Raw genomic sequence first — 144,179 nt, forward strand, 5'->3', positions numbered from 1 at the left:
CAAATAGTCAATATGTTGTTTTTTTTTTTTTTTTTAAATATATACCTTAAAATTGCAATTGTGCTTGCATTTATATATATATATATATATATATATATATATATATATATATATATATATATATATATATATATATATATACTATATATAATTCTCTCAAGAACACAGGGGTATTTAGAACGCAGGAAACTGCAACTTGATCTAGTGTTCACAGGTATAAATATTTATTTTCGGATGGATACTTCACTCAGATTGCAAATTATCTATTAATATTCATGATATTATGCTTTACTCATGCTTATACTATATGTTGTGGTAATATAATTTTTTACACTGAACAAAAACAAATCTTGAGCAATTCAGATAGTTTTGTTTAAAGATTTGCCTGGTAATGTAAGAAAGATCGAAAGATCTCCCTGATGGCAAGTGAACAATTTGCAAACAGTTATGCCTGACATGAACACGATAACCGACAGATACATAATACAATCACATTACAATTTGGCCCATGGCCTTCTCCATTGGAGCTCGATGGCCACCCCTATGCTGGTTGAGCTGACATGAATGCAATACAGTGATTAAGAATGGCCCGGCCAACGGGCAGGACAAGTGGCACTTGGGGCCACCTTCCCCCTGGACAAGGCACGCTGCAGGGAGGAGGAGGACCAAACAAAGAAACAACAGGGGTTTGAGGGCAGAGAGACTTATTTATTTGGTTAAACTGGTAACATTTGAGATTGATGGGTGGAACCTCCTTTTGGAAAGACAAGAAGTTTCCAAGGAATGACTACTACCAAGAAAATGTTAAACCATTGTAGTGTATATTGATGAAATCTTGAATGCCATTTTTAATCCTTTACTTTAAATAGTTTAGCAAAATATATGTAAATATAATGCAAGTTTACTTATTGTGTAGGAATTTCCTGTGCATTGTATTACTGGATGATCAGCTGCTGATGCACATCTTTGGTTTGATTCATGCGCCCTTCACAAAGACAAATCTGCTTGATTCCAGCCTTGCTGAAGCACCCCCAGATGAGCCCAATTTTCAGCTTTGCCCAACACCTGGTCATCTAATGGTTAGACGGAGACCTGGAGAGGCCTACAAGCCACAGTGTCTCGCACCCACTGTGAAATGTGGTGGAGGATCGGTGATGATCTGGGGGTGCTTCAGCAAGGCTAAGTACTTCAAGCCAAGTACAAGGTTGTCCTGGAAGAAAACTTGCTTCCTTCTGCTCTGACAATGTTCCCCAACTCTGAGGATTGGTTTTTCCAGCAGGACAATGCTCCATGCCACACAGCCAGGTCAATCAAGGTGTGGATGGAGGACCACCAGATCAAGACCCTGTCATGGCCAGCCCAATCTCCAGACCTGAACCCCATTGAATACCTCTGGAATGTGATCAAGAGGAAGATGGATGGTCACAAGCAATCAAACAAAGCCGAGCTGCTTGAATTTGTGCGCCAGGAGTGGCATAAAGTCACCCAAGTCAATGAGAAAGACTGGTGGAGAGCATGCCAAGACGCATGAAAGCTGTGCTTGGAAATCAGGGTTATTCCACCAAATATTGATTTCTGAACTCTTCCTAAGTTAAAACATTAGTATTATGTTGTTTAAAAATGAATATGAACTTATTTTCTTTGCATTATTCGAGGTCTGACAACACTGCATCTTTTTTGTTATTTTGACCAGTTGTCATTTTCTGCAAATAAATGCTCTAAATGACAATATTTTTATTTGGAATTTGGGAGAAATGTTGTCAGTAGTTTATAGAATAAAACAAAAATGTTCATTTTACCCAAACACATACCTATATATGGTAAAACCAGAGAAACTGATAATTTTGCAGTGGTCTCTTAATTTTTTCCAGAGCTGTATATATATATATATATATATGTATATATATATATATATAGATATATATATATAATTGTAGTACATATTTAATGCATCTTTGCTACATATATTTACAATTAAAAGCTAGTTAAACGTTTCACGTTAGGTTTAGGTTAGCTCCATTCCATATCAATTTTGAAATATATTGTAATACACACAATGTATTTGCTTTGGTTTGAGTTTACACTGTTTCATGATGCACTGAGCAGTTTTGACCTATTGAGTTTTGTAAACAGCAAATGTAAAGTCAACATGATATTAATAGCATGATGTGTCTGGATTGAATCAAACGAGGAGGATTACATTTCATTGTACAGCTATGGCGAAAAAGTTTTGCATCACCCTATAGAATTAATTAATTTTGCTTCATAAAGTTGAACGAAACCTGCTGAATAATTTTATGTTAGCACATTGAATTACATACCACTTTGTAGTTTTCCATATACTTCATGAAAAACTGACAAAAATTGAAAAATGTGACATTTTGAAATATAACATGAAATAGTGTACTACTGATACGGCTTCTGGTAGACTTTTGCAATATCATTTTGTAGTTTTATTTGATTACATGATAAATAAGATTGCAGATGATGCAACACTTTAGGCTGTAGCTGTACAGCAGCATTAACCAATGTATGACAAGTGATAGTTGTACCCAATTCAATATAACACTGTTTCCTTTCCAGCTGTATGCCAGTCTCCTTGTTTAAATGGTAGTAAATGCATACAGCCAAATCACTGCCACTGTCTCCCAGGGTGGAGTGGTCATGACTGTTCCAGGTACAGTAGATGCTTGCACAAACATAGCAACTTTTAAAGCCCATGAAACACAAGGCAACTTTTGAGCAAGTTCTAGTACAGCAAGTGACATTTTTAATAGTCCAAGCCACACAATCAAAACTTGATTAAATCTACACAGCGAACAATTATGTAAATTGTTACCTACTACAAGTTGCTGAAAGCTGTTCGATGACGTTTCCTAAAAACTTGCTTGGTGTTACTGTGAGATCTTGTGTTGCATGCAGCATACTTCTAAGATTTAATGATAGAAAAATCTTACTGGCTCAAGCATGTTAGTGGTTGAAATTGGTTTAAGTAAGGGTTGTAGGGAAATGGGACTATCAAGTACCCAATGTCAATTGTCAAAAATGAATATTTGAAACAGCCAATACCTGATCATTTATAAATTGAAAAATGAATATCTGAAATTCTTTATTCTTACTCAATAAAGAATTAAAAGCTTATTTTGGCGGGGACAGGGGTCATTATGTTGTAGAATACATTATTTATGGTTTCTGGTTCTTCCTTCTTATATTAACTAATATTGTCATACTGTTGCTTTTCCTATGGTTAGACTATACATTTACCATAGTATAGCACTGGTTTGCTGTGTTTATTAAAATGCTTGACCATACCTTGCATATACAATGCTTACCTATGCTTCACCATGCTTTCACTGCTTTATTACACTTTGCTGTACTTTTACTATGAGAAACTTTTATAAGGGCTCTAACAACAATATGTTAAAGCTGGTAATATCTGGTAATGGAATTCAAACAAATCATTGCATGTTTTTTGGTCATGTTTCATTTATTTCTTCATTTCATGATACTAACATTACATTTACTATTTTTGACTGCAGGAAAAAAAGCAGGATTATATCATTTTTAACACCATAACCAACCGTTTTTTTCAGAACTATTTTCTACTGTTGCTGCCATACACTCCGAATGTGATTATAGCACATGATCATTTTAAGCCACAAAATGTCAGTCTTAATATTTTGTATATTTTCTATTGTTTAATATACAGTATGGAGTATTTTATATACAGTATAAAACCACAACAGCAAAATTTGACATCACAAGGCTATTTTGAGGTGGTTGTTTTTGTTTGTAAAAGTTTTGAGTCACTGTACTGTTTTAAATAAACCTAAATAAGTGCCTGCTTTGAAGAGTGTGTGGAGGCCTACTCTCTAAATGTAATTGTGATAATATGTCTTGAAACCATAATTACTCCCTATTATCACTGATTTACTTACTTCTGGGGGTTTTGAATTCCAATTAAACCCAGCATGAGGCAGCCTGAGGGGTGTTTTTTCAAGACTGGCACATGGTTAATACCAAAAGCTATTTAGTTGTGCACATCTTTTCCTGGTTACTTGTTTCAAAACAGGTGCACTGTCCAGCAATACGGGCTCTATTCATAAAGCTTATATTTGTTTTGAATAAAGTTTGATATTCATGAAACTATTCTAGAATGTAATTTATATGGTGTTTTGTCCTTGCAGAAACTAATTGTCTAATGATGATTTGGAGTAAATATCATTAAGAATTTGGCCATATACAGTATCTCTGATTGAGTATAGCAAACCAGTAGGACAGAATCGTCGTTTTTGCTGAAGTAATGCAATGTTCTAAGTAGTTATATAAATACTGCATGCTAAATGTATCTATAGATGTGACTGAAAATGACTGCCATGTTGGTTTGCATTATAGAGAGATCGCACACAGAGATATTGTCTGCATGCATGTATTTATTTGGTACTGTCAATAATTCACTCTGTAAGCCTTGATCGTCAATAATATGCTTGCCGGTTTGGCTCCATCTGCTCTGTAGTTTAGTAAAGTGATGCTGAGAGGGTTTCAGAACCCTATTCCGAATTTTACCTAAAGATTACTTACACGGAAATACATGTTGAGAAAAGCGTAATTTTCCATACTGCAGTCCCAACCCCCAGTCCCACGACTGTCTGACCAGCCCACGCCCATATCTGTCTCGTAATACATGCTGGAGCGCCTCCTACGCAAACATATAAAACCCTGGTCTCCCTGAACCGAATAAGGAAGTGGAGAAAAAAAGTCAGGCGAGCTCTGGTCGTCAGCATAGATTGTTTTAATTTTTTGTAATTTAAGGGTAATCGCATTGAACAAAATGGTTCGTTTCATCGAGAACAAGGTAAGATAACAGTACTTGCTTTTGGTTTGAAATATTTGCAGTTGAGTGCCGTCTATTTTAATTACTGATTATTTAGAATTAATAAATGACATCAGCAGTTTTAATGGTTAGTTTATCCCTTTTGTTGGCTAACAATGTGGGATATTTATAAATGTCTAGGGTAAAGCTAAAGGCCTTAGCGCTAGTAATAATCATTGGAGTAATGTGCAGTGCCTGCTGTGTTGTGACCAATTCTATATCCCTTGATAATGCTGTATCCCCTTGCGCATGCGTAAGGCACTGCTGAATTACGGTTGATGTGCACGGCATTTTTGCAACATCACGAATATGCGATATGATTGCTTTGTGATATATAATCAGCTGAGGTTTGTTTTTATTAAAAGCGTCTTGACGTGATCTTTATACGGAAGTTGTCAGAAGAATCATACCTTAGTACTGTGTGTTCCAGCTGGTGTACTTTATTTTAAGGACATTTATCTACTAGCAGCGTAACTTGTGCTTGTGTTGTAATAAACTTTCTTTCTAGTTGTCTGCACTATACTACAATACATTTTAAAAATGGTGATCTCCTGGAATAAAATAATCTTTGAACAAACTGGAGTTTTGTATTGATTAAGCGAGTAGGCAGAGGTGTTTGTTCTAACTGCGGGGAAAAATAAATAAATAAATAAATATATAAAACTACTTTTAGTCTAACAAATATAGTGCTATGCGACCTAGCTGTTAAACGATTGTGCTGATTTGAAAGTAGACTTTTTCTGTATTAAAAAAAATTGAAAGAAATGAACGAAAGTAATCTACGCGTGTTATGTCTAGTATAAAGAGTCATATAATTTAAAGAAATACATATTGGGTAATAATCTATTAAATTAAAAAAAGGTGCTCCGAATGCCATATTTGACTTGAGAGAGCATCACTGACTCACTTCTTTGGCTATACGAAATACAGGCGTAGAATGTGCTATCCAATTTCATATCCCCTGTGTGTTTTTACAGTTGTCATAACTTCAAAGTATATTTTCAATCCTCGCTGAAGGAAGAAGTAGTTCTAAAGATTTGGAATATCTATATAGATATCTTATAATATATATATATATATATATATATATATATATATATATATATATATATATAATGTGTGTGTGTCTACTTGCAATTACCTTTTTTGATAAGTTATATTTAGCTGGGAGTAATATAAACTACGTGACTCGTTTTTAATCAAGACAAAACTCAACAGGTTGCACAAGAAAGATCATTATTTTATTCCAAAGATCCAATCTTTTAAATATATTGTAGCGTTTGTGCAATGCAAATTAGAAAGTTTATTAACAGTTGCATGCTACGCTGCTATCCTTAAAATATAATGCACACAGTAATAGTTTATTCTTGTGATAACTTGCGTGTCAAAGAACACTTCAAAGACGTTTAATAAAAACAAAAATACAGCTGATTACAAAACGGAATTGTGCTCCTGTCAAACGCGTATTCAGGGTGTTTGTAAATGATTGCAAAATGAAGCCGACAACTGCTGCGCGTGCACATCAACCGTAATTCACCTCAGACACTAGCAGGAGAAATTCAGCGGTGCCTGAACCTGTGTTATGTCAAATAGTGTGAGCATTCATGACGCTGCAGAATTGTCATTCTGCACAGATTATGCTCAGAAACCGTTGAAGTTAAAGGTTTGCTTGACCACAGGCAGACAGGGGCTGTAATTTTATTTATTTATTTTTTCCTTAACAGGGTGACTTTGAAGAAGCTCTGAGGGATGCAGGTTCTAAGCTTGTCATTGTGGATTTCACAGCCACTTGGTGTGGGCCCTGCAAAATGATTTCTCCCATTTTTGAAGTACGTTTTAATGAGTTGGTCTTAATAGCTTGAGGCTGGGGTTGGGATCCAGTCTTTTCTTTTAGAATAATTATTTGTAGCAAATACTGGAGCAGAATTCGAATGCTTAAATATTTAAGTTTGCCTCGGTTGCACCAAGGAATCTTTCCCTTGTGTACCTGAACAGGCAAAAAATGCATGACTTAAAATACATGTGTGTGTATATGTATATGTAATGTAAGGTATGTAATGTTGCATACTAAAGTTAATTAAGAACATTTATGTAACACAAAAAAATAATACTTGTAAGCTTAACACAGGAACACTCTACTCTGGACTAATGTATTTCAATTAGTTTTGGGCCGTGTGACCACATAACCCTTTTCTTTTAATGCAGTATTGCTCCTTTATAGCTTTGTAATTGTCTCTATTTTCTTGTCATTCAGTCTCTTGCGGAACAGCACAAAGATGTAGTGTTTCTAAAGGTCGATGTGGATGACGCTCAGGTAAGCTACACTGTTTAACCACTGCTTCATATCTACATAAACTTTAACAGCCCTTTACTTGTTGAAATGTTAAAGCAAAGAATTTGTACTTTGTAAACACAAACTCCAGCAATGTAATTTGTTCTAGGCTTCTTGTTGCAGCAGAAAGGCTAACAGATCATTGTGGTTGATTGTCACCTTGTATTTACTGTTGTCTCCATTTCGTTGTCTAGGATGTTGCTGAAATGTGTAACGTCAGCAGCATGCCAACATTCCAGTTCTTCAAAAATGGCCAGATGGTGCGTCATGTTACTTCTCCACTTAGGGTTGCTTATGTGTCATATACCCCTTCACTCTTAAACAGGTGTTCAGCATCAGTTTCAGCACATGAGAACATTCTGGTTGAAATGGGGACCATTGTGCATGTTTGGGCCAGACTTTTATTTCCCACTTTATTTGAAATGGGCAATTCACAGCTACGGTAGAAATTAATCTTTTACAATGGTATGTCATGTAATAAATATTGAACCTGAACCTTGGCTTGTACATTCCTGCCAAATACCAGGGTTGTTGCAGCTTGTTTGTTCACAGCACCAAATACTCTCAATTTTACTAAGTTTAATTCCCTTGTTAGTCATTTGTAATGTAGACCTATTTTTGTTTTTACAGGTTGAAGAATTTTCAGGAGCCAACAAGGACAAGCTTCAAGAAACACTACTGAAACACAAGTAGATTTTAGTTGGCTGTTGAATAAAAAGATTATGAATTTTATTTTATTTTTTGGGAGGGGGGGAGAGGTTTGTGTCGGCTTAGTTTTCAATTCAGTTGTCAGGTATGTAAAAGAACACCCAGATTTCTGAAATTGCATTCAATAAATGGTGTTAAATAAATTAATTTGTGGACTAATATTTTACCCAATTATATAACTTTGAACTCCTATTTCGGTGTGTGAGTCACACAATACACATTATATATCTATATATATATATATATATATATATATATATATATATATATATATATATATATATATATATATATATATATATAAATATATATTATATATATATATTTTTAAACAGCTAAGAAGGGCTTTATGAAAATATAATATATATATATAAACTTTGAAATCGGGCTTTTTGTATTTTTTAAATCTCTCTCTCCTCTCTCTCTCTCTCTCTCTCTCTCTCTATATATATATATATATATATATATATATAAGGCATATGAAAGAAAAGGTTTTTAAAAAATGTACACAAAAAGATTAAAAATTATCTTTTATTTTCAGGACGTTTTGGGCAAAAGCCCTTCTTCAGCTGTTTTATTTTATTTATTTTTTAAACAGCTGAAGAAGGGCTTTTGCCCGAAACATCCTGAAAATAAAAGATTTTTTAAACTTTTTCTCTCTCTCTCTCTCTCTCTCTCTCTCTCTCTCTCTCTCTCTCTCTCTATATCTATATATATATATATATATATATATATATATATATATATATATATATATATATATATATATATATATATATATATATATATATATGAGTATCAGATGGAAGTCATTTTTATGTCTGGACGAAGTCGGAAAGAAGTTTAGCCATTTTTAGTTTTACTATAAATTGAACTTAAACTGCTGTGTTCCAAAAGAAGCAAAAAGAAAAAGGTTATGTAGGTACACAAATATGATTAAAAGAAAAATCAATTTTATCTGGACGTTTTGGACCACACGTCCTTTAGCTGCTGGAAGAAGCAGTGCTGTAAACACTAAGCTTTGCTACATTGATCAAAGTATCTGTTACTGTATCACAGCAACTGAAGAAAAGAGCAACATGCATGCCTGCAATAACTAAATACAAAATTACAGCCACCTGTATCAGGAAAAAAGGGAATTGTCATGTATAGGCAGAGCAGATGCTCCTCTATATAATCTCAGGCCAGGTTCTGATACTCTTGAATATCCATAACCAAGTTTCATTACAATAAACAATTTTGATGGAAAGGTACTTCTTTTCCAGATGAAGGGATACAATCTACATGCACAGTATTGGAACATAGTTTTCTAACAGAAGCAACGAAACATCTTAATACAAATAAAAAATATATATATATTTTTATACACTATTATAATAATTTAAAAATCAAACATTAAATATTACAAAACATTATTACCATAACCCTGGTTCCCTGAAAAGAATGACAACCATTACTGAATGGGAAGAGCCCTCTCTGACAGTCAATCACTGAGCATATATAAAAAAGCTGCCCTATCAGGGCCCTGCTGGGAGGAGGAAGTCCCTCCTACCTCCTGCTGAAGAGGGTCGTCCCAGTCACAGTAGCATTTTTGCAATTTTCTTTCGAAATCGGACTTCCAACGATCCTGTCTTCCGACAGTGGGGCAAGCATACTCACAGAGTTCAGAATGATCCACAGGAACACTGTGAACTGAGACGGTACGAAGTTGCTCTTCTGTTGATGTATGGAGAGCCTTAACTTCGTCACATGATCTATGACCTGTCTGGTGTGCGCCTTGGCTCGTGCTTTGGAACGCACGCAAACTAACCAATCGTCCAGATAGTTCAAGATCCGAATACCCCACAGCCTGAGTGGATCCAGTGCTGCATCCATGCACTTTGAAAATGTGCAGGGTGCCAGCTAGAGGCCAAACGGCAGCACACAGAATTCGTACGCGTTGCCTTGAAAGGCGAAGTGCAGATAATATCTGTGTGCGGGACAGATTGGGACATTGAAGTAGGCGTCTTGCAGGTCGATTGATGTGAACCAATTGCCTGGCTGGACGGACTGGAGGATACACTGTGTGGTCATGTTGAACTTCCTTTGTTTGAGGAACATGTTGAGGACCCTGAGGTCCAGAATAGGTCTGAAACCGCCGTCCCTCTTGGGCACCAGGAAGTACCTGGAATAGAAGCTGCTGAGGGCATTGCTTGAGTTTACTAAGCGCACAGTGTTCTTCTGTTGAAGATTGGCGATCTCCTGTTAAAGGAGAATTGCGGACACTGGTTCAACGGTGATAAGGAGCACACCCTTGAAGGGTGGTGAGCTTAAGCAGAATTGCAGAGCGTAACCGTGTCTCATTGCCGATAGCACCCAGGAGTCCTGGGTGCAGCTTTGCCATGGGTCGTGTCCAGTGGTCAGTCTGGTTATGGGGGAAGGTGGCAGCCGGAGCCCCTCATGGGTGGTCTCCCTTGGGCTTGGGAGGGAGCATGTCTTTTTTAGGCCCTGGCCTCGGTCTCCAGTCGGAGAACCTGTTACCTCTGGCCTGCGGTGGTCCCTTATCGCCGGCTCTTCCTTTGCCTGCTTGCTTGGTCTGAGGTAGAGGGCGGCGTTCAGGGTCTTGTGGAACCTCTCAAGGCTCATATCAATGGTCACTCCAAACGTCTGCCCCGGTGTTATAGGGGCATCTAACAGCACCACCTTCTCGCTCTCCATGACCTTGGCCTGAGTTAGCCAGAGTTGTCGTCAAGCGGCTACCAGCGCTGCTAGAGACCTGCCTGATGCCTGACCTAACTCCCTTATTAGTCAGTCATTGCCCCCGTCACTATCTGGAGCTCTCCTGCATCCGCCTCTGTTGCCTGTTCCTGCAGCCTCGCCGCTAGCTGGTATGACTGATAACGTCACTGACACATATGCTTTTTTGTGCATGGTGTCAGTAGTCCTGCAAGGCTTGGATGGGCAAGTGGGGTCTTTGTCCCCTATGGTGGATCCTTGCACCAGCACCGTGAGCATGTCCTTGATAGTAGGGAACGTGCCTAGGCCAGCTTCTTGGACTCCTGAGGTGTATAGCAGGGACTCTGCCATTCTGGAGCCTGAGGGAGCGGACGCGTGGCTGCTCCAAGATGTGCAAACCAGCTCCAGGAAGTCCTGGCACAAGGGTAGGGCTTGTTGTGGGTGCACTTTTTGTTTTAAAAAAACGGTTCCCCTTTCCCCCCTGTTCTCCGGCCAGGGAATGTCCGTGGCAGCAGCTGTGCGCTGCATCAAGGTCCAGAACTCCTCCCTTTGCGATACATGTGGAAGGGGTGGTATGGAGCCTCCCACTGTGGCCTGCCCAACTGAAGTGGTGGGGTCAGACACGTCCGACCTCACGCTGTAAATGACAGCTTGCCTGGGCTTGGGGGTCTCGTATGGGGCCAGGGATGGAGAGCGGGAATGGGGAAGCTGGGGCAGCCCGGTGGTAGGGGGCAGTCTACCCTAAGACTTCAGGTCTTCATGGTCTGCTGGGCCCTCACCATCTCCGCGAGCTCTTGGAAGCGCTGCTCAGCCGAGCTTTGGTGTCTCTGTGGCAACTCCGTTGGCGAGCACTTGCGCCTACGTGAGGAAGGAGAGCGGTACCTCCTCGGTGACCACCTGTTTCCTGGAGAACGCCCCCTCGAGCGGTGTCACCTAGGCGGTGACCATCTCGCCTCCACGGAGGGGTCCCTACGCCTCTGCATAGCTGGTGGGGAAGGTGAGGGTGACCCAGGTATATGGGGGAGTGGCGGTCAAAGTTCTAGAAGACCTTTTGGAAGGGCCTTGGACCACCAATTTAATTCTCCCCTGCCCTGAGGAGAGAGACTCTGCTCGGGAGAGGGCTGCCATGCGCTTTCTTCATTTAGAGAACTTTTGGCAGGTAGAGCAGTCCAACTCACCCACCAGCGCCCTGGCCGTGCGGTCTGGCCCTAGGCATCTGGTGCTGAAGGTATGTTCGACCTGCAAGGGGAGCTTTGCCATGCACTGGTCGCTCTGATGGAACCCACTGGAGGACCCTGTGGTCGGAGTCGGGGTCAGCGGCGAGCAGAGTGTGGTCGATGCCGTGCTGATGTAGCCGAGTCAATCAGCGTAGGCGTCGAAGGGAAGCGCAGCCGCGCTAGGAGAGCCTGAGGCTTGAGAGGGGCATGTAGACCCGAGCTGAAAGGTAGCTGAGGCAGAGAAATTCGACGTAGAGGACGGCGCCGTGAGCCCGCGGGGTCACCCTACAGCACCACAATAGCTCTATCAATGGTAAATTTAACTACACGAGGTAGTAAAAGAGAATAATGGCTGCATGTCAATCTCAATAGAGGGGTCGAAACCAATTCTAATCAGTAGCGACTACTAACGCGAGACTCAGGCAATGAGCAATCTCAAAACACTCGAATGTGTAGCTTACCGTGTGTGTGAATTTTGTAGATCGAAACCATACAAAATCAGCCAATTTCCAGAACAAAGAAAGCACAAGGCAATCTATGACCAGTCTCAGTGGAGTGAAAGAGAAAAAGGCGATATGCTACTATGAAGATGACCCTCTTCAGCAGGAGGTGGGAGGGACTTCCTGCTCACAGCAGGGCCCTGATAGGGCAGCTTTATTATATATGCTCAGTAACTGATGGTCAGAAAGGGCTCTTCCAATTCGTTAATGGTTGCCATTCCACTTGAAAGGGAACCATTAACATACAGTGAAAGTTTTTAAGGAAGTCAATTGCATTTTATGTGTTCCCCTGTTGAGAGTCATTCAGATTTCAGATCTTATCATGTCAAGTGGCTACTGAGGTGATAACATTGTTTGTTGATTTTGGTTTGGGATTTGTGGCATCTGATAGTGGTGGTAAACCACTTTTTAACCTCAATTGATATTGACAGAACTGTTCAAATGTTGGAATCTGGGGATAAGAAGATGTGTAGCTGGTCAATTCGATGGGAACCTTTCTGTTGTTTCCAGATTGTGGACACATTATCAAGCCACATGTTTGTACACTAGACATCCTGGACAAGGTTGTGTTTGTCAATGATGCTATGCACATAATCACATTATCTGTTGATTTAAGTGTGAAAAGAGTGCACCTTTGAAATACTCCAATTATATTCTTCTTGATAATTGTGTTTTGGGAAAAGCTCAAGTTTGGAATGTTGTTCCTTTATTTACTGTATATCATTTTTTAATTTTTTTTTAAAAAATTTTTTGTAAGTATCCTCAATTTTTCATATGTAATTATTAAGGCCATGTAACACAATGTAGGCTACTGCATTTCAGCCTAGATTATGTAGTGTTATTGTGCAGTAAACCTAAACTATCTTACAAACACTGTACTGTTACTGTATTATTAGAAAGTTATTACTCCAGTTAACTATCTAGATCTTTTTTCATGCAGCATATTAGCACTTGTATTTCATCATTTAATATTTCAGACATACAATCTACCCCCTTTCATCATCTTTCATAAACAGGGAACAATGAGCATGGATATTTAATCTGATAATGTGTCTAGTCTATATATATATATATATATATATATATATATATATATATATATATAAAGCTGATAGTTTCCGTAGATAAAAAGCGACTATAGACTCACTCCGCAATTAAACTTCATTATGTCATATATACGAAATTCTTTAACGAGTGTGTTGTGCTCACACAACACTAGCACAACGGATCGGTGGTCGTTACGAAAGTAAATTTGGCCATTTAAAAGGACCAAGGTTGGGCAAAGAAATTGGTGACCTGGTGTATCGGGGACATCACACACACATGTAGTGTGTGTAGATGTAGATATCTATATATATATTATATATCGCATATATATATATAGATATATATATATATATATATATATATATATATATCAAAGCGTTCCCAACGGGTTGTTTCGATATGTTGTACATATCTTTCTCAAGGGAGTATGTGTTTGAATCAAAACATTGGAGGTATTTATAGGTTTTTGACGGCATGACAGCGACTTGTTATTGTTTATATTCAAATCCATGATTTCTTTTTACATGATGTAATGGTGCTCTATATATTGTGACATCATTTTTACTTCCATTTTTAAATCTGTGTTAATTCTAATTAATAGTAGTTTATATAAACTTATATGTATATTATCAAGCCATGCTGGCTTTGAGCATATTCTTTGCATTCTTAATCCTAGACCCTTTGTGATTGCCCTTTTAGTGTGTATTGGATATGCAGAGGACATGTGAACTGGTGCATGTCAGTAGGTTTACAGAAGAGGTCAGTCTTCAAGTTTTACCATGGTATCTAAAAATTCTATTTCTTTTCTTGTCCAGCTTAATATTACTGTATATTTCATTTACCATTTTATGAAACTGGAAAAGAGATTCTTCTCCATGTGTCCAAACCCCCAAAACTTCTGCTGTTGGTATTGATTTATTTAGTCTTCTAGTGCTTTCTGACAAGCTTCTAAAGTTTCTTTACAAGCGGCACTTGGGTACAAGTATTTTACGTCCATGCAAAATAAAATTGTATTATGTGGAAGGTTGTACTTTAGTGATTCAAGTCTTTTTAAAAATTGTATTGATAATTCCTCAACATTGTTTTTCCGTTATTTCAGCTAATATGTGTGTTGGATTATCAACCGTGCTGACTGTCATTCGCATAGGGTGATTTTCTTTGTGCATTTCTGGAATTTCCTCTTGTTATACCTGTTCTTGCATTATGTGGCAGCATGTATTTTTTAAAAATTATTTTGATATAATGCCTTTATTGTATAGTCTCTCCGCAATTTTCTTAACCTGTTTTAACAATTTATTGATCTTATTGCTTTTAACTTCTTCATATGTATATGTATTATTTAATTCACATTCTACAGATTTGATGTAGTCTTCTGTGTTCATTATCACTATTCCCAAACATTTATCTGCTGGTTTTATACTTATATTATCATCATTTAACAACTCAGTCATAGCTTGTTATTCAATATTGGTTAAGTTCAGATTTAAGTTTATATTTTTTTCTTTATTCCTACTATTATTTCTTGTTTAACTACTTCAATATACATATCTAACCAAGTGCTTCTATTATTAACCATAATCCCATGTTCATAATTACCCACTGGATCGGAGATGTTTTCTTTGAAAATATTTTGCTAATACATATATACAGTGCCGTGAAAAAGTATTTGCCCCCTGTCTGATTTTCTGCATTTTTGCACATTTTTCACATTGAATTTGGTCAGATCTTTTTGTGGGTTGTAGTAGTATATAGAGAGAGTCTGAGAGAAAAAAATGACACCAAAATTTGGTGCTTCTTTCATTTGTTTGGTGTGCAAGGTAGTCAAACATGCAATCTTCAGGTGTGAAAAGGTTATTGCCCCCCTATTTAACTTAGCCCAATTAAACCCAATTGCCTCTCTCACCTCGGCTAAGGTCAGTGTTCATGACTCCTCCATCAGAAAGACACTGGGCAAAAATGGGATTCATGGCAGAGTAGCAAGGCGAAAACCACTGCTCACTAAGAAGAACATGAATGCTCGACTCACATTTGCCAAAAAGCACCTGGATGATCCTTGAGAGTTCTGGAACAATGTTCTATGGACAGATGAGTCAAAAGTGGAACTTTTTGGCCAACATGGGCCCCGTTATGTCTGACGAAAACCAAACACTGCATTCCATAATATGAACCTCATACCAAAGGTTAAGCATGGTGGTGGTAGTGTCATGATTTGGGGATGCTTTGCTGCATGGACGACTTGCCATCACTGAAGGAACCATGAATTCTGCTCTGTATCAGAGAATTCTACAGGAGAATGTCACGCCATCAGTCTGTGAGCTGAAGTTGAAGCGCAGCTGGGTCATGCAGCAAGACAATAATCAGAAAAAAACAAGCAAGTATACATCAGAATGGTTGAAGAACAAGAAATTTTAAGTTTTAGAATGGCCTAGTCAAAGTCCAGACCTAAACCCCACTGAGATGTTGCTTGAAAACCCACAAATGTCACTGAGTTGAAGAAGATCTGCATGAAGGAGTGGACCAAAATTCCTCCACGAGACTGATCAATAACTACAGGAAGCGTTTGGTTGCAGTTATTGCTGCAGTTATTGAGTCAAAGCGGGGGGGGGGGATTACTTTTTCACACTGGGGCATTGGGTGTTGCATAACTTTCTTTAATAAATAAATGAAATAAGTATAAAAATGTTGTGTTATTTATTCAGTCAGGGTCCATTTTATCTAATATTAGATTTTGGTTGAAGATCTGATAATATACATGTCAGAAATATGCAAAAAAGCTGAAAATCAGGCAGGGGCAAATACTTTTTCATGGCACTATATATATATATATATATATATATATATATATATATATATATATATATATATATATATATATATATAATGATCATGAGTAAAAAAAAAAAAAAAAAATTACAATCTGAAATGGAAAAGAGGTGGAAAATGTTGGCCTCCTAGTTTGTAAACAGGACCCTTAACGTTCCACTTTATTTACTAAAATGTACCTCTTTGCCTGCCTTAGCCCCCAAGACTGTAGTACGTACAGGCCTTTGAAGCCCAGACATCCACTGCATCCTGTAAAGCTTAGTAATTAAACCCCCACATGCTCAGTGCCTCAAGGGATACATTTTGCACTGGAGATGGGTGTGGATATTCAGATCACTGCTGATGCTGTAGAGCGCTTTAAAAATCTAAAGCAATCACCAGGGGCATCACATAAACACAAATTTAAATGGATTTGTGAATAAGTATGTCATCTTTATCATTGATATGGCCAGAGGGTAAAATATGGCAGTTAAGTTTTAATGGACAGCACCTGTAACAAATTGACTGAGAATAAAGCCCTGTACCAAATATGAAGACAATATGTCTTTAGGTCACAATATCTTTTTACACTCATAACTTTAAAGTGTGTTTCAAAACTCTTTTCAGAATGTCCACTGTAGTGCTCTGACAGCATAAGGATTATTGCCCACATTGTCAAGCAGGTAACACAGCAATAACAATCCATGATGACTTGTGTTTTTTGAATCGCTCTTCCTGCAATGATTTAGAGGACAGATCTCAAATCCCAGTGCTGTGACAAGAGCTGACTAGAGCTGACATTTTGAAAAGAGCTTTGAAACAGACTAAAGTTATGTGTAAAAAGTTGTCAGGGTGTTAATAATGAAAAGAAAAATTACAGGTACGTTATTTAAACAGTTGTAGCAGCACAAGAGGGTTTACGCTATATGTTTCGGAACCCTGCTACTTTTTAAAATCATAAAAAGTTGCATAACTTTCAGAACAAAGTCATGCAAGCACCTCTTTGAGAATGAAAAGTCTGCTTGTGCTGTTAACCATTGGATAAAATTTCAAATGTACCCACAAAATGTACTAATTACAACAGATTTTATAATTTTTCCCCCTATTCACAATCAATCCAAATGCATTACTTCAACGCTTTATGTCTAATGCACCTACTGCATGTCTACGAAATATCCCACTGCAGTGGAGTGCTCAACTAATACAATTTACATACAGCAGACATGCAGATGTTTAACAGATTATGATTTTTTAGTGTCTCAAGTAATAATGATTATTATGTCTAAAGATGGCACCTAGTAGTTTTATGTATGCTACAGTAAGTTTCATATAAAACCTCTATAAGAAAGATCAACCTTTAAACAAAAAAAAAGCTCCAGGCCTTTAAAACTTTTTTATTCAGGTCTGTTTGACTGACTAGTAAATATATTCCATTATTATTTGCCACAACATCTTTCCATGATCAGAAAATATAATTTAGAAATACATAAAAGCTTTACAATTAAATATTTATATTTTCCTGCTCACTTTCACCAATATGACTGTAAAATCTGTCAGATAGCCGAGCATTTCTTTACTAATTGAATCTAAATCTGACAACATTTTAAAGAATGTATGGGGGATTATTTTTAAGGTAAATTTTCATGAAAACAATAAAGTGACATTCATGGCACTTTCCATGTTCAATAAGCCACAGTCTAAAGCCCCTTTCACACTGTCAAAGCCCCGGAAGCAGCTTGTTACTGACAATTCCACCCAAGCTTCTCTGCTGCAATCTGGCTCGTGCTGTGTCTCAATCAACAAACATCTGACTAAACAGACTAAACAGCAGTGTTCCTTGAGGAAGTGACCCTTCACACAGGCACGGCTGTTTATTATTTAGTTGGCTTAGAAACAGCCATCATGCATTTTGTCTCGCTCAACATGGGTCAAAGGGCGTTGACCCACATCCTGAGGTGGGTCGCTGGGACCTGGGTCAACCCGGGTATGACCCACCTACGTGGTTTTACACTACACAGGATTGTCTCTAAAAAGCACTTTTTTATATAGCTTGTACAAATGTAATAGGAAGTTTGGTTAAGAATGTCAATGTCTGTTTTGAAATTGGCTGTATATTTTAGTTTTACTGATGTTGATATGGTATTTGAAGGTGTGGTTTTGTAAGGTGTTGGGATAAAGCACCTGCTGACAGAAATATGTGCCCTGATGAATGAAATGCAGTGGTCTAACTGGCTGACATAACTGGCTGACATGTTTATGAAAAGGGCACCTGACATTTAGGGTTGTTTTTGGCCAACAAACTAACAGCAAAACATCACAACATTTACAAAAGGCACTACTTCATGTGGCTTAATACTAGTATTCATTGTACATTCAATTTTTTGCTAAATGGAAGTCCTTTGGATGAGTTATGAGCTGCAGCCCAAACAGAGAAAACAATGACAATATGGATGCAATCCAAAACTCAGCACTAACTCTCTGAACCCACTGACTGACATTACTTATGGATTGCTTTACACTCTTTCAGTAGGTTTTGCATATTTGGTAAAGAAGGTGTAAGTATTTTAAAATTCTTGCTTCCCTGACCTTGTGGGTCTGTAGCTTGGCACATGCCCCCAAATACACCCATGTTGAATTGACTGGCTTTTCATAACTCAGAGTGCAGCTGTGACCTCAGGGGAATGATAAAACCTTTGTTTCAGCTTAATAACCATAATCAAACCAATTGAAACTGGTTCTAAAACAACTTACTTTTGTTAAAAGTGACATGCTATAACTTTAGGTATGTGTCACAGAATGCATAATAACACACTACTGGAACACGTAGGCTTTTTCTAATAACCACGCATCTTGTGTGGGGCAGTGTACACATTGTTCCAGTTAAATGGCACAAGCTCTTATTGCTTCATCAGTCTGTTCCTTTTCATTTTACAATCCGTTACTTATGGTTCCCATTTAAATGATGAAGGAAGTGAGAAATCATTGAAACTGTCTGTAAACATTGTGTGATTTTCTTGTGTTTAATGTAAGCTCTGACTCAGCGGGTTAACAAACTCTTAAAATCAAGCTGTACATAGCTAGTGCACATCAGCAGTTTGAAATCACCAGCCTTATCGTTCGACCTTGTGATACATAGGTATAGCACTATGCTGCCTGTGAGAACTGAGCAAAACTCATATCTTAAGTGTAACTTCTTGGTATCTGGGTTTCTGCTGACATTGGTAAAGTGAAGAAGAAACACGAATGTTAACTTTTAATGTGCTTTGTCTCACACCATGCATCATGCTATGGAAATAACACCAAATCTGGTCAAGGAAATTACTTAAGTTGGTTGTATATCTGTGCTATTCGAAGTAATTTCCAGGCTCAGAAAACAAACATCTCTGATGCCATGAAAGGTGGGCTCAGCTCCGAAATATCTACACTGATGCCGGCTCAGAAACTAACAGCTCTGTGCCATGCCGGCTTAGAAGAAAGCCAACATCTCTGATGCCATGAAAGCTCAGTTTGGTTCAGAAGTAAATAACATCTTACACTGATGCCAGCTCAGAACATTATCAACTGAGACTTGTGTGTGAGATCACCTTTGATTTGCTTTATTCCTGTTTGCATTTTGATTCCTGAATAAAGCATTTTTGATTAACTTTACCTGAAGAAGATTAATTATCTTTAAGAAGAAATCGAACCTCTTCAAGGTGTAATTTGACACCGTATTTTGTTTTCTTTGCAGATAAACTGAAGATTTTAAGCTCTTCTATAATGTAAGTATAACATGAACAGTGCATGTTAAAACATGGATGTAAGTGCTGATGCACTCTAAAAATAAATTAAAAAAAAAACTGTAGCTTACCTGAGCCTCATCCACATCAACTTGTAGAAACACAACATCTTTATATTTTTCAGCAAGTGCCTAAATTAGAAAAAAATAGACTGAATGAGTTATATATTATTCATCAAAAAGCAAATGCCTTAATGTAGTAAAGATACCAGCTAAACAGCTGTGGTCCAACGAAACTAGCTGAACTGAATTTGAGAAGTAATAAATACTTATAGAATTTTATAATATGGTCATACTGTAGATAAAAAGATAATTATGCATGTCGACCAATACGCTTTTGTAATATTTTCTAATTAGCATACAGTTCAGGCAGCTGAGACTTTTCTTCATGTTCCAAAACAGTTGCTAGGAGACACACACTGAGCTGCTGCCTGGCTACAGCATGCCAATTAAGAAAGAATGTATTCAAAGTACTTGTTGAAATCTTTTGGAGTGCAACCGAAGGTGAAATTGACTAGTGCTTTTAAAGTGGGATGATTTAATTGGTGTACAACCTTTAAGCATGCTACAGCGCTAAATGTTATTTACTTAGCTTCATTTCAGTTCAATGGTGTAAAATGTTGATATTAAAGATAATTAGACTATCCATTAAGGACAATGCATGTAAAAGATGCAGTAGGCATATTCATTATTTTTCAAAAACAACACACCTTGTATCCTATAAAAACAAAGAAAACAATATTGGCCCAATGCCAGACAGTATTGCTTGATTTGAGCTTAAAATGTGTTTTTTATATATTTCTCATGTCGACTTTAGAGCAGATTTTATTTCCACTTGATAATTGACACCAGGCATAAATCAAAAATCAAAACTTTCTCAAAAAAGTGTAGGTTTGTATCACCACTCTATTCCTTGAATTAAGTAAACCATCCTACCTTCCAGTCTCTTCTCTCTTAAGTGAGATAACCTCAGACAAGAGCCATAAGAAAACATGTTTTATCTAAGCAGCAAAACACTGGCCTAAAATCAAAGTTAAAGCTTCAGTTTTTGCTAGTTATAAAAACCCAGTCGAACTTGTCCATAAACAGGAGTGTAAAAGACTGAATTAGAGATTAGCTGGTGTGTTTTTTTTTTTTTTCCTTTTTGTTACTTTACCCATTTAATCAGGAGAGGGATTTAAAATTGACATAAGAGGACTTCTTTCTCCAAGACCTGAGCCATATATTAAAAACACATAAAAAAGAGGGAAATTGATTTGCATGTCCCACACCACATAGCTGTGAAATCCACAACAGCCAGTTTAGAAGCAGCATTCTTCAAAGCTTTGTCAAACTGATCCTGTTAAAGAATGGCGTGAGAGATAGAGTTATGACATTAAAATTCACCTGAAGACATTAAAATAATACCGGCCATCCTATATTTTGGAAACAGGCTGAAAGTATGTGGGCTTCATGGCATCTACGGTGGCCAACTTTGCTGGAGAGACTACGTAGCTTATTAACATGACACATTCTAGGTAATGGCAACAGTGTTAACGACTGTTATACAAAAACATTAAGGAAAAAAATGTCTTCAGTACATCACAGTGGAATCCAATATATAAGAAAAGGAATGTTTTTTGTTCCCATGTCAACTTTGAGTTCAGATGGATTTGAGGCGGCTGTGTGGTCTGGTGGTTAAAGAAAGGGGTCCCTGGTTCAAATCCTGGCTCACTCCCTGACTCATTGTGTAACCTCCCTGTGCTCTGTCATTTGGGTGAGATGTTGTTATAAGTGCAGCTGATGCATACTTTTTTTTCTTGTTATATATTTTTTAATTTTTGGAATCAGCAATTATTTTACCTCCGATTTTCTCCCAATTTGGAATGCCCAATCGTTCAACCCGGCTCATCGCTGCAACCCCCCCACTAACTCGGGAGAGACGAATACGAGCACTCGTGTCCTCCGAAAGGTGTGCCGTCAGCCTTCCGCTTTTTATCTCACAACAAGCCTGGTGTGAAGCCATTAAAGAACTACGGTGTCGGAGGACCACGCAATTCTGAGTTGCACACAGGCAGGCTTGCAGGTGCCCGGCCAGCCACAGGAGTCGCTGGTGCACGGTGAGCCAAGAATTCCCCAGCTAACCTAAACCCTCCCCACCCGGGCAGTGCTTGGCCAATTGTGCGCCGCCCCCTGGGAACTCCCAGTCGGCAGTGGCATAACCTGGAATCAAACTGGCGATCTCCAAGCTATAGGGTTCATCTTGCACTCCACGCAGAGTGCCTTTTCTGGATGCACCACTTGGGATCCCTTGCAGCTGATGCATAGTTCACACACCCTAGTCCCTGTAATTCGCCTTGGATAAAGGCATCTGCTAAATAAGCAAATAATAATTACTTTCCCTAAAATCCTCCCCAGAGTATTTTGTCAAATTGCTGGTCTACCTGTGGTCTTCTGATAAGGGTTAGAACATACAGGTAGTGTCACTGAGCATGGAAAGGTTAACTTGACTACGCTAGTCTATGCAGTTTCATCAACATTGGACAATCTGTACTAAAGATTATGAAACATGTAACAACCTTTCCTAAAGGTCCTTAGCAAGTAACAGTAACATTGAAATTTAGTCTGCGCAGTGCCAAGGCACAAAACTACTTCACATGCTCATGCTAAAAAAATATTAGCTTCATAGGTGACGCTCTGAAAATGTTATCAGTATACAGAAAAAGGTAGAGATGTTTTCAGTTGCTGTTTATAAACCCTCTGCTGCTGCAGATAATGCAGTTACAGGAGGGTGTTTAAATCACAGAAGCTTTAGTTCAAGGAGGGAGAGAGCTTGCGTGCCTGCAGCCTGAACTGCCATAGGCACTGTAAACAAACTGGAAGATAACCATGTCTAGTTTCTGATGAAGCAGAGCACAGAGCAATATACTGTACCAGGGAAGAGTGTAGTAAACAACAGTCACCCAAAAGTCATGTTTTAGTAGGAAATTTAACATGGTTGTGAGAGACCAAAATATTGTGTGTGTGTGTGTGTGTGTGTGTGTGTGTGTGTGTGTGTGTGTGTGTGTGTGTGTGTGTAGAAATGTCTATTGAAACAGAACTGACAAGGAGGCTGTCTTCAAATTTCTATCTGAAGAACCAGTGTTACAACCAGATTGCCTACCATTTTTATACAGAAAAGAGATATAGGAAACACCTAAACAGTATTTCCTAAAGGGCATCTATCACTTGACATAACTGTAAGTCTTTCAGTTTTAAAAGCAACACTGTCAAGAGCTCACAGCCTACTTAGTTTATTTGTTTGCTTTTTTGTTATTGTTTTAACCATATACATTACTCAAGCTACTCCCCTCAGAAATCATTCTCCAAGGCACTGCCATAGATCTGTTCCATTGCATCATAGTGTACCAGCAATAATGTGCAGTTAATTTTCTAGAAAACTATGGCCCTGTGCCACCATGAGTGGCTCTGTTTTCCTATGAACTCTAGTTCATTTGCAATTATGATACCAGATTAACTAGCAGTTGAAAAAAAAAAAATCACAATGGAAAAAAGATGAGAAACTAAAAACAAGAAATGTACTGCCTCAACCTAAAAACAGCCCATAAAACACAAACAATGCATGCATTTTACATTAGATTAACTCATAGGGGACCAAACTACTTCTATTTTACTGTATCTGTGGGGATGAGGCCTTGTTTTGGAAGCACAGCTTCTTGTCCAGACTAATGTTTTGCACTTATATTGGTATAGAGATACAGAAATGTGACAGTATGTGAAGGGTCAAGATTTAGCAATACATGCTTTAATGATCAACAAAATTAAATACAGCAATGTAGTAATAAAATCCCAATATACCGTATTTGAAAGAAGCCAACAACCAGTCATGACGTGTTACCTGTCACAAAGTACATCATTGCTCACTCATCTATCCAAATATATAACTGATGTAACAAAACAGTCAATGCAAGATAAAAAATGATACATGTTTCACCAATCCTACTGTATCACTTGTTGCAATCATCGGTGTTCAAAACTGCCGTCCCTGTTTTTGTTTTGTTCTGTTGTTTGTGGTTGTGTGCTCATTACAATTAATGGATGCAGGCATAAAAACAATGAAATAATATTAAATATCAATAATCCACTGCATCACTTAGGTCTACAGATCCTACTTGTATTCATTTTATGATGAGAATGCTGATGTCATTTTAGTACATGGCTGCAATGCCCTATCCTTCTTTTTATAAAACCAAAGCGAGCTACGGTACACTGATCTTACCTTATCCTCCATTTCGTGGACCATTTTTCACTCGAGTACTGTATAAGGTAATACAAAATGCACCAAAGCTGGAATGAAGAAATCTGTCTTGATTATTCTTCGTTTATTTTTATCCGTTACTGGGTTAAGAGCGACTTGATTTCTTTTAATTAAAACTGAGGCTCTTTATAGTAGGAGGAGGAGCACCTGCTGCCCCTCACTGTTTAGTATCAGTAGTCTCATGACATGGAGGCAGGGATCCACCGGCCAGAACGCGAGGGGTTTAATGTGTGTTTGTGTAGGCAGTAGGTAGTCTAAAATACAAAAAAGAACCCAAGCCTTTTTTTTTCTTACACGCTTTCCATCAACGCAAGAATGCAACACATTCTTTCACACCCAGGGGTGAAATTCTAAACAAAAAAGTGCAGTTACTCGTTTGCGTAGCCAGGTGTAAATATTAAAAAATTGTAAACAATTTGAGTGCCAATGAATAAAACACTTAACATGTACCTTGCAAGTTGGGCCAGTGTTTGACACCCACCTACATCTGCATCTTGATTCTGACTCACTTACCAAACCTGAAGCAGCACTTTGTTGATCCTGTTTTTTTTTTTTTTTTTATTTAATCTCTACTGTATCACACATCACTCGGCATTTTAGAAACGTTTGTGCAAATTCTGGCAAGGTGGTAAATCGGTGCAAGGCAAAACACATTGTGATAATTATTTCTAATATTTATCCACTATGTCACTTAAGGCAAACACTGATGTGTATTTTTGCCTTTAAATTTATGTGCAGCAATGGTCGTTCGAAATTTCAGATAGCTTCTCCACCGCACTAAAGAAAATGAAAATTACTCCATAATAATAACAATTACTCCATATTGCTATTTTCACAACAGGCTCCTTTTTTTTACTTCACCTAAATACAGATCATTATTAACATGTCAATGCACAGTGGTTTGAATCAAAATAGCTTTAGTGCATTATCTTGACATAAGGTCATTTGTTGTAGTTGAATCCTATTATTATTATTATTATTATTACTGTTGGTGTTGTTGTTGTTGTTAGTTTTATGGTATACAGCTATAGCCTAATATTTGGCACCCCCAGTCTTTTAAGGGTTAACATTAAATGAGACACTAATTCAACTTATTTTGTATTTAGTAGCACTGGAGGGGGTCTGCTCTGCTGTTTTACCCTTTTCAGGCGTCTCCATTTTTTTTTTTTTTTTTTTCTGAGGGGATGCCAGATATTATAGTTGGCTATAACATTTAGTATCCCCTGTCTTTTAAGGGTTAACGTTAAATGAGGAAGAAATTCAACTGGCTACATTTGGGAGAAACCACATAACATCCCATAATAGTTGATATCTCTTACCGAGAATGGTAGGGGTAAAATGTTAAAACAACACAACTGCCTGTTAGTAATCTCTAGTTATGAATACACAAAGTAAATATTCTCTTTTTCATTGTACAGCACGCTACCTCATATAATGGTTTATAACCCCTCCATGCAAACCATAAACGGACAGCGTTGCACCCCATGAAAGTAGGAGTAAATTCAGCAATGTCTACATTATTTGCGAGTTATTTGTATTAATATGTAGGAGTTATAAACCATTGGTTATAGCTGCTGGTTATCTTAAGGTCTGTCTCACAGCTGCGTCTACACATGAAGTGAAAGAAAGCAAGACGACGTTCTGAAGAGACCCAGAAGGAAAGAGGTGTAAAGATTCCACTGGATGCAGGATATTTCACAACACTGGCATCAAAATAAATCCTAGTGTAGAGTACCGGTGAGTACCGGCAGAATTTCAGCCCTGCATTTATCTATCACCAAGACATAAGATACATACATCTTTGTTTACCTTCATTTCCAGTATTTTGTTTCTAGAGAAAACTTGTTTATATATATAACTATATATATAATATATAGATATATATATCTATATATATATATATATATACACCAACACACAACCACACAACACACACACATATATATGTGGATATATATATATATATATATATATATATATATATATATAATGGAAAGGTATAATTTCTAAAAAACAAAACATTGCAGACATTTCACCACTTGAAAACACAATAGTACATGAAGATAAATCAACCACTACAATCCAAAACACAAAATACATGACCCTCCCTAATTTCTGACCAATGACTTTCTGGCAGTATGAGTGAATTTGGTGGTCGTTACACAAATGAACCAAAAGCTAGGATTTTGAAAAAATAAGTGATTATCAAAAAGGCTTATTAATGGGAGAACTTAGTACAAAACTGATTTATGTATTTATTTTAAAATGACTGTAGTTTGCTATGTAGTAGTCACATTGTATTACTGTATTCCATTGAAACCTGTGAAAACAAAAATAAAAAGTGAATTACTTAAAACTGTTGTTAATCTCCACCCTCCCTCTGTAACATTCAAACCAATTGTATAGAAGTTTTCTATTCACTCTATTTAACAGCTGCAAATCCTGCTAACCACCGCCAGCAGCGGATTTTATTTTCAACACACTGCGAGTTTTTAGCCAAACGGAAGTTACTTAAAGGTACACTGAATAAACATGCCCTTTTGTATGCAACGTGTATTCAATTTCCCTTAGTCATCATGACTGCAAGAAACGGAGTCAACTCATGAATATTAAAGTATGCAGAGAAGTGGGAGGAGTTAGGGCAGGCATTCACATTCTGAGCCACTGTTAGTGTGAAAGAGTTCTGTTTTTTTTCGTAGTCACTGTGTATCATGTGGTTGGAAAACCTGTAAAGTATTGTCTAAGTACCTTGCACTATTAATTTGTTATAAACTGCTTATGCAAAAACTTTTAACTCAAGGTCTCACAAATCACACATATTAGGGTAAAGTTCTAGAAAAAAAAGCCTTGCAACTGTTTAGTGAGGGTAACCATTTTTATTTTCTTCATTAACAATTAGGCCTACAAATCTCACTGTATCACAAGCGATTAACAACAACAGAGACGCATCTGTTTATTCCACACAGTACATCTTTCATATGTGTGAGTTCTTCTCAGCAGGTGTTACTCAAACAGGATCTTGTCTGATTATGCCTTTTATCTCTGCCATTAGAGGGAAAATAAGAAAAATGCCATTTTGTGATGGGGGGGGGGGGATAATAAATGGCATAATAAATGTATTTCCATAGAAACAAGGTACATGTGGAAAGCATAAAGCATATACAAATCAAATGGAGGTCTAAAAATAAAGTTCCCTTTTCAAATCAAACAAAGGCTCTCACAGAGAGGATGAAACCAGTAAATTAATTATTCTGCATGTACATTTTGTAACTGAAGTGACTGGAGCATATTCTATGAAAGCACCGTACACAGAAAGGGAATGTAAAACGAAATGTCAATCAGTCCATTTCCTTTTCTGTTTGTACAGTAACATATACACTGCTGTCTATAGAGTTATACATTTTTTTTTTATTATTATTTTTTAAGGACAATAGTTCTCTGTGCTGTCTTGCCTGACAATAGTCCTGTGCTTCCCACAAGCAGAGAATGAATTGTCCCAAATTATGTTTTTGTAATATGAGTAATATCCACAAGGAGCTGGAGACTACCACAGTGATTTCACATGTGACCTGAGCTGGGTTCAAACCCAGGCCCCCAAAGATGAAACGAATGAAACAAATGAGAAGTGTATCAACAACATTTTGGTAACGGCACAATGATGATCTAAAACAACATGCCAATATAGAGTGCTTAGTAAAGACAAAAAAACCTACCAGAAAGAAGCAGGCATGGGAGGCTGGAGAATGAAGGGAAGACATGTCCAGTCAACCAGTAGAGGAGGAGCAGAGAGGGCGAGAGGACGTGTAGGGCGACACGAGGGATTGGAGGTAGCAGCGGGTAGTGTACTGAAGAGAGCAGAAAGAGCAGAATTTCACCCCAGAGATATGTGCCAGGAAGGATGCATTCTTTCTTGAGAATATTTTTGCTAATTTGTGATATTTCTTAAATTAGAGATATTGTTAAGGGTAGGATGCATAGACATTGCTAATTTGTGATATTTCCAATATATATATATATATATATATATATATATATATATATATTCAATATATATATATATATATATATATATATATATATATATATATATATATATATATATATATATGTGATTGGTTAAAACCTCATCATAGAAGCAAAAATAGATTTAACTATTGCCCTCACATCCTTAAACCACTGGGCAATAGTCTCCGTTTGTCATGTAATTGGTTCACATCACTGTCACATGCCTTGTCATTCGAATAGCATTTTGATAACTGCCTTGAGTTTTTGTTAAACGCTAGGAGTACTAAGTTAAAATTATATTTATTAGAAATTAATACATGTAAATTATATTAAACACACACACACACACACACACACACACAAAAACCATTTGCGGAAATCAAGTTAACTTATATTTAATAGAAATAATACATGTAAATTATAATTAAAAACACACACACACACACACACACACACAAAATTGTGTGGCCAAAATCACGAACGCTTGCTTGTCAAGGTTCAAATCCTCCAAGAAGTTTTGGAAAAGTCTGTCCGGAAACGTTAGGAGGACAGGCAAAATCGGAATGTTTAAACCAGTAATAAGTGCGAGCCGTTTGTCCTGCTTTAGGTTGTCGTGGGCTAGTCACACGACACACAGAGGATGGAAGGACCCAAATCCTAGTGCTTGCTGGGTCAAAAAAGTCTCCACAAGGAAGGAAAGTCTGACAAAACCTACTTTATGAGGACAGGCCAAATCCTTGTAATGTTTAAACAGATATTATCACTGTCGAGCCCTCTTGTGGTGTCATGGGCTAGTCGACGAAACACAGAGGATGGAAGGTGCCCACTTGAAGACCTCAGAGATGGACCCTACTTAGCTCAATCCAGACGGTTGTCATGCTGATGCACTGGGGAGACCGTATTGGGTTGATCCAGGGAGCCAGCATCTCAGCCGTTGTGTGTGCTGATGCGCTGGGAAGGCAAAATAAGCTGATCCCTGGAGCCAGCATTACACTTCAGCCATCAACACCAGGCAGAAGGATTCTACATCATCAGATGGAAAGAAATGCAAATAGATGGAGATGCAGATGAATCACATTTGTTTACTGTAAAGCTACGTCTTAATTGGTGCTTACCTTGGAGAGAGTTTGTGTGTGTGTTTGTATGTTTGGTGGCCTTTCTTCTGGACATTACGTAAGATTAAATCAAAAGAACTGGATCTTGACTGTTGAAATCTCGTGAGACACAAGCATGATTCCTGCTGCTGTTTACATGGAAAGCGATTGCTCCTGCCTTTAAAGTCATCCTGCGAAAAGGTTGTCCTCTTGTTGTTTCAACATGTATTCGTGTGACAACGTCACACAGTCATGACTGCAAAGTCAATTTTCACTTGCATGTAAACCCAGCCAGTGAGTATGGTGAGTATTGCAGCCTGATAAACGTCCAAGCACACTTTTAGAAAAAGGTAATGTTGAGTGATAAAACATACACATTTAAAATGAAGAAAAAATGTGAATTGTATTCTATTGTTTTTTATTTAGTTTTTTGGCATTAGTGCAACCAATGCTGTATATTATTCACTTTATACATCTGACAATGAGGATGGTAGAATGCTTCTATACAGTGTAGTGTGAAAACAGTTTGACTCATCATGATGCTAGATTGAGTCCAGAAGCTTCCTGCCAAGGCAACAATGTTGGATGACTCTCAATATTTACATCATCTATGCAAAAAAACATCATAAATCACTACACTAGAATGAGACCACAGTTGCATCAGCACGCAATGCATTCTAATCTCTTAAAGAGTCATGCTGATTTCCCTTTTTTGTAATTTAGTGGAAGTGTATATGTGAAAATCTACATTTATATTGAATAATCATCACAAATATTGGAGCATGGTAATCTGTTCAGCGTGGAGATAAATGGAGCTGGCAAAATCTACCAGAACTATTTTTTTTTTTTTTTAATTCTTCACTTATTTGTATTTATTACCTTCTGAAATTGTACAAGGGCCGACCTGGGTAACAGAAGGAAGTCCATAATGTGTTTACTCAAAGCCCGGGAAGCAGCTTGGCACGGATGCCCAAATGTTGATTCAACAGTCTCAATCAACAGCAATATGGCTAAACAGAATAAACAGAAATGTTCCTTCTGGAAGTGAAACCTTCACGCAGATGCGGCTGTTTGTTTCTTCGTCCTCTTGCAAAGTACATCATGTATTTTGTCTCGCTCGATCCGGGTCAAAGCATGTCGACCCACATCCTGAGCTGGGTCACTGCTAATCCAGTTCACCTAGGTATGACGTGGTACGTGGTTTCACATTAGGCAAGGATTGTGAACCAGGTAGCCAGAACCCACGTCAGCACAGTGCTAGTGTGAAAAGGGCTTGTTAGCATTTTTCTGTTTAATAGGAAGATTTATCCAAATTTATCCGAATCTGCTCTTTGGTAGAAAGAAAAATATACCTATTATTATATTTAGCTTGTTGACAACATAGATGTATTTAGTTTTCAGACATAAAGGAATAACTGCTTGTAGGTTTGCTAAACATTACAGCCATATTGTTAGAAATAGGATGCTGTAAAAAACACACAATAAAAAAGGCAGGATGTATGTTATATCTACACCATTTTTTATAAAAGTAATAGCAGTGGCAACTCAAAGGGAATGTCTATGAAAGAAACAGCTAGCAAGTACACCTTCAACTGTAGAAAGGTCCCCAAATAATATTAATTTTATATTCAGTTCACCTTCTTCAACCAGGCCATTAGTTGCTTTAGAGAGTTCTAATTTTGTGTTTATACCAGAATGTAACCAATCCTTCCACCCTGAGTTTCCTTAAGATCACACTGGTCTGGGATTAAGAAACTAGACAGAAAAGGGAAATCAAAGAGTAATTAATGTCCAATAAAAACATAAAGCATGAAAGCGCTTCTTTCTATCAATGTGTAAGGAACAACCCCCTTGTTGTCCTTAATTAAAGGCAAGTAAGTTTAAGGATATGCCAAGGAAGTAAAATGAATGAACTACTTTTTTAATCCAAACATATTCAGGTTTACAAGGGACAATGTTCTGTGTTAAAATCAATTTCTTTACTGTGCAGTCTGTCCCTGTTGTCTTGTCAATCACTACAGATTGTAGGTCTACAACTGAAGTATTTGTTGCTGCCACCTGTTGATGCATTACGGTATTACAAATAGTTTGGTTTATCATTCTACTGCTATGGCCAAAAGTTTTGTATCAAAATAAAAAAAAAAACTATATGAACATAATTTAGATATTTTATTTAATATAATGTAATCAACGAAACTACGAAATAATATCGCAGATGTACCGGAAACATGTTAGATTTCAAAATGTCACATTTTTACAATTTTTGTCTTCTGTTAAATATATGGAAAACTGCAAAGCGGTATGTAATTCAATATGTTACTATAACATTATACAGCAGGTTTCATTTGACTTTATGAAACCACACGTGTTAATTCTATTGGGTGATGCAAACGTTTTGGCCACAGCTGTGTTTTGCATCTCTAAACATACAATGCCAGTTTTATTAATCATTACTGCCAAAGCTGCAGAGTTAGTGTGCTGTAGCCAGTGATGACCACAGGTGGTAGAAATCTCCACACACCTTCACTGCGAAACCCCAGCACTGTCCACTGCCTCACCGCTAGCAAGGTGGTGAAGGCAGGGATAATCAAATACAACGGCTGATCTAACTTAATGTGGGCTCGGTAAAGTGCCAGACACCTATGTAACTGAATTTACAAAGATGTATGCACAGCACAAAGTTACGCAACTCTTTTACAACTAACATGTCAACATGCTTTTTAGAGACCCTACTAAATAGTAATATTCTTCTAAATGAGTGTAAATGATTGACGGGACTCATTTGGTATAGACTAATAGAGACATGGCTCTGTAGTATGATAGGGTACCAGCTTCAGTCACTTTTAACGAAGTTCTTCACTAAAGTTCGAGAGGAGGGTCAGACACCAATCTCTGCGTCACCAAATTGAATCATTCAATTTACACATAATCTAATTAAGATTGCTATCACTATAAATACCCTCTCCACTTACCTCTCAGTTGCATTTTGATTTCATCGTAACCCACCACCTCCCCATCTCCACTTTTCTTAAACAATTTCTATGTTTTGTCAATGGGAGTCTCCGCCTCATCCAGTCGTCTAGGCAGCGAGTCCTCAAACCAACTTAGGTTTAATTTCAAATTAATGTATATGTAGAACATACTTCTCTGTAAAATTGCATACTCCGCATTCTCACTAAAACATTTTGTAAGAATAGGTTTTTAACAAACAATAACTGTTTTTGCAAATATTACAAAGCAGACCATTCATACCTGTGTGAAGTAATTTATTTCGGACCATATACTTAAGTGCACCATTCTTTATTGTTTGGATTGAAACACATACGTGGATATTCAGAATACTGACAACAAAATAATAATATTCAAATTCAAAACACTTTCACCACACTTCATCCAAATCTCCCGAGATCTTTTTGTAAAAAAGTAGCTGAAGTGCTGATGCCTGGACCCAGATTTGTAATTAGGTTATACTTAAAAGTATTATATTCTTAAAAGTAAATATGTTCCTTTTTTGAGGAAACAGATTTGAGTGAGAAAATATAAAAAATAAAATAAATAAAAAAACTTAGAGAACAGTACACTGTTGTTTTGATATGTATTTTATTAAGCAGTGGAACCAATTCTGTACCACCACACCACACCATAAGTGTTTTCTGTTGATTAATTGTGAAAATCTACGATGTACAAATAATCATATCACAAATATTGGAGATAGATGGCGTTGGCAGGATCTGTTTTTTTTTTTCCTCCCAGTAATGCGTGTATTACCTTATGATATAACTGTATATGATAAAATTATGTTTTCCATTTTGGGGCTGTTGTGGACATGTGTAAGAACAAAAACTAAAGGTGACATAATATCATGTCATGGCCTACAAAATCTAGGTTGTGTTATCTAAAAATGATTCAGTTCATCGCAGAAAAAAAAAAAATCTGTTATACATAAAAGTATTTTCTTTTGAACAATTATTTTTATTATTTGTATGTTTTACAAATGAACAAACATACAGTATTTGAATGATTTTTTAAATTGCACAAGAGAAAAAAAGGTGATAGTCAGAGCTATAAAAAAGAATGTTTGTGAATGACAGCAGTGTAATATTTTTTTATTATTGCACAAATGTGAAGAACTGCACTTCTTAAACTGCAATAATAGCTTTGCCAGTGTTTTCTCCCTTCAACATTCCCATAAAGGCTGCAGGCATGTTTTCAAAGCCCTTTGTGATATGCTCTTCGTACTTCAGCTTACCCTGTAAATGAAACAAAAAACAAACATCAGTTGTTTGTTCTAGGTGATTGTTCTTGACGCATGACTTTAATTTTGTATTTAAATGCATTTATTACACTGAGGGCTAGTCATGGTGCACATCAAGAAGTTTTTAAAACTGTCTGGTAAACATATTAAGTCCATACAGGATTTTTTTTCTTTTTTTTTCATGTGCGCAGTAGATCATATTACAGTTGTTTTACAAAGAGGCAAAGATAAGAAAAAGAGTCACCGTTTTCATTTGAAACATAAAAGTCATTGCTACAGAGGGGTGTGCAGTAGTAGACAAAGTAAGAATGTCACAGGGCTGTAACAAGAGCATGTGGCCGTCAGATACTCACACACCTGGGTTTTGAACGGATGTAAACTGAAACATTTTCTGAGCATCCTTTGTATTATTTAACTTTTAAAGGAAATAAATAAATTGTGAACATGGCAGTCAAGAAACCGTATTGGAGTTCAAGGTCATTCAACAAATAACCCATGGGTGAATCTACCATTTTTTAAGTGCAAAAAAAATAAACCCAGTTCATTTGGTAGTGGTGGTGACTCAATGGGAATGCTTATGAAAACAAGACAAGGTGCTAGCAAGTACACCTTTCAGTCAAGTACCCAAATCATATCTACTCAAATGTTATATTCAGTTTACCTCCTTCACCCATGCCATTAGCTGCTTTAGAGTTTCCTCATCTTTGTGTTTCCATCTGTTCACAACAAATCCCTCCATTCTGAGTTGCTTGAAGTTCATAACAGTCTGGACATAAGGACCTGGACAGAAACGGGAAATAAGAATCATTAATGTCCCGATTTTTTAAGTAAAATTTGTACTGTAATGCTACTGTAATGACCTGTTTTGTTGTTATAATCATCATTCTCTTTAGGAGTTGGTGACTTTTTGCATTCCAATACAAATGTGATGTAAGAAGACCATGGCAGAATTTTAAAAGTGGGGGGTGGGGGGGGCATGCCCCCATCAGTGACATAGGGATTTAGTAGCTGAAACCCTGACATAGAAAAAGTGGTTTGAACCAGGGAACATGCTTAAACTAATTGTTTTTTATTGCCCTAGTGTCATACATCATAGCCCCCCGAGAAAGTTTGCTAGCCCCCCAGTTGAGAACTGGTGCTCTACAGAAGTCAAACTGTAGCTCAATCTGACACCTGCCATAGCACTTAGATGGCTGCACATGATTGGAGGAATAAGTCGGTTGTCTGTTTATATTCTTATATTCATAAGTCTAAAATCAATGAGTTAAGAAACATGACATTTTGAAACAACCCCGTGTTCAGATTTTTTCTAAATTACTTTTTAGAATTATTGTGTATAGGGCTGTCTTTTGGTGGACTTAACTGGTATTACTAATAATAATAACAACAACAATGGTAGATTATATTCAATTTTTAAATACAAATTGGTACTTCTGCTTGTTCATTTTCCAACGTTTTGCATACCGTATCCTTGTTAACCAGTGTATGTAAAAAGACTGTAATAATACTTTCGTTTTATACTTGAGGGTTTACAGTACAATGTAATTTTGTTATAAAACAAAACTGTTACTTAGTTCCCACTGACACACAACCTTTTAACAAAGTTGCTGGAATGTTTTAATTGAGTTCCGATGTTGCTACAAGATTGTGCGCTAGCGGCTTCTCAATGACTGCACGAAGCATGTGAAGCTAGTGATCTAATATAAATGCCAGTCTCCAATACATTGTAAATAAATGCCAGAGGCACTTAATTTACGTTTTACGGTAAATCAATTATTTATTTCTCAAAGTAAACACTTTAAAAGACATCCTTATATGTTTGGTAATGCCTGTGTAACACATTCACCCAGTCTAGGTAATATAACGCTTTTTATTATTCTCATTTAACATATAAAATGCAAAGATGTACCTGTCTGCTTTGTAGTGTCGTTGTACAAGGAGATGCCTCCACACACAGCAATCCTTCCAAACATGCGCATCTGCTCTAAAGCAACACTAGAGAATTGGCCTCCAACCTAAGAGCAACACATTTGTTATCACATACTTCCATATGACACTTTATACATTATGCGCCGTTTGAAAAAGTTAACTCTTTCAAACATGGCAGGCCAGTATACAGGCAGACTGCTCTAATATTATAAGCAGGGTTCTTCAGTCACATAAAAAAAAGTTCTAAGCACCACATAATAATATGAACGCTATATTTTTTTTAATTATGATCATTAAGGTCTGATGAACTAGTATTTACATTTTTGAAATATGTAATAAGTGTTTGTTTTATTTTCTACTGGCAAAAATCATTACTTATTTCTATCCCACTTTTAGTATAGAAAATAATTTATTTTCCACATCCAGCTGTAGTACCATTAAATGAACCTTATTAAGGACCTGAATAGGAAGAAACATCACTGTTTTAGAACAGCTGACAGCATGTCACTATGGCAACAATCAGGAGCGTTTATAAGAAGCATGTTTACCATGAGGAGAGCCACTTAAATTAGGCACAGTCTTTGTAACATTTCAAATACAGTACCTTTGTTTACCTCTTTTGTCTTTTAAATGTTAGCTTTAAGATTCAGGGGGCAGGAGATGGTGCTTCTTAATTAACGTCTATCACTATTAACCTCCTACTTAAACCCAATCTCATGCTCCTTCTCTTCTCTGTTTTGCTTTCTCTTCCTCCTCTCCTCCTCCTCCTCCTCTTTCCTTTCTCGTGCCTTTGCATCTGTCTCCTCTGGGGTGTACGAGGGAGTGAATCCGGACTACCTCAGGTCAGCCATGCTACCTCCTCCTCGCACAAGGGGGGTTCTCACCGAGTGAGTCAGAGGAGACCCCTGGCCACACTATCCTTGCACAGCTCGCATGCCTATTCTACCTCACCATGTGAGGCACTGTTCTTCTTTTGTTTGGGACGTGGCCCACTTTACGCTCTCAGTGCCCGAGTCCCAGACTAACCCATCTCTCTGTTGCAGGTTCCCTGCAAGACTTCTTTCTGTTCCCGGCTTCAGAGGCTTGTGCCTCACCTCATTCGAGGGCCGCAAAAGACCAGTCAGGCAACCCTTTACTATCTCGCCTTTCAGGTCCTAATGCACCTGGACTATTCCTATCGCCAAGAGAAGCACCTCTGCCGAACAGAGCCCTTTTACATTTCAGATCCTCAGGAAAGTGACCTTTGACCAAGCTCGGTCCTAATGCAAAGGACAGCTCATCGGTCAGGATCTCTTTTGTATCATAATTTCAAGCCTGGGTCTGCAGCTCATCCCTTTATCCTGGTCCAGGCTCTCTCCACTCGCCACTGTCTTACTAACAGCTTGTTTCTACTTCCTCTGCTATCCTTACAGCCACATTAATTAATCTACTTAAAAAAAAAAAAAAAAAAAAACACAACATTTGCCTTGCTTGTATTATTGCATATATGCTCCTGTGGGACATATTCCCTGAACGTGTATTAATGATATAACTGGACTAATTAATTAAACTGCTGTCTCTTAGGAAAATAGCAAACTTCTGTGTCTTAAGAAAAGGGATCCTTGGTTCCTGGCAGGAATACTGAACTGAAGATCACCAGGGCTAGAAGGGGGGCATCTGGACTGGGTGAGGCTGAAAGGACAGTGCAAAGGCCGTAAAACTGCAAACACAAGTCATTTGGTGCAACGAAGACATAAAATATAGATGTCAACAAGTTCCAACTACAACAATCAGCTGTTGGACAAAAGGAAGCAGACAAAAGACAAATCTAAAAGATCTGAGAGTTAAAAAGGCGAGGTACACAAGTGACCTCATGAAAGTAGCTACTCAGCAGAGTGAAAAGACTGAAAGTATCCAAGCAAAACCAAACATTTGGCTCTCCACATCGAATGCTAAGCAAGGTGCTGTCACTCTGCTAAGCAAAGCTGCAACCCCGGGACTCTGCCTAAAAACTGACCCAAGATGGGACTCTGCCTGGAAACGGACCCAAGAAGAGAAAGCAAGCTGCAAGCGAGTCACTACCATAAGCAAAGTGACTGAGGCCCAGTTGGAGTACTGCCGTAAAACTTACAGCCACTGTTACCAGACAAACCAGTCTGGTCCTGCTGTACACCTAAAACCACAGTATCCAAAAGAAACTGTGCCCTGTTACCTGCGTAGCTAACAGAAGCGAAGAGGACAGAGCGGACGGGCACTGCTGTGGATCCTATACCGAGGACTGAAGACTTTGTTGCAGCTGTTTGCTGATTCCAACGAGAATTGAAAGCTTTGTTGCCAAGTTTGATCCAATGTGGGAATGAAGACTTCATTGCTGAGAGGAGAGCTTTTTGTACTGGACATTTCAACAGGCTGAGTTTCCAACCGAACCAAAAGTCTAAGCTTCAAGGAACCGTTGAGTATAATCCCAGTTGCATTTTCTTTTCATGGAACTAAATTAATTCACTGTAACACATTCACACAGAATTGAACTGTTAATTATTTAGTTTGCACACTGCGTGTGAAATAACTTTTAGTCAAACTTGATGAAATAACTATAAGTAATCTACCTCATATTGTATGAAGAATTTCTTTAAAAGTAAACTTACCATATCTTAAAACTATATACCATTAATAAGCTCAATGTGATATATTCTAAGTGGGCATGTATGTGTGTGAGCAAGTTACTAGCTACATTACATCCTGCTTGGTTGTTGAGGTTGCTGCTTGGTGTGTGAGGAGATTGGCAGTGTCATATTTCAATTGCCTCGCTAGCTGCTTGAATACAGTGAAAGCTTTTGACTAGGGTTTGGTGCTTAGACTAAGAGATTTACTTTCTGACTTTTCTGATTTCTGTTTAACATTTGTGTATTTAATAAAATACTACTATTGATATTCATTGTGTCTAGTGTGTGTATGTGTATTCATAGTAAATCCTCGATCTTTGTAACACGTCAACTAAATATTATTAATAAGCAGAAATAATCAACCCAGATAAACTCTGAATTATCAATTATTGAATTGTTCCTACACTCCAAATGAGAATTTGAACTTACATTATCAAAATAGCAGTCATATCCTTCTGCCGAACATTTCTTCAATGCTTCTTCCAAAGAGCTGACGGTTTTATAGTTGAAGACCTCATCAAATCCAAGTTTTTTTAAATAAGCAACCTTTTTGTCAGATCCAGCACAGCCAACTACCTTTAAGCCCTAAAATAAATAAATAAATAGATTATACAACATGAAGCCTTTTGATGACATTCTACTGGCACTGTAGTCCTACAAAAGTAGGAACAAGAACATACTTTAAACTGTGGCATCCATTAAAAAAAAAAAAAAAAAAAAAAACAAACAAACAATAAAAAGTGTAGTTCTGACTCCATCACCATCTCAACTGGAATTCAACACAGTTGTGTTTACTGTAGCGTGTTGTTGGCAAAAAAAAAAAAACTAAAGGTTTACCCTGTACTGCACTTGGTATAGTACATATATGTAGAAGCAATAAATGAGATTTTGTGGCCCACATCCCACACCAAGATCAAACAGGATATTAGGTCAACATCACCCATCAATTTGTAACCTAGTTCAACAAGCCCTACAGTCTTCGAGACCTTGCGGGTGTGAAATGTACCGTCTGGTTTTCCGAGGTGGTTATTGAAAGCTTTTTTCTCATTCATAAAGTGGATTTTTGACATTTAAATTCCAGTATCATGGCAGTGGCAGTAGTCTGCTGACAACCAACAGCTAATTCATATAAATAAATTGTACTGCAAAATAACATATGCTATAATAACATTCATTTATATTTACTTAATTGTTTGATCTCTTTCCATTCATCTGCAAACTGTACCTATAGTCCATATTGAGACTGAACTCTATCTCTATCGCCAGCTGATACCAGAAGTAGGCAGAGTTAATTTAAACATGCCAATAAACTGCTGTCTCCAAAAATCATAGAGTATGACATTTATCACCATATTTATCATGAATCAGACCAAAAAATCTGTTGCAGCTATTAATTACCAGGATGGTCTGGAAACACTGTCTATTTATATTCATAACTCCCATTGTGTAAACTGTTTAAATGACCATGGACAGTGGGTGCCTAATAAAAAGATGAGAAGCACTTACTTTTATTTTAGCAATCTGCCCAACCACCGAACCGACAGCTCCAGCGGCAGCATTAACCAACAAGATGTCTCCATCTTTTACCTGGCACACTTCCATGAGGCCGTAGTAAGCCGTTAACCTGCACAAAGAAAAGAACATCACTGCATTACTGTTAGGATTACTTGTATTACCTGCAAGGTATTGGAAGGATCACTTGAAAATGTCTCAAAGTGTATAAAGTGTTGTACGTTGTATGTAAGCTGCCACTTCAATAGGCAATGGACAAGGTTAATCACATATGGTCTAAAATTTCTGATCATTTGAAAGACATTCAGTACACCTGAATATCATTTTACAGACAGTTCTACCTAAAATCTCTGATCAGGGATGGTTATACTAAAATAAATAGTAAAAGAAACATAAATTCAATGACAAACCACCCTTGGTTTATCTATTAATATCTCAATCCAGTTGTGGACCAATTAGAAAGTTTGACCCACCTCATTTCAGCAGTATATGGCAAATAGTGTAGGACCTCCCAACATAATACATTCTGGCATATAAGTATTTATGAAACAGAGAGAAACCTTATGGAGCTGTCTAGAGGCAAAAACCACAAACTTTATAACTTTAATTAACATATTATTATTATTATTATTAATTCAAGGATGTTATACTTAAGTGAGAGGGAGAGACTGGGGCAGGCATATAATGTTACTGCTCAACTCAGGTATGGCAACTGGCATCAAACACACATTTTGCATGGCAACGTAGTGTACTTTACCCTGGCATGCCAATGGTTCCAAGCCCCAATGACTTGGGGATGCTTTCTGGCCAGTCTTTGAGAAGAAGCTGCAGATCTTTTCCATCAGAGATTGAGTGAGTTCTCCAACCTGTACTGGCAACCACATGGCAACCAACAGGGAAACGGGGGTTTTTACTTTCAACAATCCTGGAATAAAAAAGTAATGTTACAGTACAATGAGCAGTTACTCCTTCCTGTTACACCCATTATAAACATTCACCACAGTATTTTTGCACTTTTACCAGTTTCCCATGCAATGTACCATACTGTGCCCTAGTTTGCCTTGCTTTTACTATGGGAAACTTTTAAAAGGGCCCCTACATTAAATATCAAATGCTACTGTGTACCGATAATGATGTAGATCCTGCACACAGCACGGTCTTGGTACCAGCATTAATACGTATTACAATACCAATTTAAAGAATGGTCTGTTTTCATAATGAACTTTCAGGTTGAAGCAATGTATGCCCTACAGCTTAAAAGGTCAAATATTGCAATTTTAAATAAGGTGTAATACTGTTTGCACAATACATACATGTATATAGCTGGAAAGTGTAGGAAACTAAAATGACTTTTAGAATGCAACACACTGCTTGTAGCTTTTACACTGCTTTCTCTTGTATAGATGAAAGATTTTTCCATTTTCCTTTTGTTTCAATTGTGCCTTTATTCATTTAAATTCTAAAATAAGATTGTCTTCATTAGTTTATAGTGAGTTTTATACTGTTAAAAATCTTTATTTCTTGCTTTGCCCTCAAATCAAAAGGGGAGCGGCCAACTCCAGACAAACACTGTATAGCTCCTGAAATATTCTGTTATCGAAAGAAAAATATGGAAGAGCAAACATTGTGATTAAACTTCTTAATACGTGTCTATTGTGAGCATTTCTCTTCATGTTAGTCTGTGACTGAATAAAGCCACAGTAGAAATAAGGTTGAATTCCCCTTTATAGTAAGCAATTAGTAACAGTATGAAAGTCTAGTTTGTTATTTGAAATCACATCACCCATCATTCTGAATATGTTTGAATCTCCAACTGCAATTAATGAGTAGCTACAAAGCAATTGACAAAAATAAAAATGTAAAAACAAACACTTCACATGTCCACAGCGTTAGCTGTAAATGTACTCAATGATCTATTACTCCAGAGAAAGGGTTCCCTATTTACCTAGCAATTTGAGCTCCAATCATCACGTCGCCTTCCTTCATAAGGACTACGCTGTACGGCCTGAAAAATAAAACACCCAATTTGATTATTTCCCTAGAAAGCAGTTTATTGCCATTAAGCTCAGCATGGGACACTTCTGAACTCCAACATTGAGGAGCTACACGTAGAGGTAGCTGTATGTACTGTATGTCACACTTAAATTTGTATTTCAATCTGACTGCTTTTCCAACTGGGATAAAGTTTTGTTTAGGAACATCATAATCTGTCTGTTAATATTGTCTGAGGATGCACGTCAATAACATACTTTTTATATACTTAACTTCTGTTTCCCCCACCTCTAGATATATCACGTTGGACGCAAATACTAAATTCACAAATCAAAGTGCAACAGTATTTATATATAAAATGTAAGTCTAATGTACAGACGGTTGGACAGGTGTCTCCATATACCCCCAGATCCTCAATGCAAAATGAAAATGTAATCATAATTTCATATAAATTATATAAAACTATAGGTTTTCTTGGAAGGAGTTATTAGTGTCATGTTGGAAAGCACATATCAACAAGGACTGAATTAGGTGGGAAAGCACTTTTAAACCTACATGTTTTTTCAAGATTCTTACCTCATGTATGGATCAACACTGAGAAAAACAGCCTCAAGCAGGACCTCTGCAATAATATAAAAAGAGGCAACATATTACATTTTAAACATATTCACAGACATACTAGCCTTCAACAGGTAACCGGGCAGGTTTTGAAACAGGTATTCCAATTACTGGTTTCTGAGATATACAGTAGTTATTATTACCCAAACAAATTAAGTGATTGGACCAACCTTAGTCTATACTGTATTGTCATTTTAAGCAACCAAATTAATAAATCTAGTGCTACCCAGCCTGAATTCATACTAAGCCATTCAACAAGGCATACACTATCAGAAAACATAAGGATTCAGTACCTCCATCTTTTATTTTTGGAAGTTTTTCTTCTTTCATTTCAAAATCGCTGAATTTCGGGAAACCCACAAAGTGCTTGCGCAATGTCCAGGTCTTTGCATTCACCATATTGGTAGTTTTGTGTTAAACCTGGAAAAAAAGCAAACAAACAAACAAACAAACAAAAAACTGTTAACACGGAATGCCCAATTGCTTTTTGTTTGTTGTCAATTTGAGTAACAGGGAAAGGATTGGAAACTTTAAGTACATATAAAAAAGAAATACATATTCCGAACTGGTTATATTTAAAAAAAAAACAACAAAAACACACACTATATATATATATAGTATCAGTCGAAAGGTTGAGTACACCTGCTTGAAACCAGGTTTTTCATGATTATCTATGCTTTTAACTGTATAAACTTGTCTATAAACACTTAATATTTAATTATATGATACGTGTACTTATATACACAGCTGATAATCATAAGTGAATTGCATTCAAAAATTTAATTTTTAAATGAAAATGTAAATCTTGTCAATTTCAATTTCAATGGTCACCCAAAGCAAGAGGAAGACCAAGTCAGTTAAAAGTCTGAAATGTGTATAACACGGTGTTAGAACACTGGCCTAAGTATAAAAGTGTCTTTGGTAGATGTTCTTTGAGTTAACTAGCATGTTATCTAATTAACCTTTTATCACCAATTATTGTTAACAGGTGAGGGTCCATGATTACTATAAATATAGGTAGCATAGGCACAAGTTTGTCATTCCTGAATGTAAGTGAGCAGAAAATGGCAAAATATGCTCAGTTAAGCAAAGAAAAAAGACAGTCTGTAATTACTTTAAGAAATGAAGGTCAATCTTTAAGACAAATCGCAAGAACTTTGCAAGTGTCTGTAACTTCTGCACTCATGAGGACCGAACAAGGTCAGGCAGTGACCTCAGAATCAGAGAACAAGTTCATTCAAGTCACAAGTCTGCGAAACCGACGATTAACTGCCCCTGAAATACAAGCTCAACTAAATGCTACTAGAAGTACAGCTGTTTCAACATCAACTGTTCAGAGGAAATTGCGTGAAGCTGGCCTAACTGGAAAAATTGCTGCAAAGGAACCAGAGTGCAGAATAAGAGGAAGAGACTTGCCTGGGCCAAAAAATACAGAAACTGGACGTTTGAGGAGTGGAATACGGTCTTATGGACCGATGAGTCAAAATTTGAAATATTTGGGTCCAACCGCCGAGTATTTGTAAAACGCAGAGAGGGTGAGCGCATGAGTGGTTCCCACTGTCAAGCACGGAGGAGGCAGTGTCATGGTCTGGGGTTGCTTTGCTGGTGACAGAGTTGGTGATCTTTACCAAGTCCATGGCAAGCTCAACCAGCATGGCTATCATAGCATACTTCAGAGGCATGCCATTCCATCACGATTATGGCTAGTTGGACAGTCCTTCATTCTTCAGCAAGATAATGACCCGAAACACACCTCAAAGTTGTGCAAGAACTATCTGGTGAAGAAGGAAAGTGAAGGAAAACTCAATCTAATGACCTGGCCTGCCCAGTCTCTAGACATATCACCTATCACCTTCAAAATCACACATCAAGTTAAGTGGCTTCCACCTGTGTTAAATTGTAGTGATTAACATGATTTCAGGATAAATTCAGCAGTTTCTGTAGGTTCCCTCTGCTGGGTAAGTGCATTTCAAAAGCAATGACTCAACCATGAGTACCAAGGCACTTTCAAAAGAACCACCAAGACCCTGCCTGGATCAGGCCGTCCGTCCAAACTGGATGACCGAACAAGAAGGAGACTGATCAGAGAGGCTACCAAGAGGCCAATGGCAACTTTGCAAGAGCTACAGGATTTTATGGCCAAGACTGGTCAAAGTGTGCATGTGAAAACAATATCCCAAGCACTTCACAAATCTGGCCTGTATGGTAGTGTGGCAAGCAGGAAGCCATTACTCAAGAAATCACACCTTGATTCCCGTTTGAAGTATGCAAAAAAACACTCAGGAGATTCTGTAGCCATGTGATAAAAAGTTTTGTGGTTTGACGAAACTAAAATGAAACTTTTTAGCCTAAATGCAAAGTGTTATGTTTGGCACAAACAACACAACGCATCACCCAAAGAACACCATCCCTACTGTGAAGCATGATGGTGGCAGCATCATGTTATGGGGATGTTTCTCAACGGCAGGGACTGGAGCACTTGTCAGGACAGGAGGGAAAATGAATGGAGCAAAGTACAGAGAAGTCCTTGTTGCCAAAGGTTTTCCCGCACCCTACAGAATTTCCCGCACCCTACAGAATTAATCAATGATGCTTCAAAAAGTCCAGTGAAACCTGATGAATAATGTTACGTTCCATATACTTAATGAATAACTGACAAAAAAACTGAAAACATGAAATATTGTACTGCTATTATTAATGTCTCAATCCTAAAATTCTAGGTGATGCAAAACTTTTGGCCATAGCTGTAGATTTTATTGACATATGATATGTGTTATCAAGTTTTAATTACGTGCCCAGTCCCAAAGAGATGAGCTTTGTTGACCACGTAAATACCACCATGTCGTGCGCTAGCTCATAAAATTCACTCGGAAAGTATTTCAATTGCATTTGTGTGCATCATTTACACATGAGTTTTAGCGCATTAAAAATCTTGAATTGAAACATAGCTAATGACCTTGCTATACATGTTCTGTATAATTTGCCTCAGAGACAAATATGTTGATTGGAATTTTCATTGGGTGGATGGAGGTTTGCACACTGCAGCAAGGGCGGTGGCAGGTAAATCAAAGACAAGTGCAAAACTCCAACTAAAGCGTTATTGAAGAAGCCAAAATAATACAAATGCAAGTATACAGCAGGGCAGCTCGAAAGAGGGCTCTTATAGTTCTGGGGTCTCCAATCCTAAACCAATAGTAACGTCCCCTCAGCACAAACCCCCCAAATCAACCATTCAGAGCACAAACAAACTGTAGCATTTTATGACATTCATGCAAAATAAGCATTGAAAAAGAACACTTACAATTTGGTCAGTCCCACCCCCCCTCAGCACAGTCCCAAACCCCTACATGTTTTGCAGCAGTCTCTCAATTCATAGCCCCTCTCTGATACTATACTTTTTAAAAGGTAATTTATGTAGAGTGTGGCTATGTACCTCTTTTAGGAAAATGTAACTACATAATGTCAGAACAATTAAACATATTATCATTATCTTTGCTTTTAAAGGTTTGTTTATTTCAACTGTTTTTTTTTCCTTTATTGCAAACAAAACTCAGTATCACATTACAAAAAAAAAAAAAAAAAAAAGTGTCAATGCTGTATTTTAATCTAAAAAGCAACAGGTATTTGATACCCTAAAACGTGTTCCGTTAAACACATGCCTTGTGTTTATTATGTTTATTAGAACCGTTAATTCGACCTGACCGTTTTGGGATCCTGCTTAATAGCACGTGACCCCACGGCTTGAGTTGTTTTTTTTTTTTTTTTTTTTTTTTTACAAACTGTCACAACCCTGCTGTGCAGTTGCAAAACACAAGCACTCGCAGCTAAAAATAATAATAATAATAATAATAATAATAATAATAATAATAATAATAATAATATTAACAAACATTGTTACTAAAACTTGGTGTAGCGCACAGGTAACTAGTTCAAAACCTACATTTTATTTTATTTTCCTGGAACATTTTGTTTCATTATGCAGCTACCTTAGAAACAACTTGATTTGTGTTGCTTGAACTTGTCGGAATACTGTTCTAATATTACATTAAATATGATAATACTGCGACTTTAAAAAAAAAAAAAACATAACATTAGCTGTATGCGCCTCGCTAGAACATCATCAGAGATGTACAGTATATATAATAGTTTAAGCCATATTTTGACTTTTGTGTTTGCAACTTTGCTGCTTATATTTTTAACATGTATATACTTAAAAGATTGCTTACCTGATGTCTAATGCAACTCTCCTGGTAACGTCTAAGTGGAATGTGTTGACTTCAAACGAGTTTCTCCTTTTTATCTCCTGCAGCAGCCAGCGCTGTGGGGAATTTAGTCAACTCTTATTGGCCAAACTAGTACTAATAAACGTTCACCTAGTGCACTGACACAGTGACTTGTTAATAATTGAAATGCAAACACTGTACAGATTAAATTTAAAAAAAAAAAAAAAAAAAAAACTGTAACTGCACCTCATGATAACAGTATCCAAGCGGTAACACCTGGCAATGGTTTCCTTGACAGCTTATTTCTTAACATTAACATGCCCATGGCACTGCATTTAGGAACAATGGATTTATCAGCTTCAAAAAGTTCGTATTTTCGACGGAGTGAATTTGCAGTATGAAATGTCCATATTAGTTCATGGGATGGTACGCAGCCCGGGAGGGAAGTGGGGACGTGACACACACACACACACATATATATATTTCTGCAAATGGGCAACAATTAGGCTCCTCCTGGCAATATTCTTTATTTCCTTGGACAGGTTTGTTGTTTTTAGTTAGCTACACGATTAGAATACAGAGCTCAATGAAACTTGCTCAAAGTACCCAGTGATAACGATCTCTCCCCCTCGTACCAAGACACCACCAAACTCCCCATAGTTCAGCAACCACGTCACACACACAGTTCCAACTATTCATTTTTCTGTATTGATTCTCCACTGATAACATTAATAAAATAATCTGAACAGTGCACCGTTAAGAATTTTGTATGCTTGAATCAGATCACCGCGTAGTCTTCTTTGTTCAAGACTGAATAGATTCAATTCTTTAAGCCTGTCTGCATATGACATGCCTTTTAAACCCGGAATAATTTTAGTCACTCTTCTTTGCACTCTTTCTAGAGCAGCAATATCCCTTTTGTAGTGAGGTGACCAGAACAACACAATATTCTAGATGAGGTCTTGCTAATGCATTGTATAGTTTTAACATTACTTCCCTTGATTTAAATTCAACACTTTTCACTATATATCCGAGCATCTTGTTGGCCTTTTTTATAGTTTCCCCACATTGTCTAAATGAAGACATTTCTGAGTCATCATAAACTCCTAAGTCTTTTTCATAAATTCCTATTTCAGTATCCCCCACATGATATTTATAATGCACATTGTTATTGCCTGCATGCAGTACCTTACACTTTTCTCTATTAAATGTAATTTGCCATGTGTCTGCCCAGTTCTGAATGCTGTCTAGATCATTCTGAATGACCTTAGCTGCTGCAACAGTGTATGCCACTTTTGTGCTGTCTGCAAATTTAACAAGTTAGCTTACTATACCGGAATCTAAGTCATTTGTGTAGATTAGGAATAGCAGAGGACCTAATATTGATTCTTGTGGTACACCATTGGTTACCACACTCCATTCTGAGGTTTTTCCTCTAATCAGTACTTTCTGTTTTCTACATGTTAACCACTCCCTAATCTATGTGCATTCATTTCCTTGAATCCCTACTTCATTCAGTCTGAGAATTAATCTTTTATGTGGGACTTTGTCAAAAGCTTTCTGGAAAGCTAAATAAACCCTGTCATATGCTTTGCAGTTATGCATTGTCGATGTTGCATCCTCAAAAAAATCAAGCAGGTTAGTTAGACATGATCTCTCTTTCCTAAAACCATGCTGACTGTCTCTGAGGTTACTGTTACCATATAGGTAATTTTCCATTTTGGATCTTATTATAGTTTATGTTATATATTTGTGCACAGCATGCACAAAATAGTTACACTGTAGATTAACACATATAAGGCTGCATGTTAGCTGCACTATAAAAGGGAAGGCACCTGTGCACTTCTGGGTTCTTGGGGTTCTGTGTTCTGAGGTCTGTGATCTGTGTGTAACTGCCTGAATAAATAACATTTGGTTTTGTACAGTTCTCCTTGTCTGGACTCACTTATTTCTGGACCCAAAATACATAACGAATTGGTGACAAGGATGGGATCTCGCTAAAAAGGATTCAGCACAGTTCACGAGGCGTGAGCTGGGGGTAGAGATAGGGCAGAAGAAGCAGAAGGGAGCGATTAGTAGGACAGAGTGCCGGCTAGAAAGGACCTGACCTAGGATAGAAGAGCAGGCGAGGCCCACTCTAGTAGCAGACCAGCGAAGCTGTACATGGAAGCTAGGACAGAAAGTGGTCACTGACTGAAGGCGGTGATGCCGACACGAGCCCAGGGGCGAAGGACCCAGCAACCAAAGACAGGATACAGAAAGTGATCACTGACTGAGGGCGGCGATGCCGACACGAACTCAGGGCCAACGGACCTAGCAACCGAAGACAGGAAACAGAAGTGGTCACTGATTGAGGGCGGCGATGCCGACACGAGCTCAGGGCCGAAGGCCTAGCAACCGAAAACATATATGAGGGTTATGACTCGTGGAGCCGCCCTTCAGAGGAAGATGGTCCCGGAAGACTGGGACACGAAAGGAGATAGAGAGGGAGAGGTACCCAGCATCTGAGACTTCTTTAAAGGGGCGCTCGTTAGACCCCCAATTGGCCGAGACTTCACGCTGCCTGGGACCTGAGATAAGAAAAAGGCACAGAGGTTAGTATGGGACTCGAGCATGAGTAGCCATGTCCCAAACTGAGAGTATAGAACAGCCTTGAGTGAGGCAAGATAAGCTCAGGATCTGTGAAAGAACAGAGTGTGGCCGGGGGTCCGCTCTGACTCACACGGTGAGAACCCCCCTGAAGGTCAAGGGTTAGCTGAAGCCTGCCCTGAGGTCGGGAAAGTGAGATCACTTGCCCCCCAAAAGGATGAACCCCCGGCACTTCACCAAATCACCCACACCGTGAGACAAACAAAAGACAACATGCCAGCACATAACATAAACAAAAGACTAGAAGGACAAACGGGACAAACAGGAGAATGGTTAGTAAATTTAGTAGGATATGACTATGTGTATACCTGCTGCTCAGTGGAGAGGAAAAAACCCCTTGAAGCTAATTAGGGGAAAACCTCTATTGGCTCCGGCAGACAGGTAGCCCCCATTTCAGGCATACTAGCAATTTTGGAATGGGCTGCAACTATGTCAGAGGGAGATGAATGAACATAAGAATCCACTGCAGAACAGGACCAGCGCCCCATGGTCTTGATCAGGATCTGATTGATGCTGGCCCTTGCAGCGGAGGTGGCTGCACTGATACAGAAGGAATGGGGTAAATAGCTGAGGAGGGAGGCCTGTCCTGGAGAGGAAGGTGGAGAGGTGGGTTGAGAACCAGAGACAAGTGACGATGGATCTGGAAGAATTGATGAATAGAGGGTCCAGGAGGGGAGGCAGAGTTTCCTGCATGAGAGATACCTTGACATTGCTGAAAGGGCAGAGAGCAGACTTGGTCCTTGAAAGCTGAATGAATTGACCGCACCGGAGTTGGTCTGTCTTTGAAGTGCGCAGCCGAATAAGAAAATAGGAGTTGGAAATAGAAGAGAGGTCACATAAACGAATATCCACCGAGGGGAAGCAAGAAGCTGAGGGAACTGTGAATTCAGAGCTTCTGAGAAAGCCGCTGTGAGGCAGATGGTCTCCATGAGTAGATCCTCGTAGGGGGAGAAGCAGCCTTTCCAAAGAGTAGAGATGATTCTAGCATTTTTAGAAGGAGCAGCAACTATATCAGGGAAGGATGAATGAATGTAGGAATCCACTGCAGAGGAGGACCAGTTCCCCCACATTCGTGATCAGGCTGGGGGGGAAAGGGGAGAGTCGAGGGGGGGGGAGGCCTGCTCTGGAGGAGAGGGTGGAGAGGAGGGAGGCCTGCGAGGAGGCGAGGGCGAACAAACATGAATCGGCTACTGGGGAAGCACGGCTCCTTTGCGCCCCATGTTCTAGTAATGAGGGCAAAGATGAGATGCCGCCTTTCTATGTGTTAGTTAATACAGGATCGATCAGAGGTTTGCTACTATCATGTCTGCTTGAAATGGAAAAGGTAAACTCACATTCAGAGATTTGGGTTTCGCAACACCAGTTATTCTCTTAATAGTGGAAATCCTTAACTCATAATCAAGACAGATTTCCAGTCTCGTACCACATCTCAAACCAAGTATTAATGCTGTAACATTTGGGAGGAATAGGATTGCTGAAGAAGTGACCCGTATTTTGATTAGATGGAGATTAGCGTTAGCCTTGATTGTGGGAATACTGCCACGATCTGCGTATTGGAGGAAGGCTGGAGCATTGTTGGCTCTGGAGAAGTGCAGCTGCAGACTTCAACAGTAAACTAGAGCGACTTTGCAGCTGCGGTAGTGAACACATCTGAAGAGGGAGTGGAGATATGCTGTAGTGAGGTGCAATTAACAGTAGAGGGCGTGATCTGCTGAACAGAGCAGAGGTCTGAGGAAGAAAACAATGGAGTGCTGTCAGTAGTGTGCAGAGGCCCAGCTGTGAGAATAGAGATTTGCTGAAGCAGAGATCTGGAATAGAGACGGAGGACTACCATCGGTAGAGTGTGGTGGTCTGCTGCAGAGAGTAGGGATCTGCTGAATACAGTAGATATTGGTCTTTTGGTGTTAAGGCCGATTTAAATGGAGCCAGAGATGGGGCTGCTTTTGGGCAGCGATGAAGATTGCAGAGATCTGAGACAGCTGCAGAACCAGAGAGGATGAAGAATATGTTGCTCCGAGGTGTCTGCAAAACCTATTGATTGGTTGGAAGCAGTTTATTGTCTATTGGGAGTAGGAAGACATTGACTGAAACATTGATAAGTTGTAGGACATGGTTCCATGACTGACTAGCGGCTCGCGTTGATGAAGTGGTGACTTTTGATGAAGCTGGTCGGACTGGAGGAGCAGCGCCAGATGAGAAAACACGAATCTGGGAACAGGAATAAGTCACAGGAATGGATGCGTGATGCAGGAAAGCAGGGCGTTACTATGATGGTAGATACTGAGCATCTCAAACAGCTGAGTAAGGTTGCTTCATGACCAGGTCCTTGAAGAGGGGAACTGTTGAAATTGGAAAATGTCAGTTGCTACAAAAGGTTGAGGAGGAGGTCTCCTGTAAATCCCTCAGAATGACAACAAACTGCGGGGATGTGTAGAAAAGCTGTAGCGTGTGAGCTTCACAGTGATAGCAAACCAGCTTAGTGACTGTATAAAATTTGTGGTGTTACACTGCCATCTAGCGGTTATGATTAGAATTAACCATTGGCTTGAGTGAAGCTGGGTAGAATACTTGGTTATTGTGATTAAAATCCTTGTCGGTGTAGAACAACAATTGCTTACTCTTTTAGATTTTAATATCTTTGTTACATGTTTTAGGACAGTCAGTCATGTATATGAATACGTTAACGCAGTATTTAGATGTCACAATTCGGCAAGTTGAACGAGCCCTCGCAGGTTGTAAAAGCCCAGCAGCAAGCAAGCCAGAAAATTGCAGTACTGAGGTACGGAGCTCGCAGTGCAGATTAAGCTGCCTGGTCACCATGGTTACTTACCACTCCCCGCAGTCACGCAATGAGGGCGTTGCCGTGGTAGCCATGAACTGAGAAGCACTGGTGGAAAAGTTGCAAAACAGCAGTGTTGTTGTGACGAGTCGAAAGCACAAACCGCCACACGGAGAAATGGAGCACGAAACTAAATGGACGGTCCCTAAAACGTTGAACGTAGCCAATAGAAGTTCAGGGCAGGATCCTGTGAAGGAACGGTAATTTTGCTGGCTCTGGGAGCGGAGGAGGGGCGCTTGATTGCAAGCGAAGAATAAAGGAATGTTCAGCTGACAGATCTTTATGGTAGATTAAATAGAGGAGCAATGGCAAGGCAAACGCTGACAACGGGAATGTCGATGTCTTGTTGAAGGAGCTTTAGAGATTTTAGTGGAGGGCCAGTTTGTCTAATGAAGACGTGGATGAGATGAGAAATGGAGCTGCGGTTTGAACGGTGCTGTTGCTGGGCTGGAGGCTGGAAAGAGCAGGAAAGACTAACGCTGGAGCTCCTGCAGCCGAATGGAGAAGCTGAATGATGAGAAACAGCACTGGAGCAGGTACGAAAATATTTGATAATATCTTGGGAGCGCTGCATAGAGAATTGACCTCCAGTGAAAGGCAACGAAGTATAGATTAGCGGAGAAACACGAAAAGATGGCATCTGAGCGTGTGCTACAAAAAAGAAACACTAGACAGCAAAAGTGCGAGTGATCAGGGCTTAAATAGTAAATAGGAACTAACTGACAGGAAATTGGAAACCCCCTTGCTGCACGCCTCCTGAACTACACAAGCTAACATTTAAAAAATAAGAAAAGAGCAGAAGGATGGCTGCTATTGGAAGAGCCGAGGATTTCCTTGTTCGACGAAAATGAAGAAAGTTTTGAAGCGTACCTGGATAGGCTTGAGCAGTACTTCCGTGCTAATGAAATTGCAGATGAAGGTAAAAAGAAGGCAGTTTATCTAACTGTGGTGGGCCAAAAGACACATGGCATGCTCACCGACCTTATTTTTCCAGACAAACCTAGCGAAAAGGAGTTTGATGCGCTAAAGACTGTGCTGAAGGGTTTTTATATGCCAAAGAAGAACCTTATCACCAAGCGATACCATTTTCATACACAGAACCAACTGGAAAGAGAAACTGTAGCTGAGTTTCTGGCACAGTTAAAGAAACTATCGGTAAATTGTCGTTTTGGGACATTTCTGGAGGAAGCTCTACGAGACCAGCTGGTTTGTGGACTCTGAAGAGCTAAACTAAGAGACAGGTTGCTGAATGTTGTTTCTATGAAGGACCTAATGCTGGTTGCTGCTATGGAGATTGTCTCGGTGTACGAAAGCACAAAGAAAAGCGCAAAGCAGTTTTCTCAAAGGCCAACTTTGTCTACCAGCGCTGTCAAGGGAAAGACGGCACCAATGGTGAAGAGGAGCCCTTGCTTTTGATGTTCAGGAACGAGCCATGCTCCAGATTCCTGCTATTTTAAGGATTTACAGTGTTGGGGTTGTGGAAAAACGGGACACGCCCAGCAACTGCAGGGTTCAACTGCACCGAAGAAGAAAGCAGAGACTGCTGGAGAACACTGCAAGACATGGGCCACTGGCGGGGCTCCCTACCTCGCAAATTGGCCAATGGACACCTGTGGCAGTGTGCCTCACCCTTGTGCATATTTTTATGTTATATGTTGTATGTATTTTGTTAATATTGGTGTATTGTAGATGGTACATGGGATATAATATGGGTTATGCACACAAGTGTTTAAAATGTATATTTGTATTTAGGCACGAGGATTACATAGCACTTCACGTGCAGGTAAAATGTAATAATATGTGAGCACGGGAAATTGCACTTAATTAATTCACATGCAGTTGTACTGAGACGCCAATTGAATGATTGATTAGCAATCAAGTGTCGGTACAGCTGCATAAAAGCAACATGTTTTCATTCACTCGGGGTTGTGTGTTTGGTGAGAGAAGAATGGGTGTGGAGAGGAGAGAATAAAAAAAACTAAAGTAAATATAACCGTTGTTTTGACTCACCATGTTTGTCTGTTAGTCCACTGTTTGTTTAAGTGTTAGTCCATTTTGTTTGTCTATTTATTTTGGCTACCAGTACTATGTCCTGTGCTTTGCCTTTCAACCCTTTTTTCTGTCTGTTTAATTCAAACTGTGCATCAGCATCTTCATCATTTCAAAACCTGTGTTCTGTGTTGGCTCCTGTTTCTGGTCTAACGTCACCCACTACAGCCGTCTTTGTCACAACACCACAGAGTCCCCAGCATTAAACTTGGATTCTGAGAACAGTAACCATGAGTCTGACTGACAATGTTGAATTTTACACTGTAAATTCTAGCATTGTTTTTAAAAAACCGTACTATGCAAATTAAAATGTTAATGATGTAGTCATGAGAATGGAAGTAGACACAGGATCTTGATGTGTTGGGTAAACTCAATGTAAGTGTAATGTTCTGAGAATAAATCTTTGATTTGGCTCTTGTAGTTACTAAGGGAAATGGCCCTGCATTGTTGGGCAAAGATTGGCTCAGCATGCAGAAACCAGACTGGAGAAAGATACTTGGAATTAATGACGCAGTAGGAGCTCTGTGTAATAAGTCCCAGTCTGTTTTCAGCCCCGAAATTGGTTGTGTGACCGGAGTTAAGGCTAGTCTGAAGGTGGCTAAAGATGCCACACTACAATTCTGTAGAGCAAGACCGGTACCTTATGCTTTGAAATCAGCTGTGGAAAGCCAGTTAAAAGACCTGGAAAAACAGCATATAATTTCAAGGTTGACTTTAGTGAATGGGCTGCTCCTTTAGTATGTGTGCCAAAACAGGACGGTAGTGTACACATTTGTGGGGATTACAAGATTACCATAAATCCGTGATTAGAGGTGGAACAAAAACTCAGAAATACTTAACAATAAACACACCACTGGGATTGTTTAAGTATAAACGACTACCGTATGGAGTAGCTAGCCCACTGTTTTTCAGCGAATTATGGACCAGATCTTGCAGGGTCTGGAAGGGGTCATCTGTTATTTGGACGACATGCTGATAACAGGCAAAAAGGTCAAGGAACACCAGGTAAACCTGGAAATGGTGCTGTCTGCGCTAGAAAGTCATGGCATATGGCTTAAAGAAGCCAAATGTAGTTTCTTCCAGGATTCAGTAAAATATCTTGGGCATTAAATAAATGCGCAGGGAATTAGTCCCATCACTGAGAAAACACAAGCTATTGTTGGAGAACCAGTTCCCAAGAATGTGCCAGAACTTAGATCGTTCCTGGGCCTTCTAAATTACTACGAGTTTGTCCACACTGATTAGCCACATGACTGAGCTACTGTGGAAAAATGTAAAATGGAAATGGTCTGAGGGTTGTGATCGGGAATTCTGTGAAGCTAAAACCAAACTAACTTCTTCTAAAGTGTTATATGACCCAACGCTGCCAGTAGTGCTGGCGTGCGATGTATCTCCTGTAGAAATTGGAGCAGTTATTTCACACATGTGTAGGGATGGCTCAGAGCGCCGATAGCTTTTTCCTCACGTACACTGACTAAAGCAGAGAGCAATTACTCACAAATTGAGAAAGAGGCATTGGGTATAATTTTCGGAATTATGCAATTCAAAGAATATTTATGGGGAAGAAAGTTTACTCTGGGATGGACCATAAGCCTTTAATTATGATTCTGGGTCCTAAAACAGGAGTACCATGTAGAACCTATTTCTATGAAAGACATGCTATACCTTTAAGAACGTAAGTACCAATTGAGAACACACAGGTTGCTTGTTAGGTGTTTTAATTGTATTCTCTTTGTAGGTAAATGTATTTAAACTGAGTCAACCACTATTTGAGAGCAAATTTTTGTGATCGGAGCGTGGATGTAGCGGGAGACGTGCAGACTATTGGGCTGTCTTGTTGAGAGTGCTTGAAAACCGGCTTCTGTGAATTGCATTGAGATGTTCTCTCTGTTCTGCCAGTTGCGCTATTTTTTGTAACATAGGAGATCTACAGTTGAAGTATTCTAGATAAGTACTAAACTTAAATTATTACTAATCACTTAGCCTCCACTCTCCGTGTTAGGGAAATATGTACTGTATGTGTGCTTTTTATGTACGGGTAATGATTTTAAGGTGGTTGCAACAACAGTGAACTTTTTATTTTAAAACTTGTAATTTTACTGTAATTGTATTACTATTATTGTGCAATTAGCCTTCTATAAATAAATGTAGCAGGATAGTCTGGTCAGTATAAAGTACGAAGTTGCTTGTTAGTAGTTAAATATTTTCAGTAGAAGTGCACTTGATATGTTTTGTGATATTTTTCTTTTGTGAGTTATATTTGAGAATTGTTTTGTTGTTTTTATTTATTTGTTTATTTATTTCACTAAACTGCACATTTGATATTTATTTTTCTTTGATGTATTGTGTTGTACACATTGCTACTCAGGGCTGGGTCTTTTGACGGTAACATGACGATCGCAGCTACATGGAAATCACAGCTGTTACGTTGTAATTATTGCTGTTATATTGAAACCATTTTCATTATATTGGCACCATTGCTGCTACATAGAAATTATTGCTGCTATATCTAAATTATTGCTGCTATCTTTAAATTGTTAATTGGAAACAATCACTGTTAAATTGAGTTGCCTATTGTATTAATAAACTTTGTAAACTTTTAATTGTTTTCTGGTCATGTGTTTGGGAATAATGCTAGTATTGGCATAAGTCCTTGCTCAATTAAACAAACCTTAATCTTATATTTGGGAGTGGTGTAGCGACTACATTTAAATACATTTTTAATTAAGTTAACCTGTTACATCATTTGACGTAGCAGGCAGGATATGAATCTGCACAGGGAAACCCCAAAGGATTGTTGTGCCCCTCCCTGTAGTAGGTGCTGCTTGCAATGGAGAAGCCCCTTGAGTACCATGGATTGAAGAGCTTCCTGAGTGGTGGTCAGTGCCTTAAGGGTAAGGGCAAGCCTGAGTATGCGGTCTAGGCCTTAAGGGCAAATAGAGGGGTGGGTGAGGCTGAGAAGAAAGGCCAAGATGACCACTGGATGCTCACACCAGTCTGCAGTGCCTATAGACTGCAGAAAGAGAGGGTGTTGAAGGTACAGGGCTATAATGGTATGGGTGTGGGTTCTGGTGGCCGTAAAGGCCCACACCCCCTATGTCTGGAGGAAGCAGAGGTACCACACCCCAGGTCTATCTGAAATGGACCCACCAAGGAGCTGAAGAAGGCGGAAAGGGTGAGCTGTGAAGCATGTGTGCTACATAGCAGACTACAGGTGAGTGGGGCACATACAATAGCAGAAGTACGTTTTTAAAGGGGAAGACAGACATGCTGTACATAAAAGGGGTAAGCTTTTAGTTTAATAAAATAAACTGAGTCCTTGCTGGACAAGAATATTGTGTTATGTTTTTTCCTCTTGTCTAGAAGTCATTTTTATTGGGGGGGGGGGGCATTGGTCCCCAACAGCTGTTGCTTTGCCCCAAAAGATAAAATGGATATCCTCAAACCTGGACTTGTGGAAGATCTGATTAAAATAATGGGTTTTAGTAATCCAAGTATATGGAGAATTGTGTGTTGATTTGTTCTTTTGTATTTTGGAAAACGTGAGGACACATTTTTTTTAAACCGGGGTGAATGTAGCAGGTCACTACTTTGTGTTTGTTTATTGTTTTCATTACTTTCATTTTTAGAACACCCCCTTATCTTTCATCCCTATCCCTGCGCTAATCAAATGATGATTCCAATTATCTGGATCATTTAAAAGGTTGATTTTATAGACAAGGAGGAGAACGGAATAGGAAGCAGAATGTATGAATGTAACCCTTTCAATAGTACAAACGTACCGTTATGTCATTGAATTAATGGTCCCCAGGGAGTATGAACGTACCGGTACGTTATGCAAATTTTGAACTTTGAACTCAAACTTTGAACTTGAAAAATTGAGTCTACAAAACTCCTGATGTGATATTGTAACACTAGGTGTCTGTAACACTTTGTAGTGGTCTCTTGTGCCATCTGCCAGATATTTACGGAATTACACACGACAAACCCAGTCACAAAATGTCAACAATGTCTGGAAAACGGTGAGAAATGCTCTGTGGGAAAGAAGTACTAGAAATTATATTGAATTCCTATATGGATTGCGAAATTCTTCTACTGAATCAGTTGCCACTGAAGAATATTTATATTCAACATCAAGTTACAATCGTCCAGCGAAGTCTTAGTTTTGTCGATTGTGCTACAAAGTCTCACAAGTGGTACAAAAAGTTATTGTTCCACTTGTTTGACATGGCCGTGTTGACCATCTTCCACAAAATTACTGTAAAAAACTATCCCTTTCAGCAAGATCAGGTACTGCCTCATCTCGCAGCGTCTTGAAAATATCACACAAGGCGGAAGTCATCCAGTCAAGGAGACGCCCAAGTTCAGACAACGTGACAAGGATCACTGACCTACATTTTCCTCACTGTCTTCAACCTCACCATGTGTTTACCTGGATATGATGTATACCTCTCTCTCTCTGAGGTTTTTTTTTTTTTTGGGATGTGTTGTGTTTGATCCAGATGGTTGTTTATTGATTACCTGTTATTTCTGTCAAAACCTTCATTGTGTAATAAATTGTTAATAGGCCTACAAACAAGTGTATCAGAGTGCAAATATGAAAAATTATGAAAAAAAAAACCTCACTCCAGTGGTCCCATCAAAACATTCTAAAACTCACTACTCAAAGAGTTAAAAGGATTTTTTTTGTGGTTTGCGAGTAGCGGCAGTAACATTGAAGTATGAGACGTGAGTAAGCCAGTTTGATTAGGATCTTCTAGTCAGCTATAGCCTTCATTGGTTGTCGTGAAATCCTTCAAAGGACTGACTAGTTTAGAACTTATTGTTTCAAAACAGCAAGTTTGTTTACATTACGTGGCCGGCTACTCTTGGACCACCACACGCTTGATAATGTCCTGACAGCCTGCCATTCCCCCGATTAGTTTGTGTGCCCCTTCTTATTTGTATCCCAGTTCCACACTGTGGCAAAGTGGTTTGTAGTGCTCCGGTGTATAGGTGATTTGAGGTGCTCCAACAAAGGACAAACACAAAGTTTACCGGTCAGGTTTCTTTTAATGCCCTTTAAACCGGGTTTCAAATAATAAAGCTGGCTCTACCCAGCAATGGGTGTTACCAGCTACAAAACAAAGGGGTTGCAGTCCCGACATAACAAACACAAAAACACATCTCCAAACTGGGTGCTCTGGTGCAGGTGCGGTGCTCTGAGTGCTGGTGCTGGTGCTCGTGCGCGTTCAGGTCCGGGCTTCTCGCTGCAGCTCCAGCTTTATATCAGCCGTCTGTCAAAATAAACACAACACTTCTCAATGAACCCACACTTCATTCAAGGTTCCGTCCTTGTCTCCTCCCATTAAACACAACAAAAGGGTCCGATTACGGCGTCACGATCCCCTAAAGTACCTTAAGCCCCGCCCCCTCCGATAGCTAGTTCAATCACGTCTCCTCCAATTCATGACTGAAACTTCGCTCACCGTACTAGGGCGATGACTCCAGGTACCGTAACGCCGCCCTCTTCCTGAATGGCCGGCTCCCGACTGTCCCTGGGATGAACTGCCCAACCATTCAGTAGGAGGCCCGCAGCTCCTGTTGTACAGTGCCCTCACTGGTCGAGAGGGAGATTGTTGATTCGGATTCATCGCTCTCCGTCACACACACCCTATAAAATAACCTATTTAAGAGATGTGTTTTAAATTACAGTTTGTTTTAATTCTGAGGGCGAAATTCCCTCTGAGGCGTAGTCAGGCTATACTGTTTTTGTCCATTTTGTGGCGCTTGCCCCGCTCCATCTCCTTGTCCTTTTAACACTTCTGCCTCTGTTATGCTAAAGTTATTTAAAATTGGATAGGAACAGGTCAGCACGTAGATCATATTGCCCATGTCTTCCATTGTAAAATCTTGTGAAAAGTAATCATTTAATATATTTGCTATTTTTTTATCTCTTCATCTATGATTTTGCCATTGTATCTCTTAGACATTTTATCTCCTCTTTGAATGTTCTCTTGCTGTTATAATATTGGAAAAAAAAAAACTTTTTGGAATTGGTATTAGCCCCCTAAGCAATGCTCAGTTATATCTCTCTCTTGGCCTTTCTAACTTTCTTTTTTACTTTTGTTTGCAGTTTGAAGTACTCTTTCTGTGTACTTTATTCTTGGTCCCTTTTAACTATGGACATTTTTTCATTATAGCACTGTGTTCCTCGTGCCTTGATCTGTGCCAGCACAACAATTAAACACTACATCAGGTTTCTCAGTCAATGCTCTAATATTATAACAGTATGGCCACAGCTGACACAAACTTTTTTTTTTCTTCCAGTTTGACCTAGGGAATCATTAGGTCTTTATCATCACTGACTACAATAAGACAGCCATCATAGGTCACTGCTCAAGGGATACCGTTACCATAACCCTGAAAATATGGAGTTGCAATGTGAAATAGTTTGTCAGATACTGGTGGTTTCTGTTTAGTGTTGGCAGGTTATTACAAATTATTACTATAGAGCATTACTTAATGGATTTCTTCTTCCAGTGTTTATAGTAATGCACCATGTTGTTGCCAGTTATAAATATAACTGGCAACAATTATATAAAATTACAAAAGTTTGGAATATTACACAGAAGCAGTTACTTTACTAAGGAACTTGAAGAAATGTACAATAACTTTTCAGAGAAAAAAGGGAGTGTTACAACGGCTGCATGAACTCTGTTACTTTTCATAATGTAATCAGTTAAGCCTTCCACAGATTGCATTGTTAAAGTGTATTTTGCAATAGGTGCAGTTACCTTTATCTTGAGTCACCTTGAGTCAACAGTATAGAATATATGCTTATTAAAAAAAAAACAGGTGCAGTAACATAAACAAAGTTTGTTTAAAAAGATATACATTATGCTGACTAACAGAATGCATTGCAGTGTCACAATGGAAAAAAAATACCCTGTCACTAATTTTTCATGATATAACATAAAAATAATTCATAGACATTTAGCCACATAGGGGATGTAAAATGTATGTATTTATCAATACAATAATAAAAAAAACTTTTGATGCTAAAGATTCACTCCTTTAAGAAGTTTTTAATAACGCAGAATCTGGGCTCCCGAGTGGCGCATCCCAGCGTGCAGGATGCGCCCAATAGCTTGTTGATCACCGTTTTGAATTCAAGCTATGCCATGACCGACCGTGGATGGGAGTTCCCAAGAGCCAGTGTACAACTGACCAAGCGCTGCCTGGGTGGGGTAGGGGTTACGTCGGCATTGCAGAGTGAAAAAAAAGGACAGCTGATGTCACTCATTTCGGAGGATGAAAGTGCTAGTCTCTCCAAAGGTAGTTCAGGGGTTGCGTCAGTGAGCCAGGTTGAATAATAATTGGACGTCCAATAATTGGAAGAAAACTGGAAAATTAATAAAAATAATTTCACATTTCCAATGGGTTTTTGTTTCATTATCACTTTTTTCACTTAATGGATAATAACACAAAAACATTAAGGGAGTAGCAAAATTGAACAACCTGTATTGAGGCAATGTATTCAATTTGGATAAGGTAAATGTAAATAGTAGCCTATTTGTTGAAAGGGTTGAGATGTGAATCTGTGCAGCGTAGCGGTTATGTAGTTGGAGTGAAAGTATGACTAGTTAGGATTCAAATCCTGCCTTTTTCCCCAACTTTGCACACCTAGATTTGACAATATTTGACCATTCTTCTTTACAAAACTGTTCAAGCTCTGTCAAGTTCCTTGGGGACGACTGATGGACAGCAATGTTCGTCATGCCACAAATGTTGGATTGGATTTAGGTCGGGGATCAAGCTAGGCCACTCAAGGACATTTACATTTTTGTTCCCTAGCCACTCCAGTGTAGCTTTGGCTGTGTACTTTGGGTCATTGTCATGATGAAAGGTGAACTTCCGTCCCAGTTTCAGCTTTCTTGCAGAGGGCAGCAGGTGTTCCTCAAAGACTTCTCTGTAATTTCCTCCATTAATTTTCCCTTCTATCCTGACATGTGCCCCAGTCCCTGCCGATGAGAAACATCCCCATACCACCACCATGCTTCATAGTAGGGATGGTGTTCTTTGGGTGATGCGCTGTGTTGGGTTTGCACCAATCATAACGCTTTGCATTTAGGCCAAAAAGTTCAATTTTAGTTTTGTCAGACCACAAAACTTTTGCATCATGGCTACAGAATCTCCTTAGTGTTTTTTTGCATACTTCAAATCAGATTCAAGGTGGGCTTTGTTGAGTAATGGCTTCCTTTTTGCCACCCTACCATACAGGCCAGATTTGTAGAGTGCTTGGGATATTGTTGTCACATACACACTTTGACCAGTCTTGGCCATAAAAGCCTGTAGCTCTTGCAAAGTTGCCATTGGCCTCTTGGTAGCCTCTTTGATCAGTCTCCTTCCTGCTCAGTCATCCAGTTTGGAGGGATGGCCTGATCTAGGCAGGGTCCTAGTGGTGCCATACACCTTCCACTTCTTAATAATCGTCTTGACCGTGCTCTAAGGGATATTCAAGGCCTTTGATTTTTTTTATACCCATCCCCTGATCTGTGCCTTTCAAAAACTGCGTTCTTTTGAAAGTGCTTTGGTGCTCATGGTTGAGACATCACAATCAAAAAGCATTTTATTGAGCGAATGCACGCAACAATATTCACCTGGTGTTCTGTACACCGATGGGTATAAAACGTGTAAAACTTACAAAAATTTTACTTTGGACCACACACGAAAGCCAACAATAGACCGATATTTATCATCAGAAAAACACAGAAAACGGACGGTTGAGATTGACAGCTGTGAGATGCCGTCCTCCAGTAAAAAACATAAGGGGAACGAAAATTATGAACTCTGACCAGATGTCATTTTTTATTTATTTGTGGTAATGTTCCCCTGGAAAAAATTGATAATCCCAAACTACTTGCCTTTCTGAACAAATATGTAATAAATGCGGGAGCAATTCCTACAGCAGGTCAACTGAGAAGGGAATATCTACCCCAAATTGATGAATTGCACAAGATGAAAATTGTACCACTGGTAAAGATGTTGTGGTCCCTCCCTGGAAGCGCCGGAGGGACCAACCCACCTTCAAGCCCGCCCGTGGAAGAGGGCAAAAATCAAAGAGATGGGACTTGAGGGTGGGTGGTCTTTTAAGGGTGGAGGGAGATGGCGATTAAATGGCCGGTGTCTTAAAAAGACATGGGGGAGATTGTGTGACCATGGTGCAAATGCACATTTGTTTAATTGTTTTATTAGGAATTATCCCCTGCACCTGGCTATCATTGTAAATTAGAGCCAGGTTCAGGGTATTTAAAGAAAGCAGCTAGTCTGTTCAAGGGCTGCTGGTGTGTTAGATGCCCACTTGAAGGTGTCCTCAAGTGTAGAAAAAAAGAAAGGTAGTGTAAAAACCTTTTGATGTGTGAAACTCTGTGTTTTTGTTTATTTATTTTTGTGTTACAGGTAAACAGCTTAGCTGTCCTGTTTTTTAGTTAGGTTCCTGTGCTGTTTTTAGTTAGTGCTCAGTAGAGCTAGGTGTTCATTTTATGTTTATTAAAAATAGCGCGTAAGCGCTTTGAAACCTCAAGTCTGTGTGTCTGGGTCTACGTTGGAAGGGGCAAATGAACGACCGCATATGCTGGCTGGGTTACTATATACAGCTCTGGAAAAAATTAAGAGACCACTGCAAAATTATCAGTTTCTCTGGGTTTACTATTTATAGGTATGTGTTTGGGTAAAATTAACATTTTTGTTTTATTGTATAAACTACTGACAACATTTCTCCCAAATTCCAAGGCCTGACAATTCGAGGTCTGACAACACTGCATCTTTTTTGTTATTTTGACCAGTTGTCATTTTCTGCAAATAAATGCTCTAAATGACAATATTTATATTTGGAATTTGGGAGAAATGTTGTCAGTAGTTTATAGAATAAAACAAAAATGTTCATTTTACCCAAACACATACCTATAAATAGTAAAACCAGAGAAACTGATAATTTTGCAGTGGTCTCTTAATTTTTTCCAGAGTTGTGTGTGTGTGTGTGTGTATATATATATATATATATATATATATATATATATATATATATATATATATATATATATATATATATTTATTCAACCAATATAGTATCCTTACATAAACTGAAATGCTTAAAAAAATAAAAGTAAAGCTATACTGAGTTACCAGCAGATGGCACTGCAGCAGCTTTTTATTTGCAAATAAGTCATGATAATGGAGTTGCAGAATCCAAAACCATTAAAAAAAAAAAAAAAAAAAAAAAAAAAGCTCTTTCACTCTCACCTATTTGCAATATGCCCCACAATGTAATACATAATTAGATAAAAGCTGGCACTTAACAAGTATTGGAATACAGTATGATTATATATTTTTCTAATTCTTAATGCATTCTATTTTTGTGTGTAAATGTAATAATGTATTCAGGGTCTGTGCTAAAACATATTGTACATGATCACCACCATTCGTACACGCTGCACTTATCTGCTTGTAAAGTCCAGTTGATAGGTTGTTCAAAATAAAAATTATATCATGGTAAAAAAAAAAAAAAAAAAGGCCACATTTTTAACCAAGCATTTTTCAATGGAATGCTCCCCCAGATCCAGGTGTTTTTTGCTATAGAAACCATACAAACTTCAACATTGTTACAAGTGAGTGATTGCAATGACATAATACACATTTAATCTCAGGGTCTTTATAAGCAATAATGGACACTACTCTCTATTTATTTGATCAAAATAAATTAATAATTATTAATATGGGAATCTTCCATGGCTCTCAAGTAAGTCTTATATATTTGAATCAATGTATTTCTGTTTTAAAGACAGTATAGTAGATATTCTGAACAATGGATTTACAGTGTAGTTTTCAATAAAAACTAATGTACATTCATTATGACTCAAAATACTTGTTTAACTCCAACTTGTTTAACATGTTTATATTTGACTTGGCAGCTCAGAGAAAGAGAAACATACTTTTTTTTTTTTTTTCCAGAACTCGGGTATATGTGCTGATTGAACGGGAATTACATCAAATAGAACAATTTTCCTTCTGAAAGGTTTACAATCATCACAGCAGTGGCTTGACTACAATCAAATCACAAAGCTGTTAATCACATTAATTACATCTGAAAGAAGAAAATAAATATCTGAGTTTGACCAAGGGCACCCTGGCACAGATCTGTAAAGCTAGTTTGAGTCGGCTATTTACAAAAATATTAACTGTAATTATTTTTTTTACTATGATTAGGCATGGTTAATTTACTGGCTTCATATTCATGTGGCCTGAGGTGGTTTATGTGTATATTTACTTATTTATTTAATGACATAAGTAATTGAGTATAAGTAAGGTTGGCAAACGTCTTTTGTTTTGCTTGGAAGGACCTATACTATCAGTTAAAAACATAACGGAAGTTTTCATCAACATATATGACAAATACATATAACATTAACTATGGTACATTACAACAAGTATGGGGTCAGTATTGTCTTGTTGTACACCTATTGGAAAAAACATTGGTATACAACACAATCCAGACTAGTAGACAAAGCAGTAACAAAGATTGTGTCCTGTAAGTGGATAAGTGTATGCCAAAGTCTATTACATAACCAGGCGTGCTGTGATACCAGTCTTATATACCAAACTTATTTCAATTTCAGGCTACTGTAAACATACAAATAAGAAGTACCTTATTTTGTCATTTCTGATATTGACTATTTTGTCTCAGTTGTGTGTTAAGCACTTGAGAGAAACAGACCAGAATGAAAACAAAATTCAAAGGTGCCAAATAGGGACGATGCTGAAGTTGGCTTCTTCACCAGCTTCTAATTCGCATTCCAACTTCTGGAAATGTAACACATTGAATAAGTAACTGTGGTATTTCGGGGGTTACATCGCTTTGGGCCACTTATTTCAAAGTTGATTGTCACAGAGGGGGAACACCTCTATGTCACCCAAATGTATTTATCCCAGCCCCCGAACTGATTTTCATACAAAAACAGCAAAAATCATACAGAAATCCGAGCTGTCATCATTTGCAAAGACTGTAACCCAGAAAAGAGTTTCTGCTATCTAGTCTGCAATAACGAGGTGTGAACTCAAAACATATGACTATATCTATGTGGCCACAGTACTAATTTTCATGAAATGAGAAGACATTTGTGTTTATTATTATTTAATAATTTAGCTGACACCTTTATCCAAGGTGACTTACAAGTATTACAATAGAAAATACAATATTAAAAATATTCAAAAGTTATTGTTACAATAGTATTACTATTAGTAGTAGTAGTACTAGTAGTACTAATGTTACTGTACCAACCCTCCCTATTATCCCTGGACAGCCCTCTTTTCAGGTAACGTGTCCCAGTGTCCCCACAAGTTTAGTCAAATCTTATTTTTGTCCAGCTTTTGGCTAGTTGTTCCATTTTTCATGAACGCCTGTGTTTGGCCACAGGCTCAACTGTAATTTAACATCTCCCTGATGGACGGCGGTAAATCTAAAGTCAGCTGGCCCCATTATCCACATCAGACACTTTGAGAGGAAAAGTTTGTAAAACTGACTCTAAACTGAACGATATGAATCTGTAAAGTAAGTGTTAAACCTTTGCTAAATTTATATTGTTGCTTAATTACCGTGGAGAAAAGTTTTAATTAACAGAAAACTCAAATCTGTTTAACTTCAGCTTAATCCGAAGAAGAACTTGTGATCAAAAGGTTATTCTTTTTAGAATGCCTTATATATTAAATAAATTAAATCTCAAGTGTCCTTTTTTTCTTTCCTACTATATGACAGGTTTTTTGTTCACACCTCCTTACCAAAGACTGGATGAGCGCGGAAACTTGAGCAACAGTCTTTGCAAATGATGATGTCCTGGATTTCTGTATCATTTTTGCTATTTTTGTATGAAAATCTGTTTTGGGCCAGTTACTTATTCAATTTGTGTTGTTGGTCTACTTGCAATCTGTGCCATGTTTGCATGCTGTTTTTGTATGACAATCCATTTTGGGCAGGGATAAATACATATGGGTGATGTAGAGGGATTCCCCCTCTGTGAGAATCTGCTTTGAAATTAGTAATGATTTAACCCCCAAAATATCCAGTTACTTATTAAATTTGTATTACATTTGTGGGATGCAAATAAGAAGCTGGAATGCGAATATGAAGTTGGACAAATAAGAAGCCAACTGCAGAATCATCCAACAAAGGTAGTCATTGTGTAGCAATACTCATGGTTTACAGTGGCTGCATTCACACAATCGAATAGGCCAGGATGGATTGTTCTATTATAATTGTCCTATGTGTTTTATAGTTTTATCAAGTAAAATTATATGATATATCTATATATAGATATATAATAATATCTATATATATACTATATATATATATAGATCTATATATATATATTATAGGGTCTGTGTATAATAATATTATTATTAATTAGTATTATTATTAATAATAGTATCATAGGGAAATGAGGCTTGACCAACAGCTATTTTGCTTATGGAAAGGGAAGAATAGTACTCACTGTTCTTATTATAACCGTACCATTCAAAATAAATAACAATAAAAAAGGAGGTGAAGATAGATTAACAGCCGGCTTCTCTATCACTGTACTGGTGTGGCGCGCGCTCCAAGATGTGGTGCCGCGTGTTACAATACTCAATCAGAACTGGATGTATTGATGCGACCAGCGAGTGAAGATACTTTCTCTCTGAACAAAAAAAAAAAAACAGCAACAACAAAAAACAAGCAAACGCCAGAGCTTTTCTGTCAACAAACAGCAAGTTAAAATATGCGGCACCTGAAGTGTGATACTAGACTGTTTCTACTGGTAAGTGCTTCCAAAAAATCTATTTGCCACCAATTGCTTGTCAATTTTTCTAGTTATGAATGGTTTTATGTAGACAATAGTGACATCTTTTCTTTTTTTAAATCGTTTTTATTGTTACTTTATAAACCATTTGTCTTTTACTTCACGTATGTTAGATCACGTTGTCTGTAAATTATCTAGGATTATTTAGGTGCATTGAATTGTTGAAAGCGTTTTTAAAACAAAACCAACAAACAAAAAAAAAAATATTTTCTTTTCTTTCTTCAGACACTTTTTCTAAGAGCTGCTTTTGGATGGCATGATTTAGATAATAGCGAGTATGACTGCTGGCCATTAGAAAAACCAGATGAATTTAACATGATAGACTGTGGAGGTAAGCCCCTTTACCCAATATTACCTTTGTTTCCTTCGTCACAATAACCTAAAAACAAGCAATAATAATAATAATAATAATAATAAATAATAATAATAATAATAATAATAATAGTAAATCTAAGATAATGACTAAATGTTAAATAATGAATGATAAAATGATGAATGGTGTGATATTGGTCGTTAAGGAAATCTACTATGCTTTGTGAATATTATATCTTAACAAATAATATTTTAGTAAATCATAAAACATTTATATAAACCATGTATGTGCATAGTTACCGCAAACTATTCGTACAGTACAGTATAGAAATTAAGAACACATGACCACTTTATGTTTTATATATGTGTTCACATACCATATATGGTTTATTTTTCATAGTGCACAAAATATTTGTTATTATTTTAAACATGTTCATATATATTTGAACTCATATACTGTATATATTGCATTTCCAAAAGTTATCCAAGAAGGGGAAGCTAACTAGTGTGTAGAATTATTCAGTGTAATGAATGTATAAGTTTAATGAAATTGCCTTAAAAAGAGCCTCCAGTTTACAGCATTACATGCAGTTTGCATTCTTATAGGGAGCAGAGTATCATGTGAAAACAGGAAAAGGCTGTTCATTTCAGTGCTTGTGGCTAACCAAAGTGGCAGATTTTAGCATAGAGATCACTGCTATGTGTGTTTCTTCCTTTCTTATCGTTTGTTTCAATGTGTTGTACATGTACTGAATAGTATATGTGCTGTACTGATTGATTTTTGAATTGTCTGTATTAATTTTGAACTTTAATGCAATATCTTGTTCTTTCTATGGGTTCCACTACAAAACAAGCATTTGGCACATTGCTTGTGTCAGTGATTTCTCTGTTATTTAATGCTTATTTTGCCAGGTTAACTCCAAATATAATCCACTATGCTTATTTTCAGTTTTTGCTTTTTATCAAAAGCAGTTTGGCTGTACATATACAGTGTACTTTGTCCTACTCACAAACCTTGTAATGGAAATTATACAGCACTATCAACTGCAAGAATATGCCATAATAACCTAATCTAATAGGGCACTTATAAGATGGATGGATGACCAATTAGTCTGTAAGTAATAATTCATTGGCTGTTAAAGCTGTTTAGCAGCTATCTATATGTCATGCTATAATTAACAGTGCATTCTAAGGAACAGTGATGTTTCTGTTTGAGGTCTGGAGATGGCTTGGGTACACAGACCACCAGAGAAAATTATGAGTGGAGAAGAATTCAACGTCACCTATGCAGTAACCGCATCTGATGAGTTCTATCAGTGGGCAGTAGAAAACGGTATCTTCCCCCACAGGTATTGAATGGGCATGAAAGCTGTGGGGGTGGGGGGGAAAGTCAATCAGCCTGGGTAACAAAATATAAAAGTATATATTAGAACATAGCAAGTGATTATTTTAATAATTCTTACATTGATGTTTGGAGTAATATATTTAAAAAAAAAATGAAATCAAGAATTCGCCTCTCCCTCTTACTGAATTAGACTAAATATGTCAATGGTACTGAGCTTGGAAAGTTAGCAGTGTATTTTTGGCACTTTTTCAGATGGTAACTGAAAATTTTGTAGGATTTTGTTGGGGTTTTTCTTCCTGAAAAAAGTTCCCAGAATTATACATACTACAGTAGGTAAATAAATAGCTTTTAAAATAAATTTGCAGGTCTAATGTTTCTGTTCATAACAGTGCTTTGTTGATATTTCAAGATTTGATCATTTACAAATTAGGTTAATTTATGGTTAGTTCATGTTGACAGTAAATTGTACAAGCACTTCACTAATACATTGTTCAGTATTTTGCTGATTTTTGATGTGTAAGTCATATACAGTGCCTTGCAAAAGTATTCAGACCCCTGATCAATTCTCTCATATTACTGAATTACAAATGGTACATTGAATTTCGCTCTGTTTGATATTTTATTTTAAAATACTTAAACTCAAAATCAATTATTGTAAGGTGACATTGGTTTTAAGTTGGGAAATATTGTTAAGAAAAATAAAAAACAGAAATATCTTTCTTGCATAAGTATTCAACCCCCACACATTAATATTTGGTAGAGCCACCTTTGGCTGCAATAACAGCTTTAATTCTTTTGGGGTAAGTATGTAGCAGCTTTGCACACAATGTCGGAGTGATTTTGGCCCATTCTTCTTGGCAGATTTGCTCCAGGTTGTTCAGGTTGGTTGGATGACGCTTGTGGACCGCAGTTTTCAAATAGTGCCACAGATTCTCAATGAGATTGAGATGAGGACTTTGACTGGGCCACTGTAGGACATTCACCTTTTTTGTTCTTGAGCCACTCCAATGTTGCTTTGGCCTTGTGCTTGGGATCATTGTCTTGCTGAAAGATGAATTTCCTCCCAAGCTTCAGTTTAGCGGACTGAAGCAGATTCTCTTGCAGTATTTTTCTGTATTTTGCTCCATCCATTCTTCCTTCAATTGTAACAAGATGCCGAGTCACTGCTGATGAGAAGCATCCCCACAGCATGATTCTGCCACCACCATACTTCACTGTAGGGATGGTGTGTCTGGAGGCATGGGCAGTGTTAGGTTTGCACCACACATAGCGCTTTGAGTTTTGGCCAAAAAGCTCTATCTTGGTCTCATCTGACCACAAAAACTTTTCCCACATCGCAGCTGGGTCACTCTCATGCTTTCTGGCAAACTCCAGATGTGCTTTCAGATGGTACTTTTTGAGTAACGGCTTCTTTCTTGCCACCCTCCCATACAGGCCAGTGTTATGCAGAGCTCTTGATATGGTTGACTGGTGCACCATTACTCCACTCCCAGCCACTGAACTCTAGCTCCTTCAAAGTGATTGTTGGCCCCTCTGTGGCCTCTCTCACAAGTCTCCTTCTAGTCTGAGCGCTGAGTTTTGAGGGACGGCCTTTTCTTGGCAGTGCCTGGGTGGTGTGATGCAGCACAGGGGTTGAATACTTATGCAAGCAAGATATTTCAGTTTTTTATTTTTCTTAAAAATACTTCCCAACATAAAACCAATGTCACCTTACAATAATTTATTCTGAGTTTCAGTGTTTAAAAATAAAATATCAAACAGAACGAAATTTCAATGTACCATTTGTAATTCGGTAATATGAGTGAATTGGTCAGGGGTCTGAATAATTTTGCAAGCCACTGTGTGTATGTGTGTGTGTAAGTTGCTTAGTGGGTTATTGCACAGACTTGAGTCTTTTTGTTGCCAGTAATGCAGCAGCTGCAAAAAAGTTCTGTGAAGAGCAAGACTGTCCTCCAAATTGGAAAGATGCAAATGGACAGAACTGCTGTGTACATCATGCAAACATACATTCCTGTCCACTGGGGTTTATGGTAAGAAATATCTATTATTTTTCTGTGACCTCTTTTCAAGTTAAGCAATGCTTCAGTAAGGGATCAAAGGTAATATGTTGCATTGTGATATACAGTACTTTAACATTCCTTAGCAGAGTAGAAAAATTCTTTAAAATACCCATTTTTTAGGGGGCTGTTCTGCTTAGTGTTTATGGTCGTAAGGAAAATAGTTGTATTGTAGTTTTGTTCTATAGGGTTTCACAACATCACCTATGCAGAGACTACAATCTCCTCTGTTGTCAAATCCTCCTTCTACCACCTCAGAAACATCTCAAAGGTCCATCCCTACCTTTCCCTCCTGGATGCAGAGATACTCTGTCATGCATTAATCTCCTCTCATCTTGACTACTGCAACTCTCTATGGTGGTCTTCCATTATGTGCCATCAACCGATTGCTGCTTGGATCCTTACCAGATGTAAAAAGCATGATTACATTATTCCCTGTCTTGCCTGCTGCACTGGCTACCTGTAAAGTTCAGGATTTCTTTCAAAATGTTCCTGCTTGCCTACAAGGCCCTTCATCACACAGGTCCAGAATATCTCTCAAACCTGCTGACCTGCTATGTCCCAACATGCAAGGTGAGGTCATCTGACTCTGCCTTTCTTGTCATACCCAACAAAAGTGCACCCACTCGGAGAGTGCTCTTTTAGCTTCATGGCCCCGACTCTCTGGAACTCTCTCTCAGCTTTAGTGCGTGCAGCTCCCACAGTCGCTCGCTTCAAATCAACTCTCAAGACCCACTTGTTCTCCCTTGCTTTCAATGCTGTTTAAGCCTGATATCTGTTATTAGCTGCTGTCTAAACTGTTATTTCAGGTTTTTCATTTCATCTTATTTGTATGATTCTGTATGACACACGCATCTATAATGTTTAGAGTCCTGGTTTTGTATTTAATGTATTATGCATGTATTTAATGTATTTGCATTGATTTTTACTGTTTATATTTAATGTACTATGCCCTATATTATACTGTATTTAATGAGATGTTTAAAGCACCCCCCTGTCGCTTCAAAACGGTTATCAAACACATATACTCTCTAAGTTAAGCTGGTACAACAAAGTTTAATTATTACCCATTTTTAAGTGGTATTTATTACCCATATATTTCTTACATAGACTAGGGGCAGAATATTGCAGGGGGACAAGTTAATTGTTACACTCTACCAATTTAAAAATCAGAGAGGACATTTTGAGAGGTTTTCTGAGGCCTCAGAGATGCTTGAAAGATTTTCAGAAAGTCAACTGTATGTAATGACTGATACAGAAAGTGTCATGCAAAGTGACCCAAAGCAACAAGAAGACTATATTAGTAATACCTGTGAAATAGATATTTCAGACCATGTTTCTCTTAAGGTAAGTTAAGCTCTGTATGTTGTGGATTTAGTATTTCTCTAAAGTGCTTCTTTCCAATCCAATGTTATGATTTTAAAGTTATGTTTTTCTTTCACCATGTCACAAATAAATAAAACGGTATATTGGCATTGACTCGGCATTTTAAGAACGGTATAAATGTGCTCATCTGAGGGATAAAATATTAGATATGAATTTCAAAATCATTGACTACATTTCTTTATGGCACTCAGTATGAATGTGTCATTTTATTTGTCACCTTCTCTGTTGTTTCTATGAAGAATAAAGGTGGAATATGTGGGCCCTGGATCCCTGATGATGGCCGGATTTTTACCCACACCCTCTCTACAGCTGGAAAAATGACTCAAAGGAATTGGACTGCAAAGGTATAATAGTTAAGTCCTTAAATCTCAGAAACTGTATTTTGTTGTCCGTGACATTGACCTCTAACCTAATATGTCTGCCATAGTGATTTGGATTCATCAAGATTTCAGTGGAGTTTCTGAACCCCAGCACAAACACACAAACAGTGTCTGTGTTTCACAAACACCCAGCCTTATCCCAATGCAGATTATTTAATTGATCCATCTGTAGGAGTAGCACCCTCCCTGGGATTTTACATACAATATTTTTCACATGTATTCTTAATAAGTGGCAGCAGTACTGGTATTACTGCTAATTTAAAACACGTAATAGTTTATTTATAGTTTTCTAAGAACAGCATGTGGATAACAACACAGTGGTGAAAAAACAGCTGTTATAGAAAAAGTTGCACATTGGAAAGGAGAGACAAAATTATAAATTGGGTAAGGTTACAGAAATATTTAGCTAAATTAAGGGCCAAATTAGATATATATTTTTTACTGTTTGATTAGTTTACAAAAGATTAGTGAACAAACATCTAGACTCTTGGAGTTGCTAATTAAATAGAGACCTTTACAAAATAATAGCTCTTAATGCATCGAAGTACAAAGGTCAATGTATCCCTGGACTAAATTAATAGTTTCAGAGTCCTGAACATTGACCAGTTTGCTGTATCTATCACTTGAGCTATCATGAGCTTACTGTATTGGTAACATTATTGGATACAAGTCTAAATTCTACAAATAGTGAATTCTATTGGCTCACATCTCTATTATTCCTGTAATCAACTGGTTTGTAGAGTTCTGACTTTGTATATCATCTTTTTTTTTCCATTCTGTTGTTATTCACGTATTGATGAAGGGAGGACAGTTCGTCCGGACGTCTATGGTAAATAATGTTTTACCTCAATGATTCTTTAACTTGGTATTTGAATCGTTTTCCCAAGCTGAAATTATGTCATTATTTTAATTATACATTAATGTGATGAAACGTTTATTTTGGCAAGCAAAACCGATTGATTGCCTCAAGCTGTTTTTCTTTAAAACATATGTTTGTGCATGACTGTGTGGGTATTAGCAATATGTGATGTTGCTAGGATACTATCATTCTTTAGATTCTGTTTTTGCTTGTTTCTAAGCTGACAAGTTACCCGCCTGGCTTGGAAACTGTTCCCAAGCTGCTATTTTGTCTAGGAAATACATTTCTTTCAAGGGGAGACTACTATTATGCAATTTCAAAGGTTCTTCGTGTACACTGTTAATGAGGTAGCCTGTTATAATCAGAGGGTTGATTTTTTAGCATTTTACAGCAACAAGGAATCCACCTAGGTTGCATAAACCACTTTTGTTTAGGGCTAATTCTGGGATATCCACAGACAAGTGGTTTGATGCAATACAGGGTGATTCTCCAGTGTTTTAAAATGATCTAACAATACAGCTGTGATTTATCCTGGTGAGGTATAGGTTGATCAAATCAGACCCACATATTGATAACACATATGCAGTGGCCACCAGGCCCACAGATCTCGTAAAGGGAGATTTCTATGATCTATAATAACACCAGTTGTATAACTGGCGTGTGGACTTGAACTTTGGGTTATCATTTTCAATAAATGAAGTTTCCAGACAATTATTCATAGAAAACTGCTTGTAGTAATAAACTCATTTTACAAAAACAAATAAATAAATAAATAAATAAATAAATAAATAAACACATGCTTACATAAATTAAAGGCTGAGTTACATTTGATTATCGGTTTGTACCAAAGAAATGTAAAAAAAAAAAAAACTTTAAGGTTTCAAATATATCTGGGGTACTTTCATAATATAATATGCCGTATTTGGGTGGTGTTTACACCATTGTTTTATAAAATATAACTATTATAAACATTACACAAAATAACTAAAAACTGTTTTATAAGTACATAGAAGCCATCTTTTTGGGTTGCTTTGCCAGCAACTGGCATAAATGAGCAATCAAGTGTATTAGCGGCTGCTATCTCACCAAGTTCTTTTTTCCTGTCTTGCCAGGTGGTCCTGGTTCATGTGGGGGTGACTTCCTTGATTGCTCATGTCAGGGTAGGGATGATGCAGGTTGCTGTGGAGGCGAAGACCACAGTCTTGCCTGCTATAGGTATAGGCTCGTTTTAATCTAAACCCCTCTCTTTATAATTCCTGCTGGCGTTTCCCGTCTGTGTTATTTACTGACCAAACTGCAACTGCATTAATCACAAACTTGAACCAAGAAGTACAAAAAAGACTCTGGGCCAGTCAATTATAATTTAGACACATAGGTAGGAGAGAATGTTTTCAATATTTCATGATGAGTGGGAAACTTTTTTTTTTCAATACAGCAATAAAATTAAACATTTTGTAACAAACATATTTTGTCAAGACAATAATTGAATGTATGTATTTTACCATAACAGTGCTCTCTAATTATAATAAGACCCTTTACAATGTTATTCTAGGGTGGTATTGCCATGGCTCTCATTTTCACTTGAATTCTCATTATAATGCAGCACACCAAGCTCCACCATTTAACTACTGCACCAAACTACCACATTATAATGAGGGAGCCCTGCACCTTGTTTTTGACCCTTTTAACAATCATCTGGATTGGATTATGAAACAATTAGAACTATCATGTTATTATTTATGACATTTGTAAGGCACACCGTAAGGGTCTTATTTTTTGAAAACTGTATTTATATTAAATGCTGTTATGTTATAGGAACAGCAACCTACCTGGATTACACAGTGAGCTCATTTTGAACCCGAAGTCAAATAATGGTGTAAGTGTATTATGTGTATTGTAAATGCCCTTTTTACAGAATTCCTGTAATAACCTTGTTCTTCCTTCACCATCAGTGTGTGGAGACGGAATTTGTGATGCAGAGGAGATGTGTTCCACATGCCCTGCTGATTGTGGTGAATGTCCAATGACTGCAGCAATCAAGGTTGCAATATGCCTCCCAATTAGCTTTGTCTTCACTGGCTTCATCCTTACAGTAGTGGTAGGTTGCTGTTGTCTTTTTTTTTTTAACAGGAAAGACTAAAAAAATGAAAAAAAAAATGCTAGTTCCCCTTTCTCCCCTGTCAAGAAAACATTTGACTGGCAAATGTATCCAAAAACTAATGGGCAGCTCATTTGTCAGTATATTGTAGCGAACACCAAAACAGTTAAAAAAAAAAAATTAAAAAAAAAAAAATTCTCTTTTTATTTCTCGATTCTTATATGATAATTAATTTGGCAATCTTTTGTTTTGTTTCATGGTGAGAACATGTTGACCAATTGACTGCTGATTTATGAAACTAAATGGTTACCATATTGTGACATATTTAAAATATTTTGTGACGATCAGTGCATTATTATAACCCAAAGGTTTAAATGTATGTTGATAATAAAGTCAGAATTTTATATAAAAACTGCGACGAAATCATAGTAACATTGACTAAGCTTACATCCTTACATTTGCTTTGTGTTTTCCAGTGGTTTCAATATCAAAAACAAAAAATGTTTTGGGATGAGAGCTGGATAATTGACTTCAGTCAAATAAAACAAGGTCTGTAAGTATTTTGTTTCTTAATTTTCAATTATATTTCTGGAAGATGTGTTTATTTATACATAGATCTGTAACAATACAAATTGATGCATGACAGTGGTTCATATTGTTATCAGTATTTGATATATTTTTTTTTTAGGAAATGTATAATTATGATTGTTGTGTAAATTAAGTTTGTCAGGATACTGTTTTCAAGATGCCTGATACTGTATTCAAGATGCCTAATGAAAGGTTTGGAAATATTTAATAGAAAATCAAATACAAATCTGTGGAAATGGTTCTGAGACACCCATTTTCAACACAATAGATATACGGTGTGCTGTACAAAACCTATTTTGTACCTGGTTGTATTGCCAGTTATGACATATGTAATCCAGTATATTGTGAATGCTTATTAAAATGTAATTAAAGCATCAACAATTCTCTGGCGACCTGGTTTCTCCAGGACCCTTGATGGTTACACCATCCTAGGAGGACCGTTCTCCCCGAGTGGAGCCTTCATGTTGTGCTGGAGGCTTTCACGAAGGCCCTGTTTGAGCTTGTTCTGACAAAGGCCCTGTTTGAGCCTTGAGCCTTCCTCTTGGCTGTCACCTCCGCTAAGTGGGTCAGTGAGTTGCAGGCACTGTTGGTTTCACAGCACCTGTATGCATATTTGGGACGATGGCGGCAGGGTGTCACTGTGTACAAACCCTACTTTCCTCCCCAAGGTGATTACAGCCTTCCACATTAATCAATATGTGGAACTGAAGTCTTTACATCCACCTCTGTTTGCTTTGGTGGAGGATAGGAAATTGAATTTCCTCTCCCCGGTGTACATTGAGGTGTTACGTGGATAGTACAAGAGCTCTGCGTCATTCTGACCAGCTATTTGTCTGTCACGGTATAAGGACTCTCGAAGCAGCGACAGTCGCATTGGATTGCGGATACATGACAGTGCTGGCTTACCCCCACCTGGGAGAGTAGCTGCGCACTCTACTAGAGGGTTGGCTATATCTTGGGCCCTCTTCAGAGGATCCTAGCTGTCCGATATATGTATGGTGGCTAGCTGGGCTACGCCGCATACATTCTCCAGGTTTTACTGCTTGAATGTGGTAGATCCTTCCTTGCCTTCAATAGGCATGAGGGTCCTTGCGGTTGCATGCTCGCACCACTAACTTTTGGTTATATGGTTCTGATGAGTCCCTCATATGCTGCCATTCATTCTCCCTCGCGAAGGCTCTGATATACAGTATCTCATACCTAAGGTTGTTAGTGGTTGTCTTCAAATTAAAAGGGAACATTAGGTTACTTACTGTAACCCTGGTTCCCTGAAAGAGAAGACGACCACCAACCGTGAGATCGCATCGGTCGTCCTCACGGGTTCGATGCAAAAAGAGAAATGGCTTCCTCAGTATGACGGTTTTAACCCCTCGGTAGGCAGAACTGAGGACGTCATCCCAGAAGGGGCCTATCGGCAGCTCTGGCATAGAAATCTCAGAAAATACCTACCAATAGGCAGGTATATCCCATACCTAATGTTGTTGGTGGTTGTCTTCTCTTTCAGGGAACCAGGGTTACAGTAAGTATCCTAACTTTTTCCTTGGTTTCTGCTGCACTGCAAATTAATTTTGAGACCACAGCCTGCAGTACCACACAGAAGATGAAGATATATTTTTATTAATACTCATTAATTGGGAAAGTGCTGTGGTCTGTCCACCTACCAATCCTAAATTTTGTGCAATAGTGATTTCTTTACATTAGTACAAGAGTTTCAAAATCAATATCAGTCAGTGTAAAAACAAAAACAAGTTTGATACGCTTGTGTTCCCTCTGACAGCTCACATTGCTTGGACCACCATGGGAAGCACCGTGAGTATCCCATTTGGAAACAGCGACTCCAATGCCAGCTGTATTACAGCTCTCAGCTCCTGCACAGGAGCTCTCAACACATCCAGAAAACAGTACTTCACCCAGACCGGGATATAGTATGTGATCATCTTTTTATTTTGTCTACAAAATGGAAAACATTCACTCTTTTAACATGTTCTCATTTTGTTGATCATTTCTGTACTGTGGGTGTTGTCGAGTGCTTGGAAACCAAACATTTTGTGTTTGAATTGAAAGTGATGGTCTCAAGGAGTTGAATGGGTCAAAGTTCAAGTATATTGTCCTCTAGAGGAATTATCACTTTTTGATGTCACTACTGTGGTATAATGCCTCTTTTTTCAATGGTTCAGGATGCAAATGTAGCCTTCATCCACGATATTTATAGGGTGCAAAAGCATATTTCCTGAGAGCAATGAAACAAGTTTAAAACCTGCAGAACTACAGTATATACTGGAACACTATATGCAACACGTGCAACAAGCGGCGTGTGTGCAAAACATACCGAGCACCGTGCACCGAGTAGCGCATGCACCGGAGTGCTATGCACACTGAGAGTACCGGGCAATGTGCACACTAAGTGCACTGAGCACCAAGGAGCTATTGCACCGAACACCACATGTGCCGAGAACCTAGGAACACACGGGCTAAATCTGCAGCGGGCAAATCTGTAGACAGAGTACAACACAATATAAACAATACGAGTGGGGAACACACTGCTGTTGTTGCTGTTTGATTTTTCAAAGGCCCGACGCACCAAGGTGGGTGGGTGGAGGTAGCCGGCGAGGTTTACTCTACAGCGGGTCAAATAAAAATACAGCCCCATGGAGGACATGGCCTTTTTTTCTCGCTGTTGCACAACACAGACAAGCGGGTGTACCACGTTTGCACTGCACTGCAGTTGTGCCAGCAAAGGTATTTAGTCAACAACAATAACAAATATATATTTATATAGCAGCAGCTAGCATACTTACTCAACAGGGGAGTATGGAGGATGTGCTCTCCACAGGAGTGAAGGCTTGAAAAAAACAACAACACTTAATCCTTTAAATCAATACTGTGCATGCAGTTGACTCATATACCACAGATAGGAAAGCCACAGCCTGCAGCATGAGCGCGAACAGGTTGCTGAAGAAAAATAGAAAGAAAAAAGCTGAATCAGGAGCCACTGATTCCATGAAAACGGCAAGCCAGCTTTCAGCCTGAAAGGCAAGGGAACTGCAGTTGGCTCAAAAGCTCTTTTTCACAACACACTCAGCTACCAACACAGAAGATCTTACCTTATCGTACTGAGAGGCAAAAAGAGAACATGGCTTTCGTGGTTTGACTATTTAATCCCTCTGTAGGGGGGACAGAGAGCGTCATCCCAGTAAGGGGCCTATCGGTAGCTCTGGTATAGAGAGCTCAGAAAATACCTACCAATGGGCAGACATATCCCATACGTACTGTTTTGGTGGTCTTCGAATTGAAAGGGAGACGCAGTTCAGCATTAACAACTGAAATTTAACTATTAGCGGCGTTATCATTTTATGCAACCAGTTCCTTTCAAAGAACGATTTGATTTAATAGGAATACATCAGAGCACTATGTCTTGGTCTGTACATCAAGTTACAGCAGCCTTACTTAGTCACCATGAAGAATTCATTCAGTTTCCAAAGACTGCTGAATGTATCAGAGAAGCTAACAATAAATTTTACTTAATTGCAGGATTCCCAAATGTTACAGGGGCTATTGACTGCACACACATTCCGATTAAAGCGCCCGTTGGAGACAGCTTTGCTTTTATAAATAGAAAGAACTTCCACAGTGTAAACTGTCAGGTTACATGTAATGCTCAAGGAATAATAACTAAATACCCTGGATCCTATCACAATGCCTTCACTGAAAGACAGTCTGGCTTATGGAGTATATGGAGAATGTGGTTGTTGCCCCTGGATTAATTTTAGGTGATTTATTAATACTATAATATTGTTCTTACTCTATTATAGGTGACACTGGCTACCCTTTGTGTTCACGATTAATGACTCCAGTTAATAACCCAGACAGTGAACCAGCACAAAAATACAATGATGTTCATAGTACAACTAGAAATGTGATAGAACGCACCTTTGGAATTTATAAAATGAGATTTAGGTGTCTGGATAACACTGTGGGGATTTTTGCAATACTCTCCTCAGAAAGTCTGTCACATTTTTGTAGTCTGCTGCATGCTTCACAGCCTTGCTGTAAGAAAAGGAATACTTCATATTGACAAGGGGCTTCGTGGTGAAGATGAACATGAAAATCATTGGAACCAAGGTGACATTAATACTGCAAGTGAAACACGAAACAAAATAATTGCAGGGTTCTTTAATTTAAAAAAAAAAAAATCCCATCACTAATTAATGTACTCCATAGACAACTGAAATATGCAGAAAAGTATTTACTTGCATAGACTACTGTATGTAAGCTACTTTTTTTTTTCTTTACACAACTAAAATATACAAAAATAAAAGTTCTATATTTATATTCCTAAATATTATTAAACCTCAGTACGGTGGGGTACAAAAATTAGTGGTACAAAGAAACAATCTTTTTATTATTTATGCTTTCAGTTTTTGTGAAACCTTTCTTTCAGATCTACGTTTTTATTTGTTATCGCTGTTCCCATGGTCTTGCACTACATTTAACACATCACATTCAGTGTGACACAGTACATTGTTACATTGTGATGTTTTTGTATTGCATTCTTCATCACATTTTAACACCGGCTCATTTGAAGTAATCTGAACATGAATGATGCTGGTTAGATGTCTAACAGCAGAGGTTAGATCATTTATTGAATCTTGAGTCTTTCAGATAATCAAATTCTGCACTGATTTCACGGAAACACTCAAGCTATTTGTCTTGATCAGCTGCAAAGTTAGCAACTGACTCATTGACATTGGACATAGACTTTAATATCAGGTCGGCATTCATATTTTGTGTCAGGTTTTTGTTTCCATTTACTTTGAGAGTATATGTGCTTGTGTGATTGCATTCATTAATTTGATTGTTGTCCTGCGCTTCTCTCTAAATTCCTGCAGAGGTAACACCACTAAATCCATTGAAGAAATATCTTCCGTGGGAGACAAAGTATCTGAAATTGTCATATAAAATAACATATTAGACAGTACTACAGGTGCAGTTGCAGCTGTTTAAAAATCAGATTTATAAAGTGAGTAGGTTATCAAATGTGCCATATTCAAACTTGTTTTGACGATATGTTCAAATGTTAATGTAGTGCTACTGTTTTCTATTTGGTTTAAACACTCCAAAGTGTCTCGACAATTTTGTCGTGAAAACATTGATAAATCTGCCCCTTAAACAGAAAACATCATCAGAAAACTACACACTGATTTACTATACGCTAGAGTAGTGGTTCTCAATCCTGGTCCTGGGGGAACACTGCCCTGCTGGTTTTTGTTCCAACTGAGTTCTTAGTTACTTAATTGAACCCTCAATTCAACTAATAATTTGCTTAATATGACTTTTTCAATTGTGTGGCTTATATGAAGTTGGAGATTTCAAGTTCCTTATACAATTGTATACTTAATTTGAAATCTCCATCTGTTTAAAATAATTTAAGAGCTCAGATTGGGCAAATTATTAATTCAATTGAGGGATCAATTAAGTAATTGAAAGCTCAGTTGGAACAAAAACCAGCAGGGCAGTGGTCCCTCAGGACCAGGATTGAGAACCACTGCGCTAGAGAAACATAGCCTTTAATTACGGGGTAAATCTGCCTCCATGAAAGAATCAACACCTCCCACGACACCTTCCACAGTACGAATCTCCATTGTCGATAAAAGCTTTTGCAGTCACAGAGGATTATGAATGTAACTGGTTTTGAAAGCCAGCTCATGGTTTTGAAAGCCAACCATGACATTTTTAGAAACAAGATACTCTCAAAAAGACTTCAACATGATATTTTATGACTTAAAAATGATTTACTTTGAAACATGGACACATGGTGGTCTACTTGGGCAGGAGTGATAAATATATGAAATGGTTTTACATTTAAAATGTCACCTGTCATACAACAAATATCACTGAACCATGGACAAAAGAACAGGTGGTCCTTGACCTTGATTATAATAATTGCACTATGTAACACAATTTTTGTTCAAATGTGTGTCTTTTCGTTCATATAAAGTCAGAAAAAAACAACATGTGAATCCAAATTAACATGTATTTATACTAAAGTAATACAAAAATGACTGCAAAAGATTTAGAAGTGAGTAGTTTTTCGAGATTTACGATTATACTGTATTTACAGTATAATCGTAAATCTCAAAAAACTACTCACTTCTACTCACTAAACTAAATACAGTATAATCATAAATCTCGAAAAACTACTCACTTCTAAATCTTTTGCAGTCATTTTTGTATTACTTTAGTATAAATACATGTTAATTTTGATTCATATGTTGTTTTTTTCTGACTTTATGTGAACGAAAAGACACACATTTGCCTATTTTCCCATTGGAAATAATGATATTTTGAAATATCACTGTCCTGGTCACAAAAGCAAAGTTTGTGGGGAATAATAGCCATTTTCTATACTTTTGAGGCATAAGCAATTAGGAAATAACACTTACTACCCAGGAACAAAAAAAAAAAATGTTACACGGTGTTGTTAGCAGCACATATCACTGTGGTATGGTAACAAGGGTTCACTGCACTGTGATCATATAAAGCTCTGCATAACTGACATGATTTATTTGATATCTGTTACTACAGATCTTGTGTGGGACGATCCAGCATTATTGTAGCCCCTATAGGTGTAACTGCTCATTTGTACATGCCAGTATCTTAACCAGAGAATAATTGTTTTTTACAGTGATGCACGCACAGTAGCTATTAAGAAAATAAAGAAGAAAACCTTTTCTCTTACAAAAACTATCCGGAGAGAAGTAAAGCAAGTTAGGTATGTGGAGCTTTTTAAAATCAAAATGATACATTATAATTGTTAAATTATAGTTGCTATATTATAATTGTTAGTTTTGTAATATATAGTCTTTATGTCAAGGCAGTATTATATTTATGATTATAGTTATGTTATAGTTATATTATAATACTGGATGAGATCTGAAAGATTGAGCAGTTACAGTGTCACAAACTGTCTCACTGGTTGCTGATTCACCTGGTGGGAAGTGCTCTTGGAACATCTGTGTCTTCAAGAGTCTGTTTTTAAACTGTTTTTCTACAGAAAAAAACAAAACAAAAAAAAAAAAAAACATGTCATGTTAGCTGCAATAAAGTACAACTATTTCCTTAGGATGCTTCTGGTATATGTTTTCTCTTTAAAATTGTGACGAATATGCAGAAGGCTCCTGGAATAGCCTCAGTTTAAATATTAACCAAGGTTATTTTCTGATAGTACTGTATGTTAATTTACACCACTCTATATTTGAAAGGATTCTTGTAGAATTGAATTACAGTGCTAGCGTTTTCTCTGTGGCAGAGAGCTTGATCATCCAAACCTATGCAAGTTTTTTGGTGGCTGCATAGAGGTGCCAAATGTAGCCATAGTAACTGAGTACTGTCCGAAGGGGAGTCTTAATGATGTTCTACTAAATGAAGAAATTCCTCTCAACTGGGGCTTCAGGTAGGAGATCATAGCATCGCTTGTCTGTTTCTTTCTTTCTTTCTTTCTTTCTTCTTTCTTTCTTTCTTTCTTTCTTTCTTTCTTTCCTTCCATCCATGCATAGGTAAAAAAAATGGGAGCTAAAAATCATTCTATTTAGAAACATTAACAGTACTAGTATGATTCTAGTGCTGTCATCTTTCCCAATTTTGCAACCATTAACAACCATTGGCCTAATCTCATAAATATTTACCTCTCTGATATATTTTTTACTCTTCTTAAAATGATTATGTTCTATTTCAGATTTTCTTTTGCTACTGATATTGCAAGAGGAATGGCTTACCTTCATCAACAGAAGATTTGTCATGGACGATTAAAGTCAATGAACTGTGTTATTGATGACCGTTGGGTCTGCAAACTCTCAGGCATGTATATACTGAAGTCAGTTTTCCTTAAAGTTCTTAAGTCTTCATTTTGGTAGCTAAAAAACTGCCAAATTAAATAGCAAAGTGCTCCCACCATGTAAATGTATTACATGAGTACTTTGAATAATATTTGGGCTGCAGTGTAGAAGGTATAGAAAGGATTTCACTGAGGTGACACAAGTGGCACATTTTGTTTTGTACATGAACACAATTAACAAACCCTTTAATTTCTCACAACCCAGATTATGGTCTGTCAACATACCGAAAAGAAGACTCAGATGAAGTAATCGGCACATACCAACTGAGGCTGCTGCAGGTTTACATGCCACCTGAAGCCCAGTCTCCAGAATTTGAGCCCACGCTTGCAGCTGATGTGTTCAGGTAACTAAACAAGGCTCTAAGGTTTCATTTTCAAGTAATAATAACATTTTTGTTTAATCTTCATGCACGTTATTAAATAAATAATGATGTATGTTTTATTGTAGCTATTCAATAATATTACTGGAAATAGCAACTAGAAGTGATCCAGTTCCGGTAAGTACTATAGTTTGTTATTTTTTTTATCGGTATTATCATAACTAATATTATAAATAATGTGGCCACTTGACTAAAAAGCTAACTTTGGTTTATTTCAGGCAGAGGACAATTCACTGGAATGTGCTTGGTGCCCACCTTTGCCTGAATTAATTACTGGCAAGGCAGAGAATAGCTGCCCCTGCCCCTCAGAGTATGTGGAGGTAAGATCCTGTGTCACTGTTATGATATGCCATATACTGAAACATCAGTCACTTGGAAGGTTTGTATTGAAATAAAAAAGAAAAAAAACATACATCACTATTATTTTTTTAATAAAAATATTAACCTGTCAGTAAGGCATGTACACAGTGCACTTTACAACAATCACAGAAAACATAGGTGGAGCTATCATTACAGTTCAATGTGCTTTTAGACTGTTGCAGATATTACACTAGAAAAGCTATGTCCTTAACCACAATGCATCTGTTCTAGAATCTGATGCAATGAGTAGAGTAATTAAATGTATTTTTCCTGTTTTAGTTAAACTTGAATACGCTTCAACTCAAAAACACAAATTTATTTTCCTTCTTTCGTTCCGTGTAGTTTGTATACCCCACCCCTGTGCGTATTTTGTTTGTTATGTATTTGTGTCATGTTATTATTATTATTTAAATGTACGTTATGGTCGCACTGTTGTTTTAGGTCAGCAGGGAAAGGTTAATTACCTTCCCTGCCTAATCACGTCACGTGCAGAATGTGCCTGAGCTTGATTGAATTAACAAGCAATCGTGCTCAGGCAAAACTGTATAAAAGAGTGGATCAGCCACTCATCATGTGGTTGGGTGTTCAGAGCTGGAACAAGAGACGTGAGTGAAAAGAGGAAAACAATTGCTTCTCATGCTGGATACACACCAGCACATTACTTGTTTAAATGTACTGTTTGTTTATTTTGGCCAACGTGCCTTTTTGTTTTGTGGCAAAGTGTTGTGTTTTGTTTTGTTTTGTCTAAATTGTCTATTTAATAAAAGAAACAAGCCCATTAGCATCTCGCCCCGCAGTACTTGCCTATGTGTCCATTCTCTTCCTGGTCTGACGTCTTCACCAAGACACCTATGTCACAGTGCTCATATAAGGTTTTCTTCTGCTTGCTTCACCAGCTGATCCGAAGGTGTCGGGCACATAACCAAGCCCACCGGCCTACCTTTGATCAAATAAAGAAGTTCTTGTATAAAATCAACCCAAGCAAAGTCAGCCCTGTGGACATGATGATGAACTTGGTAGGTCATGGGTTAAAGGGTCACAGAATAGCGTTTACAACAAAAGTATTACTTTACTGTTGCTTTAAATATGTTTTTCTACACAATTGTCTTTGATATTCACACATCCTTGGTAATAAATCACACAATCATCACTGTGTATCCAGATCATGCTCCCTCCTGATTCCCACCATTAGCCAATAATTGTCAATGATTTCAATCAGAGCATCTGTGTAGTTGCAGGAGGGAGTATAATAAACCATGATGCTCATTACACTAATTATCCTGACAAACTGCTTCCAGGTATTGCGTTGCATAATCTACCACCACTCATATATGCATATTCCCGGAATCAGAAGGTTGCAAACGGCCCACTGTGACAATTGCAATGCGTTAAAAGGGGGTGAAAATAATCGGCAGTGGGGCCAAAGGGGCGGGGCACACTCGACCCAGCGTTATTCTCTGGCAGTCTTGGCATGTGGCTACATATTTCATCACTTCATTATGAAGCCCTACCCAATAAAATTGAGCCAATATCTATTCCCTCGCGTTATCAGCTCCGAGGTGCCCCTCAAAACGGATATCCTGAGCCAGCCTCTTGACCTCGAGCCGACAAGATAGGGGAACCATCAATTGTGTTACAGGCTGTCCTATGCCCGTATCAAGGTTTACCCTAAACAATAATTAATAATGAAGTGTGGAAGTATTAGCAACCCAGTGCTTTCAACAGCCTTACCTTCAATAGACCGGACCTGTCCCCAAGTGTGCACTATTAAGGGGTCGTTATTGAGTGCCACATGGCCCAGTAACCTCGCCCTCTCGGTCACACTACGTTCTGACCCCCTTTGACTGGTGTTTGTTACCATCCAAGCATTCTCCCACCAAGCCCCAGCCTCGTCTCATTGATGCTTCTCTATTTGTTTTTCTTGGATGAGAAAGGGGGAAAACATTTCAGCTTGAAATGGAAAAACATCACAGATCATTTGTCTTTCTTTCTTTTCAGCCACGTTTACATGTGCGGTCGAGACTATCGTTAATTTAACCAATTCTTTGTAGTTTGGCCAGTCTCGGCCCAGAATTACTGGGTGTGGTAGCCTTTCCGCCACCCCAACTACTAGGTGACGTTTTATCGGTCCTACCAATAAGTATACTTTTATGGTGGGGTATGTCGCTGTGTCTCCATGGATACAGGAGCTAGGCACCTGACCTGTGGCTGCCACGACACACCGCCTCAGAGAGCTGCTTTAATTAAGGTCTTCCCACACCTTATGTCCACTAATGCATGGGTTTTCACATTCCCTATAACCACATCGATAATACAAGGCCCCTCCCAACCATTTTCCCCTCGTTTACCCACTTCTGATGCTCAATTTTCTGATTGTGGAGCGGAGAGAGGAGGTGGTACTCAGCTGCTCTGTTGTGCTGGAGCGGTCAGTAGGCTGGCCTGGGCAGAAACCAGATAGTCCTCGAAATCCTCAGCCAGTTTCACAGCATCTTTCAGGATGTCGGGTTTGTGGTGCCGTATCCATTCCTGGGTTTCGACGCCGACTGCATGGCAGAACTGCTCGACCACGATATCTCCAAGCTCGTTTTACTGGGCGGGGTTGAGCCTGTGCACCATGTGATCACACAACCTCTGTGCGACAGCCCCGGGGAGTGTATCCGGGGATCTCTCCTCTCGCTGCTAGTGATCCATCCCTTATTGTCTGACACCACGTGTGGCAAAGTGGTTAACAGTGTTCAGGTGCAGGTTAATGCAGCTGTGATCAATGAACAGACAGACAACGATAATTCAGGTGCAATGATGTTTTATTTGTACAATCCAATAGTCTAATGACACAAAATACAGTAAATAATGATAACAAGTAATACAGCGGCGTGTATTGCTTCGTTGTAATCCATTACAATCCCATTCTTTTTACACCGACACGTAACACAAATACAATCACCAGTCCACAGTGCGTGCTCTAGTGCTCATGGTGCAAATATAGTTTATTGTGAAACAAAGTGCAGTGTTGTCCGGGTTAATGCTGGCCTTTGGTGACAGCTCCGGCTCGTGTTAGCCATCTAAATAACAACAAATAGTATATTTAATAACGACAAAACAAACAAAACACTCACGATAATAACACATGTTTTTCCTTCCGGTTCAGCTTAACCATAACAAGAAACAGATCATTTTGCTACACCTCCTTTGGTACCGTCAATCATGACCTCTTGGTTAACTAAGGCAATTTCTCCTCCAATCAGCGGCTGCCACATCATTTCTCTTCCGTGTCAATGATTTAGTGTATCGTAGCTCCGTCCCCTTTCTAGATGACCGACTTCCGTCTAAACTTGGGAATGAATTGTCTGGCCATCCAGTCCAGGGAACTCTATTCCCTTTACACAGTGCCCTCACAGGTCAGGAGAGAGATTTATCACCAATAATCATTCTGTCTCTGTCACAGTGTATCAATATGATTATTTTAAAATATATACTGCAGCAATATATACAGCACAGGAAGAAGCATAGATAAACTAATAAGTTACTTATATACATTACAGGGTGTTCACAGACCCTAATTGCTAAAATCAACCTAATTGTTAACAGATATGGACAAATGACTATAGTACTAGTTGTTTAAAATAACATATCTTCATTTGATCTTTTTCTTTTTAAGTTATAACTGGATCAAAATGGGTCTGTTGGGGTTTTAAAAAAATAGGCACGTGTGTCAGCACTGAACCCATACAAATGGTACATTACTGCTTTCCTCCCTGCACCAATCAGAGACACACATTTGCGGGGCCCTTCTGTCTATATTTGGTTGTTATTGTAATGTTTTTTTTTGTAGATGGAAAAATACAGCAAACATCTGGAGGTGCTGGTAGCTGAAAGAACCCAGGACTTGATGCATGAGAAACAGAAAACTGATCGTCTGTTGTACAGTGAGTTACTGAATTACTGCCTTATTGTACATGTTGTTTGTGCCAAGAGACCAGAATCAATCGTGATATTCAGAACCAACACTTCAGTGCTAGTGCTCACTGCTCAAGTGAGGGTTCTTTTTCAATATGAGCAACCATTTAGTTCTTAAAAGAGTACCAATATTCAAGTGCTGGTTATGAATCTACAAATACAAAACATGTTTTATGTACTGTAATCTGGGGATATTTTGGATGTCGTTGAACAATGGACAGAAATGAAAAAAGTTATTTTTTGCAGTAAAACACTATGTTTTACTTTTTAAATATAAACAAACTATACACTCTTTGAAAGCCCTAGTTCTTATCTTTCTAATGACCAGTTTAGTTTTATTCTATTCTTGGGTTTCCCTACCTTTTATGGATGATTTGTGCGAGGCGTGAAAATGACAATCCAAACGTTGTGGTCAAACTTTCATCTGCACAGCCCAGCCTGAAGCTCACAGGCAGATCTGCTCTGTATTGTCAGAATCTAGACAAATCACTGATTAGGGGACATATTGTTTCTTATCTGTAGCCCTTTCCATGGCCAAGAAAATGACCTGTCCAATGTTATCTCCAAGTAGTGCAACTTCTTTGGGGTAACTCTGGACAGAAATAGTTCCGCATATGTAGTAGCGTTACTATACCGCATACTACTTTACCACATATCATGTGATTTTCATCTCATCACTGATCATGTGAGGGTGTTAACATTAAGTCTCACGATAGGAATTTCAGACTAGGAAATCTTCATAGCTGAAGGGCATTAGATTGCAGATACGGTAGAAATGGTTCTAGCGTATAAAAGAAAACTTGGTGCTGGAAGCTACCATGATTATACAGAACTTGCAGAAGAGGTGCTGTCCAGTTTGAAGAAGGCCTGTTTGATGGACTCAGTGTTCAGTGAGACTTAAGAAAAAAAAGAGGACCCATATATTTGTTTGCAGGTTAACATTACTCAGTTTATGTTTGTTCTCTACAGCTTTTTGAGTAATTAAAGCAAAATAAAGTATTTCAGGGGTTTAAAGTTCTGCCAGCACAGCATTTTTCTTTCTTTTTTTTTTTTTTTTTTTTTGTTGGGCATAAAGCTAATTTACTCCACTATTTTTGTTTATTTATTTTTATTTATTTATTTTTTTTCACTTTCTCAGGTGTCCAGTGTTGAAATGAGGAAGGTTTAAAGTGTTTCCGTCACAGTTTTGAAAGGGTGTCCAAAGACTCACAAAGCCCTGGAACACTGGACACATTTTAAATAAAAAAGGGTCTTTAAGTCACACCTGTAAGATATACCTGTAAATATATCACAAACTTAGTTCGAAAAAATGATTTATAATAATATTATTACAAAAAATGTGTCAAAGCTGTCCAAAATAGCCCCAGATTACAGGTATGTATTTATTTAATAAAAACAAATTCTATGATGGAACTTTTCATGTAGCACATTCTGGTTTTAGTTGTCTTCAGCCATCTCCAAAAAAAGATGATCTCTTAAAGAAACTGCTGCCATAAACTATATACATAAACTCACCTTGTGATTGCTGAACCGGAACTGTAGAAGCAGTGTTTAAAACCAAAGAAGGAGATTTCTTTAGTTGTATAAGAATATGACACACAATTGCTTGTCGACAGGTATGCTCCCCAAACAGGTAGCTGATGATCTAAGACAAGGAAAACCATCACAAGCCCAAAGCTATGCAAGTGCAACAGTATTTTTCAGGTATGTTGAACTAGAGAAAACAGTTGAGAGAAAAACCCGCAGTCAATGTGATATTTATACTAAGATGCCCTATACTCTTAGGCTTGGTCACTGATTATTTGAAAATGTTGTCTTGCATTGGTCAATGTGAATTGCATTTTGAAGATAAGTTTTCTAGTCTACACATTTTTCTAAACTGTTGAAGAAGCCAACAACAGACTTGAAAAGTTAATGAATATCAAACTTTTTTTTTTTTTTACTTCAGCTAAATGCTTCAGTCTAAATGCTCTTTTAGTAAAATATTATTCACGAGTTAAGCTTTGAGAATGTATTAAAACCTGGACCACTGCTCCTACATCTTATGAAAATGCTATATGACAACTTTGAAATTATAATGTTGTTTATAGTTTATATTAATAAACAACTTTACATAACATTTTAGTGTAATGTCATTATTTTCCAGGTTCATTTTACAATAATCTTTTTTTTTCTTTTTCTGAAGTTTAACTGTTTTTTTTTTTCCCTTGACAGTGACATTGTTGGCTTCACACAGCTGTCAAGCACTAGCACGCCATATCAAGTTGTAGAATTCCTAAATAAGCTTTACACAACCTTTGATGACATTATAGACAACTACGATGTTTACAAAGTTGAGACCATTGGAGATGCATGTAAGTAGTCTTTCTATATGTAACATACTGGTTGATAATGTACCAATTGTATGCTGTTGCAGCATAGTATTGCAGTTTAGTGTTACATGAAGACATAGTAGAAGCTACCAGCAAATGTCATTCAGTTCTTATTTTGTTATTTTAAAGTCTGTTTTGATGAGTGGAGTTTTGAGACTGTTCTAGAATGTATAGCACTCTTTGTAAATGGCTTCCTGTGACAGAAATAGAATGATTCTTGGTGGTAAATCTCCCACCCGGCCTGTGAGGGCGCTGAGTAATGGGAACAGAATACCCTGGACTGGTTGGCCTGACAATTCATCCCCAGGGTTAAAAGGAAGTCGGTCACCTAAAAAGGGGGCGGAGCTTCGGTGCATTAACTCAATGACCCGGAAAGGAAATGATGTGGCAGCCGTGGATTGGAGGAGCGGCTGCAATCATTTACCAAGGGGTCATGTGTGACTGTAATCTGTTCCTTCATTTTGGTTAAGAAACAACCCTGAAGGACCTGTGTTTACTGATTGGGAAATGTATCATGAGTGATTTGTTTGTTTTGTTTGTCGTTATTAATATACTGTTGTATTATTATCTTTACGGCTAACACGATCCGGAGATATCGCCAAAGGCCAGCACTAAATCCGGACCAACCTCACGAAAGAACTGTATTCACTGCCAGCAGTAGAGCATGCACTGTGGACTGGTGTTTGTGTTTGTGTATGTGTTACGTGTGGGTGAACTGAAACAGGATTCTTATTATTTCAGTGCAAACCCGTGGATTATAAATAAGCAATACACATCACTGTATTTCTTCATTAACATTGTTATTGTTTACTGCTGTTAGCCATCAGGCATTGGATTCTATAATTAAACCTTCATAGCACTTGGATTATCGTTGTTTATCTGATTATTGATCACCTGCACCTGCACACTGTTTACTACTTTACCACACTTCCTCATTCAAGTCAGGTGACAATGTAACCTTCCAACTCTGCTGTTCTGGCCCCATCAATTGTCTGTCTTTAACTATGTAGAATACTGCAGGTGGGAAATAACAGTTGAAAGTTCACAATGTCAATGCCAAACTGTCAGCTAAAAGCAGGTAAAGATCCAGGTAAAGACAGATGAAAGTCATGAATAACTCATTACTGGAACAACAGAAACAGAATGATTGCAAACATCATATATTGTAAGGAAAATGTAAAGAATTCTTACATTGAAGTGACATTTGAAGCTTCTTACTTTTCAAGAGGAAACCTTGTATTTCAGATATGGTGGTATCAGGAGTGCCTAAGGAAAATGGCATCCTCCATGCCAGTGAAATAGCCAGCATGGCTCTGGATCTTATGGCTGTCTGTAGGACTTTCAGAATTCCTCACAAACCAAACAACCAGCTGCAGATTCGGGCAGGCATTCATTCAGGTAATCTCTGAAAGTATCTGTTTTTCTTCTTGAAATAAATATTTTATTTTGCAGTTGCCAAAAACACCGTACAGCATTTTAAGAATGTAATACCTGTTAGGTACTAATTTACAGTTAAAGTTCACCTAAAGTGTGTCTGAGAAAGCAGACAACAATTATAGCCAACATATTTAAAAAAAACTAAAACAAAACAGCATATTGGAATTGAATGCAACTTTAAAAAGTAGGTAGTGAGGTTATGAAAAATATAGCGTTGTACATCCCCACGTGTTGCTACAACTGTTTAAATAACACCTGTAATTTATTTTCATTGTTAACATCCTGACAACTGTTTACTTGTATAACTTTAAAGTCTCTTTCAAAGCTATTTTCCAGATGTCTTCTCTAGTGCACAGGGGTTTGAGATCTGTCCTCTAAATCACTGCAGGAAGAGTGATAAAAAGAAAAACAAAACATAACAACGTACTCTGGCTTTTTTGTTCCATACCACATCATAGATTGTTATTGCTGTGTTACCTGTTTGACAATGTGGGCAATAATCCTTATACCCCTCAGTGCACTAGAGTGGGCATTTTGAAAAGAGCTTTGAAACAGACTTTAAAGTTATGTATAAAAAGTTGTCAGGATGATAACAATGAAAAGAAAAATTACATGTACGTTATTTAAACAGTTGTAGCAACACAGGGGGACGTGTAACGCTATATTTTTAAGAACCCCACTACTTACTCTTTAAGTGGGACCACTCTCTGTAAATCTGTCTGTCTCTTTCAGTAGTTTTATAAACAATAATGATATGTTGCAGGTTCAGTTGTAGCTGGGGTGGTTGGAACAAAAATGCCCCGATACTGTTTGTTTGGTGATACAGTAAACACAGCCTCAAGAATGGAATCGACAAGTGAAGGTAACAGCCCTATATATCACTTTTTATTCTAGAAAATCGTAAATCTAAAGAAATGTCATGGACTTATGCTTGTTATTTTGAAAATAATAATAACAACTAATTACTTTAAGGAATTGTACAAAAGCTGTCTATTTCAAAACAGGCTGCTATATAGAGATACCAAAATGCGTGTCTGTTTCAAAAGCTGTAGAATCTGCCTAAGAGATTTTTTTTTTTTATATGGTGATGTTTCATTTCACAAGCACTGAGGCACCACACTATTGTATTTGGAAATAAAATAATTGTAATTTGTTAATCATCAATAAACTGCTTGTGTGTGGGACAGCAAGTTGTAAAACTACAATATTGTCCAATTGGCGGATTGTAGGTACCAGAAAGTATTCAGTTAATGTGTGTAGTCACCCATTAAAGACATGGACATGCAGTTTATAACATTATTCACTCTAGTAAGATTTAACATAGAGACTGTGAGCACTTCCGTTATATAAAATATTGGATTCCTTTTACAGAGATGTGATAAGCTTTTTTTTTTTATTATTTTGAGCTGCATATGCCTTTACATGTCTTGTGAAATGTCTTTGAAATCTGCACTGATGAAAACAGGATACATAGAGAAAGACTTCTAGTGGAAACGTTTGCCATTGTATTACTAAAAATAAACTTCTCTGAGACAAGCTGAATTGTCAAAATACTTTCTGGACTTTATAAACAATCTTTATAAACAAATATAATTTTAATGTTTCGTAGCCCTGAAAATTCAGTGCAGTTCGAGTTCTTACTATCTCTTGGAGAAGATAAAAGGATATGTGTTAACTTGTCGAGGAACACTGCAAGTAAAGGTAAGCCACATTTAATTTCAAATACTGTACACAAAAAGTGATTTATCCTTCTAATCACTGCAGATCTGAGCAGTGTGTTGCAAAGATAACAGGTAAACGTAAAGCTAACAATAAAGGACTAAAATGTAGAAAAAATGTATGCCTCATTTCCATCAACACTGTAAATCTCACCTCATCTTCTTTCCAGTATAAAACTGTCACTGCTATGTGCGCCATCTACACTCCACCATGTGGTCTGCAACCAGATGTTAATTAAAGTTAAAAGATTTCCATAGGCATTATGAGTTTATATACAGTAAATCCAATTTAGAAATTCCTTTATCTGTGTTTAATAATTTTTTTTCAGTTTAAGGTTTAACACCTTGCTTTTAATTGGTAACTTTTTCCATTACAGCAATATAACACTGCCCCCAACTTTACCTTAATGTGCTGATGCTTTCTCTTATCACCCCACACTGCCAAATTCACATATACCTTCACAGTGTTCTTGTAGATCACACTTTGCGTTTGACATAAAAACATGCTTCCTGTTACAAAAATATGCCCAATAATGTTATTTTTTTGCCGTGATTTAAAAAAAAAATAAAATAAAATAAAATAATATATTGATAGAAAATCTGTGAGATATGTCCAAGTCAGAGCCTGGTCTACAAGGGACATTTCAGCAAAATATTGTTAAAAGTAAAAGCCAGATACTCTAAACATAACCATGCCAAAATAAGTGTTAGTGTGGTAATGCGGGGTGATAAGAGGGAGCAGGCGCAAGCTACGACATCTGTGATCATGATAATTTAACATGTTGTAATGCTTGGTACATAGGACCCCTAATGTTTTTTTCCTTCACATTGTCATTTACAGTAGATGGAAAAGACAGAAAATGATGAAAAAAGAAATTTCAAACTAAAAAAGTCTTGGTGATTTCTAGTACTTTTTAAACCTTGTTTGTCATCTACTATTATAAACAGTGGATAACTCAAACAAATATATTATGCCAAATGTAGGGAGTATTTTAAGAATTCGGGGTGAATTCACTATTATTCCCATACAAAAAAACCCCAATAAATTAAATATATTTAATGCAAGTTTAAATGGATAGGTGTCACCAAAATTGTACCCTTCATTTATAGTTACAAATCTTGTAAACTTCATTGGCAGTCTCATGTGTGGTTCTTCCTTTGTAGGGAAAGGGAGACATGGTTACCTACTGGCTGGAGGCGAAGCAAACAGTGCCTGTAAATAAGGAATCTTCACACAAAACTTCAGCTATCCTAGAAAATGAGAAGGACAATTACACTGCAATTCCAGGTGTTCTCAATGATGACCTTCAAATAAACCTAGCCTAAAGTTACCTTAGAGCTTTAGTTTTATCATTCAGAGCACATCCAGCCCAATGTATCTGTGTTACTGTCATAGATGGAGGCTTACTTTTACCATTTGTATGGAGGGAAACAAGGATTATCTAACCTTTGTTATGCTTTCAATGAAAATAATAATAGAAACTTGGAAACCCAGCAATAAAGAAATGTTATGCTGTCCTGGTCTACGGTGCACATCAAAATGAAATACTACATTAGATCACTTTTATTTCCTCTAGACACCAGACTTTCCTTTGAACTTCAGTGAAGCGTGAGAGAAAATTAAAGGCTGGTTCATACTTCAGAGTCCGACATAATTTCTGGTTGGAGTCAACGGTCTCCGACCCTGTGCAACAGGTCACATTTGTCATGTTTCTGCGACCTGAAATCTATGGAAGGCAGTCCAGATCAAAAACACGTTATTTAGTACATGTTCTAATTTGACTTCAGTACGTGTTGTAATTCGAATTACTATGCGTACTAATGTGGACTTTAGTACGTGTTGTAAATACTAATTTGGCCAATCAGATCACTGAAAATGAAATGAGAACCAATGAATTTAAAGAAAATAGCATGTGCAATAAATTATCCAATTAAAAGTCACCTTACATCTGCCATTCCCATCCAATTCATGGGGGTATATGGACTTGGCATTGGGTAAAGTGTAGTGAAAGATAGGATAGATCTGGACCCTTTGAGACAAGCACCAGCCAAGCGGGTTCAGAGCCTTAGAAATCGCTTTAACTCAGTGGAAACACTACTGTAAGTAATATGTCATTTTAAACAAGTGTTGAAAGATCTGACATTGAATAAAATATTAGCTATGGTAACTCAATATTTTAGTGTAAAACTAAAAAATAATAATAATAAAAAAAGATTGTGTACATTGCTGATTGTTTACTCTTGTAGTTATGCTGCATGACTGTAAAATGATCAGCCCCTAAGAATATACACAATGAACTCTCTATAGTAATATCCATTGAGTTCAGATCCATCAATCCTGGTGAAAATTTAAGATTGATACAATATTAGACTGGATTATTAATTAGTACAGTGTGTAGTAACAGATCAAAAACAAACTCAAACACTGGTTTGAAAGTATAACTACATCAGTTTATTCATAACGCTGTCTAACTGTACAAAATAGCGAATCCGTAAATACTAGTAGTCAAACTAGCTTAATGTGAGAAGAAAGGAGATTTAACAGTCAGGATTTGCATCACACCTGAATTCATACCATACGTTTACATAACAGAAATGCTTTCACAACCTTTGAATTTGGAGTATGTAATAAATTTGATTAATATACATTTCAACAAACATTATTTAGATAACGAATCATATGCTTCATCTGTGCATCCACTGAAGTAATATGAAAAGTAGAGTTTATATTTAATAGTTACGCAACAAGGTTTCCAGTGTTGCAGGCAGCAGGCCCTTATGGAAAAAATACACACAGACACACATACAAAAACACATAGATATAATGTATGGTAAAAAACCCGACAATTTCTAGAATAAAGTACTGGATCTCGTCCACGTTTCATTCAGGTAGGCAGCCACGTTGCTTGGAAGATTGTATCAGACGGTTTCCTTTAGTGATGAGACTGAGGCCTCAGCTGATTCAACCCCACATGAACCAATTGAAGCAAGCAGTGTTATGAAGCAAAGAGTCATGTGGTTCGTGTGAACCACTAGGTCATGTGACCAACGAATGGTGTTTAGCAGTAGCTGATAGGAAGGAAATTAATTTTGTTAACCCAATACGTACTTGGCAATGGTGCTCACAGTGTGGTGTTTCAGTCAAGTTGAAAGGAACTTTTTTTCATCAAGATGCTGCTTTTTGTTTTATATTTCATAAACATTTACGTATTTTCCAGTGCTTGGCGGTACTCACAGTACTCTTAGACTCCCTGCCCACCTCTATCTCTCTCTCACTCTCGCTCTCTCTCTGTCTGTCTCCCTGTCCAGCTCTCTCAGTCACCCTGTCCAGCTGTCTCTCTTTCCCTCTCTCCCTGTCCAGCTCATCTCGTCTAATCAGTACTGCGTCTAATCACAACTTGACCTGGACCATTCAAAATAAATTCTCCCGCTCTGTTTTGCAATACACTCTGGGAGTTGCAGTTTATGCTCTGCTGTGACGTAAACCTTGCAACTGCTGCTTGGACAACAATGTAACAACTGTCACATAAATGCAGCTGACAGTTTTGAAAAGAAAACAGACAGATAATCAGTGATAAGAATTAAAGTGCTACTCAGATGTTTTAAATGCAGAAGTGGCATGACTCAAATATTTGACATTAAAAAAACAAACAAAAAAATAATAATGTTATTGCTGTTTTACTCTGTACCGGTGAGTACCGCCCCATTTCAATCCTCTGATCTATTATCCATGTATAAAGGATACAGAGTACACAATTTCTTTAAAAATTGAAACAGCATGGATTCAAACCCACTATTTTCCATCTCTCTACTTTATAGCTAGAGCTATACTACATGCGCCACCAAAGAATCTGCTTGTAAGCATGAGTCAAAATAATCTGCTTATCACACCATTTTACACACTGATTACGGTTGCTGAAGCCTCATCAAATTATGCCGTCTTTTATTTCAAACGACAAGACCTTGTTTTTGATTGAACAACACTTATATTCCTAATGTGATTATTTAAAAAGGTTTTATTGGTTAATCACATGTGTGGTTTATATGTAAAATAAATATTCCAGGCAATTTCAATAAAAACAACGTCCAAGCTCAGTCTTTAGAAAAAGCACTAAAATGTTGCTTTACACTGAAACTATTGTTTAAATTATAGATGCCTAGTTAACTGAGAAAATTAAAAATGCAATTGCTATGTCAGAAGTATATGAAATGTCACTATATAACACATTGCCTTCTCTGAGCATTAGTGCAGTTGTCCACTTTACTAAATGCATTCTCTCTGGAGACAGGGGGCTGTCTTTACTCTCATTGAGTTGTGCAGATCTACTAAGAGATGGCACCAAACAGCACGAAGCACTTCATGTGCTTCGGCTCAGTGAATCTTTTTGTGAATCAAATGATTCAGTGGTTCAGGAGGTTTCATTTTTCCCATCACTAGTTTCCATGGCAACGGGTACTTCACTCAGGCTGTGACGTAGACTTCTTTGTAGGATGTTTGCAGCGAGTACCTTTGCTGAAGAGGGCACGTTCTTTGAAGTGATCACATCTTGGATGGATGAGTGAGAACATCCTGGATGAGTGAGAAAGCACCTTTTGGATGGGAGACAGCACCGAGAAAATAGGATAAACACAAGCTTGAATGCATTTAGGATAACCAATCAGAGAAGTTCTTGGCAACCTCTTAGGATTGGTCAATTAGATAAAGAGGACGAACGTACCGCCATCGGACTCTGTGTTAGGAGGATTTCAAATAAGATGGTATTTATGACCACACCTAAATTAGCATTCTTACAAGCATTGAGGAAAGCATGTTTAAAACCAAAACTCTCATAGTAAGATAACTCTTTCTGAGTATCTTAGAATTAACTACGCATTTAGTTTAATCTTCACCATGAAATACGCGTTCGGTACATACTAAACATTTGAGTGTTTGTAGTAAAATAGCTGTATAAAACACTTATATGACTGTTTTCCAACATCTATAATACTCCCAGTGTTATGGTTTTACATACAAGAACATTTCATACCCATGTACATTTATATCGTAATAGATTTAATACAAAATAACAGCAACTATCTTTTTTAGACATATCAAGTTTCTTTTATCTCAGATCATTGATACTATCACCGCTTTATCCACTAGATGTCGCTGTTGCCCATTAACCCTTAAAATGCCAATCCTTTCAAATTCCTTGTTCCAGGAAGTCTCTTTCCAGTATAGTAAATTAATCAAGTTCCTTTGAAGCTTGGAGAGGGTGACATTTCCTTGTGGTCTGGCAGATAAGAGGTTAAATCTGTTTGTTTCTTTCCATAAACAAATGCAAGTTAAGTGTTTTAAGGTGGAGTGAAGATTTTGGACTATTTTAACACAGAATTAGGTTTCATTAAGCTCAGTTCCCAATTAAATATAAAGCTCCAAAATATCATCACAGGATGATGTTGAAAATGTCAGCATTTGCTGCGTGGTTGTATGCTGGTAACCATCAGGACTTTGAGGAACTATTAATAGAAGAAGTCCGTAAACATCCACATTTGTATAACCCCTCACTTAAGGAATATAATTAAAGGGAAGGCCAAGCACCAATCACATTCCATTGTTTAAACCTGTATCAAAGCGTTTCATGCAATGCAAATCATAGAGAGGGTCATATTCCCTGAAACTGCAGTCAGACAAAAGTCTCGTGGCTCCAGCTGAAATCCCCTGGGTTGATGAAGCAGCAGTACCCTCCATAGGGAGTGCTGTCCCTGTGTGTGTATACCACAATGCTGTCTCTAGGCAGATATACCACACTGTTACGAGCAGCAATGTAGGCAACGCTGTCTCTGGGGGCACACATGTGATCTAGGACACAGTAAGAGGTGACATCCCGGACCCTGGTGAAGACACTGGAAGGATAGCAAGCCTCAAGGTAACGTATCACCTCTTCTTGGTCCACCCTTCGGATCAGACTCCGGGATTCCCCAACAGTGGTTGTTGTGGAAACAGAGTCCTCCCCTGATCTTGGATGCCTATCTTTGTCCATGTCATCACAGCCCCCTTTCCCAGATTCCAGGTCCCAAGGGACTTCCAACAACTCTGAGTCTTCCTTATTCTTTCCTTTTTTCCTGCGACAACACTGTGAGTAACACGGGCAATGTGTACAACCTTCAGTCTTTTTCGCCAACATGATTGCACCAATTCCAGGCAAGAATAGAGCTAACCCAATGACCAACAAGGGAATATCTCCCAACATCTCACCCTTTATTCCCGAGACTGTAAACATAAACCCAAAAACCAAGAAGATGCTGCAAAACGCCACTACCAATCCAGTCCGGGGGTTAATGTCATCCGGTCTCATGATGGCAGAATCTAGACCATGGACAGCCTCACTGGATAATGTTCAGTTTGTTCTGAGAATCTTCCTCTCTTTTGACTCCTGGAGGTGGAGTTTGCTTTAAAAAGGCTTCATTCCTCCAGTGCAGAGAATATGCAGGTATATATTTATGTATAAAATGTGTCCTCTAACTCATTTCTGAATTGTATCATTCACATGCTTCTACTTACAGTAGGACACATGTCTTATTGACACCATTTATTATTTTAAAAGTACAAAAACACTTACCAGAAATCAACTCATTTAAGTCATTTAGTTCCACTTATTTCCTGATTGTCTAGTTTATTTGTTTTCATTGCTGAAAAAATGTTGAATCCCAAGTGAAGAAAAGGTAGAAAGCATAGCTCTTCTATATTCCAAATACAGCAGCCACTCAAAAAAGTAGGCAAATGTAGTCCCAAAGGAACATTGTTGCTTTGCTTGACTACATCAGCTTTAGATGTAGTAATCATTGATGTGGAGAGAAAGCAGGGGAGGGGTATACAGACCCTGAAGACCCTGCCTTTATAGTGTCCGTGCCACATCCTGGTAAATAAATGCTTAGAAATATGAGATATGGAGAGGAGGTTGCTGGCAGCCAATTAGAACCTTTCCAGGATATATACTGTAGTCTACCACAGAGGATATATAAGGCAGTTAGTACTCAATTATCAGGTTTTAACACCACCTCTGCCTTTAGGTGTTAAGCAGTAAAAGCATTTTCAAGATTGCAGAGTCCTCCACCTGTTAAATACAACTTGACTTACATTAAATAACCGTACACACACACACACACACACACACACACACACACACACACACACACACACACACACACACACACACACACACACACACACACACACACACAGATAGATAGATAGATAGATAGATAGATAGATAGATAGATAGATAGATAGATAGATAGATAGATATTGGTTTACTGTAAATGTGTTACAAATTGTTGGATGGCTATGTTGTTTCTTGCTGTCCATTTAAAGCTCTTACTGGATTTTAGGTGGTGTTCTGTCCAAAAGAGCAGGACTGGAGTTTCATCAGGAGAATCACTGCTATTCTAAACACTTCCGTCAGTAAATCCAGCAATGAGACAGAGAAATAAATAAGCATTTGCACTGTCCAAACCACACACCTGCTATATATAGGAAAGAGGACCTCTCCAATCTCCTACAGCTGGGAATTAAAATACCTTCTAGTAAGCAGATTCAAGCTGTGTGGGTTAATGGCTAGCTTCAGTGTGATGTGTATGAGATGTCTTTCTGCAGACTGCCCAGGTCACTGACTCCCAAAACTAATTGATGTACATTTTAATTTATTAATCAGTTTTGTGTTTGGAATATATGCAGATCACAAGAATCCAAACCAACAAATGAATTGTGAATGAACTCAGAATAACGTTTAATTGCAATTAGCTTGACCTAAATGATTGACAACATGCTGTAGATTCTGGCTTTATACAGGAGAAGCCAAAATCACATTATGAATAATGAAACATAAAACCGTCCCAACCAGAGACACAGAAAATACATGAATGCATCTTAATTGGCTTAGAGGAAGCTGTGATGTATTGTTGTAATGCCTTAACCCTTAATATTATTGATGCTTGCTGTAATTATCTAACTACAATCTAATGTGATCTTTCAAACTCTATGTTGTACTATTGCTCCCAAGCCTGGTAATGACCATTCAGTACAGTACTTATATTTCAACTATAGGAATTAATTTGTGCCAAAGGGCATCATATTCCTAGTTATAGCAATGGGTTATATTTAAAAAAAAAAAAATGCATTTCAAACTGATAGAAATGATTTCTGAATATAAGTGTAGCTCTACCATTAAAACAAAACAAAACAAAAAAAAGATTATCGTGACTGGTCATGTCAATCTGACATAAAGACAGACTGACACATGTCCCCATATATAATCTTGTATCTTTTTAAATAACTTTTTGCTTAAGAATGTACATACATTCAGACAGACATTGTATGACCACATCCACTATATCCCCTGGGTAGGAAGATGCAACCACAGTGGGGCAATAACATAACTGTTATATTGTTATTGTTTTTCTTCTGCAATTGGTATAAAACCTATTTCTTTTATTACAGCATTGTTCGATTTATAGGTTTGAATTTCTGAAATGTTTCGCAAAAAAATTTAGCTGCAGTAGAGAGTGACTGGAAAGTCCTAGAGCACAGCATGATCTTTATCATGATCATGTTCTGATCGCTTTATAGTGTGTTTTAACCCGCCTTAATGCATAATCTCCAAACTGATGATTACACTATGTAACACAATTTTTGTTCCTGGGTAGTAAGTGTTATTTCCTAATTGCTTATGCCTTATGCCGATAATAGTCATTTTTGTATTACTTTAGTATAAATACATGTTAATTTGGAATCATATGTTGTTTTTTTCTGACTTTATGTGAACGAAAAGACACACATTTGCTCGTTTTCTCATTGGAAATAATGATACTTTGAAATATCACTGTCCTGGTCACAAAAGCAAAGTTTGTGGGGAATAATAGCCATTTTCTATACTTTTGAGGCATAAGCAATTAGGAAATAACGCTTACTTACCCAGGAACATAAAAAAAAAAAAAAAAAAATTGTTACACGGTGTTATCAACAATTTTGAATTTCTATTGTAAAACTGTTTAATATGGAATGTTCTTTTAATTTGACTGAAGTAGGCCCACCATAACTCCAAATGAAATTATAATTCATGCATGGCTAAATTTAACATTTCAATGCAATAAGCCTCTTGTGCTTAAGTTATGGCAGCTCTAGTGCACTGGGGTTTGAATTAGAGGTTTGGGTTAGAGGATCTGTCCTCTAAATCACTGCGGAAAGCGATAAAAAAAACAAAACAATGCCAAGTGCTTTTCTGTTCTGTACCACATCACAGATCATTATTGCTGTGTTACCTGTTTGACAATGTAGGCAATAATTCTAACACTATCAGTGCACTAGAGCGGACATTTTTAAAAGAGCTGTGCAACAGACTTTAAGACTATAAGTGTAAAAAGCTGTTAGGGTGTTAATAAAAATGCCAGGTACGTTATTTAAACAGTTGTAGCAGCCTGTGTGGACTTGTAACGCTAGATAGAACCCTGCTACTTAATGTTCAAGTACAGGACTTTAAGCAAATGAGAATGTATCACATGTATGGTTGAATCATTATCCCTTAGTTACCTCCTTCTTCCAAGTCTGTTATGTATGTCTGCAAATATTTTAAAAGAAAACTGAAAATCCCTCTTGATCTCCACTTTGCTGAAATAGTTCTAATGTACAGAATTCTGCTACTCAGTACCCTTATAAAAGTTTGCCACAGTTTTTTGCATGGTAATCCTGAAGTTTTCCCACGCATTTCCCATGGTTATACTATGCATTTTCTATGGTCAGCTGTGTTTTTTTTTGTTGTTGTTGTTATATGCTTTATCATACAGTACCTCTCAGCTTTATAATGCTTACCTATGCTTTGCTGAGATTTCATTATCCTTTATTACACTTTAATACGCTTTGACGCAGGTAAGCGTTTATGAGAGTGTGGCAGCAGCGGGTGTGTATAATGTGGGAGTCTTGGGTGGCAGGGAGGGAGTTCAATTCCTCCCTGCAAACACACGTGGGAATGTGGCTGGAGCCATCAATATTTATTCAACTGAATAAATGTTTAAATAATTCATAAAGCGCTCCAGCCACAAGTGTATAAATAAGGTTAGTGAGAATTGTATTTGTGAAGGAATGATGCAGTGGACGGTGTGCTCTGTTTGTTCTTTTTGTATGTGTAAAATGTAAATAAATGTATGCGTGTCAGCGCTTAATTGCTGGTTTATGGTCTCTGAGTCTTTTTGGCAATGCGTACTCTTTCACAGAGAGTAAGAGTTTGTATCTTGAAGTTGGATGCATTATATTTCTTGTGTGTACTATCATATATATATATATATATATATATTATATATATATATATATATATATATCTATATATTATATATTATATATTATATAGCTAGATCTATCTAATACTGAACTTTTTAAAAAAAAAAAAGTATGTTATTTTAATCATTTAATCAGCACTGAGTACTAACATGACATAAAAACACAGCCTCATCTGGCTGTTATTCTGTAAAAGAGAAAATAAAATACAATCATTTATTTCTAGTACAAATACTTCTGTGCAACTGAAGTAACTCTTTAGTGTTATATTTGCAATGGCATTTAAAATAAGTAAACTAGTACCATTATACATTATTTATAGGGCAAAATGAGTTGAATTAGTCTTACACTGATTGTTTGTCTTACAATGCTTGCATTGTTCCTCAGCACAAACCTTGCTACAGCATAGCACATGTTCACTGAGTGAACTGAGAGGCCTGTCCCTTTGCAAGTTTCAGTTATAAAGATACAGGCTTTCCTCTCCAGAGAAGCTGCAAGAACAGGATCTTCATGGCCAGGCTTTTCCTCATTTCCCCTGACTGTTATCTACCAACTTACCCTGTGGAAGCCTAGCTGGCAAAAGATGAAATTGCAAGTGTATTTGAGAAAGTTGTGTAGCAGCTGCCTGGGGTAAAGAGAATTTGAAGGTGTCATCAGCACATACTGCAGAAGGAGTCGAAACAGTAAAGGCAAGAACACTTGAGTCTCTGAATAAAGAAGGCTCTGTGTTCCAGTACAGTACTCCCTTCAAATGTGAAAGACTCTAATCCACTGTGTCCTCTTTTTTACAAGGGCATCCTCAAGGACAGTATTGATCGATCAAGTTTAAGAGGTATGTGAAAAGGAGACAGTATCAAAGATAAAATGTATCTGTTGAGAAGCATGGCAAAATACACTATATTTCCCAGACATGCAAAAAGCTGGAACGTGCTGTGATGAGTCATCTTCAAACCAGTTTACTTATTGATGATATACAACCCTTTCACTTAATTTCAACAGCAAACGAACAAACAAACAAACAAACAAACACTGCCCATCTGTGGTCACGGATAGGCTGTGCCGCCATATTGTGAACTCTATAGCTATGGCCAAAAGTTTTGCATCACTTAGAATCTTAGACTTGAGACATAATTAAAAAACAAAAAACATATAAACATAATTTAGATCTTTGATCAAAGAAACTATATCACAAAAGTCTACCGGAAGCCATAATAGTATATATACAGAAAACTACAAAGCCGAATGTAATTACGTATGTTAAAATAACATTGTTCTGCAGGTTTCATTAGACTTTATAAAGACAAATGTGTTAATTCTATGATGCAAAATTTGTGGCCATAGCTGTAATCTATTTACGCACAAGCCTGCCGTGTGCGGCAGCTGCCAGGTGTTAGTAGGTATTTGTAATGTGGATCGAGCCTGTGATATTTCCTGTACAAGACAGCAACTCAGACACTGTTTCACCAGTGGCTGTAAATCCAAGCTTGGAATCCCAGCACACTGCTCGAGTTTCACTGAACAGGTGCTCATGTGACTCTATTGGCCTTTATTTATAAGGCCTCGTAGTGCCAATTCCTAGGGACTCTCATTTGATTGAAAGACACACTGTGTTGTTGCTGTAGATTAGCAGGTGTTATAGTGAGTTAGGGGAGCATTGTATATATATATATATATATATATATATATATATATATATATATATATATATATATATATATATATATATATTGATAAAAGATCATCTGTGTTTTTCTTTGGCTTAATCTTTTGAAAACTGAAAAATAACCTACAACTTATTGCATGTACTGATAACCAGTAGAGGTTTATAAACCAACATAAAAAGAAATAGCCTTCTGCTATTTAAATATTTGACGTCTTAATGCTGACATATCCTTAGAATGCAGTGCTTTTCCATGGTGCGAGCTGCTGTCACTTACACTTACTTTCACATTTCATACCACTGTTAAACATCACAACAAACCACAGTTTAATGTAGCTGCAGTAAAGGGCAGCACTTTTTAATACAGCATCACTGAACATCAACTATGAAAAACACAAAAGTCACTTTCAAAGAAAACCTAATACAGTACAATTATAGGCTATTTGACCCAGTTCTTCAAACATTCCTGTTGATAATGGACAGCAACGTCAACTACAAAAATGGTCAAGTCATTTTTTTGTCCACTCTCAGGCCTGCCAACAAAATTTAAAAAAATGGGATACCCTACCATTATAGACAGGTACAATAAATAACAGTTACACTGGGTTACGTTGCCAGATAATCTACCACCATGCTAGTGTGCACATTTTCTTATTTGAAGCATATAAACACAAACATTTCCATATGAATAGTGTGATATACTGCACTGATTATTAATTATCTAGTCAAAACATCTGTTAAAACACGTGTTTGAATATGTATGTGATTAAATGAAAATGTTACCTTCAACCAAGCATCGGGATAACTGTTCTCTGTTTGATACCTAAAGAAATGTAAGTACAAAAGCACAGCAACGTGCACTCCTTACTGTTTTATTTACTCGGAAGTCTGTTGGTATTGATACTGAAAACATATACTGTAAGCCTGCCTTCCTTTTCGGTTGAATAGTTTAATGCATAGGGAAAGCAGTTGTAAAGGCTAAATATATTAATTACTGCTGACAAGACATACTTTATTTTGACTCACTGAGCTTGTGGCTTGACATTAACTTGATTCTCAGCAGCTGGTTGTTGTAATTTGACAGACCAACCCATCTGAAATACACACACACACACACACACACACACACATATATATATAATATATATATATATATATATATATATATATATATATATATATATATATATATATATATATCAACAATGTGCACCTTTGCAACCTTTATGTTGTTACTCAATATATTTAAGAAACACATGTACTAATGTGCTGGGCAATTATGAGGCAGATGATGGACCAATGCTATACCTGCTAAACTCAAAACTACACTTGACACGTATTGTACAACAAGCTTCCAGCTTTCCAGTAACCCTGAGCCCTATTTCCAAAATGTTAAAGACTTTAAGGGAATATTTTTGTAACAACTGTTTTTTTTTTTTTTAAAGAAAATTTATAAACATTCTGAAAGTTATTTGAAAAAATGTGAATAACCTAATGAACCCTATGTGGAAGGGCTTTATTTTTTTTTAAATGCTGTATTTTTGGATTTTATTTGGATTTTTGTAAGTAAAATTTATTGAAATATTTAAGTTTGTGTTAAATATGGCAGGGCTGGTTTAGAATACTTAATTAGGAGAAGTGTGGAAGGTGGCCAGGCGTTAATTGATTTGGTGATTATCAATTAACCCTGGCCACCTGCTATAAAAATGAACTGGAAATCTAATTCCTTTGTTCTCTACAAGCCGGAGGTTAAAAGCTGGGAATCTGTGGAGAGCCCTGGAAGGCTGTGCGCATTGCCAGGGGGAGTGAACCACTTGACCACTGCCTATGTCAAACCAGGGTTGTGAGAGCCGCTGAGGACGGCTGCATGTATACCAGGATCCTTAGCTGGTATTGACACATGGTTGTTTTTTGGAAAGTCAGATTCATCCTTTCCTGTCTGTCAGAGGATAACCACACCCTTATTACAACCCTGATACACACTAATAAAGGGTTAGGGCAGAACAACTGCTAATTTGACACAGTTGAGGTAAAAAAATAGTCAAATGGGGTGATTAGTGATTTAATAAATCATGCATTTGATCGTGTCTGTTGCTCTGTTTTGTGAATGTACTTTTTATTTTAAACATTTTTTGTTCTGAAATACCATTTAACCCTTAGCGATCTGTTTATTTAGCGCTTGTCAGGTGCGTCAGGTCCAATTTATTTTCACACGCGCTGTTTATTTTATGCACGCTGTTTAATTTTTTTTTCAGAGCAAAACAAGTTTAAAGGGCCCTGCATAACAAAAGGACATCAGTACCACATCTCAAGTCCCACCACTTATTCGCTGTATTTCACTTACCTCTTTATAGACGTGCATACTGATAAATCCTCTCCTGATCACTTGTTTTATCACCAAACTCCTCAATAATGTGATCCAAGTCATTATTTTATTACTATAACATCTCAAAAAGCTCTACAAATGTTCATAATATTCTTTGAGCGCAGGATGCGGAAGCAGCTGTCTTCTTTGTTTGTATCCATGTTATCTCTGGTGCAGGGGCTATGTGTATTGTTCAGATACGTTTTTTTCCGGCTTCATTCAGCTCCTAACGGTCTCACTTGGCCATTGAAAGGTTTTCTCTACTTTTTCCAGTGAAAAAACGACTACAGACCAGATATTTTTGATGATGTTGGACAGGGTCTGATATCTGACTGGAAAGGAAAAATCGTAATGTAGAACCTGGTCCGACATAGGACTGCAAAGGGTTAAATGTTCTCTGATCATTGGTACTATTAATTTAATCAATGACATTAAGAAGAGGCTAATTTAAAGTGTCCTGGAGCACATAATAACTGGTTGCAACTAAATAAAAAGAAGATTTTCAAATGAGATACACCCTGCATGCATTTATAGAAAGAGGGTAATTGTACATGTCAAGTAGACACTCTGAAGAGGATTGTGATTACTTGAATGTTATGCATATAAAGTCAACAGCTCATTGATCAGAATGACTTTAACTGTGCAAATGAGACCCAAGTTGGTAATACTGGATTATTAGTTCATCTGAAATTAGTAAAATACCAGATGCTAATTATAGCCTAATTTCACCAATTTAAGTATTTAATACTCCAGGATATAAGTTGCTGCTGCTTTGTGATCGCTTCATATATAATATCGATAGAATGCAGTGCTGTTCCACAGTCTCTCGGTTACAAAACAATCACATTTCAAGATCAAAATGAATAACAGATTTTGCTGCTTTTTCGAAAGGAAGACTGATGGTCGAGCTACAATCAAACCACATTACCTACAACACAGGCCCAAGGGTACAGCTGTTTATCTGTTGCATTTGGAATATTTTGCATGAATTTCAAAAAGTGAAGAAACTACATTTTTTTTATCACAATAAAATATTTGAAACCATCAGTTAGCACTTAAACAAGTAAAATACTTTAAAAAGTTCAAGTGTTAGTGTGTGTGTGTGTGTGCAAAATATATATATATATATATATATATATAATATATATATATATAGTATGCGCACAATTAGTATATATATACGCGGAACTTGAACTTATCTAAGGGTCCATAGTTGTCAGTAAAATGTCAGCAAAAAAAATCTAAAGAGACTTTAAAACTAACGTAAGTATTCAGACCCGTCAACTCAATATTTGGTGGAAGCACCTTTGGCAGCAATTACAGTTGCAAGTCTTTTTGGGTAAGTCTCTACTGACTTTGCACACCGGCTTGGTGCAATTTGTGCCCATTCTTCTTGGCAGATTTGCTCAAGCTCTCTCAAGTTGCTTGGGGATCGCTTATGAACAACTGTTTTCAAGTCTTTTCACAGATTCTCAATAAGATTCAAGTCAGGACCTTGACTGGGCCACTCAAGGACATTCACTTTCTTATTCTTAAGCCACTCCAGTTTCCAGCATAGCTTTGGCCTTGTGCTTTTGAATACTTTTGCAAGGCACTATATATATATATATATATATATATATATATATATATATATATATATATATAATATATATAGATCAGGTTACATTTTTTTAAGCATGCAGCATTCATTAATTAACTGATTATCTTACAAGATGTGTTAATTATAGCAAGATTAGCAGTTGCTATCTGGAAAACAGACTGGCGCCAAAGACCAATATAGTTGAGCTCTTCAGGTTTGGTCAGATGTTTCATGTGTAGTGACAGTACATCTATACTTGGAGTAGGATTATATGACTACTTCCCCGACCATTATGTGTAATAGTTACTGAGTTCCTTTTTTTTCACAAGCTCGGCGACTTGCATATAATTTTATTTCATTTGATAGCTTGTTTGATACTTTCTTTCTACTGTAACCACATTTTTTACAATTGCTGTCTGTCTCAAATGAAATGGCTGAATACAATTAAAATACTGCCATTGATAGTTTGTTACTTGTATAAACTTAAAATACACAAAAATAAACATTATTTCTGTTGAGCTTGTAGTTTTGCTGGTAGTAAAATGCTGCTGCTTTGAAATTGAAGCGCTTCTGCCGCCAAACAGTTATTTGCTTTGTTTCAACATGGAGGTAGTGCTCGTCAAATGAAGACATTGATGATATGCGATTAGTTGACTACTCATTTCTGAGGCTGACTGTCACTTTTATTTTTTTTTTTTTTTTAAAGACATGTATTTAGAGGTAACTTCCACTCTAACTCAAGATGGGCTTTAATGAGGAGGATGTGGATCTCCCTGAATAAAGGATGTCACATAAACAGTTGTGAGGAGGAGCTAACCTTTAATTCCATCCAGAGACCTCCATCAACCTCAAATGAAAGATGGGTAGGGCTTCAGTCATGACCACAGGTGATACCTTCATTTTTGCTTTTTGTTTTTTAAATACATTTTCATACTACCATTAACACAAGTATGTGATGCTGCTAGTATCCATAGACCAATATTGATAAACTTGTCAGACTTTTTGCTTGCACCTTTTACCACGGACAAACACAAACCCCTCTGGCATTTAAGATAAACAGGAAAAGGATAATTAGAAGACACTGAGTCACCATTTAAGTATGCAAATAGCTTGTTATATCACAACATATCACAATAAATCATCATAAACCTTAACATGATTTGTTATTTGACTGAAAGTTTTGATACTCAATCTTTAAATAACCATTAGTTAAAAAAATCTAATTAGAAAAGACTTTGTTTGAGGTCCTTCCCCTTTATTTGTATTTCATCAAAACCAGCCAACTCTGAAGCTCCAAATAGAAGGGTGAAGATAAATTCTGAGTAAGGAAGTGTGCTGTCAGCAACATTATTTGACAGCTAATATTGTAACAATGATGGTTTCATGAGCTTAGGAGTACTTTGCAGTTTATTTTTGTATGCAGTTATATTTGTTCTTCATAGCGAGAACATTTACAGCATTAGAAGTAGACTCAGACATGTGAAATATCATGTAGTGTCTAACACATAGTAATGTATAGTGTATCCCAGATTTAAAGATTTTTAGAATGCATTCAGGTTTAGGGGCATACATCTGAAAGGCCTGGATGAAATTAGGCATACTTTACATGTGTTTATTAAATAATTCCCGTGTGGGTGTGTGTGTGTGTGTGGGGGGGGGGGGGGGGGGGGTTAGGGTTAGGGTTAGGGGGGGGGGGTGGGTGATAAATACATGCATTTTTTCGAGATCACAAGATAAATTCTGAGGATCTCGACATTTAAGAACATAAGAACATAAGAAAATTTACAAACGAGGGGAGGCCATTCGGCCCATCTTGCTCGTTTGGTTGTTAGTAGCTTATTGATCCCAGAATCTCATCAAGCAGCTTCTTGTCAAGGATTCCAGGGTGTCAGCTTCAATAACATTTCTGGGGAGTTGATTCCAGACCCTCACAATTCTCTGTGTAAAAAAGTGCCTCCTATTTTCTGTTCTGAATGCCCCTTTGTCTAATCTCCATTTGTGACCCCTGGTCCTTGTTTCTTTTTTCAGGCTGAAAAAGTCCCTTGGGTCGATACTGTCAATACCTTTTAGAATCTTGAATGCTTGAATTAGGTCGCCGCGTAGTCTTCTTTGTTCAAGACTGAACAGATTCAATTATTTTAGCCTGTCTGCATACGACATGCCTTTTAAGCCCGGAATAATTCTGGTTGCTCTTCTTTGCACTCTTTCTAGAGCAGCAATATCTTTTTTATAGCGAGGTGACCAGAACTGCACACAATATTCAAGATGAGGTCTTACTAGTGCATTGTACAGTTTTAACTTTACTTCCCTTGATTTAAATTCGACATTTTTCACAATGTATCCGAGCATCTTGTTAGCCTTTTTTATAGCTTCCCCACATTGTCTAGATGAAGACATTTCTGAGTCAACAAAAACTCCTAGGTCTTTTTTATAGATTCCTTCTCCAATTTCTCCCATATGATATTTATAATGTACATTTTTATTTCCTGCGTTCAATACCTTACACTTTTCTCTATTAAATGTCATTTGCCATGTGTCTGCCCAGTTCTGAATCTTGTCTAGATCATTTTGAATGACCTTTGCTGCTGCAACAGTGTTTGCCACTCCTCCTACTTTTGTGTCGTCTGCAAATTTAACAAGTTTGCTTACTATACCAGAATCTAAATCATTAATGTAGATTAGGAATAGCAGATGACCTAATACTGATCCCTGTGGTACACCACTGGTTACCACACTCCATTCTGAGGTTTTTCCTCTAATCAGTACTTTCTGTTTTCTACATGTGAATCACTCCCTAATCCATGTACATGTGTTTCCTTGAATCCCAACTGCGTTCAGTTTGAGAATTAATCTTTTGTGCGGGACTTTGTCAAAAGCTTTCTGGAAATCTAAATAAACCATGTCATATGCATTGCAATTATCCATTATCGATGTTGCATCCTCAAAGAAAGCCAAGAATCAGAACTTTAACTGAAACACAGTATTGTATTTAATAAAATCATAGTATTTATAATTGTAAAATATTGCCTTATTTCCTTTGAGCAATTCCCAAAGAGAAATTATAAACCTTAAATGTAAATAATTGGTTAACCTCTTAGCAGTTTCCAGTGTAAATTGCTTTGGTTGTTATATTTCCAGTAATTTCCTGAAACTTTACATTTGAGATATAACATTTTAGGTTTAAGAATCTAAATGTTTAATTGTCAATTAGTCACAACATTCAGCCAAGAACTTTCTATATCAAATTGTACACTGGGGCTACTTGTGACGTACGGTTTTATTTGTGCAATACATAATTTGGTAGGCATGTAGCTGCTACCACCACAGATGGAGCCGGCACGGGAGTTCTGGAGAGTGGAGGGCAGTGTAGTGAAGAGATCGGTAGGCTCAGGGGTCTTGAATTGAATGCGAGCAAAGATAGGTGGCCAATGGAAAGGGTGCGAAGCAGAGGGGTAGCATGAGAATAGCGAGGTTAGGAGAATACGAGACGAGAAGCAGGGGGCGGATAGCCAAAGCAGGGAGACCAGCAAGGAGTTACAGTAGCCCAGTCTGGAGAGTACAAGAGCTTGGACAAAGAGTTAAGTGGAATAAGTAGTGAGAAAAGGACAGATTCAGTAGATGTTGCTGAGCAATAAGTGGCAAATGTGTGACAGAAAGGAGATGTGTTGAGACAAGGAGAGGGAGGGGTCAATAATAACACTTAGGGCTGTAGAAGAAGGAGCTGGAGAGAGAGAGTGATAGTCAAGGGATACTGAGATGGAGATGTCAGAGGAAGCAGAAGGAAAATAGAGGTCAGATTTGGAGAGATTGAATTTGAGGTTGTGAGAATGCGTCCAGGTTGAGATAGCCGAGAGACATTCTGAGATGCGGGAGGGAAAGAGGTAGATCTGGACATCCTCGGCGTAAAGTGTAGTGTCAATGAAGAAATACTTTTAAAATGTATAGAACCAGTGATGATATTTTAATGCAAAATAAGCCAATTCACCATAAACAAAGAAGCTGAAAATACTGAAAGCTTTGTACCCTATGCATGTATCACTCAGTCATGTACTGTAATAACACTTAAGCTAAACCTTGGGTAAGTATTAATAAATATTACACTATGCAGTAACTGCTGTTGACAGAGATTTTTGTTTCACGATATCCTATAAAATATGTGATATTAAAAATAGCTAAAAAAAAAAAATACAAAAAGGTCAAACAATGCACAATATGTGTTGACATTTATGTAACGGGCACTACTATTAAAAAAATGATGTATTTTACTTGGCTATTTTAATCTCCATAATATTCTCTGAAATCATCCCCATACTTTCTATACCCTGGGTTCTCAATTTAAATATATGTCAGTAGATGATGAATGAATATATGAATCGACTGCTGAGGAAGCCCAGCACCCCGTATTTTGGATTGTGTGCATATTGATGTTGGCCTTTGCTACGGATGTGACTGCTCCGATTCTCAATGAATGAGGGGTATAGAATTGAGGAGGCAGGCCTGCTTGGGAAACTAGGGTAGCAAGATGAGATGAGAACCAGTGGAGGGATATAATTGTACGGGAGGAGTAAATGAACAGTGGGTCTGATGGGAGAAATGTTTTTTTAGAGGCAAAGTACTTTGACATGGATGAGTAGGGCCATACTGGCGAGTTGAATGAAATGTCCTTGATGAAGCTAGTCAGTTTTAAAGGTGCAGAGCCAGATGAGGAAGTGTAAGTCCTGGAACAGAGAGAGGTTGCAGGAACAAATGCCTGATGCATTGAAAGTTGGAAATTGGTGAGATGGTGAACTCGGAACATCTGAGAAAGACAAACAAAACTGTTAAACGCATGGCTTCCATGACCAGGTCCTCGAAGGGGTAGAAACAGCCTTTCCAGAGCATTGATATTGTGGAATATAATATGCCAATTGATAAGGGCAGGTGAGAGCTGGAGGAGGGAGGGGAGTTCTTGAGAATCCTTCGTATAGTTAGATGAACTGTTGAACTGACTGTTGAATTAGGCGGTAGGAATACTGGATTCCAGAGATCAATCAATCAATATTTATTTTATACAGAGCCTTTCCTAGTGGACTGCCATCACAAAGCGCTTTACAAGATAGTGAGGAACAATGAATAATACATTAAATACAGTGAAATACAGGGCATAGTACATTAAATACAACATTAAAAAAACAATGCAAACACATTAAATATAGGCATAATACATTAAGGCTAGGATGTGAATTCTAATCATTGTGGATGCGTGTGTCAAGCAGAATCATACAGATAAGATGGAGTAAAAAACCTGAAATAGCAATTTGGACAACAACTAATAACAGATATCAGGCTTAGAGATCATTAAAAGCAAGTGCGAACAAGTAGGTCTTGAGAGCTGATTTGAAGCGAGCGACTGTGGGAGCTACAAGCACTAAAGCTGGGAGAGTTCCAGAGAGTCGGGGCCATGAAGCTAAAAGAGTACTCTCTGAGTGTAGCACGTTTTTGCTTGGGTATAACCAGCAGGCCAGAGTCAGAGGACCTCAGCTTGCATGAGGGACATAGCGGGTCAGCAGGTTGGAGAGATACTCTGGACCTGTGTGATGAAGGGTAGTAGGCAAGCAGGAGAATTTTGAAAGTAATCCTGAAATTTACAGGTAGCCAGTGCAGCTGGGCAAGACAGGGGGTAATGTGATTATATTTTTTGCATCCTGGTAAAGATCCTATCAGCGGCATTTTGAACCAGCTACAAACTGTTTATGGCGCATGACCAAATGCCTCTCTTCTCCCTTAAGATATCAATCAATATTTATTTTACATAACGCCTTTCACAGTGGATCACCATCACAAAGAACTTTACAAGATAGTCAGGAACAATGCATAATACATTAAATACAGTGTAATATAGGGCATAGTGCATTACATTTAAACAGAAAATCAATGCACATACATTAAATACATGCATAATACATTAAATACAAAACTGCATTTTACTGAAGTTTACAGATTATACACAACATAGATATTCCCATTATTTTTATTTCTATTTGGCTGCTGCTCGCCTCCCTGTATGCAAGTAGTTTCCATAACAGCGAATTATGCTTCCATTCATTTCTTTAGCTCATTAACAAGCATTTTGATTAACGAGTTTCCCTTATCTAGTCATTTTGATGTAGGTTGCCTGAGACAATTAAGCTTTTTAATGAGAATTGTGTCCATTAACGACTTCAATTTCAAAGCATTAACGGATTGATTTAATATACATATTTTGTTTTCCAAATCACTTGCTACTGAAGCTCTTGCTACCATACCATGAGTTCAATACAATAACACTGTTTTTTTTTATCGTGCCCAGCACTGCTTAGCATAAACATTATGTTTATTTGTTTCTTAAACACAAGGTACATTTTATCATAATGTGTGCATTTCGTTTTGAACTCTGACGTTCTTATTGACTGATTTAATCGCTCCAGATATCAATGTGCATTGATTTTGCCATCACGTCGCTCCATGGTTAATCATTTTACAACAAGCCTCAGAAACAGTATATGGTACAGCAGTATTGATAGTCATTCTCATCTCTTTCAGTCACCTGTTCCGAGTATTGTATTTGCAATGTCCACGCGCCAAAACACATCCAAAAGCATTTAGGGATATTGGAGGATGCACAAAACATGTAGTTTGGTATTGCAGCACCCACACTTCTGAGAAACCACACTACCTGATGCAATCTAATTTAGAACAGGACTCGAGACTACCCCCTGAGGTGACCTCGAGTATGGTATTAAACACAGTGCTGTGTAGACGCTATCCGTATTCAGCACTTTTAAGACAGTTTAAAGGCCACTAACACGGTTTAAAGGCATAGTGTGGACAGTGCTTACTCTTTAACAGAACAATATAAAACTAAGGTTGTTTTTTTTGGGGGGGTGGGGGGTAGTTCTTGGGACCTTAATGTATGTAGACTAACTAAAATAATGTGGAATGAATTGTGCATTGAATACTGTAATGAAATGCTTTCCCCTTCAGAGTATCCCTTAGGAGACCAAGTGGGAGTTTGTTGTCTTGTTTTGAAGTGTCTGTGCTGTGTTTAAACTCATCTGAGCTCCAACGATTTGCATAATATCAACTGTAATGTAGTTATTAATTAATTCAGGCATGGGCACAATGCAGTCATTTGAAAATGTTAATTTTTAAGTAGGCACTATGAGGCAGTATCCAATGGATATCTGTAGATTATGGGGAATGAAAGAATATTAAATGATTGGTTTATTACCAAGTGAATATATAAACGACTGTGTTTTTTTTTTTTTTTTTAAACTATTTCCATTCAGTAACGAGCTAAGCTATTAATCACAGGCCTGCATTAAATAAAATGATGGTGCTGTCATAATTAAAGTATAGCAATCTATTGTGTGCTGCCTTAGCTAAGATGGGGAAAATGTTGCTTTTAAAACCAAAGATTCAAGGCTCGGAACAAAAGGGATTGTGGGGCTGGCCTCTCGCAGGGGGTGTGTCATTTTGACATGAAATAAAAAAACGTTCATTCTTTTATTTCTTTCAAAGTTGGACTAATTCGAGGAAATTGTAACTTCAATTCTCTCCTACATCTCTCCTATTTTGCTTTGCCTTAAATTTCTGGAATTGAGTGATTTTTATGCTGTGCAAGAGAACTCGAAAGCTGCACAATGTTTGATTTAATCTATCCCCTAGTTGGGATAAGCTACCTATCTTGATTTCTTTACCCTTGGATTATCCCTGATTCATTGTCCCTGTGTTTTATCAGCAGTTTTTTTGTTGTTGTACACCAGCCAGGATGAGGTTTATCCCACAGGGTGTGCCAATATCTCAAAGTTTATTATTTCTACTAGTGAATACTGTACAGATCTGGGCTTCTGTTTTTCTGTGATTAAGGGTAGAAATGTACATTATATTTTCTAGACAATCCATGTTTATCAGGTTTTTAACTTTTTTTTTTGTATACCAAAAGTGAATGTCTCTTTCTGGTCTTATTTAAAAAGTGCTGTACTAGAGTTTGGACCTGTTCAGACATCCCAAACTGCTCAAATAAAACATCCCGATGGGGAAACATCTTTTGCAACAGAAACTGAGTCATGATTGAGGGTAAGGGAACACACAATAAGTAGCAGTCTGCTGTATTCTTTCTGTGAGAGGGTGTTTTATTCTTATCAGTTAAAACCTTGAATCCTAAACTCTTTGTAAAATTCATTGTTTAAAGTCCGGCAACACCTACTGGCTACACATTGGATAACAAGTACTAATAGAAAATTCCAGAAACGGGCAGGTTGGTCCCATTAATAGGGCTCAGTGAAGGACAGACTGATCTAAGTATGGTCTTCATACTGAACAAACAATCAGCCAGAAAAGGAAATATAAACCTGAAGCACTGATACAAATGAAAACCATAAGATTGTTTTCTTTTCTAAACAATACTTGTTGTCCCTAATGGTGCAAAAGTGATGACATTGGAGAGATACTCTTGAAGTTGCATTGTGGCTCTGCACTCTAGAGGGTTTCTCAGCTGAGTAAACTATCCCTTCCACATCCATGGCATTAAGAAGAAATCCACAACACCTGAGCCTAATCTACCATGTGTAAGTGCCCATTTTTATTCCTAATTCAAGCTGCAATAAAATCAACAATACATTTAAATGAAATCTTAAGGGCAAGAGCCTTCTATATGCGATATCACATACTGTATATAAGTGGGGAGTTTTTTGTTTTGTTTTTTTTTGTTTTACAGATGTGTATCATGTGCAAATAATTTGATGTATTCAGATGGAACTCCATGGGTCCATTTCATAGGGTATTTGTAAGAACTGTGACTGGATAGGCACTATTTTTTTATATTCAAAAGAGAAATATGGTTTTCAGTATGTTTTGTATTTTTAATGAGTTATCCTAACTCACAAGGCTTGGCAATGATTGTCATGGCGATCCCCTGTTGCTGGGTAAGAGAGGGGAGTTCTGCCTGATCTTCTTATTCATCCTGACTAATTATAACAGAAGCTGTAAGCAGGTCTGATGTGTAATCCATAACAGGCTTTGTCTGGTTCTCTACTATGGTAATTAGCTGTGATGATTTATTACTTTAAAAGAGCACAGAATTATGCCCCACTGTTCTGACTGATTCAATGAGATCTGACTAAACCATCTGATGCTAGGCAGCCAGCCAGTTGTTTGACCTCAATTTGAAAATGAGGGGCTTTTTAAATTGTAAAGGATAGTGGTTCCCTTCTAATCCTCTGACTGATCAACCTGCCCACTACCTCCACCAAAATAAAATGGATGGACCTAGCTTCAATCCCAATCCCATCACAAAAGCTATCTCAGGATTTTGATAAACACAAACACACACACACACACACTCAAACACACACACACACACACACTCACACACACACACACACACACACACATATAGTTTACTGTATTCCAAAGGTTTTTTAAAGACACTGCAGTGGCTGATTGCTGTTGATATCCAAACTTGGTATGTGGTTTCTGACAATAAATTACTTCTAATACCTGCTCTTAACCCTAGTAGCACAACGGGATCCAGCTAATCAAGCGCCTGCAAGTGAAGAAGGAGGAATTTGAGCAGACTTAATGAAACCTCTTGTCATACTATGCTGCACAAAGGCAATTTGAGGTCAAGGTAAGGGCCTTCTTTACTGACACAACATTTTTTAGGTTTGCTTCAGTAATTAATGGAAATTATTTTGCCCCTTCAATGAGGGTTCTGCTGTGCGCTTTTAAACTTCTTGACATTTACAGGAATTAAGTGATTCACAAATTAATTTCAATTATACCAGCAATATTTAGTTTGAATTATACCTCTTTATGCGAACCTGTGTACATTTTAATATTCCATTGGTTATTACTGTTTCTTAAGTTTTCAAAATCTTCAAATTTTATTTGGAAAATTTCATTATTTTAAAAAAGTGTTCAATATAAGAATCTAATCCTTTCTGTTTCACACACAGGCATGGGCAGTCACACAGTCCACCTCACCTCAGTAAGGTTTTGTACCTGGCTTATTGTTAATACTGTCTATAGCTGTGGTTTTCAACCTTTTCATCTCAAGTACCAGTATGTCCAGCAGGGCTCTCCATGTGTGCCGGTAACTTCAATCTTCAATGGATGTTGTAGTTACTAAGATGGCCGTGAGTTGGCTGCCTCTGTGCTAAGCTCTGTGCCTTTTATTAATTCAGCTTGTTGTTTTTTTTTTTGTTTTGTTTTTTTTACATAATTTGTATCTTCTATGTAATAATTTGTTATTCTTATTGCCTTTTAACCTAGTTTTAATGTTTGTTTTTTTTTCACTGTTTTTACCTGACATCCTGCTACGGGGTCACTGTCTGCATATCTGCCTGCTGCCTGAGCTGATGACCTGGCCGAGGAGCTCCTGCCTGTACAGCTACTGTCTGAGGCTGCTGTCTGTATACCATCTGTTTGTTACTCCTGCTGGGGGTTTGCTAGGTGTGTCCCTACCGCTGCATCAACGCTGACTCTTGCTGCTGTGCTATTGCCAGCCCCTGCTTTGTTGCTGTGCTCCCTGGTTTATTAGGGAGTGTTCTCCTATCCTGGGTCTTACTCTAACTCCTATTGTTAACTCCTCTTTGATATCTGGAAGGGTTCCCTCTACTCTAAAACTGGTTGAAATTAAACCACTTCTAAAAAAAAACATAACCTTCCCCACATGCTCTTGCAAATTATAGGTCTATTTACAACATTCCCTTTCTAGCAAAGCTGATTGAAAAAGTTTTGTGCCCAGCTCCAGGGTCATTTTTGTAAATATGAACCATTGGAAAAGTTTGTCAGGTTTTTGCTCAAGCCATAGTACTGAGACTGTTTTTTTGTGGGTCTGAAATAGGGTTGCAGGCCAGACAGTCCGGAATGTTAAACTTCCTGTCCGGTTTTGTAGTACACTGTATAAGCGACCCTGGCTCTGTGCCAGTGCTCTATGCCAGTGTTGCAAATTTGCGACAGAGTGCTGTGCCCACATTAGCTTTGTTTTATCATTTGAGAAACATTGCCAAACTGAGACCCATTTTATCTGATAAAGATGCTGAGATGTTGATTCATGCTCTTGTTCTTTCTCAGTTGCATCGGCTCCAGCTAGTTCAAAATGCTGCAGTTAGAATGCTCATACGCACTAGCCATTCACAACATGCCACTCTGATTCTTAAATCATTGCGCTGGATTCCTGTTAAATTTTCAATTGATTTTAAAATTCTGCTCACTATTTATAAGGCACAACACTGCTTTGGTCCTCAATATTTGCAGGAACTGTTGGAGCCCTATGCTGCTAGTCACAGTTTGCAATGAATAAATGCTGAACAGCAGGTGGTTCCCAGAAGTCGCTTAAAATCAGGAGGGACAAGGACATTTGGTTGTTCTGCTTCGTGCCTCGGGAACTCTGTCCCAATTTCTGTCAGAAATGCTGACACAGCTGAATCTTTTAAATCAGTTTTTAAAACACATTTGTTTTCATTAGCTTGTTTTTGAGCTGGATTGACTGGCCAATTGCTTATTATTATTTTTAGAGTGTTTACTGTAAAGTTTCCTGGGATGCTCTGCATGAGGAGCATTATATAAAAGCAAATTGTATTGTATGGTAAAATAGAGACCTACCCCATTACAACCGGCTTTTTTTTTTTTGGTCAAAATTATCACTGAAAATGTGAAAGCATACAATTTTTTTAGACAACAGTTTACCACAATCAACAACACAGAGTGGCTGCTTTGATTCCCCATCAGTAACTTTGAATGTTCACAACACATAACTCTCACCATAATTTCTCTGTGAATGGTACAAACATATTGATACATTACGATAGTGCAATTGAGGAAGTATTGTCATAAAGAACAACTGCCGGTGTGAACCAGTTGCAAGCCTGTCACGTACCAGTAGTGGTGCATTTACCACAGCTTGAAGTCCACTGGTATACAGTATATGTCCATGTTTGACACACACACTTTCAGATTCAAAATCTGGTGTTGATGGCTAACAAATTGACTTATTTTACAAGCAAGGTCTTATAAGAACCTGTTAATGTCTATTTAATCATGGACCGTTAATAATTGTTTTTATTAAAACAATTATATTTTGTTTTTGTTTTTGTTTTTAAATACAATAATAATAATTAAAATAACAACAGATGTATTGACAAGTGCTGAAAATTACCTAAAATAGCAATTAAAACAACACAAGGATAACACATTTTGGTAGTACATATACTTCTTTGAATCATTCTATCAGTGTGCCTCATGTCAGTTGCGGCATAAACATTAGAGAAGCTGTTTTCCATGTAAGTCTGTAATTAACCATAAATAATAGAACCACAAAGGCCAAAATGGGCACATCTAAATTTCAATTAACTATTTTAATTCCCCTTGGTGCACTTATGCAGATGAAATGCACAAGCACAGAACAGAGTGCAAATGCACCTCTCACAGACTCCATCACCCATATCATTACCATTGTAATAGTGTGCATGCAAGCAACAAAAAACAGATCAAAGAAGCGAAAGCATACTGCACAGAAGCAGCTGAAAGGGTCCAAAAATAATGTGAAAGAGATCACTTGCATAATGTTATTTTCCCTGAGATCCTGATTTTTGTTGATGGTGATGCACACACCTGTTTCTTTTTTCATGTTATATTTGTTTTACTCCATGGCCACAGCAGGTTTTAATACTTATTAATGCACATGAAGGACACGAGTTCTGATAATTCTTGGATGATCAGTACCATACGTATGCTTTAGCAGCAAAAAAGATCTTTACAGTACAGTGATTTCCATGCTGTCACGATTGAAGGCATCTGTGCATCTACTTTACACAGACTCCCTTGACTTTTCTTCATTCCACTGGCTTAAATAACCAATAACAAACCTGACTGTCACCAGCATATGAGAACCATTCACTTTGATTCAATGTCATATGTTAACCTGCTGTCCCAGTGGTGCTAATCAAGGAATGATTGAAAGTGAGAGGAAAGCAGAAGACTGATGTAAGTGGGGAACCAATATCACCCAGATAGTGATAATAACTCCTGTCATGAAGCGCCTATGATATGCAGGTTTTCAACACAAGGTGCCTTAGGGACAGGATCAGTGACTCAATTGCAAGACTATATCCACTAAATATCTTGATTTCGGGGTTGTTCTGGAGTTTTTGCAGGTGTTACACTCATTATTCAATGGGGAAATCTGCCAGGCCACTTTGCAAAATGACTGGATGGGATATTTGCTTTTTATTTTATCCCACACCCTCTCCAAATGGGTTTCTATAATGGTACATGTCAAAACAGGCATCACAGTGAATGTTGTAGAAGTACTGGCAACCGTGCTCTTGTTAGATTGCTTGTACATTAAAATCATGTTCGTATATTCTGTAAAGATAATTCATTTTTCTGATAAAAAGTCCCTCTTATAATATAAAAGAACTGTAAGATATATGGAAATACTACAAGAGAAACTAATAACATTTTTTGACAAACCTTTCAGTTAGATATTATGTTAGATATTTAGTAAGCAGACCGTAAAATGGACAGCATTATATTGCATGCTTCAGAACTGTGCACAAAGTGGATTTCTATGTTATAATTTTTAATGGTTATAAAACCTAGCATATAGACATGCTCTAATACACATCTCTGAAGTTCATACAAGGCTCCTCACAGTCCTTAGTTATAATCCTGCAGCAACTCTGATTTATTTGGGGGCATGTGTCCTGGCACTTAATAAACAACAGGACTGCCACCTCTCAATGCCATCCATCCAGACTGCTAGAGGACATCTCTGTTGTTAATAAAGGGCTGAATGAAAGACTGATTTTGAACCCAACAAGTAGCAAGTGGTCAGATCAGGATAGCGATATAGTTAGTACTGGTACTCTCTGTTATTGGTATTCCCTATCAAACCATCATATTGTTAGCTATGCCACATGCACTGTGAAGAAATTTAAATCTACCCTTTAATTTAAGCACAAAGAAACCATAGTATTATAAAACAACATTACTTATCTGAGGGCAAAGGTTGTTTAATTTGAATTTTAACAGTAGAAGCCTCTGACAGTATTCATTCTTTCTGTACACTTGCAAGTTTTCTTTGAAGGGCTGGGTCAAAGCTATCAGTAATTTTTTTGACTCACTGTTGTATCAACAGTACTAGTAACAGTTCTTAGCCTGCAGATTTGTTTTAGTGTTTTAGATTTTCTCTTTCATGACTAAATATACTGTAGATCTGACCCTCATGATTAGTTAATATCACTATTTCCAATGGGAAAATAGCCAAATGTGTGTCTTTTCGTTCACATAAAGTCAGAAAAAAACAACATATGACTCCAAATTAACATGTATTTATACTAAAGTAATACAAAGATGACTACAAAAGATTTAGAAGTGAGTAGTTTTTCGAGATTTACAATTATACTGTGTTTACATGTTAATTTTGAGTCATATGTTGTTTTTTTCTGACTTTATGTGAACGAAAAGACACAAATTCGCCCGTTTTCTCATTGGAAATAGGTAAATTTCAAAATATCACTGTCCTGGTCACAAAAGCAAAGTTTGTGGGGAATAATAGCCATTTTCTATACTTTTGAGGCATAAGCAATTAGGACAATAACACTTACTACCCAGGAACAAAAATTATGTTACACAGTGAAATCAATTTATATTCAAGGACAAGTATAAAAGTACATGCTTCATTACCTTTGTAAGAAATGTGTTTCTGCTATCAGAACAAGCCTGGGTAGTTTCAAATTGTCAGGTTCTGCCACCTCCTGCTATTTTCTCAAGCTGAAGATTACAGACAAGCAATTACAGATGATGTCTGAAAATTGCTTCAAAGTGGTAGAGACTGAAAAGAGACATCTTAAATCAATCATTTTGAATGCACTATGGCTTAACTGTGTAATTAGTTATTTACAATAATAAACCACATACATTACATACTTAATAATGAGATTTCTGCCTCCTCTGTGTATTTCATTTTTTAATCTGTATTTTTATTACCTATCTACAATAAAAACAGATATATAACGTACCAGAATAGCAAAGGTTACCTGATTTGTAATTCCATTGTATAGATCTGAATGGAATGCCCAACCTGTTGCAAAATGTATGCATAAAATCATAGATAGTGAGATTCATAAGAAACCATGCATCTCTTTTAATCTTTAGGTCAAACATGTTTTTTTTTTTTGTTTTGTTTTGTTTTTGCAAACCTACAAATTTTACTGTAAATATTACACATAGAGATATGGAACCTTCCTGGGAAAATGATTGTTTTTAAATGTAATTGTAATAATGAACTTTACCTAAAAAAAAAAAAAAAAAAAAAAAAAAAAATTAAAAAAGTAAATTGAAAAGATCTGTTTTTTAGACATTCAACAAAGTAAGTTGTTTCATCCCTTTTGATAAATGAACCGATATTTACTTGGCTAAAGTTTGTTTCAATCAAAAATCTATATATATTATCTATATATTATATATATATCTATATATATATATGTGTGTTATCAACTATGTTGTGTGTGTGTGTGTTTACACAATATATATTGTTGTTTTGGTAATGTGCAATATATAATTATGTATTACAACACATATATATATTGGATATATATATATATTATATAATATATATATATATATTTATGCTATATATATATATATATATATATATATATATATATATAAAACAATTTTTCTCATAATCTATTGATCCATCTACTGGATATTAATACATCGCAGATAACAATAGTAAAAATATCAGCAAGGTGCGTACATGAAATGATTTAAAGCATACATGTGTTAATAGATTAAGGTTGGTGCAATGGTATATATTCCTGCATCTAAAGTTTAAGTCTATTAAAACGGGGCTTCTTGTCTGCAATCTGACTTTATTCTTCCAACAGTACAGAACAATGTAATAGGAGAAAAATATGTTGGTAATCCTCCAGTCCAGTAGGTGTCTCTCCCAACTCTCCAAAATACAGCCAGGAGAACGCTATGATCTCATCAGAGAGCGACGGCCCATAGGTTTGGTGTCCTCTATGGTGTTATTGTAAGGTCGACATTTCTGTAACTAATAGGGTTTTCTTAGTTTGTTGAGCTTCAAAATGTCAGGTTACACCCCCGACGAGAAGCTCCGTATGGAGCAGCTTACACAGCTGAGAAGGAAGTGGCTAAAGGATCAGGAGCTGAGCCCCCGTGAGCCCGTCCTGCCCCCTCAAAAACAGGGTCCTGTGGCTAAATTCTGGTCTGGATTTCTGCAGCCCAATACCTTGTGGAGGATTTATGTAAGTTTATAAAATAGTGCAGTATTTGCCAGGTGTTCAAAAGCATGTACAAATACGGCGTAGCTGCTTGGTAATTAAGGTGGTACTAGTAGTCTATTTTTGTTATTAATATGAAATGACTCGCATGCGGATTTCCTATGTCTTACACTTCTATCAGTGTCAGAATAAATGTATACAGCACAGTGAAACAGCGGGAAGAGTGTTGTCTGGTATTAATTGCACCCAATGTTTATTATTATTAGTAGTAGTCGTAGTAGAATTAGTAGTGTTATTAGTATTATTATTATTTGCACCGTGTTTAACAATTCATATATATATATATATATATATATATATATATATATATATATATAATATATATGCATTGCTCAGTATTGTCTCATGAACTTCACGTCTCTTATATTTTATCTTTGGATGATAGGGTTAACATAACAATTGTGAGTAAGTGTGAAATTTCAATTGTTTAATTTTCTTTTCAGACTTTCAAAGCCTGCAATGCTGGGTGGTGGACGTTTACTCGGCTATTAATACCTGCTTGGGTGGCGCATTACTATGTAAAATACCATCTTGCAGTAAGTAACCTATTGGTTCTAGAAATATATAACTTCTCTGTTGAAAATTGTTTCGTTTAGTTCATTGTTTGTATGGTATACTTCATTTTGGAGCATGCAAATATTTAAACAAACAAAAAACAGAAAAACCTGATATCGTTTATTTTGAACAGATTTGTGAATGGGTTGGAACATTGTGATATTTTCAGGGACATTGAGTTTTCTGAATACATCCATGTGCATTCTGGGAAAGGCACTTTTAAATGGTAAAGGGTTGTGAATTGTAATAAGCAAACAGGCCATAATTTAACAATAATGGGTAAAGGCATCTTACTGGACATACATTATGAGGCTGAATTTTGAAGTGTACCTAACTTGCATAAACAGTCACATCTGATTGGTCAGACTTACCTTAAAATACACTATGTAACACAATTTTTGTTCCTGGGTAGTAAGTGTTATTTCCTAATTGCTTATGCCTCAAAAGTATAGAAAATGGCAATTATTCCCCACAAACTTTGCTTTTGTGACCAGGACAGTGATATTTTGAAATTTACCTATTTCCAATGAGAAAACGGGCGAATTTGTGTCTTTTCGTTCACAAAGTCAGAAAAAAACAACATATGTATCCAAATTAACATGTATTTATACTAAAGTAATACAAAAATGACTACAAAAGATTTAAAGTGAGTAGTTTTTCGAGATTTACGATTATACTGTAAATCACTTTCACGAATCAGCCCCCAAATATAGTCTCCCATCATGTTCTTGTTATACTGTCCTTGGTAGCGGCGTTCAAAGTCCAATATATCCTGGTGGAAGCGCTTGCCTTGCTCCTCCGAGTACGCTCCCATGTTCTCCTTGAATTTATCAAGATGAGCATCAAGGATATGGACTTTGAGGGACATCCTACAGCCCATTGTGCCGTAGTTCTTCACCAGAGTCTCAACCAGCTTCACATAGTTTTCGGCCCTGTGATTGACCAGGAAGCCCCGAACCACTGCGACAAAGCTGTTCCAAGCCGCTTTCTCCTTACTAGTGAGCTTCTTGGGGAATTCATTGCACTCCAGGATCTTCTTTATCTGTGGTCCGACAAAGACACCGGCTTTGACCTTTGCCTCAGACAGCTTAGGGAAGAAGTCTTGAAGGTACTTGAAGGCTGCCGACTCCTTATCTAGAGCTCTGACAAATTGTTTCATAAGGCCCAATTTGATGTGCAGTGGTGGCATCAGCACCTTCCGGGGGTCCACCAGTGGCTCCCACTTGACGTTGTTCCTCCCCACAGAGAACTCGGTCCGCTGTGGCCAGTCCTGCCTGTGGTAGTGCGCCTTGGTGTCCCTGCTGTCCCAAAGGCAAAGATAGCAGGGAAACTTGGTAAAACCGCCTTGGAGACCCATCAGGAATGCCACCATTTTTAAGTCTCTTATGACCTCCCAGCCGTACTCATCATACTTCAACGTGTCCAGCAAGGTCTTGATGCTGTTGTAATCCTCTTTGAGGTGCACAGAGTGAGCCAGGGGAAGAGACAGGTACTTGTTACCATTATGGAGCAGCACGGCTTTGAGGCTCCTGGATGAGCTGTCAATGAAGAGGCGCCACTCATTCTGGTTACAGGCGATTCCGATTGCCTTGAACAGACTGGTCACATTGTGTCAGAAGCAGAGCCCATCTTGACGGGTGAAGAAGCTGGAAAAAGGTTGGTGACGCTTCCTCTGATCTGCGACTTGCACACTTTCATCCAACAAGTTCCACTGCTTGAGCCTAGACGTCAAAAGCTCGGCATTGGACTTGGTGAGACCAAGATCTCTAATCAAGTCGTTGAGGTCTTTTTGGTTGGGGTAGTATGGGTTTCTCTCCTCAGCTCCACCTCTGAAATTGTCATCTGGATCTACAACGTCTTCCTCGCTCTCTGACTTGCTGCTCTCTTCTAAAGACGGCTGCTCTCTCTCCGGAGGAGTGGGTACGGGGAGCTCATGGCAGTGTGGCACCGGGGCGATGGATGAAGGAAGGTCCGGATACGTGATAGCAGGTGCATTCTTGCCAGTCCGACATTTGGAAGGGTCCACCATGCAGAAGTAGCAGTTGCTTGAGTGGTCAGTGGGTTCCCGCCAAATTCTTGGGATAGCGAACTTCATGGCTCTCTTTTCCCCTCTGTACCATCCTACAAAAATACATTTATTTCACCCATGACTAATGTGTAAGAGATTCTCGCAACATTTTTCATATATGATATTTTTCAAAAACATTGAAAATTGTAAAACATTTTAAAATTAAAAACTTTTACAATTTTAAAAATTTTAACAAATTTTATAACATAAAATTCCGAGCAACAATTGTCCATCTTACCTTCCAGAGTTTTTTTGCAGTGCTCGCAGGTGAAATGAGGTGCCCAGGGTTTGTCTTGATCCCCGACAGGCATGCCGAAATATGCCTTGTAGGCCTCACACATCTTAGCAGATGCTTCCACTGAGTACTTTTTCGCTCGTCTTGATAAATTGGCCGCAGACATAGCAAAATGCGTCTGCCGGATGCTTGCAGCCTCTTGATGCCATCTCAGAAAAATGCAGATATGTATCCACTTAGGCAGCTGGAACTAAACTGAACTGGTGGGCTTAAGGCCCCTGTATTTATACTACTATTTATATTACTGGAAATTTCTAGAACTTACTTCAAGTTTACTCAGCACTGAATCTATCTGGAATGTTCTGGAAAATAGGTCAATTTCAAAATATCACTGTCCTGGTCACCAAAGCAAAGTTTGTGGGGAATAATAGCCATTTTCTATACTTTTGAGGCATAAGCAATTAGGAAATAACACTTACTACCCAGGAACCAAAAAAAAAAAAAAAAAAAAAAAAAAATTGTTACACGGTGATATCAGAAAATAACAATTTCCTCCCCATTACCAAATGTGTTCCATCAAAGTTCAATATATACTTACGTATACTAGATACAGTATACTATGTACTTAGTCATGCAGTAAATACATCAAATCACCTTTGATCTGTACAAAATAATGTAATTTTAGACAATTTATGCATTGTTTGTCTTTTGCTTGATCTATACAGAAGATACACAAATTATACTGCTAAATGAACATGCTAAAATACTTCACATATGGTAAAATGTACTGATTTACTTTACAGTTTATTACAAGGGCTTGCATTCTATTTCTTTTTGCAGAAAAGACCATATGGTATTGTAGAAGTGAAACCCAAGCTGTTCCCTGTAAGTTAATGGACTTTTGTTTTTAATTCTGTGTATTAAAAGCCTGAGTGACCATTACTTATGTATGGTACCCCACCCATTGCTTTTTAAAATATTTTATCTGTGGTAATCTTTAGCTATTTGTTTCAGGAAAGTTAAAATGATAGATCTTGTAAATAAAAGCAGTTTACAGCACTCATGATTTGTAATTTTCAATATTTATTGCAGGTTATTGGGCAGTGTGCTTAAAAAATAAGTTAGTTTTTTTTGTTGTATTTAATGCTTGATTCTGTTAAGAACTAGATTCGTTTTTGGTAATAGTCGTAACTGATTATGAAAATATTTTTTTTTCCTTTAGGGCGATACAGTTTTGGAAACTGGGGAGATAATTCCAGGCTTACCAGAAGAAGAGAGCCATGGTCATCATTAAACACGGAAGCATATCTAAACAAATATACTCTGTGTATTATGTTGTAAAAAATAAAAAATAAACCATTCTATTTATCATTAAAACTGATTTAACGAAGATATTCACAGTCTCCTTTTAATGCATGGCTGCATGTGCAGTATATGTAGCAGATACTGGATGGTTCAAAGTGGTAACATTTTAAACCTTGATATTGATGTGAGAAAGCCATCTCAAAGTTCTTTGTATCAAAAAAATGACATAATATATTAACTGTACTGCATGCGTTATTCTTGTTTAACTATTTTATTAAAAAAAAAAAATACAGGGTGCTATGTAAGATGTAAGCTGATTTTTTTTGCCCACTTGTAGAGTTTTGGACCACATCTCACAAACCGCAAAGTAACATAGCTATGGAAAGTAAGAGGTTATGTTTATCTTATGTAAAGCTTCTGTGGTGTTTTCGTTTGTGGGTCTGCTTGTACAGTATTGTTACATTGCCATAGAGTGATGAATGACAACTAAAAACGTGGCAGAAATTTATAGAAATAGGAAATGTAGTTTTCCAGGTTCTGCATTGCCTCAACCAGCCATCGCACTACAATCACTGCCTCCTGATGTTTTGCAGTGAATTCCACATAAAGGCATGGTTATGTTTGCAGATTGTATAAAATTGGTATAACTCTACAGTTCATTGTGACAGTCACTGCAAAAGGGTCCACATTTTGAATGAAGACTATTAAAATGGCAAACCTATGGTCAGACATGCAGGTTTCATCATATGTCCCAAAATGTTGATAACTGAATAACCTGTGGTAAATCATACCATAGCCAAGTTACATTACAGCTCAATATGCAGTTTTCCACAAGTCTGTTTAAAATACTTGAGCAGTAAGTTAGATGACTCGATTTAATGTAACTAATTAACTTCCAATCACAATATCTGAGGTTATTATGGTTTAACAATATAAAATATATGAAGAAAGATCTTGACCATACAACTTGGTAGGATTTCCTTTGAATTCATCTTGTAGATAGATTGTTACAGCATGTTTACAGTTTTTGTATATCTGGGGTACTTCTTTTGCCACTCTCAGATAAAGTCAGTTTCACCTGCTTAATACTTAAACTTGATTGGATTCAGAGGCAAGACAACAAAATACGAAATGTACGCAATGTTATTTTTGAAATAGTTTTATTTTACATGCACACTATTTACAATATAATTTTCCATATATATTTTGATTAAACCATATTTAATGAAAAAAGATCAGATGAGCATAGAGTGTACAATCATTTTTTTTGTTGTTGTTTTAAACATCCAAGTATTTGACCCACGGTTTCTGATGTATCTGGTTTCATTCAGTTCCAAATTGAGAGGTCAGTTTGTGGTCTTGAATTGCTTTTCCAGTTGCCACTTTGCTGCGATTCTTGTTGCATAGATGACATATCCCCAGGACAGAACCACTATTACTAGAAGTATCTGAAGTGAAAATCAAAAGTGTAGATGTATACGGGTGGTGCTATATTTTTCAACATTACATCACAAAAAAGGATTAACCTTACTAGGAATATGTAAATGTTTTAAGTTAAACTTTTGGAACTAAGTTTTGTCACCTTGAATACAGCACAACAGATATTGAAGTAAATTCTTCAAAACCCTATAAAACTGTATGTTCTATGGTTAGTACTAGTAGTTAGAATACACATTGCTACACTGGACCAGCCACTGTTTTATTCAGCCCACAATCTGCTTACCAAATTTAGTCCAATAGATGTGGCCAACATGGGGGATTAAGGGAGTCTGATCTGCTTGCATGGACTAACATTAGTCTCAATGTTTGCAGTGTACAATTGCAGTGTACCAAAAGTTAATCAGCTTGCAATCGTCAGGTAAACTAGATCAAAGTTTAGGTACTAAACCAGTCCCTTGTAGTCACAAAAAGACACACATAAAATGAATTAAGTTAGCCTCTCCTTTTTCCTCAACATTTGTTTGCAAATCAGTTTAAATTGAGTTAGACATGAAAACGGTATTATTATTTGTGTCTCGTATGCCAGGCCAAATAAACAGCACAATGCATATTTGTGTTGGTAAATAATATTGACGAATTATATTTGCACTAAAACTAACAGAAAACTATTTTTCAAATCGTCTAAATCCTTCGTGGTTTATACTTTCTAAATATCTATGGGTTGGTTAACATAATCACTTTAAAGGTCCACTTGATTAGACAAACTGATTAGTATGCTACAGTGCAATTTAGAACACATTTTGTTTGTGAATTTATTGGTATGTTCTCGTCCAGAAGTTAGTCCACCATAGTGAAATGAACTAAACCGCACTGGTACGCTGCAATTAACCGCCAATGGCCGTTAAATTCTGTAGGGCGCCTCACCTACCGCTTGCTTTATTTATTCGATATACCATGATCTACACAAAATCTATACGTGCTATGTCACTTCTGTCTAATGTATGTGGTACAGTAGTACTTACCAAAGACAATATCCTCTCAAGCGCACGTTCGCCGACATAAATCATTTTAAACGTTGCTTCAGGTCTATCCTGTCAGAAACACCAGAAACAGCCTCAGTCTAATCATCGCGTCTACCCGATGCAACAGTGTGTAAACTGGACAAACATACAAGCAAACATAGATTACTGAAGAGTTATAAAAACGGTGCAGTAACAGTACGTTAACATTGCTCACAGCGCCACCAACATGAATACACTGATGACAAAAATATACTTATTATTATTATTATTATTATTATTATTATTATTATTATTATTATTATCGATTCAAGCTACGAAGAGAATTCGTAGTTTATTTTATAATATTAACATATGTTTTATTTTATTTTCTGCTGTATAATGTCTGCTCTTAGGAATATTACGTTTTTACTGTGAACACAATTTTGGATATTTATCCTTACTTGTCCCTCTAAATCGACAGGAGTTCCGTGAAGCTAGCAACAATAAAATGATTACTTCCGGTTTTCAAAACGGCTCAGCGCAGGCAAGGCATCAAAATAAAAGTCCCGTATTCAGCACAAAAATATAGTTTATATAAGCTTAGAAAGTGGTAATGTAGACACACTGGGGGTACAGAAAATAATGTTAGATTTACGTCACTGTAATAGCAACACTACTTTTTATGTCATGTGTCTAGTTAAAACAGCCATTTCCCTGGGTGCAGCCTTGCCATAGGTCGTGTCCGTTGGTCAGTCTGGCTGTGAGGGAGGTTGGTGGTAGCCAGGGCCCCTCAGTGGCGGTCTCCCTTGGGCTTGGGAGGGGGTGTATCTTTCTTAGGCCCTGGCCTCTGTCTCCAGCCGGAGAACAGGTTACCCCTGGCCGGCAGTGGTCCCTTGCCCCCGGCTCTTCGTCTGCCTGTTTGTTTTTTCTGGGGTGGGGGGCGGCTTTCAAGCCCACTTGCCCCTGCAGGCTGTGAAGGCCACCTTAGGCTCTGGCGGTAGGCAGGAAGGCGTGAGAATTTCGAAGCAACCTCCGTGGCCTTGTGGGACCTCTCAAGGCTCACATCAATGGTCGCTCTGAATGTCTGCCCCGGTGTAATAGGGGCATCTAATAGCGCTACCTTCTTGGTCACCACAACCTTGGACTGGGTTAGCCAGAGGTGTCTGCGAGCGGATACCAGCGCCACTAGAGACCTGCCTGATATGCATGACCTATCTCCCCCATTAGGTCGGTCATTGCCCTTGTTACCACCAGTAGCTCCCCTGTGTCCGCCTTTGTTGCCCGCTCCTGCAGCCTCTCAGCCAGCTGCGCCTGGTACAGGACCAGTATAGCCATTGCATTGGCTGCCCTGACTGACGTCCGCTGACGCATATGTGTTTTTCAGCATGGCGTTAATAGTTCTTCATGGCTTGGACTGGGTTAGGGTAGGCATTGTGGCTAGCTGCCCCGGTGTTTTTTAATACTGCGGTGCGTAAGACTCTGCCCGTGCTACTTCGGTACCACAGTGCACACAGTGTCCATTGTCACTGTACTGATATAGGCTAGCGCGCTGGTGGTGCACGTGGTACTCAGTGCACGCGTTGCATATTGAGTCGGTGCTGCACGGTACACGTGGTGCTCGGTGCACACGGTACTTATTGTTGCACGGTACTCGGAGCACGCATTGCACGTAATACTCGGTGCTCTTAAACCCTTGGTACTCACTGCATGTGGCGCACACTGTGTTTAGAGCGCACAGTGGTTTCCAACCCAGTGCTATGACGGGCAGGGCTGGCTTCCATGCCTGCGAGACCTGTGGGACCAATATCCCACAGGAGGACAGACACAGCATGTGTGCACAGTGCCTAGGCCCTGGTTAAGGCTCCACTGGTGGAAGGTATGCCCAAGGACCGTGTGCCAAAACGTGCAGTGCAGGATCATGGAGACGCACGTCCGTAGAGCCTATGTGGCGGGAGCCAAAAGTACCCACCTAGCGAACACGTTCAGCATGCTCACTGCATACCTGGATGGAATTTTGTGTGATGCCCTGCTGCCAGAGCCGGTGGCCTTGGAACTGTGAATTCTGTTGCACACGTTGCTCCAGATCTAAGCCTGGTGGGCCTAGTGGTCGCACGCAGACAGCTGTGGCTGTTGCAGGCAAGGGTGCCGGATGCTGATAAGGCCGCGCTGTTGGATGTGCCCATATCACCAGGCCACACCTTCGGCCCAGCAGTGGAGGAGATCTTACAGCAAAGCCTCAGGGAACACGAGGCGTCGAGGCAGTTAGCCACGTTGCTCGATCCCCCCACTCTGGCACGGGTCAGGTTGAGCCACTGGCACTCTGAGCAGACACGTACAGTCACCCGGATGGTGCCGGTTCTCACAGCCCCGCCAGGTGACCTTAGGCACCGCCTACAGACCTCATCTCAGGCAGTGGACGTAGCCAGCCCACGCAGCAACAACCAAGAAGGCAGTTCCAGGTTTTCCGCCCTAAACAGCCACCGCTAGCCCCGCCCCAGCTTCAGCTGCCCCAACAGGGCCCCTGAAGGCTGGTGGCCTCAGACCCAATTCACAGGACAACAGCTGCACTACTGGTGCGCTTGCACTTCCGACGTGTGGGTGCTCGCAACCGTACAATACAGTTATGCGCTTCAGTTTTGTTTGGGACCCCCTCCTTTTCACGGCGTCACGACTATGTTCGTGATGGACCCACTTCAGGCCTCGGTGCTCCAGACCGAAGTGGCAGCCTTGCGGGGCAAGCGCACCATTCGTCTCGTAGATCCTACCTCTCTCGGAGAGGGCTTCTACTCGAGATACTTTCTGGTACCGAAGCGGGATGGTGGCTTTTGCCCCATCCTGGACTTGCTGTTTTTAAAACAGAAGGGGTTCCACATGCTGACTCATCGTCATATTCCAGTCTGTCCGGCCGGGCGACTGGTTCATCACGGTGGACTTGCTGGACACGTATTTTCACGTTCCCATTCATCCACAGCACAGGAAATGCCTCTGCGTCGCCCACCAGGGCAACACGTATGAGTTTTCCATGCTGCCGTTCGGCCTAGCTCCCAGTACGTTTTCAAAGAGCCTAGATGCTATCCACGTTCCCTTGCGGCTGCAAGGAGTCAGAATGATGAATTATCTCAACGACTGGTTGATCTGATCCTAGTTGCAGAGGGAGTGGTGGCCCACACAGCTGTACCCCCATTTTCTGCATCCCCAGTATGTCTACATTACATTGCACCCCACTTTCATAGATGCACAGTCTTTAGTTTTGTCAGGAGAGGGTCTTGAGTGTGCCCAGCACCTCAAAATGAGGGGAAAATGGCTGTTTTAACTAGACACCTGACATTAAAAGTAGTGTTGCTATTACAGTGACGTAAATCTTAAGTAAGTAACTTTATTTTCTTTACCCCAGTATGTCTACATTACATTGCACCACACTTTGTATGTGTATATAAACTATATTTTTTGTGCTGGATATGGGACTTTTAGCTAATAAAGTACAGAAAAAGTTAGCTCCTTATTAGTAGCATTAATTATACAATGCAAAAATGGGTGGATAAAAAGAAAATAAATAATACAAAAAATTTGATGTCCACAAAGTTCATTTATTTAATGAAATTATATTTATTTCACTGCATTTTTTTATTGCATATACATATAACACATACAATTAATACAATTTAAAGTAGATATTTAATGTAGATTACAATATAACTGTGAAAATAATATAATATATATCAAATAAATATAAAATATAAAAAGTCGTTTTAAAGTATACTTCGATTGACGGGTTAGAGACAACCGTTATATGAGATTAACGACACTTTTCTTTTATAAAAAAAAATGCCGCTCTCGGAGTGAGATGAGTTCCTAGTCACAGTTAAGGGCTAGTGACGCGCAGCGCTGGCTCAGCGAACTTATTAATAAACATTATCAATGTAATTTAAATGTAGCTACTGATACCGCTGTCTTATTTTAAAACGGTAATTTTTAATATACACACATAATTTATTTTATTTATGTATTATTGTATAACAAATAAGACGCAGCAAATATGACAACATAACTATATCCAGAATCTCTCATTTTAAATTTTATTGTTTAGTTAGGAATGCAACGAAGCGTTCCTAAATACCCGGAACGGTTGTGACAATAGTGCCGTTTTTATTGTGTCAACGCTTAACAGTACCGTTGAATTTAGGCAGGGATGTATCATCAAATGAGATTTTGGGATCAATAAGCTACTAACAACCAAACGAGCAAGATGGGCCGAATGGCCTCCTCTCGTTTGTAAACTTTCTTGTGTTCTTATGTTCTAATTCCCCGGGTGCAAACCGTGGAGTTCCGGTGCTCTAACATATCCGGGTCATTGTCTATGCCGTCTTTTCCGGTTTCTGAAGACTTGATAACCGTGCTGCGAAATCTTCAACAAGAAGCAAGGAAGTTAACAATCACAAAACTGTTTTGTGTCATGGTTTAGAAACATTTGTGACATATGACATGTCATCATTACCGGCGACATAGCTGTGGTTGCAATTACTAAAAAGCAGTTTCTAGATTAACGTTTGGAGTACTGCTTTTCCTATCCACGCTCATTTCAGGTAAGAAATGCGGCGCTCAACTGGCTGGTTGTATTTATATATATATATATATATATATATATATATATCTATATTATATATATATATAACACTTTTTTTTTTTTGTTGTGTTTGCTTTTTGATACCTTGGGAACTATGGAAACGATTCTGGCACAGTGCGCATAGAACTACAGTTCTGTGAGTAAACAATGAAACAAGAATTGTGGGCCGAGAATGGGTTCGATTTAATTGTAATATGGACAGTTATTTTTCATAGACATAAAAAGATATAGTGATGTTGACATTAGTTGACGTAGCGGAAACGAGATGTATTCATATATATATATATATATATATATATAAAATGTATTTGAACATAGTGCTGTGTAGTTTGTGTTGCAGTCTCAACCAGGCCTTTTCTGTGTCATTTTAAACATTCAAAATGTCCTCCCCTCAGATTTATCGTTAGAACTGCCACGAAAATGCGGCATATTGCTGTAAAAGTAATACGTATTTTGCAATCTCGTTTTTTTTTTGACTGTCACACATTCCTGTGACGATTATTCAACGAAACCTTGATGACGCACGTTTCTTGCTGTCTGTCTGTGTATCCTGTAGTTGAAGAACGCATGTGCAGTTAACTTAAGGTTGTAAATCAGTGTTCTGGGAGTCGAAGTGGGCTTGTTTGACAGTTGCTGTTTTACAACTTTAGACATGACTGCTCCATGTTGTGATTCTTTTTTGTATGCATTTATTTAACTAAATAATAATAATAATAATAATAATAATAATAATAATAATAATAATAATAATAATAATAATAATAGTGGAGGTTTCATTATATTACCAGAACTACATATCCCTGTTCCATCTGACCTTGTCCCTTTAGCTGTAATAGTACAATTAACATATTGGATTGTTTCCCAGAATAAAATCTGAGAAAACGAACCTTTGTGCTGCAAGGTTATTTAATTTGAAATGCAAAATGCTGTTACCTTCTTCCTTTTCTTAATTAGTATCCTTAAAGGTCACATACCATGAAATTGTAGGTTTACTAAAAATAATTTGTTTGCAAACACTTATCCTTTTTAAGTGATTATTTATTAACTTTGTTTAAGAATTTAACTTTTTGTTTCTTTATTGATAAAGATTTCTGCAGCTTACTGGTGTTTACCAGCTTAACAGTTTGGAACATTCCATAACAAATTGTGCTCATGAAATCAGGTTTCTGAGACAGTGTTGTACAGTAATTTTGAAACTAAAATCCTAAAACTTTATTTAGGATTTTATTCTATTATTATTCTAGTATTTTATTAATATCAAGCCACCATAACCAGATGGCTACTTTTTAATACAGTCTTTTACTGGCTGATTTTGGGCAAATCACACCATTTTAAGGTTTTTAGTATGCAATCAGTATTTATGAAAAATCCTTAACAAAAAAACATATGTTTTCATATGTATGTATATTTTTTGTATATGTACAGATCATGGCATCTACAAAGAAGAAGCTGAGACTGCGCAAAAAAAATGTACCCAAAGATGGATCAAGTAAAATTTCACAGACAATGTCTGCAGAAGCCTCTCCTGACTCCAAATGTCCTATTTGCCTGGACAGATTCAATAACATGGCCTACCTGGACCGCTGTCTACACAAGTTTTGTTTTCGGTGCATCCATGAATGGTCAAAAAACAAAGCAGAGTGCCCGCTCTGCAAGCAGCCCTTTAATTCGATCTTCCACACCATAAAAGCAGAGAACGACTTTAAAGAATTCATTTTGCGACCAACTGAGAATGGCTCCTTTGGCAGTCTAGATGGGCACAGGTTCAGGTATCGCACAACAATGACAAGGAGGACTTCCCCGCCCCCAGACAATGGAATTTTGTTTGAAGGGCTGACGGGAAATGCTCCTCCCCAACGCAATCGAGGAGTTCAACGCATGATGCTGCGACTTGCAGCAAGGAGGCGAGCCCAGACTGAGGGCAGGTCTGTCAGGCTAATGCAGGAGCAAGAGATGATCAGTTTCAGACGGGCTCTCTACCGTACTGGGGTCAGAGTCCGAAATGTGCACGATGGCGGGCGCTACAGGGACATATCTGCCGAATTTTTTAGGAGAAACCCAGCCTGTCTTCACCGACTGGTGCCCTGGTTAAAACGTGAGCTCACTGTGTTGTACGGTGCCCATGGATCTCTGGTGAACATTGTCCAGCACATCATCATGACACGGATCACCAGGTACGACATGGAAGACCAGGCTATCCAAAATGAACTGAAGCCTTTTTTACTTACCCGTACTGATCATTTCTTGCACGAGTTCATCAGCTTTGCTCGGGCTCCTTACAATATGGAAGCTTATGATCAGCATGCTGTTTATGACTGTCCAGCACCGTCCTATGAGGAAGGGAGCAGTTCAGAATTGTCGGTCATCACTATATCAGCTGATGAAGCTGATACTGAAGAGGATCAAGGGATGCTTTCCATGGCTGGTAGTGGCCTCAGCCAGGCTCCCTGGGATGATGAAACTCCTGGCCCATCTTACTCGGCAACGGAGCAGGTGCATCCAGCAACGTTTTCTGTCAGCGAATCTGAATCTGAGACCAGTGGTGATGAGGAAGGACAGATAAGGCCTTCAGTGCAGGAAAGTGCTGAAGTTAAGACTGATCCATCGGCCAATGAAGGGGCCGATGCCTCCTCTACTGATGAAGACTGTGTTATTGTGGGCTTTGTCAAGCCCTTGGCTGAAAGGACTCCTGAGCTTGTCCAGCTGTCCTCTGACTCTGAGGAGTCTGTCCGCAATGAAAGCACAGAGGTCCCTGCTCAACCACAGCACTTGCGATTTCCAAGCATCAGCAGCCCTCCTTCCTCTGTGTGTTCTGTTGTGTCCAAAGACAAGTCCCCTCATGGGCATGAAAAGTCCAGTAAGAAAGAAACCAGTAAGGGCAGAGACCAGTCCAATTCAAAAGGGACCGGCACCAGCAAGATTTACAGCAAAGGGATGCATGGGCATGATGACAGAAGGCACCATAGGAGAGACCGATCGAGGAGCAAAGAAAGATCCCGACAGAACAAAAAAAGGAGATCAAAAAGCACAGAGAATAGTTGGTCAATAAGAAGCACGACAACGTCACTGAACAGTGACAGTACACTTTCAAGAGGAAGAAGGCAATCAAGATCACGCAGCAGGGACTATCCGCCTTCAAGAGAGATGGGGTGGCAACGGAGCAGAGATAACGACAACAGTTACTCAAGGCGCAGTCATGAAAAATCCTATTCATACCACTGGGACTCCTACAGCCATTACAGCAGGGACAGGGGAAGCAATGATTCATTGTACATGCAAAATAGGTCCTATAGCGCAAGTTACTATGTGAGTCCAGAAGATAGGGCCAGATCTCATTCAAACAGTAGAAGCAACAGCAGCCACCGGGATTACCACCCCAGGGAAAGGCGAAGGTCGAGAAGCTTCTCTAGCAGCAGTTCCAGGGCTTCCCGTTCTGCCCATCGGAGATCCAGGCATGATAAACCCAGCGGGAAAAGAAAATACAAAACCCGTCATCTGGAGGGCACATCAAAAGAAGTGACCTCAAAGTCCTACTCGTCGTCTTCATACAGCCTTCCAGAAAAGAGGGGGAGCAGTGAGCGACATCATAAAAAGTCTCGTAAGAAGAGCAGAAGTCTGAGTGTGGAAATAGTCTATGAGGGGAAGGCAACAGGAGAGAGTTGCCGCCGTCACAAGAAGCACAAAAAACACAAGAAAAAATGCAAGCGCCACAGAAGCAGGGAAAAGGCAGGACACCAAGCCCCAACTGTCATCACTATTGACAGTGACAGTGATCATGCAATGGAAGCAAGTGATCAAGCAGAGAAGGAAAATATTCATGCCAGGGATGAAAGTGATCACGCAGAGAATGAATGTGACCATGCCAGGGAAAAAATAGATTATACTGGAAACGCAAGTGATCAAGCAGCAGAAGCAAGTGACCAGACAGGCAACACAAGTGATCAAAGCGACAGCAGCAATGAAAATGAGATCTCCAGCACCACCGGCAGCTTAGCTGATACCAATGTACATGAAAGTCATGTCCTAGCTGAGCACAGTGCATCTGCTATTTTAGATGATGATGTTTTGACTAAAGCCACTGAAGCTACTGATACAGGTGACGCAATTAAAAGTGTAAGCTGCCAGACTTCTCTTGCCTTAAGTGACGAGAGCAGTACTGGGACTGGCAGCCTCTCAAACTCCCAAGAAACTAGATTAGAGGAACAGAATAGTGTAGAAAACTCCCCTCAAAAAAGCAACTGTATCTCCAAGCCCTTCAACACAGGACCTCATGCTGGGATTTGCTAAAACACTTCTCCAATACACCTCACTTACTTAACATTTCCATATTGGACATTTGTGGTATTATGATGCTGATAGGGTGCAACAACTGCAGAGATGTCAAAAGAAATAAAATATGTAACATATTACTTATTGCGGGAGACCTTTTCTTTTAAATGTACATACAAACTTTCTTATAATAAAACTGCCAAAAACATTTTTATTCTTCTGTTTGAGACTTCTTTAATCAAGGGATTTATATGCTCTTATTCCCTAGAAAAAAAAATTAAAATTAAAAACAGGAGCCTTTGTATTTTAGGCTTCACTGTGCACTGTATCTTAACTTAATAAGGTTCTGTGTGTGTGTGTCTAATATATATATATATATATATATATATATATATATATATATATATATATATATATATATATATATATATATATATATGTGTGTGTGTTTTTTAATATGAATGCACTTAATTTCTTTATAGTAAGGCTACTCACCGTGGCTAACACCACCATGATGGGCTACACATAATGTACTGAATTCTCAGGGTGAACTCTTAAGTAGCTGCTATTTTATGCTGTTTACAGGGTTAGCCTACACAATAACCTATTGTGTTTACAAAAAAATGCACTGATTGTGATTGTGTTGATATTTTTTTATCCACACACTTGGGTCGTAAATTATTCTGAGGTATAAAACCAGAAGCATTTCAGCTTTCACTGGGAAGAGTTGGCCTGTGAGAGTCACAAAATGTAATATATTGCTGCAATATACAACACAGGATACAGCAAATATAAAGTAATTGATTTCTTTTGATATTAAATGGTAACAAATCAACATGCCTGGGTTAAATTTTGTGAGTGGCCACTTTAGATTGGTCTAAAATCAACCTTGAACATCTTTGTGTTAATACATTTTATTGTAATTGATATTTGGCCAGTAGATAAGTTTTTATTGCAAACCAGCATTTGAATGCCATCATTGAAATGTAACTTTAACCAAATTTCATTCTAATGTTCAGTGTCGTGATAATGCCAAGTGCATCGTTAGTTATGTCTATTAAGATGCACCATCATTACAACAATCCAGTCAGAAAAGAATGACTACTGATGTAAATGTGTTACATTTCCATGGAATAAGTAAGCGCGTCCTCCCCTGTCAGCACTAATGGCACATTTAATGCTGGAGATAAGAACTTAAAATATTTCTATATTATGAAATGCAAAAACAAAAAAAAAAGTTTTGTCTTGTTGTGTAATTAAAAATGTTCATCCCCAGACCTTTGTCTACTGAATGGATTAAAAACCTATATGTTTGAAAATTGCAAGATTTTTCTTC

The 144,179-nt window shown here is 37.9% G+C and overlaps 6 protein-coding genes and 1 long non-coding RNA gene across 8 annotated transcripts; 4 read left to right on the forward strand and 3 right to left on the reverse strand.

The window, feature by feature from the left end:
* The first annotated feature begins 4,714 nt into the window (after positions 1–4,714).
* On the forward strand, positions 4,715–8,056 carry LOC121296170 (thioredoxin-like). The gene is made up of 5 exons (XM_041221445.1): positions 4,715–4,855; positions 6,598–6,702; positions 7,128–7,187; positions 7,400–7,465; positions 7,836–8,056. Exons 1-5 carry the CDS (start codon positions 4,832–4,834, stop codon positions 7,896–7,898), a joined length of 318 nt encoding a protein of 105 aa, XP_041077379.1. The 5' UTR covers positions 4,715–4,831; the 3' UTR covers positions 7,899–8,056.
* A 25,291-nt stretch (positions 8,057–33,347) lies between these two features.
* On the reverse strand, positions 33,348–46,625 carry LOC121327919 (prostaglandin reductase 1-like). The gene is made up of 10 exons (XM_041272268.1): positions 46,543–46,625; positions 42,610–42,736; positions 42,275–42,320; positions 41,652–41,711; positions 40,464–40,631; positions 39,701–39,818; positions 38,624–38,779; positions 35,533–35,638; positions 34,285–34,403; positions 33,348–33,618 (listed from the first exon to the last, which is right to left on the reverse strand). Exons 2-10 carry the CDS (start codon positions 42,713–42,715, stop codon positions 33,508–33,510), a joined length of 990 nt encoding a protein of 329 aa, XP_041128202.1. The 5' UTR covers positions 42,716–42,736; positions 46,543–46,625; the 3' UTR covers positions 33,348–33,507.
* Positions 46,626–54,994: 8,369 nt separating this feature from the next.
* On the forward strand, positions 54,995–96,581 carry LOC121326529 (atrial natriuretic peptide receptor 2-like). Its single transcript, XM_041269863.1, has 26 exons — positions 54,995–55,081; positions 57,000–57,191; positions 61,156–61,305; positions 68,176–68,281; positions 69,479–69,611; positions 70,129–70,137; positions 71,514–71,637; positions 73,290–73,394; positions 75,402–75,504; positions 76,242–76,387; positions 76,864–76,936; positions 78,753–78,900; positions 83,661–83,747; positions 84,285–84,428; positions 84,711–84,832; positions 85,075–85,213; positions 85,318–85,366; positions 85,468–85,569; positions 86,506–86,625; positions 89,442–89,535; positions 91,183–91,270; positions 91,781–91,920; positions 93,184–93,336; positions 94,139–94,237; positions 94,985–95,076; positions 96,258–96,581. The coding sequence occupies exons 1-26, from the start codon at positions 54,995–54,997 to the stop codon at positions 96,417–96,419; spliced, it is 2,967 nt and encodes a 988-aa protein (XP_041125797.1). The 3' UTR covers positions 96,420–96,581.
* A 979-nt stretch (positions 96,582–97,560) lies between these two features.
* LOC121296178 (transmembrane protein 215-like) lies at positions 97,561–101,938 on the reverse strand. The gene has a single exon (XM_041221454.1). The coding sequence runs from the start codon at positions 101,429–101,431 to the stop codon at positions 100,760–100,762; it is 672 nt and encodes a 223-aa protein (XP_041077388.1). The 5' UTR covers positions 101,432–101,938; the 3' UTR covers positions 97,561–100,759.
* Positions 101,939–127,017: 25,079 nt separating this feature from the next.
* Positions 127,018–131,568, forward strand: ndufb6 (NADH:ubiquinone oxidoreductase subunit B). Its single transcript, XM_041221466.1, has 4 exons — positions 127,018–127,310; positions 127,790–127,882; positions 131,045–131,089; positions 131,427–131,568. The coding sequence occupies exons 1-4, from the start codon at positions 127,131–127,133 to the stop codon at positions 131,496–131,498; spliced, it is 390 nt and encodes a 129-aa protein (XP_041077400.1). The 5' UTR covers positions 127,018–127,130; the 3' UTR covers positions 131,499–131,568.
* Positions 131,569–132,737: 1,169 nt separating this feature from the next.
* LOC121296196 lies at positions 132,738–134,484 on the reverse strand. Of its 2 annotated transcripts, none has more exons than XR_005947036.1 (3): positions 134,412–134,464; positions 133,972–134,106; positions 132,738–132,957 (listed from the first exon to the last, which is right to left on the reverse strand). It is a non-coding gene; the product is annotated as an uncharacterized LOC121296196 (long non-coding RNA). The 2 variants fall into 2 exon arrangements; XR_005947037.1 differs by having other exon boundaries at positions 132,747–132,957; positions 133,972–134,040; positions 134,412–134,484.
* A 3,825-nt stretch (positions 134,485–138,309) lies between these two features.
* toporsa (topoisomerase I binding, arginine/serine-rich a) lies at positions 138,310–142,983 on the forward strand. The gene is made up of 2 exons (XM_041221490.1): positions 138,310–138,533; positions 140,000–142,983. The coding sequence occupies exon 2, from the start codon at positions 140,003–140,005 to the stop codon at positions 142,859–142,861; it is 2,859 nt and encodes a 952-aa protein (XP_041077424.1). The 5' UTR covers positions 138,310–138,533; positions 140,000–140,002; the 3' UTR covers positions 142,862–142,983.
* The last annotated feature ends 1,196 nt before the right edge of the window (positions 142,984–144,179 follow it).

Source organism: Polyodon spathula, chromosome 2 (assembly GCF_017654505.1).
Source record: "Polyodon spathula isolate WHYD16114869_AA chromosome 2, ASM1765450v1, whole genome shotgun sequence".
Classification (NCBI taxonomy): domain Eukaryota; kingdom Metazoa; phylum Chordata; class Actinopteri; order Acipenseriformes; family Polyodontidae; genus Polyodon; species Polyodon spathula.

Coding starts and splice junctions, on each gene's coding strand:
- LOC121296170 (XM_041221445.1), top strand. CDS start 4,832: ATGGTTCGTTTCATCGAGAACAAG. Junction 6,703..7,127: donor TGATTTCTCCCATTTTTGAA/GTACGTTTTAAT, acceptor CTTGTCATTCAG/TCTCTTGCGGAACAGCACAA. Junction 7,188..7,399: donor TCGATGTGGATGACGCTCAG/GTAAGCTACACT, acceptor TTCGTTGTCTAG/GATGTTGCTGAAATGTGTAA.
- LOC121327919 (XM_041272268.1), bottom strand. CDS start 42,715: ATGGTGAATGCAAAGACCTGGACATTGCGCAAGCACTTTGTGGGTTTC. Junction 39,819..40,463: donor GGAACCATTGGCATGCCAGG/GTAAAGTACACT, acceptor TTCTTTGTGCAG/GTTAACGGCTTACTACGGCC. Junction 35,639..38,623: donor ATGACTGCTATTTTGATAAT/GTAAGTTCAAAT, acceptor TGTTGCTCTTAG/GTTGGAGGCCAATTCTCTAG.
- LOC121326529 (XM_041269863.1), top strand. CDS start 54,995: ATGGACCAGATCTTGCAGGGTCTGGAAGGGGTCATCTGTTATTTGGAC. Junction 84,429..84,710: donor CCTCTCAACTGGGGCTTCAG/GTAGGAGATCAT, acceptor GTTCTATTTCAG/ATTTTCTTTTGCTACTGATA. Junction 85,570..86,505: donor GCCCCTCAGAGTATGTGGAG/GTAAGATCCTGT, acceptor TTGCTTCACCAG/CTGATCCGAAGGTGTCGGGC.
- LOC121296178 (XM_041221454.1), bottom strand. CDS start 101,431: ATGAGACCGGATGACATTAACCCCCGGACTGGATTGGTAGTGGCGTTT.
- ndufb6 (XM_041221466.1), top strand. CDS start 127,131: ATGTCAGGTTACACCCCCGACGAGAAGCTCCGTATGGAGCAGCTTACA. Junction 127,311..127,789: donor ATACCTTGTGGAGGATTTAT/GTAAGTTTATAA, acceptor TTTTCTTTTCAG/ACTTTCAAAGCCTGCAATGC. Junction 131,090..131,426: donor TGAAACCCAAGCTGTTCCCT/GTAAGTTAATGG, acceptor TTTTTCCTTTAG/GGCGATACAGTTTTGGAAAC.
- toporsa (XM_041221490.1), top strand. CDS start 140,003: ATGGCATCTACAAAGAAGAAGCTGAGACTGCGCAAAAAAAATGTACCC.